The sequence below is a fragment of the Brassica napus genome, chromosome A4 (genome assembly GCF_020379485.1).
Source record: "Brassica napus cultivar Da-Ae chromosome A4, Da-Ae, whole genome shotgun sequence".
Classification (NCBI taxonomy): Eukaryota; Viridiplantae; Streptophyta; class Magnoliopsida; order Brassicales; family Brassicaceae; genus Brassica; species Brassica napus.
The window spans coordinates 17,085,850-17,226,783 of NC_063437.1; the positions used below are offsets into that span (position 1 = coordinate 17,085,850).

General features: G+C 34.7%; 19 protein-coding genes, 1 long non-coding RNA gene and 3 pseudogenes across 27 annotated transcripts in view; 5 read left to right on the top strand and 18 right to left on the bottom strand.

The window, feature by feature from the left end:
* Positions 1-253: 253 nt before the first annotated feature.
* Positions 254-1,315, bottom strand: LOC125608275 (glutamate receptor 3.7-like). Its single transcript, XM_048778394.1, has 2 exons — positions 889-1,315; positions 254-810 (listed from the first exon to the last, which is right to left on the bottom strand). The coding sequence occupies exons 1-2, from the start codon at positions 1,075-1,077 to the stop codon at positions 292-294; spliced, it is 708 nt and encodes a 235-aa protein (XP_048634351.1). The 5' UTR covers positions 1,078-1,315; the 3' UTR covers positions 254-291.
* A 346-nt stretch (positions 1,316-1,661) lies between these two features.
* LOC106450105 (putative F-box protein At2g19630) lies at positions 1,662-3,936 on the bottom strand. Its single transcript, XM_013891766.3, has one exon. It carries the CDS (start codon positions 3,649-3,651, stop codon positions 2,485-2,487), a length of 1,167 nt encoding a protein of 388 aa, XP_013747220.2. The 5' UTR covers positions 3,652-3,936; the 3' UTR covers positions 1,662-2,484.
* Positions 3,937-5,198: 1,262 nt separating this feature from the next.
* Positions 5,199-6,849, bottom strand: LOC106427617 (putative F-box protein At2g19630). Its single transcript, XM_013868337.3, has 2 exons — positions 6,742-6,849; positions 5,199-6,629 (listed from the first exon to the last, which is right to left on the bottom strand). The coding sequence occupies exon 2, from the start codon at positions 6,595-6,597 to the stop codon at positions 5,419-5,421; it is 1,179 nt and encodes a 392-aa protein (XP_013723791.2). The 5' UTR covers positions 6,598-6,629; positions 6,742-6,849; the 3' UTR covers positions 5,199-5,418.
* Positions 6,850-7,829: 980 nt separating this feature from the next.
* LOC106447082 lies at positions 7,830-9,553 on the bottom strand (annotated as a pseudogene).
* Positions 9,554-15,221: 5,668 nt separating this feature from the next.
* LOC106427624 (putative F-box protein At3g23960) lies at positions 15,222-17,345 on the bottom strand. Its single transcript, XM_048778396.1, has 3 exons — positions 17,227-17,345; positions 16,175-17,004; positions 15,222-15,798 (listed from the first exon to the last, which is right to left on the bottom strand). Exons 2-3 carry the CDS (start codon positions 16,983-16,985, stop codon positions 15,455-15,457), a joined length of 1,155 nt encoding a protein of 384 aa, XP_048634353.1. The 5' UTR covers positions 16,986-17,004; positions 17,227-17,345; the 3' UTR covers positions 15,222-15,454.
* A 1,180-nt stretch (positions 17,346-18,525) lies between these two features.
* Positions 18,526-20,244, bottom strand: LOC125608276 (putative F-box protein At2g19630). The gene has a single exon (XM_048778397.1). It carries the CDS (start codon positions 20,233-20,235, stop codon positions 19,075-19,077), a length of 1,161 nt encoding a protein of 386 aa, XP_048634354.1. The 5' UTR covers positions 20,236-20,244; the 3' UTR covers positions 18,526-19,074.
* Positions 20,245-22,350: 2,106 nt separating this feature from the next.
* LOC125608277 lies at positions 22,351-23,541 on the bottom strand. Its single transcript, XR_007339243.1, has 4 exons — positions 23,222-23,541; positions 23,020-23,123; positions 22,748-22,933; positions 22,351-22,670 (listed from the first exon to the last, which is right to left on the bottom strand). It is a non-coding gene; the product is annotated as an uncharacterized LOC125608277 (long non-coding RNA).
* Positions 23,542-25,549: 2,008 nt separating this feature from the next.
* Positions 25,550-29,062, bottom strand: LOC106450106 (CCR4-NOT transcription complex subunit 1-like). 2 transcript variants are annotated; one of them, XM_013891767.3, is made up of 7 exons: positions 28,279-29,059; positions 28,118-28,203; positions 27,926-28,031; positions 27,696-27,791; positions 27,435-27,587; positions 27,096-27,251; positions 25,551-27,013 (listed from the first exon to the last, which is right to left on the bottom strand). In XM_013891767.3, exons 1-7 carry the CDS (start codon positions 28,357-28,359, stop codon positions 26,918-26,920), a joined length of 774 nt encoding a protein of 257 aa, XP_013747221.1. In that variant the 5' UTR covers positions 28,360-29,059; the 3' UTR covers positions 25,551-26,917. The 2 variants fall into 2 exon arrangements, with proteins under 2 accessions (XP_048634355.1, XP_013747221.1); XM_048778398.1 differs by having other exon boundaries at positions 25,550-27,013; positions 28,118-29,062.
* Positions 29,063-33,272: 4,210 nt separating this feature from the next.
* LOC106450107 (putative F-box protein At2g19630) lies at positions 33,273-34,486 on the bottom strand. Its single transcript, XM_013891768.3, has one exon. It carries the CDS (start codon positions 34,425-34,427, stop codon positions 33,273-33,275), a length of 1,155 nt encoding a protein of 384 aa, XP_013747222.2. The 5' UTR covers positions 34,428-34,486.
* Positions 34,487-39,930: 5,444 nt separating this feature from the next.
* Positions 39,931-41,793, bottom strand: LOC125608227 (proline-rich protein 36-like). Its single transcript, XM_048778210.1, has one exon. It carries the CDS (start codon positions 41,791-41,793, stop codon positions 39,931-39,933), a length of 1,863 nt encoding a protein of 620 aa, XP_048634167.1.
* Positions 41,794-42,674: 881 nt separating this feature from the next.
* Positions 42,675-44,222, bottom strand: LOC106450110 (F-box protein DOR-like). The gene has a single exon (XM_013891771.2). The coding sequence runs from the start codon at positions 44,076-44,078 to the stop codon at positions 42,858-42,860; it is 1,221 nt and encodes a 406-aa protein (XP_013747225.2). The 5' UTR covers positions 44,079-44,222; the 3' UTR covers positions 42,675-42,857.
* A 4,253-nt stretch (positions 44,223-48,475) lies between these two features.
* Positions 48,476-52,555, bottom strand: LOC106447084 (protein RRP6-like 3). 5 transcript variants are annotated; one of them, XM_013888940.3, is made up of 11 exons: positions 52,221-52,555; positions 51,887-52,131; positions 51,719-51,817; positions 51,402-51,572; positions 51,182-51,302; positions 50,802-50,989; positions 49,719-50,732; positions 49,531-49,639; positions 49,107-49,422; positions 48,967-49,026; positions 48,476-48,695 (listed from the first exon to the last, which is right to left on the bottom strand). In XM_013888940.3, exons 1-11 carry the CDS (start codon positions 52,453-52,455, stop codon positions 48,683-48,685), a joined length of 2,571 nt encoding a protein of 856 aa, XP_013744394.3. In that variant the 5' UTR covers positions 52,456-52,555; the 3' UTR covers positions 48,476-48,682. The 5 variants fall into 5 exon arrangements, with proteins under 5 accessions (XP_013744394.3, XP_048634356.1, XP_013744393.3 ...); XM_048778399.1 differs by having other exon boundaries at positions 49,492-49,639; positions 52,224-52,551; XM_013888939.3 differs by having other exon boundaries at positions 49,492-49,639; positions 50,802-50,986; positions 52,221-52,548.
* Positions 52,556-54,022: 1,467 nt separating this feature from the next.
* On the bottom strand, positions 54,023-56,307 carry LOC106450112 (transcription factor MYB101-like). The gene is made up of 3 exons (XM_048778401.1): positions 55,848-56,307; positions 54,795-55,596; positions 54,023-54,543 (listed from the first exon to the last, which is right to left on the bottom strand). Exons 1-3 carry the CDS (start codon positions 56,145-56,147, stop codon positions 54,245-54,247), a joined length of 1,401 nt encoding a protein of 466 aa, XP_048634358.1. The 5' UTR covers positions 56,148-56,307; the 3' UTR covers positions 54,023-54,244.
* Positions 56,308-65,216: 8,909 nt separating this feature from the next.
* Positions 65,217-66,133, bottom strand: LOC106450113 (annotated as a pseudogene).
* A 14,360-nt stretch (positions 66,134-80,493) lies between these two features.
* LOC106447085 (nitrile-specifier protein 2) lies at positions 80,494-83,098 on the top strand. The gene is made up of 3 exons (XM_013888941.3): positions 80,494-80,740; positions 81,742-82,266; positions 82,398-83,098. Exons 1-3 carry the CDS (start codon positions 80,669-80,671, stop codon positions 82,854-82,856), a joined length of 1,056 nt encoding a protein of 351 aa, XP_013744395.2. The 5' UTR covers positions 80,494-80,668; the 3' UTR covers positions 82,857-83,098.
* A 6,786-nt stretch (positions 83,099-89,884) lies between these two features.
* Positions 89,885-91,408, bottom strand: LOC106450114 (mitogen-activated protein kinase kinase kinase 17-like). Its single transcript, XM_013891772.3, has one exon. It carries the CDS (start codon positions 91,207-91,209, stop codon positions 90,136-90,138), a length of 1,074 nt encoding a protein of 357 aa, XP_013747226.2. The 5' UTR covers positions 91,210-91,408; the 3' UTR covers positions 89,885-90,135.
* Positions 91,409-99,162: 7,754 nt separating this feature from the next.
* Positions 99,163-100,460, bottom strand: LOC106447086 (protein usf). Its single transcript, XM_013888943.3, has 4 exons — positions 100,270-100,460; positions 100,041-100,183; positions 99,574-99,895; positions 99,163-99,505 (listed from the first exon to the last, which is right to left on the bottom strand). Exons 1-4 carry the CDS (start codon positions 100,315-100,317, stop codon positions 99,299-99,301), a joined length of 720 nt encoding a protein of 239 aa, XP_013744397.1. The 5' UTR covers positions 100,318-100,460; the 3' UTR covers positions 99,163-99,298.
* Positions 100,461-101,705: 1,245 nt separating this feature from the next.
* Positions 101,706-106,997, top strand: LOC106447087 (cellulose synthase-like protein B3). 2 transcript variants are annotated; one of them, XM_048778403.1, is made up of 9 exons: positions 101,706-102,219; positions 103,424-103,742; positions 103,839-103,964; positions 104,201-104,323; positions 104,944-105,144; positions 105,214-105,349; positions 105,606-105,787; positions 105,918-106,128; positions 106,196-106,272. In XM_048778403.1, exons 1-9 carry the CDS (start codon positions 101,957-101,959, stop codon positions 106,270-106,272), a joined length of 1,638 nt encoding a protein of 545 aa, XP_048634360.1. In that variant the 5' UTR covers positions 101,706-101,956. The 2 variants fall into 2 exon arrangements, with proteins under 2 accessions (XP_048634360.1, XP_048634359.1); XM_048778402.1 differs by adding an exon at positions 106,351-106,997 and having other exon boundaries at positions 101,717-102,219; positions 105,918-106,268.
* A 3,607-nt stretch (positions 106,998-110,604) lies between these two features.
* Positions 110,605-116,046, top strand: LOC106447088 (annotated as a pseudogene).
* Positions 116,047-119,162: 3,116 nt separating this feature from the next.
* LOC106450115 (cellulose synthase-like protein B3) lies at positions 119,163-122,672 on the top strand. The gene is made up of 7 exons (XM_048778211.1): positions 119,163-119,456; positions 119,745-119,870; positions 120,744-120,824; positions 121,035-121,170; positions 121,269-121,450; positions 121,542-121,892; positions 122,005-122,672. Exons 1-7 carry the CDS (start codon positions 119,163-119,165, stop codon positions 122,581-122,583), a joined length of 1,749 nt encoding a protein of 582 aa, XP_048634168.1. The 3' UTR covers positions 122,584-122,672.
* A 1,464-nt stretch (positions 122,673-124,136) lies between these two features.
* On the top strand, positions 124,137-128,115 carry LOC106450116 (receptor like protein 23-like). The gene has a single exon (XM_048778404.1). The coding sequence runs from the start codon at positions 125,402-125,404 to the stop codon at positions 128,021-128,023; it is 2,622 nt and encodes an 873-aa protein (XP_048634361.1). The 5' UTR covers positions 124,137-125,401; the 3' UTR covers positions 128,024-128,115.
* Positions 128,116-136,973: 8,858 nt separating this feature from the next.
* On the bottom strand, positions 136,974-137,439 carry LOC106448802 (protein yippee-like At3g08990). Its single transcript, XM_013890637.3, has 2 exons — positions 137,258-137,439; positions 136,974-137,184 (listed from the first exon to the last, which is right to left on the bottom strand). The coding sequence occupies exons 1-2, from the start codon at positions 137,437-137,439 to the stop codon at positions 136,974-136,976; spliced, it is 393 nt and encodes a 130-aa protein (XP_013746091.2).
* Positions 137,440-138,147: 708 nt separating this feature from the next.
* Positions 138,148-140,934, bottom strand: part of LOC106450117 (condensin complex subunit 2) — a 7,291-nt gene continuing 4,504 nt past the window's right edge. For both annotated transcript variants that reach the window (XM_013891776.3, XM_013891775.3), the window contains exon 13: positions 138,148-140,934. This exon is cut by the window's right edge and continues 1,201 nt beyond it. The gene's annotated coding sequence lies outside the window, so the exon portion shown is untranslated.

Consider the following 140,934-nt stretch of genomic DNA (forward strand, 5'->3'; position numbering starts at 1 on the left):
AAAGGCATTAAGTGGTTCAAGATTTGAAGATCTAAGGAAGCAGCTTGGAGTCAAGTCGAGATATGATTAAGGAGGAGTGTTAAACTATAATCTAATCTCTCCTTGATACATTTACATAAGTTAGTTATTTATGTTATTACACAAAGAGTTGTAACTCTTCAAGTTGTGTCCTTTAGTATAAAGAGTTGTGTCTCTTATACTTGTATTGATTCGATCTCTATATAAAGATCAATCATCTGTTGTAAACAAAACAACCGAATCTCAATAATACAAAAGTATTTTCAGAAAAGTTTATAAGCCTGAAACGTCTATCTTATTCTTTCTCTCGAACTCGTGTGTAACACATTGTGATCGTTGTGTAACACAAGCGGTTGGTAAAAGATTAACAACAACTTGAGATGGGTTGTTGTTAGAGTCATCATCACTCCTAGTGGCCTCTTCTTTCTCATCCACAAACTCCACGAAACCCAACATAAATCCCCATAAACGCGTCGTCGTAGGAGAAGACGACAAAGAAGCTCGTGGCGTCAAGCTTGTCCTCTCACTCCTTCTGTACCGCACGAACTGGCGTATCATCCTGAGAACAAACACCAAGAACGCAGAGACAGTGATCGCAACGCAGAAAAGGTACAACCCTTCGAAGCTCTTGAGATGAAACTGGTTTGGCTCTGGGTGGTTCCAATCTGACTTCTCTCCGCAGCTCTTCTGGCATAGCCATTTCTTCAGAATCCTTTTCTGCTCTCTCGTCTCAGTGAGTTTCAAGATCGCTGTTGACATGTCTATAGCCAGTGGAGAATCTCTCTTAAACGCCTGTTAAAAACAAGAAACAAGAAACAAAACCTCAAACTCTTCTCATTAACAAGACAAAACACGCAAAATTGTACTCACAAATCCCCAACCGCGGTTCATAAACGGCTCTCCGACAATTTTGAAACCAGTCCGTTCCGCTAAGAACAGTTCAATGTAAGGGAGCTCGTCAACAATAGCAGCTACGCCTCCCAAAGCGTTTGGCCCTAGCTTTAGTGCCCTTTCATACTCCTCAATCGAGTCAAGTGGGACCAGTCTAGACCGACCCATGCCAAGACTGTGATGAAGATTAGGTGCTAACAAAAAGAAAAAGTTAGGTTTTCTCTTTTCGTTTTTATATTTGTGATTTTTAGATTTTGATGAAGATTTCACTATACCACCTGAAGAAAATGAAGTGAACGATGGTAGAGAGAACCAAAATTTGTCGATGTGATATGGTATTAGTTATTTCCGTTATTGACAATTTATTACAATGATATTTCTCTTTCGTTTATTTTGGATTTAAAGTTTAATGTAAATATTTATAAATTTTATGTCTTAACTCTTTTAGATGTCATAACTCTTACCTTGTTACAGAAAAATTTAAATAGTCTAAACTATTGTTTGATATTTTCTATGTCAAATGAAAATAAAAATGTAAAAACTAAAGTTAAGTATTTTCTAAATGTTTTTTTAACATAAAATATATAATATCCAAACTATTATTTTATGTTTTAAAAGCATTTAAAAAATATTAAACTTTAATTTTTATATTTTTATTTTCATAGCTAATATATTATTATATAATAAAATTAATTTATTTATTTACCCGCGGTTCATCCGCGGTCGACCCAATGACCCAGCGACCCAGTAAGTCGTCCGGTTCAGTATCCAAATCGGGTTTAAAAACATTGGTTGATAGGATCTGAATCTGACCCAACCTTATTTTTCATTTCAGTTCAGTTTGGTTCTTCAGTTCCAAATAAACGTGTTCAAACTTTCCGTTTTCTCTGGATAAATCCGAACCTAATATTCCATCATACCTCTGTTTTTTAATGCAGCTAATTTACTTTTAAAATTTGTATTGACTTCTATTAAGAAAATATCATTAAACTATGCCTTAATGTACGTAAATGTAAACCTTTGGTCAAAAAATAATATGTGTGTGCATGTACATGAAACCATAATCATATTCTGTTCAGGTTGCTTTCAGCAAAATGGTTACAAGTAAATTCATTATACTTTCGATCATAGTGATTTGAACGTTTACTTGGAAGAGAATAAACATCTAAGTTTGGATCGAGCTTCTTAAGAGTTGAATCATCATCATCATCTATAGCTCTTCCTTCAACTTCTTAATTTTGTACGTTTTCTCGGTGATCTCTTACAAAGTTTTGACTTTGTGATAAACACTCGAAGAATGTAACTCAGATTCTGCTTGATACAATCAAAAACGGCACAAAAAGTCAAATGTACAACTTGTGATTTATCATATCATCTACAAGGGTCCGGACAAACTAGTAACATTCTGCTCATTTACTCTTACTCTCTCTATCACAGCACTGAAAGATCACATTCTAAACTTCTCTATTTTGGATTAGTATTTACATTTTTAAGGAGTTGTAACAAGAAGATTATCTATCAACCGCTTGTTGAAACTTCCACAAGAGGTGGATTTTCAAACTACTCATCTCTTACTTAAAGAAGCTTCACATTCTCAACATGGTTGAGATAGGTGTAGAATCTCTTACCCGTAAACGCTTCTGGTCCTTGGATTCCAACTTTTGTGATCGTCTTTCTCTCCACGTTGAAGTAGATGACATAGGAAGGCACTCTTTGGGACCAGGGGGCCAAGACGATTTCATTTACACCAACCATTCCAGCAATGCACATGTCCTCTGAAACTACATCCTCCCAAGAAGATGGTAATACATATACATGCTTGGACCATTCTTGTTTTGCAGCATCTCGTAGAACCCACAGCTCAAGACTTGTTCTTGATCGAGTAACATCATGAGAATCTCCAGACATAAGCAAACCTAGTTTCCCATCGTAGTTTACTAGAGTTGTTGAATCAGGCATTGCTTTACCGAACTTGACAGAGCTGAACTTCTCGGACCTCAAATCGAAAGAAACTACCATAGAATTCACTGAAGATCCGACTGCTCTAGCTGCGTAGTAAAGAACACCACTGATGCATATCCACTGACTTGAAGAACGATGTGGGATGCAACACTCGACCAACCTCCATGACAGTTTCTTGGTTCCTAATGTCAGAACTTGGTGCCTCACAGAGTGACCACTTACATACGAGCTTTCCATTGACAACACCTTGAACTCTTTCGCAATGGGCTCATATCCAAGATAGCTCTCGATTCCAAACCTCATCCTCGACTTCAATGTTGGTAAGATCAAAGACTGTCCCGTGCTAGGGTTACATATCACCGGGACATACGCTGGATTTATCCTCCCCTCCAAGATCCGCTTAGCTCCATAACACAAGAAGCCATTCGTACAACCAAATAACTCATAGGAACTTGGGAAACACGCAAGATGATTGGAGGCTACAACATGCGAGTTCTCTTCCGGATTTTCAGGCTGAGGCGACAAGATGAAGACATACTTACTGACGCTGTGATCATTGCAGGCGAAAAGGAGCTGAGGACGAGCGCAAGATTTGGTCAAGAAGAAGTCTGTGAAATCTTGACGGCGAAGCATGGAGGACCAGAGCTTGCATGCGCAACGACATCTCGCTATCGCCTTCGACGGCAGCCTCGAGAAGATCTCCATAGCGAGCTCGTCAGGAACCGGCAATGAGTTCCGATGAAGTGACGTCATCGATCGTGTAGCGCGCCGTGATGTCATGGCTGAGTTCGTATCGTTCGTTTTAGAAAGACGGAAGAGTTACGAAGAAATAGAGAAAGGTGGTTTATAAAGTTTCTCGCTGTTCTTATACCTAAAAAAAATAGAGTCTGCATGATGAAAGTAAAGGTTATTTTTATTCTTAAATTTATCTTCATGTTTTCTCAGTTCTAACGGTTATTTTTCTTTGTAACAAAAACTAGAAAACTTGTTTGCAGTGTCTTTCATACAAACGGTTCAAACTTATTTCTAAGTAATAAAATTTAATTAAATAATTAATCACAGTTAATATATTAGTATTGTTGAGTATTTAAACTCAAATCATTTTTAATGTTTAAACTTTTCAATTAAGTTTGATTTGGGTAAAATTCTCATGTACTATAATTAACTTGAAAACTTTTAACTGATTAGATTACGGTCGACTGGTTTTCCCGCTACCACCCGCAAACATAGCTTTTGCGGTTAGTAGCGGTTGTCGGTGGTTTGCAACAATCACTCAAATCGCTCTAAACCGTTTCAAACCGCTCAAAATCTCATAAATTCAAAAGCTGACTCCAGCTAGCGTTTGCGGTTGAAGACGGTTGCGGGATGGTAAACTTTTTTTCTTTTTTTTTTAAAACAATATATATACAAAAGTAAAAAATTTTAATAAAAAATTTAAAATTGAAAATTATGAAAATATTAAAATATATCTATTATATTTAATTAATATTATAAAATTTTATAATAAAAACAATTTCAATAAATTTTCAAAAATTAAAATTATAACTTTCTAAATATAAATTTTATATTTATTATAATTTTATGATTTTTGATATTTTTATAATTATATTAAATGTAAATATTATTAATTTATTATTTGACTGTTACCGCATTTGGTAGTTAACCAATCATAACTCATAAGTCACCCGCAAACGCACTAATTTTTAACCGCAGTACCAGTCGTACAAATCTCTTAAAACCACTAAAAACCGCAACCGCCCGCATCCACAAACTCCCGCAACCGCAACCGCTGCGTTTGAACCAGTCAGGTCCTAAACGTCTACGTTATCCGTAAAACAAATCGATGTTACCTGTAAATTTTTAGTTTAAAGATTTTTACATAAACCAAACTTAGTTCAAAGATTTTAGCATTAAAATTCCTTAAATTCAATAAAATGTGATGTAAACATTACATTTAAAATTTTCAAAATTAGCACTTCAAACAAATAACGCAAATAAATAATTTTTATTTGCTTTAAAATTAACCCTACATAAAATGCATTTTAATTTTTTTTTTGCTAAATTACATGCTTATTATAAATTTGTGATTCCCCATACTGTTGCATTTCAAGCTGGTCTGTCTCAACAAGAATAAACATCTCAGTTTGGATCAAGCTTCTTAATAGTTGAACCATCATCATCATCATCATCATCTATAGCTCTTCCTTCAACTTCTTAATTTTGTACCTTCTCTCGATGATCTCTTTCAAAGTTTTGACGTATGGATAAGGCACTCAAAGAATGTAACTCAAGATTCTACTCCACACAAACCAAAACAGCACAAGAAATAGATATACAACTTGTGATTTATCATATCATCTACAAGGGTCTGGACAAACATCATTCTCTGGCAAGCTTAAGAAAACTTGTGCTCTCTCTATTACAGCATTTTGTAACAAGAAGATTGTCTATCATACCCTTGTTGAATCTTCTACAAGAGTTAGTTTTTTTTAACTAAGAAACACGCTCCAAATGAATACTACACTTGTCTCTCACTTATAAAATTGCTTAAAGAAGCTCCACATTCTCAACATAGTTGAGATAGGTGTTTATCATCTCACCCTGAAACGCTTCCATTCCTTGAATTCCGACTTTTCTGATCGTCTTGCTCTTGACATTGAAGTAGATGACATAGGAAGGCACTATTTGGCAGTGCGGGGAGAAGACGATTTCTTTGGTACCAACCATTCCAGCGATGTACATGGGCCCCGTAACCAAATCATTCCACGAAGGTGGTAATACGTATACACGCTTGGACCACTCATGTTTTGCAGCATCTCGAAGAACCCACAGCTTAAAACGTTTACATGTTCGAAAAACATAACAAGTATCTTCCGACGACATAAGCAAAGCTAATCTGCCATTGTAGTTTATCATAGTTGCTGAAAGAGGCAGCGCTTTACTGAAACCTCCCAAGAGCTTCACAGAGCTGAACTTCTCAGACCTCAAATCAAAACAAACTACCATAGATTCCCGTGAAGAAGACCTAGGTTCTGCAGCTATATAGTACAAAACCCCACTGATGGATATCCACTTACTTGAAGAACAGTGTGGGATGCAACATTCGACCACCCTCCAGGACAGTTTCTTGGTTCCTAATGTCAGAACATGGTGCTCCTTACCATCATCACATACAGACAATACCTTGAACTGTTTCGCAATGGGGTCATATCCAAGATAGCTTTCCACTCTATACTTGTCTTTCGAGTTCAATCTTGGTAATGTCAAGGACTGTCCTGTGCTGGGGTTACATATCACCGGCAATTTTAGCCTCTTAAAGAACCAGTCAGCTCCATAACAGAAGAAGCCGTTGGTACAACCCAATAAGCTATAGGAAGTTGGGAAACGCGCGAGGTGATTGGCGGCTACAACATGCGAGTTGTCTTCCGGATTTTCAGGCTGGGGCGACGAGAGGAAGTGAATCTTGCGGCGGTAATCATGGCAGGCGAAAAGAAGCCGAGGGCGAGCGCAAGATTTGGTCAAGAAGGAGTCTGTGAAACCTTGACTGCGAAGCACGGAGGACCAGAGCTTGCATACGCAACGACATGTCGCTATAGACTTCAACGGCAACCTCAAGAATATCTCTGTAACAACCTCAACAGGAAGCGTCAGTGAGTTTCGATCAAGTCTGGTCGTCGATCGCGTAACGCGCTGAGAAATGCTTAGACCACCCTTCTGCCGCTTCATAGCGAGATACTTTTAGAACTTCTCTTAATACCCTGAAACAAAATACAGTTAGCCACAGATTCTACCAGATAAACGATCAATGTCGATTTTACAAATTGCAGAAGAACGAACATGAGGCACATTAATGTTTTCAGCATTTCTTACCTCGAATTCACTGTCGAATGTTTGGACTGGAATTGCCGTAAGAACAATCGTAAATCGCAGTTAGGGATTAGAACTATCCCCAAAATCATTTGTCGGGATAAAAGAGAGTGAAGTAATTTTATATGGGCCTTTTGTGGGCTTACACAATATTAAAAATGATGGGTTTACGATGGGTCTGACCTGAATTTTATTAAAAACTAGAATGCTCTCCACAAACTAGTAACATTTGCTGGGCAAATAGACCGAATCCAAAAATCCCAACCAACATCCGGTAAAAATGAATCTGAATCCAATATAAATCCAATATAAATACCGAATAGATTTTGTGTTATACTATTTTATCTTATGCGCATATTATCTGAACCGAACTTAAATGGATATCTGATTTGAACCCGAAAATTTTAAAATCAGGAACTTGTACTAAACATAATCTCAATTCCTAATATGTATCCAAAATACAATAAGATATTAATGAACATCTAAAATAATATCTATTACATGAACATTAATGGTTGAAAGTGGCTATTGAAACTCGAAGGTTTTAGATTTTAGTTTTGTTTTCGATGAATGATGTTTCTCGTGTCATATGACATGAGAACTTGGTTTTAGTTTTATGCTTTCATTTTTAGTTTTCTTAATATTAATAATTATGTTTACTTTTCGTTTGATTCTGAATGATCATGTTTGATGTTTCTTTCTTATTTTTTAATTGATTTTACTTATATTTTAGTCACAAAATATGTATAAATCATGTATTTTAAAACCAAAGAACAGATTTTACTTATGTTTCGGTTACAAAATAAATATAAACCAAGTATTTTAAAACCAAAGAACCGATTGGAATTCGAACCCGAAAATACATCGGATTGTACCTGTTCTTTAAAGATTTACTAACCCCAAACCGAATCCACTAGAACCGAACCAAGCTTCCATATGACCCGAATGTGACTGATTTTGATAAATCCAAAAAATCGAAATCCGATTAGACAAAACCGAAACCTCACTGGAATCCTAAATGTCCATGCCTAATTTTTTTCATTTCATGGATCTAGAAAATCATACTCTCTCTCTATCACAGCACTGAAAGATGACATTCAAAAGCTTCTCAGTTTTGGATTAATATTTAACTATTTACAGCATTTGTAACAAGAAGATTGTCTCTCATCCCCTGGTTGAATCTTCTACAAGAGGTTGATTTTCAAACTAAGACGCTAGAAAAAAAAATGAAAACTACGTTTGAAATGCTTAAAGAAACTTCACATTCTCAACATAGTTGAGGTAGGTGTTTAGCCTCTTACCCTGAAACGCCTCCATTCCTTGGATTCCAACTTCTCTGATCGTCTTGCTCTTGACATTGTAGTAGATGACACAGGAAGACACTCTTTGGAAACAGGGGGTCAAAACAATTTCATCTACACCAACCATTCCAGCAATATCCAATCTATCCTCAACTACACCCTTCCAAACTGGTGGTAATACGTAAACATGCCTGGACCACTCATGTTTTGCAACGTCTCGAAGAACCCACAGCTCAAAACTTTTACATGATCGAGTAACATAATAATCTTCCGACGACATAAGAAACCTAATCTGCCATTGTAGTTTGTCAGAGTTGTTGAATGAGATCTATTGAAACGCCTCAAGAGGTTCACAAAGCTGAACTTCTCAGTCCTCAAATCAAAACAAACTACCATAGATTCCACCGAATATCTGATTTCTTTAGCTATATAGTACAAAACGCCACTGATGCATATCCACTTACCAGAAGAATAATGTCGTATGCAACATTCGACCAACCTCCACGACAGTTTCTTGGTTCCTAATGTCAGAATATGAAACTCCTTACCATCATCACTTACAGACAACACCTTGAACTGTTTCGCAACGGGGTCATATCCAAGATAGCTTTCCGCTTCAACCCTGATCCTCGTTTTCAATCTTGGTAAGGTCAAGGACTGTCCTGTGCTGGGGTTACATATCACCGTGACAATCCATCGATTATTCCACCCCTTCAAGATCCGTTCAGCTCCATAACAGAAGAAGCCATTGGTACAACCAAACAGTTTATAGTAACGTGGGGAACGTGCAATATGATTGGTGGCTACGACATACGAGTTGTCTTCAAGATTTTCAGGCTGAGGCGACGAGAAGAAGTGTATCTCGCTGCGACCTTCGCATGCAAAGAGAATCTGAGGACGACGAGCACAAGATTTGGTCAAGAACAGCTCTGTGAAATCTTGACTGCGGATCACGGAGGACCAGAGCTTGCATACGCAATGGCATCTCGCTATGGACTTCGACGGCAACCTCGAGAGTATCTCTGTAACGACCTCAACAGGAAGCGTCAATGAGTTACGATCAAGCGTGGTCGTTGATCGCGTAACGCGGCGAGACATGGTTAGACCACCCTTCATGAAGGAGTATGTTCCCTTACGCACGCTCTGTGACAAAGACATTAAAATTACATTACTAACCTGAAACACAAACATTCTAGAACCAACCAAAACTTCAAACAAAAGTTCGATTGCATCCAGAAACTAAATACAGTTCTAGAACTTAGCCAGAGATGATGTCACATTCACCAGATGAACGATCGAGATGAAACAACAATCTACCAAAACAACAATTATGTTTTCAGCATTTCTTACCTCGAATTCACTGTCACTAGGTTGAATTTTTGGACTGGATTTTGCAGAAGAACAATCGTAAATTGCAGTTATGGTTTAGAACTATCCCCAAATCATTGGTCGGGGAAGATAAAAGAGAGTGCTGTAATAATATATATTTAGTGGGTTTAGAACATCAATTTATACAATGGGTTTGACCTGAACTTTATTTTAAAAAAAGTCGAATTGCTATTTAATTCTACTCATTTTATCGACAAGGACAAGATAAAAAAAAGGAGCGACGTGTCTTAGTCGAATCGGTGCTGGACCACCGTACCACCGCCGAGCATCACCACGTAGCATTCAAAGATAACATAAGCTTGTCTGTTTTTTATGAGTATTTACATTTGTAAAGAGTTTGTAACAATAAGATTAACATCCACAACAGGTGGGCTTTTTCAAACTAAGGTACTAGAAAAAATAGGAAACACACAAAATGAAATAGGTGTTGAAAATTTTAAACTGATCTTCTTTAATGGATTAGACTATACTTCTATATGTAAAACAAATCAATCTTAGCTGTAAATTTTTAGTTTATGGATTTCTATATAAACTAAACTTAAATAGGAGATTTTAGCATTAAAATTCAATCAAATATGATGTAAAAATTATAATTTAAATTTTAAAAAATTAGCATTTCAAACAAATTACGCAGATAAATAAACTATATTTGCTTCAAAATCTACACTACTAGTACTTAAAATACATTTTAGTTTTCTTTCTTCTAAATTGCATGCTTATTATAAATTTATATATGACTAGTGGTATTCCGGCGCTACGCGCCGGTTCTTATATTTTATTTTTATCAAAAAAATATTTTCCTGACATTACAGTTTTACTGTTTAGAATAAAATCATAATTTACTATATGAAAATGACAAATTACCTTTTAGATTTCTCATATATAATTAACTAACTAAAATGATGATGGCTTTTTATATCAATTATTGAAAATGAAAATGACATATATTCATTTCTAAATTGTTGAAAATATATATATTTATATATATGGCATTCATATTTTTATGGTGCAATCATATTTATATGGATATCTAGATTTCATTAGTTAAACATTAGATGATAGAAAATATATGTAGTTTATATATTATTATTTTAAAATAATTGAAAATATAAATTTTATCTCATATTTATTTTAAATATATTTATAATTATTTTCATTTCTAAATTAAAATATTAAATGATATAGTGTATATGTAGATGATGCACTATCACTAAAAGAGAAAAATGTAACAAAAGAAGCTATTAAGAATCTTTACGCTATTATTATATTAAATATTGTATTAATATATTTGAGCTAAATAATTAAAAGAAGAGAAATATGAGACAATTCATAAATATTAATATATCTTCTCAGTTTCTAAAAATTGTTTTGATTTAACTTAATGGTATAAGAATATGATATTTATTTGACATATTTTATAGGTGGTGGTAAATCTTTACAAATATAGAGTAAAAACTTTTAATTTTGTAAATGAATCCCTTATATATATTAGAGAGATCTTTTTTGTAAAAGTGTTTGAGAGTACTTTTGATTATTGTTATTTTATGTTTGACATATATTTAGAACTTTTAGTGTTTTAAGATATATATATATATATTTAGTTTAATTTATATCATTTTTAAAGAGTTAATTTGTATACCAAAAGCAAATTTGAAAAAAAAAACAGAGACAAACTACATAAACGAATACGTTTTTGTGATGTTTAATTCTTTTTCGAACACGTTTTCGAATTCTTTTTATTTGAAGGGTTTACCTTTTCGAATATAATATTGACGTTTTTTCCAAAATTCTCAAATGTCTAAGTACAATGCAGAAATCTACATACTCCCCATTTATAAAATGAAAAGTTGAAATTAGTGAATGTAATGTGATTTGTCTAAAATATAAAGAAGTTTGTAAGCAGTCAACTGATGTTATTGGTTTTTGATCCTGGATAGTTAGTTGGGCATAGAAATACACCTTTTTATTTACAATCCGAAAAACCCATAGGAATCTTGCGGAAGAGATGGTAGATTTCTTTATGAAAGCTGGCAACATAGAGACGGTAGATTTGAAACCCTAGATTTTACTTAATCATTGGAGCTTTCTTTAAATCGACGTCAAATGAATCGATAAGAAGAATTGAGAAGGCATAAGGTACCTGTTGACTTCGCAGCAGGAGCCAGAAAGAAGCAATGCTCACATGGGAAACTATGTGAGGAGAACATTTTACCTTTTTATATTATATGGTTAAGTAATGTGGTTATTTCATCTTTAAATATTTTTAGATTAATGTTTGTGGACAACGTTTTTTGGTTCTTGTGAGAAATGTGTTTTTATTTTATTTTTTGACATTCAATATTTTATGAAAGTAGCTGTTTTTAACCACAAAATGTGGATCTGTTACCTTTTTCTCATATCTTTTTGCTATTGTTGCTCAAGTGTAACGTTATGTCAACCTTGTATTAATTTTCTGCTGTAACAGTGACGTAACCACCTAGGTCCCATAACAGCCTCTGTATCCAGTAAAACCTTTAATTACATCCAAAGCCACATAACTAACCGAGACAGGAAGCATTAACTTATTTTACAGTAAAGCTTAGGAGAGTCAAATCAAGACATAAATTGGAGAGTCGACGAATGTCCAAAACATCAAAATCCAAAACGACTACGAAAGCAGCTGAAAAACAAATAACAGGCTAAAGACAGCCTAAAGTGTTTGAGTTTGTGTATCAGAGTATAAATTTTGGAGGCAAAATCTACGGTGAAAGTTTAACACCTCGTTTCTCAACATCCATCCTGCTCTTTGGAACTCAACCCCATCTCGCTCTGTGGAACTCAACCCCATCTTGTTTATTTTCTTTGATCCTTTCTTCTTATCTTCTAAGTCTCGCTATATTTGCTTTCATAATTCTATTTATTATCATCTTTTTTTTTCCTCCTCCATACCTTCTTCTGCAACTTCACCCTCCAAAGTCCAAATCACTGGTTCTTTTCAAATACTCAACTCAGTTGTGTATTTTGTATCACAACTGATCCAAGCATCTCTTAAGCAGAACTCATAAGCAAGTCAAATTATAAGTATTTTCTGCAGGTTCAAAGCGTTTCCTCATAACTAATCTTGACAGGCTTCCAACCTTCTCTAACTTCCTTGTTCTTTGCCTGACGCTTGCTTTCTATTGTCCAAAAAATAGCACTCGAAGAAGTGTGTATAGCTTCGGACTCATCCATGAAACTAACCTTCTGAAAGTAACAGATATTGTTTGAATTTCCAAGAAGAACCCATAAGCCTTCTTCTCTGTTCGTAAGGCGTGTGAGGAATAATAGCACATAAGAATCCATTGGAAAGTTTAAGAGTGATCCAAGCTTGAACTACGGCCTTCTGTTTTGCAAGTGACTCTTACTTTTAGAGAAGGGAACAGTTTAGGACGTTCTTTCAAGTGAAGCCTCTTAAAATTTTTAGAATGACTAACGTGCACCAGGAACAACAGTAGAAACTTAAGGAAACCAAATCATATTGATCTGACCAATCCAAAAACAATTAATATGTGAAAGAACATATCCTACAACAATTTTAAAGGAAAATTCTTGCCACCATTAAAACCTAGTTACCCAGTAATCAATAACCTATATAGCACCTATAAGCATTCCATCATCGTCATATCCTACAAATCAGTTCTGATCTGAATCTATAAGCAATTACTTTTCCTGCGATTGGGTTGCAGTGGATATTAAGTTGGGAAGAAGGTAATTTCGAGGCCAAAGTGGTTTGTTCTGCCTTGGAATGTTTGAACTTGTTCACCATCTGTAAGTCAATTTCTTACTAAGACTTGCTGTTATAATTTCCCCATCCCTTATCCCCACAACATTATAAGTTATAACATCAGATTTTCACAAAAATTGTCAGAGAAAAAGGTTAAGAACAAAACGTCCAAAGTGAATCGTTCGAAGAATTGACGTTTTTCTTTTTCTTTTTGAAGAGCCTGCATCAGATTTCATAAAATAATTAGAATAGGATGAGAGCAAAAGGGATTAAACTGGGGCCGACAAAATCATTATGCGGAGCCTTCTTAGATCTGAAGCAAAACAAATTCTCACTGCATATCAAACCAAAAAAATTTGCAGATGAGGATGAAAGACTTACTGGTGTTTTTATGCAGCATGAATACCCGATTTAAAGCTTGAGCGGATGGCATATCATAAATGCATAGAAGCTTGATCGCCTACAGTTTCTGAGAAAAGAGATAGTCATCATCGAGAAAAGTGGATAGAAAAGCCCAATTAATTTCTTCAATGGATAGCTGTCTGACATGTCAAAATATAATCTTTTTATTGGATGATTTTTAGTGCAGACGTGGAGGGCCTCACCATTGAGTATATGCTGCTTTTAGTATAGTACTCTTTTTCTTTTTGAAGAGCCTGCATCAGATTTCATAAAATAATTAGAATAGGATGAGAGCAAAAGGGATTAAACTGGGGCCGACAAAATCATTATGCGGAGCCTTCTTAGATCTGAAGCAAAACAAATTCTCACTGCATATCAAACCAAAAAAATTTGCAGATGAGGATGAAAGACTTACTGGTGTTTTTATGCAGCATGAATACCCGATTTAAAGCTTGAGCGGATGGCATATCATAAATGCATAGAAGCTTGATCGCCTACAGTTTCTGAGAAAAGAGATAGTCATCATCGAGAAAAGTGGATAGAAAAGCCCAATTAATTTCTTCAATGGATAGCTGTCTGACATGTCAAAATATAATCTTTTTATTGGATGATTTTTAGTGCAGACGTGGAGGGCCTCACCATTGAGTATATGCTGCTTTTAGTATAGTATACTCTTTTTCTTTTTGAAGAGCCTGCATCAGATTTCATAAAATAATTAGAATAGGATGAGAGCAAAATGGATTAAACTGGGGCCGACAAAATCATTATGCGGAGCCTTCTTAGATCTGAAGCAAAACAAATTCTCACTGCATATCAAACCAAAAAAATTTGCAGATGAGGATGAAAGACTTACTGGTGTTTTTATGCAGCATGAATACCCGATTTAAAGCTTGAGCGGATGGCATATCATAAATGCATAGAAGCTTGATCGCCTACAGTTTCTGAGAAAAGAGATAGTCATCATCGAGAAAAGTGGATAGAAAAGCCCAATTAATTTCTTCAATGGATAGCTGTCTGACATGTCAAAATATAATCTTTTTATTGGATGATTTTTAGTGCAGACGTGGAGGGCCTCACCATTGAGTATATGCTGCTTTTAGTATAGTATAGATTCACATAATGTTGCATTCAAACTGGTCTGTCTTGGACTTCACGGTTCAAACCTCGGAGTTGTATGCTCTAATGAATCACAACATCTTCATTTCTTAATAATAATCGTCCATTCTGCGAGTTCTTTGAGTCGGCCTCTTTAGCTTTTGATTAAGTTTGCACATTTTCCAATTGTCAAGTACGAACGATTAAACAATTGGGATCATCTTGCGGCCGGCCTTCCCAAGTTTTCTTTGACTCTTGATATAATAGAGGTATGCACATTTTCCTTTGTGACTACTCAATTGACCACACCTTATTTGACTAGGTGCTTTAAACGTCTACTTGGAGACGCAGATAACAAGAATAAACATCTAAGTTTGGATCAAGCTTCTTAATAGTTGAATCATCATCATCATCTATAGCTTTTCCTTCAACTTCTTAATTTTGTACCTTCTCTCGATGATCTCTTACAAAGTTTTGACGAATGGATAAGACACTCAAAGAATGTAACTCAAGATTCTACTCCACATAAACCAAAACAGCACAAGAAATAGATATACAACTTGTGATTTATCATATCATCTACAAGGGTCTGGACAAACATCATTCTCTGGCAAGCTTAAGCAAACTTGGGCTCTCTCTGTTACAGCATTTTTGTAACAAGAAGATTGTCTATCATACCCTGGTTGAATCTTCTACAAGAGGTAGATTTTTAAACGAAGACGCTAGAGAAAAAAAAAAGAAAAGAAACACTCCAAATGAATACTACACTTGATGTCACTTGAAATGCTTAAAGAAGCTTCACATTCTCAACATAGTTGAGATAGGTGTTTAATCTCCTACCCTGAAGCGCCTCCATTCCTTGGATTCCAACTTTTCTGATCGTCTTGCTCTCCACATTGTAGTAGATAACATAGGAAGGCACGTACTGGAACCAGGGGGCCAAAACGATTTCATTTACACCAACCATTCCAGCAATACACATTCTATCCACAACTACATCCTTCCACAGTGGTGGTAATACGTAAACATGCTTGGACCACTCATGTTTTGCAGCATCTCGAAGAACCCACAGCTTAAAACGTTTACACGTTCGAAAAACATAACTAGTATCTTCCGACGCCATAAGCAAACCTAATCTGTCATTGTAGTTTACAAGGGTTGTTGACTGAGGCAGTGCTCGTTTCAATCGCGAGAGATTCACAAAGCTGAACTTCTCAGTCCCCAAATCAAAACAAACTACCATAGATTCCCCTGTAGAAGACCTAGGTTCTGCAGCTATATAGTACAAAACTCCACTGATGCATATCCCCTTACGAGAAGAGTAATGCGGTATGCTACATTCGACCAACCTCCACGACAGTTTCTTGGTTCCTAATGTCAGAACATGGTGGTAATACGTAAACATGCTTGGACCACTCATGTTTTGCAGCATCTCGAAGAACCCACAGCTTAAAACGTTTACACGTTCGAAAAACATAACAAGTATCTTCCGACGACATAAGCAAACCTAATCTGCCATTGTAGTTTATCATAGTTGCTGAAAGAGGCATTGCTTTACCGAAACCTCCCAAGAGTTTCACAGAGTTGAACTTCTCAGACCCCAAATCAAAACAAACTACCATAGATGCTCCTGAAGAAGACCCAGATTCTGTAGCTATATAGTACAAAACGCCACTGATGCATATCCACTTACTTGAAGAACGATGTGGGATGCAACATTCGACCAACCTCCATGACTGTTTCTTGGTTCCTAATGTCAGAACATGGTGCTCCTTACCATCATCACATACAGACAATACCTTGAACTCTTTCGCAACGGGGTCATATCCAAGATAGCTTTCCACTCTATACTTGTCTTTCGAGTTCAATCTTGGTAATATCAAGGACTGTCCTGTGCTGGGGTTACATATCACCGTGACAATCACTGCTTTGTTCTTGCCCTGTCTAGCTCCATAACAGAAGAAGCCGTTGGTACAACCCAATAAGCCATAGGAAGTTGGGAAACGCGCGAGGTGATTGGAGGCTACAACATGCGAGTTGTCTTCCGGATTTTCAGGCTGAGGCGACGAGAGAAAGTGTATCTCGTGGCGGTAATCAGAGCATGCGAAAAGAAGCTGAGGGCGAGCGCAAGATTTGGTCAAGAAGGAGTCTGTGAAGTCTTGGCTGCGGAGCACGGAGGACCAGAGCTTGCATACGCAACGGCATGTCGCTATAGACTTCAACGGCAACCTCAAGAATATATCTATAACGACCTCAACAGGAAGCGTCAATGAGTTTCTATCAAGTCTTGTCGTCGATCGCGTAACGCGCCTAGACATGGCGGAGTGACGTTTCGGTCTGTGAAGAAGAAAGAGAAAAGACATGAAACTAAACTTCAAATACAGTTCTAGAACAAAAGTTCGATGCAACTAATCTTGAAATACAATTTAGAACTTAGCCACAGATTCTACAGAAATGTCACATTCTACCAGATAAACGATCAATGTCGATTTTACAAATTGCAGAAGAACGAACATGAGGCAAATCTTTATACACACAAATGTTTTCAGCAGTTCTTACCTCGAATTCACTGTCACAGCAGTAAGAACAATCGAAAATCGCAGTTAGGGTTTTGAACTATCCCCAAAATCATCTGTCGGGGGAAGATAAAAGAGAGTGCTGTAATAATATATGGGCCTTTTGTGGGTTTAGACTTTACTTAAAATGATGGTTTAACGATGGGTCTGACCTGAATTTTATTTAAAACGTTGATTTGCTTTTCTTTTTTTTTTCTTTTTTTTACCAAAAATGTTGATTTGCTATTTATACTATTATTTGAAAAGTGAATTTGCTTACTTGTCATCTTTCCTATAATTTTAGTGAATTTGTTTATTTGTCATATTTTTCATGATTTTAGGATAAATCATTAGTTTAATTAATATTATTATTTAAAAATTTTATGTTAATCTATATATTTATCATGATATTTTAAATCATCAATAAACATGAAATTATTCTACTGATATATAAACTATTTAAAAATATATTTAATATATAGTTATATGATATTTAAAATATTTAATTAAAAAAATAGATATTAACAGTTGATATTAACAATATCTACTGATAATATCATAATTTTGTTTATCATATATTTAGTTTACGACTTAATGACTAATATTATAGTCTATTTCTCTGATTCTTATTGGAAATATTGATCCAAGTATAATTATTATAAAAATTATACATAAGTATACTAATATATTTAATTTAATCGGTTTCTTCAGTTTATTCAGTTGAATCGGTTAATATATTGAACCATAACCATATATTGTGGCTTCTTAAGATAACATCCATCTGGTTTATTCGCTACTACCAAATCCAAATTATTTTCTCTATTTTGGTTCGGTTTTAAGTGGTCGGTTTTACCATATTAAACATCCCTAGGCTATTGTTATTTTGTTGACGTTTTATGGGTTGTAGTTTTTTATAATCCTTTCAGTGCCACTGAATTTCTTTTTGGTCCAAATAAAATAAGTGTTTAATTTCAAATCCAGATTTTCTAATTTGATTATTACTATGGAAAAAGTTTTGATCCAAAATTCACATCTTATATATAAAATATGAAATAAAAGAACATAGTTTAATATATTGATTACCAATATGAATGCTGAAATATATTTATAATACTGATTTAAAATTGTATCTGATTTAATAAGTTTTTTAATAAAAATGAACATTATAATTAAAAATTGTTATATGTAGTTTCCTATCTATTCTGGAAGGAGTTATGACACGATTCAGTGGTGGATGACTTACAACATTCCACCTTACCAGGTACCACCGCCGAGCATCACTCACACAAGTAGGGCTGGGAGTTTGAGTCGGGGGTGTGCAGATCGATCGAATTTGAGTCACGGATGTCCTCTACCCCGCGAAATTTTTTAAAAGTATATATTTGTAAAATAAATAAAAATCGTTAAAAATATATGAAACATTTTAAAAATTATATAATTTCAATTGTACCTTTTCTTGATTCTATATGAGGAAGTTTGACTTATGATAAGACATTCGAAGAATGTAACTCAAGATTCTATCGATGTAATCAAAGCGGCTCAAAAAATTAGATGTACAACTTGTGATTTATCATATCATCTACAAGGGTGTGGACAAACATCATTTTTCTGGCTAGGTTAAGTGAGATCTTAACCCAAAATATTAACATTCTGTTGATCTCTATCATAGCATATTCAAATATCACATTCTAAACTTGTCTGTTTTGGATGAGTATTTACATTTGTGAAGAGTTTGTAACAAGAAGATTACCTATATCATCCACAACAGGTGGGGCTTTTTCAAACTAAGATGCTAGAAGAAAACGAACACACACAAAATGAAAACTACACTCGTCTCTCACTTATAAAATGCTTAAAGAAGCTTCACATTCTCAACATAGTTAAGATAGGTTTTGAAACTCGTACCCTGAAACGCTTCCAGTCCTTGGATTCCAACTTTGGTGATCGTCTTTCTCTCCACGTTGAAGTAGATGACATAGTAAGGCACTCTTTGGTAGCTCGGGGAGAAGACGATTTCTTTTGTACCAACCATTCCAGCGATGTACATGGTCTCTGAAACCACATCCTCCCACGAAGGTGGTAATACGTAGACATGATTGGACCACTCGTGTTGTGCAGCGTCAAGCAGAACCCACAGCTTAACACTTGTACTTGATCGAGTAACATAATGAGAATCTCCAGACGTAAGCAAACCTAACTTGCCGTTGTAGTTTACCATTGTAGTTGTTGAATCAGGCATTGGTTTACCGAACTTGACAGAGCTGAACTCCTCAGACCTCAAGTCAAAACAAAGGACCATAGAATTCACTGAAGATCCATCTGCACTTGCTGCGTAGTAGAGAACACCACTGATGCATATCCAATTAGTAGAAGGACCATGTGGTACGCAGCACTCGACCAACCTCCATGACAAATTCTTGGTTCCTAATGTCAGAACTTGGTGCTCCACTGAGATCCTCTCACCATTACGCGAGCTGTTCATCGACAATAACTTGAATTCTTTCTCCATCGGCTCATATCCAAGATAGCTTTGCACTCCATACCTCTTTTTCGAGATCAATCTGGGCATGGTCAAGGACTGTCCCGTGCTGGGGTTACATATCACCGGCAATTTTAGCCTCTTAAAGAACCAGTCAGCTCCATAACAGAAGAAGCCGTTGGTACAACCATAGAATCCGTTGGAACGTGGGAAACGCGCAAGATGATTGGTTGCTACAACGTACGAGTTCTCTTCGGGATTTTCAGGCTGAGGCGACGTGATGAACACAATCTCTCTGACGCTGTAATCTTCCCTGGCGAAAAGGAGCTGAGGGCGAGCACAAGATTTGGTCAAGAAAAGCTCTGTGAAATCTTGACGGCGAAGCATGGAGGACCAGAGCTTGCATGCGCAACGACATCTCGCTATCGCCTTCGACGGCAGCCTCGTGAATATCTCCATAGCCAGGTCATCAGGTACCGGCAATGAGTTTCGATGACGTCTGGTCATCGATCGTGTAGTGCGCCGTGATGTCATGGCTGAGTTCGTATCGTTCGTTTTAGAAAGACGGAAGAGTTACGAAAAGAGAAAAGAGAAAAGAAAGGTGGCTTCTGTATTCTTATTAACTTAGGGCCTGACTGGTTTAACCGCAGCGGTTGCGGTTGCGGGAGTTTGCGGATGCGGGTGGTTGCGGTTTCTAACGGTTTTAAGAGATTTGTACGATTGGTTCTGCGGTTAGAAATTTGTGCGTTTGCGGGATACTTATGACTGGTTAACTACCAAATGCAGCAGCTGTTAAATAATAAATTAATAATATTTACATTTTATACAATTATAAAAATATCAAAAATAATAATATTATAATAAATATAAAATTTATATTTAGAAAGTTATAGTTTAAATTTTTTAAAAATATAGAAAATATTTTTATTTTAAAGTTTTATAATATTAATTAAAATTTAATTGATATATTTTAGCATTTTTATAATTTCACTTTAATTTTTTTATTGAATTTTTTTATTTTTGTATTTATATTGTTTTGGAAAAAAAAAAAATTTTATTCTCCCGCAAACGCTAGCTGGAACCAGCTTTTGAATTTATGAGGTTCAGAGCGATTTGGAGCGATTTGGAACGGTTTAGAACGGTTTGAGCGATTGTTGCAAAACGCCAGCAACCGCTACTAACCGCAAAAGCTACGTTTGCGGTTGGTAACGGGAAAACCAGTCATACCCTTAGCTAATGGATTTATTTATACAAACCGTCAACGCTCACTTAGCTTTCATATCTTTTATTTTTGTTACTTTCCTAAGTTTTTTTTTTCATTTTGAACTTTGGTAGTAGCGTCTTGCATTTTCTGCAAACTCTCTTCCTCCGAAAATGAGTAACTTTATTTATAAACTAGGGGTATTCCGGCGCTACGCGCCGGGTTCAAACATTGTTTTTTTTTTTTGAATTCAATTAGTTTCATTTTTCACCTATTAGTTGTTAGTCCAATCGAGTTTGAATTATTAGTTCTTGCCAATTAAGCATTAAGGGCCGTGAACTAATAATGGATTTTATGAGTACATGTTAGTAGATCTCAGGCTTGGAGTCATTAGCTTTCGACGTCATGTCAATGCGTTTGTTGTGTAATTCTTTTGTTTGTGGTTTTGTGTATAGTTTTTTGGTTGTGTGTGTGTTTGAGTGTGTATATGGGTGAGGGTATATTTTGTAATGCTTACATTGATACGAACACATGGGTTTGTGTTGTGTTATGTTGGTTTTTTTAATTTTTATGTGTGTAATGTGGAGTGGTGGGATCATTTGAGTATTAGTTTTTTTTTTTTGACATCGAAATATCATAAAAAATATTAGTTTTGGGCGGTTTTTCTTCAAATCATGTTTGAGTTGTGTTAGTGTTTTGTGGTAAATATTTTGGTGGGTTAGCTGTTTTTCTAATAGGATATGGGCTCATAATTGTTTTAATGAGCTCACAAGATTGTAGTTGGTGTTCTGATGGTTTGTGTTAGCTAGGGTCGGTCAACAGAGCTTAGTGTCTACATCAAGTTGAGAAAGTTGTGCATAGTCTTTGGGTTGTATTTTATTTGGGTGAGTATGTGTTGTGGTCGAACCTCTTGGGAATTGTTATTTTTAGTTGGAGACGTGAATTTGGACGTGCAATTGTCCTGACTTAGTTTTGGTAAAAAGTTGACGTTTAGAAATTAAAATATTAAAGTCATAAAACATAGTTCTCATGGTTGCTGGGAAGAGTTGTTGGGAATTTCTGGTTGCTTTATGGACTTCTGGATTTGAAGCTTCGTGTGTGACAACCATTTGAAAAGGGAAGTTATGTTAGCTTTGAATGTATTCGTAGTGTTTAAGGGTTTATGATATTGCGCGAACCTATTTTTCAAAGAGGTTGCTGAAAACCTTCGAGTAGATGATAGTAGTAACGCTGTTATCTTCCCCGGCAGTTGAGAAAAATAAAAAAACATGACCACAATAGTTGTGTGTTTTGTTATCTTCTGCCACCTGAATTCATGTATTTTATGAGCGCATTAATATAATTTTATCTAATTTCCAAATAGCTGATAGGGTTTGTTAGTAAAAGTGATAGGTCTGTGAAGTAGGATTTTTTTTTTGGGTTTGACTGTTAAATGTATACGATGGAAACGTTAAAATATGAAACCAATTAAAAAGTCCACCATGAAAAAGTAAACCATAGTGTTTGGTAGTTTTATTTTTAAACAAAAACATAGGACATGTCAGTCTTCTATCTGAAGCTCCACTTGTTCTTTGTTAGTCTGTGGCTTCTTGCCATAGGAACCTTCCCCCTTCACTGACCCGTCCTCGCTTATATTCCTCCCATCAATAGATGTTTGACTTGGATCTAATGGCTCACTCTTTCACCTGCAACATTCCCATTACCATCACTTTCACCCTGATTCACGGGACTGCTCTAGAGAACATGCTTGCGGCATTTCATTCCCACCCTGAAAATGTGACTCCCTAATCAGTTATCAGATACCATGTAAAGTTGCATAAACTTGGACGTTTATTTGGGACTTACATTAACCTCAAAATTAAGCTGAAGTGGGCATTGGTTGTTGTGAAAAAATGCGGGAAACAGCGAAACTCTGATGTATGGACTGAAGTTGAAGTGAGATAGACTCAATTGGAAGTTTAAGGTGCTCCCAACAATCTCCTGTAGGCATTGTGGGAGGTCCCAATCCTGGAAGTCTTGTGCAACATAAACCTGCATAAACAACATCATGTAATTTTATAAACAGCCATTTCCAATAATTAGAAAAGTATGAACACAAGGTGTTAACAAAGACGAACCAGGGTTTGCTGCGCAGATATTAGTTAGTTTAGTTATTACAGTGTCAAAGGCAACAAATTCAGCAATATCGGTTGTATCAGACATGGTCATTTGAACACAGCACCTAGCATATATTATCCAGTGTAATGTATTACTCTCGTAGCATAGGATAGTTTTGGATTTTTAAATTAATTGTTACAAAGTTTGTTGAGGGTAGATTACCTGATAACTAATTGCATTCTCCTCATTGGAGGGAGCACATGAAAATGATGAGAACCCATGCTGCAATTTGTGGTAGCACCATATTTCTATTCACTCAGAACACCAGTGAAAATGAACTCCGTAGAGTGTAGTTATTGAGATATTGTTAAAACACTTATTCGTCGGATTGAATTTAGGAATCTCAAATTTGTAAGGGTTCTCAGTTTACCTGAGGTTGAGATTTCAGCATGTAGTCATTAAGCTCTCCTAAGGTCATTCTTTTCAATCTTCTTCAGACAACCATGCTTCGTAGGGTTGAAAGTTGACCATTCCTCACTACTGCATACCCTAAACAACAGTCGGTATGAGTTAGTGTGCTGAACTAATTAGGTCACACTAAGTGGTAACTAAAGAAAGGTGTGGTTGTCCTTACCTCTCTAGATAACTTTGACCAGCAGCACACTCATTATCAAAATAGAAGTGAGTTGCTGAAGTTGCATTCGAAAGAGACGTCCTGAGACAATATCTAAAACAATGAGAAAATATTTTAAGAAATCCGTAAATATAATCTAAACAGGGCGATTCATTCATTACCACCAACCAATATTGGCTTGAAGTTAGTGGCAACCACCCACCACCTTCGGTTCTTGGCCCTATCCAGCAAACACACTTAGGCATACATTAGAGTGCCTGCATAGTCATTAAGGAACATTTTAATACATGTCGAGACATGGAAACATGCTGTATGATTAAGTTATTATGAAGTTTAAAAGTTGATGAGTAGATATATACCCTTCAATGATTATGGTGATCATGAGGCGTTGTGTACTCTGGCTCTCTTCGTTGTAAGCAGTTCTAGTACCCTAACTTACCAACAATATTTGTCAAAAAAACACATACCATAAAATTCCAATTGTAATATGAAATAATTTTATGCTGATTTCAGAAAATTGGAAATACGAAAGTAACCTGTAGACTCGTGTTTTCTAATACCAGAAATTGGTCGTAGTTCCGCAACTTGAAGCTCTACAGCGGGATCGGGTTGTCCATCTCAGACAGCTCCGCAAAGACGGTTTTGTTAGTGAAACGAATAGCGATGGGGCTATCGCTAAAGTGGAAGTTGGGGTTGCTACGGGTTACTTCACATACACTAAGCTCATACAAAGATCATTCACTTGGTAAGTGTTTGAAGATGTTCTGACGGTGCACATTAATTGACGCCTGAGGAACAAAGGATTTTCAGATAAAATCTTCCTAACATCATCGATAACAGAACGAAATTGTAATTAAAAATTGAAAAGAAAATACCTTTGCACCAAGCAGCAGTATATCAACCCCCATCATCTAACATTCAAAGCCTCCCAGAGACGGAGGAGTCTCGTCTGGACCATCTCCTTACGCCGTGATGCCTTCAAGTCGAAAATTAGTCAAATCAGGCGGCTGAAAGTAGGGGATTTCGCGAGGCCAGACCAAGATATATCTATACGCTTTAAGGAGCTTATGAACGACGAATTAATGCTGCAATGAAGAGGAGATAGAGCGATTAGTGGGTATTGTTGATTGAAAGACTTTAAGAGGAAGCGTTTCTTCGCCGGGGAAGTAGAAATGGTGGCGTTAGGTCTTGGATGGCTGAATAAGTTCAGATTACGACTGCATCGACCGGCTCTCAGATTCGCAAGCAGAGTGTATGAATTCGCCATCTGAGAATATTGCTTCTAGGAGATCGTATGTTTGAGCAAATCGTTTCAGTTGTGAGGTGAAGGGAAAGTGAGGGCCGATATTTATAGATGGAGTTCGAGGCGGTTTGAGAGTGAACAAAGAGATAGATCGAAATCATTATGAAGGAAGAGTGGGTTATTGAATGGAAAACTCAGATTAAATGTAAGAGTTAAGATTCAGGGACATTTTGGCTTCATGGTTTTTCTTGCAGGATGGAGGCACGGGAGAAGAAGAATGACGCAGAGGCAAGTTACCCTAAAACTAATTGGCCTTTTTTAATATGCTTAAGCCCAAACAAATTTTATCAGATGCCCAGATACTCTGCCTATCCGGGACGCGCGACCACGGAAAGAGCATACACATCACACGACGCGCGCGAGAAGGAAGAGGGAGCGTGTGCGGCACCGATCCACTCCGGAGCTGACACGTGTCGAAAAAAGCCCCAACATGTTTTGCTGTCGTGGAAGGCTGTGTGCATCACACAAGTCAACTTTATATATATAAGATAAATAATAATGGCAGCGTTGACAAATCCTTGCATATTAAGAATAATAGTATGAGCCCAATGTCATTCTTGCCAGTACAATATAATACTCTGCAATGAACTTCAAATATTACATTTTCCAGACCTATTACGGCCCAGCAAAACTATAACTTACTGTATCCAATTATAAACTCAACCCTTAACCAAAGACTATTAACATAGACAACAAAACAAACAATACAATCCCAACACCAAACATCCACAACAATAAGACAATAAACTTTGCAGTTCAAAACACCCCATAAACCATCCTTTTTACCAAATCTCGGCAAAACAACTTCACAAGAACTTCACAGGTTTCTCTTACAGAGTTAGAGACAATGCAACAACAACGTACACAACCCCCACGCTTGCGTGGGGACTTACCCTTAGTTATAACAACAGTATAAATGAAGCATACATGAAACTAACATAACTTTATGAACAAGCCCAATGACACGAGTACGAATGTTTTAGCTATATGCAATATGAACATATTGTTTATATATACATATATAGGTATTTCGGGATCAGCTCATGATGCAAAAGTTTTAGTACTAGCAATGAAGGGGCCTCATCAATTTCCAACTGCAGAGTATTATTTAGGAGATTCTGGTCATCCTCTTCAACCTGGATTTTTTACTTTGTATAGAGGGGAAAGATATCAGCCTAGACAATACAATAAAGCTAGTCCGCCCAGTAGTTTTAAAGAAATGTTTAACAAAATGACATTCTTCGCTACGATATGTTATTGAAAGGATTTTTGATCTGTGAAAAAGAAGAAAAATGGAGGGTTTTAAGGAAAATGACTTTTTGGTGTGTGGACTTTTGGTGTGTGGAAAGGAAAGTTGTTGCAGTTACACTGACTTTAAATAATTTTATCAAACTATCAAATTTATGAGATGTTGATATTGATTCAAACTATTCAACTGGTAATGTACCAACAAGACTCTGATTCAAATGAAGACGAAGAACATAATAATAACACTCATGTGCACTATATTGAAGGCACTCGAGATCAAATTTCTGCATCTTTATGGGATTCAAGATAATTTTTATTTTATATTTCAATTTTTTGTTTTAAAATAATTTCTAATAAGTTTGTTTATGCTTTGACGATAGTATTTTATTTTTTTTATTTTCCAATAATAGCTATTTTACTATTCATAATATTTTAAATTTTATTATTTTTAAAAACAAAAACCAGAAACTAAAAACAAAAATATAAAAACACTAATGAAGTTTTTCAAAAAACCAAAATCTACTGCGAAATCAATAACCAAAAACTAAAAACCAAAAACTAAAAACCAAAAAACAAAATCTAAAATCTAACAAAACAATCATCACCTAAAGCACCTTAAAAGTTAAAAGTGAAACTGGAATTCAAAACCCTCATCAGAAAGATATGATGCCCGGGAGACCATATCCATAGGAGCAATTTCAACACCAGACAAAGAGTCCGAAGCACTTTTTCCTCATACTGGACCATAACCACTACCAAGCCCAACCTCACCAGATAAACCGTGTGAAGTGTGGGTTGACTGCTTTTGCCAAGGAAGTTGAACAAATTCCTGAAAAATGCACACGTATCGTCGCTTAGTTATACGAACACAAAAAAATACGAATGATGATTATCTGTCAGAAAAACAGCACCTCATAAACTCGCTGTTGAGACAGGGACGGCTGTCCCGGTTTGGGGCGGAGGGACTGTGGTATAAAACTGACAGAATTCTGCGATAGGGAGGATCCAGCCCCATCTCTCCTTAACAACAATTGCTGGGCAATGTCCGCGTCAATAGCTTGTACTGCCTGCAGGGACATGGATATATTTAACATTATAGGTGAGGCTCAATTATACAAAAGGACAACAAGGGTGGTCTCGTCAAGCAAAGTGCTTGTAATCCACTCTAAATCTATTCTGGTTATTTCTAATATTATTAACTAACTTAAAAGCTGGAACATAAATTTTGATATAAAATTTTGAACACAAACCTTCTCTGTAGCCGCCTGCTCAATGGCAGCACAACCCAGATCAAGGTTGTCATTAGTCACAAGTTGCACAATTTGTTCAAGAGCTTCACTTTTAATATTCAGATCCTGGAGAAAATGCCGCAGATAACGTGATATTGACGTGCGCAGGGGTTCCTGCATATACCAGAGAATGCATAAAAAAAAAGCAAGAAAGGATGAATACAATAGCTAGAATGTAAACAAAAAATATTAAGAAGCCAAGCCTTTGAGCAGGAAAAAAACCTTGCACGTCACATGAGCAAAACTCCCAGCTAAACTCGCTACCATCAAGTGAGCTGCACTATATATACGTGCCTCATCTGGTTCCAAGGCATAATCCTGGAGTCAAAGACGAAACATGTATGTACGATAGACATACAAGATCAAAACTTGTAGATTCTCTCTACTTAAAGAAAAAAAGAGATGCAACGAAATATAAAAAAAAAAAGGTAAACAAGTTCAGATTGGCCAACCTTCAGCACAAGCTCTTTTGTTGTTTGGCAAGCAATGCAAACACTTCTCCGGACAATACCAGACACAATCTCTTTGATCGCTCTATCCATGGCAAGTGATACCACTCTGACAATGGATAAAAGTTTAGAATGTCGAAGAAAATACCTTAAATGCGCTAGAAACATAAATATTTGCACCAGTTGGTTACAAACCTCTGAAATGGAAAGTGCGTAGCGAATCCGCTTAATTTCTGATTGATAACCACATGATTTTCAATGTTGGGAAGCGCTGCTGACAGCTGCTGACCATCATCATAACAGTAAAACGGTATGAACCAGACATATATATAATAACTTTGATCGATAAATATAACCTGTGATAATAACTTTGAGGGAGTGTCTGTATTTGCAACATCAATAGGAGGAGGAGACATTGTTTTAGGTTCCTGGATCATCGTTGGTTGAGATATATGCGTTACTCCAAGATCTTTGTTACTCTCTCTTCCGATCCTTTAGAAGGGAAGTTGGCGCTACTTCCTTCAAATCAACAACAAGGTCGAGATACTTGAGTATGATAAGGTTAGGGTTTCGAACTATCCCCAAAATCATTGGTCGGGGAAGATATAAAGAGTGCAGTAATAATATATGGGCCTTTTGTGGGTTTAGACAATATTTAAAATGATGGGTCTGACCTGAATTTTATTAAAAACGTTGATTTGCTATTTGCTTTTTATTCTACCCAATTTATTGATAAAGACAAGATAAAAAAAGAGAGCTACGGTACCACCCCCGAGCACGGATTCAGTGCTGGATCACTTACAGCATTCCACCGTACCAGCTACCACCGCCGAGCTGAACTAACACAAGTCACTTTGTGACTTACTCATGAAGAGACTAAAGGCTAAAGCTTATACTTTAACAACCATTTCCTCCAGGGGAGCCTATAATAACCAGTAAATAGGTGATTGGATAACATAAATAACTGCTAACTAAAAAGCTATGATTCTTTTACAATCTCAAATTAAAGTCCTAACCATTTTCATAAAGTTTCACGTAAACAGAGTTGGATCTAAGAATTTGAAGATTATAAATATTTTTTCTAAAAGTTTTATAAATTTTTCATAATATGGAGACACTAGGTTAAGATCCGCGCCTTGCGCGGAATGAACATTATATATATAAATTATTTTATGAACATTATATATAAAAATTATTTTATATATTATATGTTTATAACATATTATGAAATAATAAATATATATTGAATAATTAAAAAATCATTATCTACTACTTATATAATTAAATTGGTGCGAATATATAAATAAATTTTATAAATCAAAAAAAATATTTTTTCTATTTGATATGATATATAATTAAATTTAAATGATAGCAACATATATATGGTATATTTTAATATTAATATTTATTAGATGATGCTTCTTGCTCATTTTTTTTTTTATCATTTGTATCTGTTATAGCAAAACATCTTGATAACAAAATTTTTACTGTGGAATTAATGGTTTAAGTAATTTATAATATTTCAAAAAATTTAGTTGTCAATATTTTTTCAATTTTTTTATCAAAAAAAATTCAAAGTAAATTTCAAAATTAAGATATTTATGTATTTTTATATGGCATATAGTTTAATTTAAAATGATACATATATTTATATATCTTTTATTTTTGATACTTATTAAATGAGACTTTCAATTTATATTATTTTTTAATTATTTGTATCATGTCATAACAAAAGTTTTAAATCATAGATCACAAAATTTGAATGTGAAACTTTAAACACTTTTACTAATTTATATTCGTTTTTAAAAATTCAAAATATATTATATAAATAATTTTTAAATTTTTTATTATATGGTTACTATGATTGTTTAATTTATTTTAATAGCTTAAAATTAAACAAATATAATTATAATACACACTTATTTTTATCAAATCTTTATTATTCAAAATCATTAATTGTCATATATACTTTAGCCACATTAGGCCATTCCGTAATCTTATTTAAGGAAATAATGAAGCACATTAATAATGTATTTATTGTGGTTTAATAAAAAAAACTTATTATATATTTAGATGGACCAACATATTTCTTTAAAGATTCTAAGAATCATTTTAGTGATGACATGTGGCTACAAAAAACGTTGCAATGCTTCTCAAATAATATATAGGAGATTATGCAAAAAGTCTACAAATTATTTTAGAGACTAAGGCCAATGTTTTATTGGGTTTTGCCTAAATACCGCTGATATCTACTAATAATAGCAATCCCAATTAATTCCAAAGGTTGTGAATTCTATTTATGTGAAAGGTTGTGACTATTGAAAAGTTATGACCTATCTTTTTAAAATTGAAAAATTGTGACTATTCATATAAGTATATTTTCAAAATAACTACTTTTAAATTGAAAGAATGTGACCATTTAAATTGAAAATATGTGACTACTCAAATAGATTTTCAAAATCTATAAATAGTCGATGTCCATGCATTTCTCAAAATAATTTTTTTACTAGTCTAACTAATTATAAAATGGTGAAAAAAAGTTCTACGCAGTTATTTGGTTACAAACTTTTAGAAGATATTCAAATGAAATATTATCAACAAAAAATAGTAGGAAGAGTTTTACGTGTTTGGATAGCCAAAAATACTAAACTAAACAATGAAATCACTAGTCTCAATTTTCTTTTACTAGATGAAAAGGTTTGTCTTCCATACATTCAATTTGTGTTTTTGTCATATACGTACTTTCATGGACACATTTTTCTTGTTTGATTATTCATATAAAGTACCTTCTTTTGTATCGGTTTCATTCTGCGATAGTGAGTTCACCATGTAAACATCCATGGCGTTGAGCAGAGGAGGCAGTGTGGAACTCACAGTCTTTTTGAAGTGAAAATGTGCACTGTCCATATGCATTCGGACCGAGTTACTCTTGGATAAAGGATAGAGTATAGAAAGTTCTTGGCTTAAAGCGCTTTATGATGAGTCTTCCGTTGTACATCACCTTAAACTCTCTGGTGTCAATGGGATCGAGCTCTTGGATCCCTGAGAAGTGTAGGAAGACGTAGAACCGTGATGTCTGGTGCAACCCGGTCGCGAAATGTTCATATCAGCGTCCGGGTCTGTTGGAACAGAGGCCGTGGCCATAACATTTTCTGGCACCTTAAATTCAATATCGTTGTCTACACTATTATCGGTTCTAATCTGTGACCAGTTTTCAGAGTTGCAAGGCAGCCAAATGCGATCAAAGACATCTGCTCCATAGACACCAGAGGTCCAGATCCGTACTTAAAACAAAAAAATAAGGGCATGTTTAGTACTTGTTTGTTTCATTGTTTAACATGAACTTGAAACTAAAACCTTAAAGATTGGTTAGAGAACGAGCCAATGTGTGCTCTCAAGAAAGTTTGCAAGGACCCCGACTCGGTTGGGTAGGCTTTGCTGGTGAGTTTACGCAGCTCTATAGCGGAGATGAATGGCGTTGAATCCTCTGTTTTGACAAGACAGACTTGTAACCAGTTAGTGGTCAATATTAGGAATGGCAGCGTCTTCAGCGCCACAACTTTCTTCTTCTTCTTGCTCTTCTCTCTGATCAACTTTATAAAGTTGGTTTCTCGTCATAAACGGTGACGGCGGTGGCGCCGTGGCGGTTTAGATTCTCGTCAAAATCTATTCGAAATCAGTTGTGGCTATCGAAGTGGCCGGTTATAGCAGATATGATGATGAACCAAAGCTTTTCCTTGGGACTTGAATGAAGCTTTCTCAGAGAACACAACTCCAACCAGTACTTCAATCTATTAATCAGTTTAAAAGGTGTGTCGTCGTTCAGTCATCAAAAGAGGTCACCATCAAAAGGTATGTCTAATGGTGATCGGACGTTTCGGAGTGATGGATAAATGTTATTTGTATTTGGAAATTGATTTTCCCGTTGACGCAGCCAGAGTTTGAAATTTCAAATCCGTAGGACAAAGCTTCCATGGTCGGACGTTTTCACAAGTGTGACGTGATATACAAATTGTGTTCTTCTTTCAATCTATGACACCAAAGAAACGTATGGAAAAGCCATCTTTTGGTAGCGACATGTCGCCGAACCAGTGTATATTGACACAAATTTTCATCTTAAATGATGTCTCTTAAAATTTATGTGTCTTTTCCTTGTAACACATGTATTTCCTTAAAAATAATTGTATTACATGTATTTCCTTAAAAATAATTGTAAAGAATTTTAGTAAAAATTTTATTTTATAAAATCTAAAAAATTTATTTTATAAAATCAGGCATATTTAGTTTTATAAAATGCATTTCTGTGTGATATCGCACGGGTTCCTTACCTAGTTTTTTCTAGAAGAAAACATATAAAATTTTATTTTATTTTGTATATAGTATAATATTTTTATAATTACTTTTTTGTTTGGCTTATCAAACTTTTATATTTAAGATTTCATTAAATTTAAATTTTAGAAAATAAATTTTATTTTACATTATATTGGATTTATGTCTATGTTCATCATAATATTAATATATATATAAATGTATAAATTTAGTTTCTGTTTATTTTAGTTGTATATATATATATATATTAGTTTAAAAATTGTCAAAAATAAAAAAGATATTTTGTAAAAATAAGATAATTCATAAATGTGTTGTATTGTTATCTGGAAATAACATTTTCTATTATAAAAGTTAAAAGGGTGAGAATAAAACAATTTATAGTTAAATGTTAATCAAGCAAAAATATTTGTATAAAGATATTTTCTAAAAGTATTTCTAATATGTGAATTTTTTTTAAGTCTAAACCAATAATAAGCATATATATATTTTTGATTAAAAAACTTTGTCATATATGAATAGTTTGATATTTGATTTAAAAATTTTGAGAACATAAATAATAACTTATTATGTTAGTTTTTGAGTTAATAAGTTATAAACTAATAATTATACGTAGGGAAATTATGCCCGTATGTGCGGGCATAATACCTAGTATAGTATAATTTATGAAATGATTTTTCGTATACCAGCTATCACGTTAAAAGTTAGAACGATTAAAGTCAACGATATCCTTGATAAACTTTTATATATAATTTATTTTATAATTAAAAACAAATTTTATATTAATTATACTAGATTTATATGTTCTATTGCTCATCGATTGTAAATTAATATAATAAAATTATCAAAAATAAAAACATATTTTTTAAAAAAAAATAAGACAATTCTCATAGATATTGTGTTGTTATATGAAAATAATATTTTCTATAGTCCCTTGTGTAATCTTCGACAAGAGATGGGTTGTTCAAACTTTGACGTTAAAAAAAAACACTAAATGGAAACTACACTTTCCTCACTAAAATGCTTAAATAAACTTCACATTCTCGACATAGTTGAGATACGTGTAGGATCTTTTACCCTGAAACGCTTCCAGTCCTTGGATTCCAACTTTTCTGATCCTCTTGCTCTCGACATTGAAGTAGATGATATAGGAAGGCACGTATTGGAAGCTGGGGGACAAGACGATTTCACTGGTACCAACCATTCCAATAATGCGCATGGTCTCTGTAACCACATCCTTCCACGAAGGTGGTAATACATATACATGTTTGGACCACTCATGTTTTGCACCATCTCGTAGAACCCACAGCTCAAGACTTTTATTTGCTTGACTAACATGACGAGAACTCCTCGACATAATCAAACCTAGTTTGCCATCGTAGTTTACCAAGGTTGTCGAATGATGCATTGTTCTACTGAAAGTTTCCATGAACTTGACAAAGCTGAACTTCTCAGACCTCAAATCAAAACAAGCTACCATGGAATTCAAGGAAGAACTGTTGACTGAAGCTGCGTAGTATAGAACACCACTGATGCATAACCACTTACGAGAAGTATAATGTGGTACGCAACATTCGACCAACCTCCATGACGAATTCTTGGTTCCTAATGTCAGAACTTGGTGCTCCTTAGAGATCCAACGATCAGTTACACGCGAGCTGTTCATTGACAATAGCTTAAATTCTTTCGCAATAGAGTCATATCCAAGATAGCTGTCCATTCCAACCCTCAACCTCGAGTTAAATCTTGGCAAGGTCAAGGCCTGTCCCGTGCTGGGGTTACATATCACCTTCTCAAACTCACAATTCCGGATCAGGTTAACTCCATAACACAAGAAGCCAGTGGTGCAACTAAATTCTCTTCCGGGGAAACGTGCAAGATGATTGGCGGCTACAACATACGAGTTCTCTTCAGGATTTTCAGGCTGAGGCGACGAGAAGAATACAATCTCTCTGTCATCTTTGAAGACGAATAGAAGCTGAGGGTGAGCAAAAGATTTGGTCAAAAACAACTCTGTGAAATCTTGACTGCGAAGCATAGACGCCCAGAACTTGGATACGCAACAGCATCTCGCTATCGCCTTTGACGGCAACCTCGAGAATATCTCGAAAACGAGGTCATCAGGAATTGGCAATGAACTCTCAAGGCGCGGAGAAAATGTTAGAACCGAGACGTTCATGGCAGGGACGGATTCCGAAGAGTTGGTGTTTTTTGTCTTAGGACCAAAGAGTTTGTTTTGTTTTGGAAATAAAATCTCTGTATTTATTCTAAAGAAGGAAAGCCAAGAATTACACATTATGCATGATACAAATGAGGCCATTGCCCATGACCCCCTTTATATACATGGCTTCTTTTGAATAGAAAGTGAAGATCAAATTTGATCTTATGACTGAAAAATATTCCTTACTCCCAACACTTTTTTTTTTAAGTTTATCTCTTATTTGTTTTGTAAGGTAATATATCTCTTATATATTAAAGGAGAAGCATTGTAATAAATGAATTCACACTAAACTGGACACATGTAACGTATAGAAGCATTGTAATAAATGCGTTCACACTAAAATAGACACATGCCACATGAGTTTCTCAGCAAAACTCTACATAAATATATTCACACTATGTACTTTACGTATTTTTTAAATATAAAACTCACATGCATGGTTTTTCTTTACGTTATTTTTACTGTTTACGAATAGAGCTGAACAAATTATTCATAAATTTTGATTCGATTCGTTATCCGTTCTGATTCGAACCGAAAAATCTGGATATCCGTTACTCTACGAAGCAAATCAAATACTAAAATGCAATATCCGTAAAAAGAAAAGCAAATCACAAATATCAATATTTATAGGAACGGATATCCAATTCGATCTGTTTTATGCATATATATATATATATATAAAGAATTATATATAAGTTATATATTATAGTTTATATAAATTTTACAATATTTTTGTTTTAAATAATTTTATTTTAAGAATTTTATTTTTCATGTACTATTTTGTTTAAAAAAATGTGATTTAATATTTAATTAACAGTATCTTTATATATTTATCAACCATCTTTATATACTCTTACATACATATACACATACATGTGCATATTGACGTGAGCACCTTATAACAAAGTATTTACCACCACTGAAATATCTAATTTTTTGGAAGTTGAAATATTCTTTTTCTTAATACTTCTTTCACTATCGACCGAATTGTAGTAAAATGATTTGTCTTAATAATTTTCTTTTCTTTTTTTTTACTATTATCCATTTAGAAACTATAATATGAAACTATTGGTTCGACAAATTATAACATGAAAACAAACAAGTAATAGTAATTTTTGATCATCACAGAGAAAAAAAAACAAAAAACATCAAACATTTTAACTGAACAACCCAAGTAAATATTGATTTAAAATGATAGTTATATTTTAGGAGATTAAAAACTAAAAAATAACATAAAACCGAACCGATATCCAGATTAAACAGATTAATGTCTCCTTATTAAAAAATAACGAAACTAATAATCACATTCATGCACGGATTATTACCTTGTATATACATATAACATATACATATATTTCCATAACATTTTAGATTGCCCTAAATATTTTACATAAGACTTAAGAAAGTAGTAAATATTGGTAGGTTTGGTTCTCATTTGGCTAGCCCATTTGCTTGGCTGTTCAATGAATAAAATTAGGCTGAAAGTGAACTGTGACAACACAACATGCATCTAAAAGCTTTAATCTTTTTTTTTTGCAACTGATTTTTCATATTAAAAACGTAAAGGAGAAAATAAAAGTTTACAAGCTGAAAAGCTTCAGTTTTTTCTTGCAAGAGCCCAGCCCAGACAACAAACACAACCCAATCAAGAATCATAAGTTAATATCAAACTAAGGCCCACTAGGAAGCATAGGAATTAACGGGAAGAGGAGGAGACGCACTCCGTAGTCGTGACGGTGAAGAGAAAAAAGACGTGACGGTGAGGCAAAAGGGGTGGTGGAGCTAGCGATCAGAAAACAACAACAGAATCAGGACAGCCATTGCTGCATCATGACCGAGGAAGATGAGGGGTTAGCACTTCGGAGAGAGAGAATCCTGTCCCTAATTTGCCTATCAATACGTTTGATAAGCGAATCAGGTGAACGGAAAACGTTCAGGTGCAATCTTGTATTTCTTTCAGACCAAGACCAGTAGAGACAAGATTGCCAGCAAAGTAGGGAGAGGATACCAATCGGAGATCTTCGGTTTTGACGTTGAAGCTGCTCCAGTACTCTAGTCCAGTCTCTTTCCGGTTGAAATCCACACCGCCGGAAAAGGACACTCCAGATACTCCAGGTGTAAGGACATTCAAAGAAAAGGTGGTTTCGACTTTCACATTGCAGATTACAGAGCAGACAGAGGGGTGAGGTAGGAAGGCCCCAACCTATGATTCTGTCCCTAGTCGGGCACCTGTTCAGCACTAGTAGCCAAGAGAGAAAGCTATGCCTCGGGATCCCTCCCTTGTTCCAGACCGTTTGGTGCCAAGGAACTGAAGCTTCATGAATCCTCAGGTGATCATACACTTGCCCAATTGAGTATTTTGTTGTAGTCTTTCCTTCAATCTCCCAGACATAATAATCATCTTCTTCGTTTAGGTGCAGAGTAGTGAGAATGGCGTGAACCTGAACTTGTGTCTCAGAGCGAGCAGGGGGTATCTGCCAACCACCATTAGTGTAGAGGGTAGCCAGAGTTGCCTGCTCTGAAATCCCTAGTGAAGTGTTTCCTAGTTGGAGATACTGCCTCATACTGCCAAGAGAAGACCAGTTATCAGTCCAAAATCGACAGTTAATTCCATTGGAGACTCGCAATTTGATCCACTGATAAAGCAAAGGGCTCAGCTTCAGTAGTTTATTGACTTGCCAAGAGAACCTCCTATTTGGCATTGTTGTCCATAGGTTGCTGAGGTTACCTTGCAGCACTTCCGCAACAAACCAAGCTACCCATATTGACCCCGATTGGAAGAAGAGGAGCCATATGAGTTTGAGACAGCAAGCCTTGTTCCATGTAGATAAGTCCTTAATCCCTAATCCTCCTTCTTCCTTTGGTTTTGTAACCACTGCCCAAGAAACTCTTGCAGTATGATGACTTTCTACATTGCCTTTCCAGAGGAAAACACCGCACAAGGAGTTGATACGATTGACACAAGCCTTCGGTAGGATGAAGGTGGAGCACCAGAACGTGTTTATGCCTGCTATGACTGTTTTAATGAGCAAAAGTCTTCCTGCGAATGAAAGTGATTTGGAGCTCCACGAAGAAAATTTACTTTTTATCTGCTGGAGGAGGACTTCGCAGTTCAGTAGAGTCAGCTTCTTAGTGACGAGAGGGACACCTAAGTAGCGAACAGGGAGAGAACCGAGAGGCATACCCGTGGAGAACTGGATCGTGTTAGCTTCGTCAGCGGTGAGACCCGAGGCAAAGAAGGTCGTTTTATGCACACTTACCGCCAGTCCCGATCGCAATTCAAATTCTCGAAGAACCTGGAGCACTGCTTGGACAGACTCAATATTCCCATCTACAAAAATAAGTAAGTCATCTGCAAAACACAAGTGGGTCATTTTAGTAGTTGAGCATTTGAGATGGTAACCAAACTTCCTATCCTGCGCAGCTTTCTTCAACATCAATGATAAGTTATTGAGTGCTATGACAAAGAGGTAGGGCGACAAAGGGTCCCCCTGGCGCAGGCCCCGTGTTCCTTTGAAGTATCCGTTGATCGCACCATTGTATCCGACCGTGAAGCTAGTTGTGCACACACAAGCCCGCAGCCAAAAGATGAAGACAGATGGCAAGTTCAAACCCTCAAGGCAAGAGAAGAGGAAGGTCCATGACAAGGTATCAAATGCTTTCGCAATATCAACCTTTATAGTGATGCGTTTCTGGCCATTAGTTTTGTGGTAACCATTAATCAGTTCTCCTGCCAATGAAGTATTCTCCACTAACAGCCTTCCTCTTACAAATGCCGTTTGGTTAGGTACGATGAGAGGAGTGAGAATTGGTTTTAGTCTCTTCACAAGCAACCGGGAGACCACCTTGTATAGGGTGTTAAGGCACGAGATCGGCCGGTAATCTGTGATCATGGAGGCGCCTGTATGTTTTGGAACCAGTGAGAGGATAGTTGAGTTTGTAGCCAATGGCATGAAGGAAGAGTTGAAGAAGTGGCGAATGGATGAGACAACTTCTGGGCCAATAACACTCCATGCTGCCTTATAGAATCCTGAGGTCAAACCGTCAGGTCCCGGGGCCTTGTTAGGATTGAGCCTGTGGAGAACAGAGGTGATCTCATCGTTAGAGGGGATAGAGATCATAAGCTGGCCTTGGGGCAGAGAGCAACGGAAGGGAGAAAGCTCCTGGAACCATTCTCTAGTTGAGAAAATTGTCAGAGGCAAAAGAGGCGTAGGACCTAGGATCTTAGTGAAGTGATGAATAGCATGAGAGCTCATATCCAAAGGGTCTGAGAGAACGACGCCTGATGGGAGGATGAAGGATCGGATGGTGTTATAGCTGAGGCGAGTCTGAACGATCCGATAGAAGTAGGTGGTATTCTGATCACCTTCTTTAAGCCAATTTATGCGAGATCTTTGCTTAAAATAGCTCTCCTCTATCATACGCAGGAAGTTCCATCTTTCCAAGGCTTGTTTCTCAAGTTCAAACAACTGCTGCGTCGGGGATTGCATCACCTGTACCTGCACATCTTGCAACAACTGGTTAGCCTCACTCACTCTCTTTTGTATTTGTGAAAAATTCTCTCTGTTTAGTGTTTTTAACTCTCTCTTTATCTGTTTCTGTTTCCAGCAAAACGCTGTAAGGTTCCAAGCAATGCTTCCGGCTTGTGTCCAGGCTTCATTTACCACCTGAAGAAAGTCTGGGTGTTTGGTTAGATAGTTGAAGAATTTAAATGGACGGGTACCATGGGAAGGGGTTTTATAGGCCAGATCAAGGAGACAGGGACAGTGGTCGGACGTGAGGGCGGGTAGGAAAAAAGATGAGCAGTTTGGAAAGAGGTTAAGGAGTTGGCTGTTGATGAGAAGGCGATCAAGCTTTTTAGCTACGGGAGACTCAGGCTGCTTGTTCGTCCAAGTGAAGACAGGACCTTGATATCGGAGATCATATAGACCCATTTGAGTCATACAATCCTTAAGCTCAACCATTCGACTGGTCATGGAGTTTACATCATCATTTGAGTGCTCCGAGGGATGAACTATTTGGTTAAAATCACCCCCCATCATCCATGGGACAGTATCCAGCGAAAACGTTTGGCAAGTGTTGAGGAGTTCAACCCACAGGTCCGTTCTCTCCGCACTTTCATTTGAGGCATAGATCGCTGTGTAGATAAAAGGAGGTGATCCTAACAGCTTAACTTCACATGTAACTGCTTGCCTTGATTGTTGCAGAACACGAACTGCAACTGAGTCTTTCCAGAGGATAATGATACGACCATCATCATCCATAGAGTGGTTGGAAGTGTAGTTCCAGCCTCTACAAAGTTTGCTCATGAGGTGACTTAAGTTGTGATCCTTGATGTGGGATTCCAAAATGATTCCAAAAGATGGCTGATGACTTGCAAGCCATTGACAAAAAGGGATATGCTTGTCCGGGTCATTCAATCCGCGGACATTCCAAAAAAATATTTTAGTATTCATAGATGCTAATCAATGACCTCTTCTGGAGGAAGAGGACCATGAGTAGACAACACATCAAAAGGGTTGGGGCCAAAAGAGGTTTGAAAAGAGATAGAAGGCAAGGGGGTTGGTGGCCTAATAGGAGATTTGGGGAGGGAGAAAAAATTTAATTGGTCAGTAAAGGAAGGGAAGGGCTGAGAGCTGCAAGGGCGAGGTCTTTTCTTTGGTTGTTCAGGAGGAGAGGTGGGGGAAACAAAAAGGGAAAGAGGCTGGACAGTAGCTGAAGGTGGATCATTTGGTGGGGGAGGGTGGGACTTTTTTGGTGGTTGAACAATTAAGGGCAAGGGGGTAACAGCAGGAGGCAAACACGTAGGGGTAGAGACAGGGGGCTCATGGAGGGGAGAAGGGGGTTTCTGTGGAGTAGGAGAGGCTGCAGGAGACTTATGTGGAGTATAAGAAGCTGCAGAAGACTTCTCAGGAGGAACAGAGGAGGAACTTTCAGCCACCTTCTTTGGTCCAGAGGCAGGATTAAGCCTATCAGATTTTGAAGTTCTCTGCGACTTAGGGGCCGTATCATTTGTTTCAACTTCTTTACCCTGACGGCGAGGAGGGTTCTGCTTTGGAGGAGGCTGTTGGAGACAATTCTTCATGATGTGACCAAGTTCATTGCAATGGGAGCATGTAGGTGGCACCCATGGGTATGTGACTAACACCTCCACCACTTCTCCTGATTGCCTAGTATATTCCACCACGGATGGCAAAGGCTTAGTCAAATCAACCGCCACTTTGACATGGGACATAGTCAAGCTGACTAGGTTAAGTGTGAAGTCGTCCGTTTCTTTAGGATCTCCCACTAGACCGGCAATCAGGCTTAGACCTTCCTCGTGACGAAGGTCTAAAGGAATGCCTTTGAGGTGGGCCCAAATCTGAATGGATTCCAGTGGAGGAGAGGCAGTGGAAGCCGATGATGTCCATTGAACAGCCTGAAACATCGAGTCTCCAATATACCATACACGTTTTTCTAGGATCTTTTGTCTTAGATAGTCAGACGGGATTCTTACTAGCATAGAACGTGTGTGGGGATTAGTATGTATCTCTACACGAGTACCCTTCCCCCATAAGTGGTTTAGGACATTTTGAGTATGGTTGAATGGCGGAGGACGACCGTTGAAGTAGCAGATGATAAAGTCTTTATGCAGCTCCGCACCCTTCTGAAACACACTCTCCGGTATGAGGACACGAGGACGGCCTGAGTCCGAGACAGTTACCGGTGCAAGCCTACGGAGTGTTTTATCCACAGATTTTCGGATCCTTTCTGCTATTGGAGGAATGGGCTGAGACGAGCTTTCAGTGTTTGTCGGCTTAGTTTGTAGGGGAACATGAGTGAAGGGAGGAACCTGAAAGACAGGAACAGGGTTAGGGTTAGGGACAGTTTTAGGGTTATGATTGGCATTTTGTGGGGCTTCAGAAGGAGGGGGAAGCTTAGGGAGGGGGTTTGAAGCTCTGTTAGTATGGATTGGAGATGAAGTTTTTGGGGGAAGAATTTTGAAATTATCAAAGTTTGGAACAGTGTTCCCAGATCTAGGAAGAACAGGATCTGAAATTGCTGAAGTTGAGGTTTTTCCGTTGAAGGATTCAGTTGGTGGTACGCTCGAACTCTTTGATGCTGTAACTGAACAAGATTGCAACAGAGTACGAGAAGTTTTTGAGGATTTAGAAGTAAGAGAGCTGGGGGAGTTAAGGGGGGGGAAACGAGCAAGAGAGAGAGGGTTATCAGGGTCAGGGTCAGGAGGGTCGGGGGGGGGCGCGAGGAAGCGACGATCACCAGGGGTGAGAAGCGGAGGAGACAAGGCGGAAGCACTGTTGGCAGGGAACCAGGGGTTCGCCATCGGCGAGAGAGGATAATTGATACTTTAAAAGCTTTAATCTTTTAAAAAAATTAATGCGTTTTGCCAAAAATGTCTTTGATAAGAGACATGTCAGATTATAGATAATCGAAGTGTTTAAAAAAAAAAAAGATAGATGATCGAAGTGTATTTTTGCTGAGATTTGGCATCTGATAATATAGATTCATGTTCATCTCGTAAGTTTGGAATAGAGGGTTATATAACTGAAATGTAGTGGTCTCGTCTACTCACCGTACCAAAAGAACACCTTGTATAGGAGTAACATTTTTTAAAATATGTATGTGCCAATATTAGATTATAAATATTCACTTATTATAATCATATAACGTAATAGTTATATTGTCTGTTAATTGAAATATTGGCTTGTATACAGTACAGTTAGGATGGATAACGCGGTGACAACATAATTTTCATTGGTACCAGCCACTCCGATAAAGTATAACTTGGCCTCTGCAAGACTGCAACTACATTCTTCCATATAGCGGGCCGGGGGGATTTTTATATATCTACGTTGCCGCGAGTGTAGCTAATCTACCCTTTATAAGTTTATAACACGAGTTCCCAGTCTTATTCGACTCGGTGCTTTAAGCGTTTACTTGGAAGAGATAGATAACAGGAATAAACATCTCGGTTTGGATCAAGCTTCTTAATAATTGAATCACCATCATGAACTCAAGATTCTACTCGATACAAATCCAAAAACGGCACAAAAATTAGACGTACACCTTGTGATTTATCATATCGTCTACAAGGGTCTGGACAAACATCATTTTCTGGCTAGGTTAAGTGAGATCTTAAAGAAAATAATAACATTCTGCTAATTTCATGGATCTAGAAAGTAGAAACTCTTACTCACTCTATCATAGCATTCAAAGATCACATTCTAAACTACTCTGTTTTGGATTATTATATACATTTGTAAAGAGTTTGTAACAAGAAGATTACCTATATCATCCACAACAGGTGGGGCTTTTTCAAACTAAGATGCTAGAAGAAAACGAAACACACAAAATGAAAACTACACTTGTCTCTCACTTATAAAATGCTTAAAGAAGCTTCACATTCTGAACGTAGTTAAGATAGGTGTGGAAACTCCCACCATGAAACGCTTCTAGTCCTTGGATTCCAACTTTTGTGATGGTCTTTCTCTCCACGTTGAAGTAGATGACATAGTAAGGCACTCTTTGGTAGCTCGGGGAGAAGACGATTTCATTTGTACCAATCATTCCAGCAATGTACATGGTCTCTGAAACCACATCCTCCCAGGAAGGTGGTAATACGTATATGTGATTGAACCACTCGTGCTTTGCAGCGTCTCGTACAACCCACAGCTCAAAACTTGTTCTTGCTCCACTAGCATCATGAGAATCTCCAGACATAAGCAAACCTAGTTTCCCATCGTAGTTTACCAGAGTTGTTGAATCAGGTATTGCTTTACCGAACTTGACAGAGCTGAACTTCTCGGACCTCAAATCGAAAGAAACTACCATAGAATTCACTGAAGATCCGGCTGCTCTAGCTACGTAGTAAAGAACACCACTGATGCATATCCACTTACTTGAAGAACGATGTGGGATGCAACACTCGACCAACCTCCATGACAGTTTCTTGGTTCCTAATGTCAGAACTTGGTGCTCCACAGAGATCCACTCATTACTTACAAGCGAGCTGTTCATCGACAATAACTTGAGTTCTTTCTCCATCGGCTCATATCCAAGATAGCTCTGCACTCCATACCTCTTTTTCGAGATCAATCTCGGTAAGGTCAAGGACTGTCCCGTGCTGGGGTTACATATCACCGGAACATGCACTGGTCTTTGCAGCCCCTTAAGGTTCCGATCATCTCCATAACAGAAGAAGCCACTGGTACAAGTACAACCATAGAATCCATTGGAACGTGGGAAACGCGCAAGATGATTGGCGGCTACAACGTACGAGTTCTCTTGGGGATTTTCAGGCTGAGGTGACGAGATGAAGATATACTTACTGACGCTGCGATCTTCCCTGGCGAAAAGGAGCTGAGGGCGAGCGCAAGATTTGGTCAAGAAAAGCTCTGTGAAATCTTGACGGCGAAGCATGGAGGACCAGAGCTTGCATGCGCAACGACATCTCGCCACCGCCTTCGGCGGCAGCCTCGAGAATATCTCCATAGCGAGGTCGTCAGGTACCGGCAATGAGTTCCGATGACGTCTGGTCATCGATCGTGTAACGCCTCGATAATTGGTTAGTTCGCCGCCCTTCGAGACGTTCTGCCGCGGTGGTTGCATGGCGGAGACTCTTGAGTAGAGTTCGTTATCGTTCTGGAAAGACTTGAGTTCGTATCGAACTCTTTGTGTGTTTATTTCTTGGAGGGAGAGTTCGTATTGGTTTTGAAAGTCTTTTATCTTTATTATAAAGAAAGAAAATCAAGAATTAGAGATTATGCACGTTAAAGCCCATGCACGAACTCTTCGTGTTTTCTTTTATGCAGCCGCTTTACTTCTACAACTTGTTTTGACTTCGGTTAATATAACAAATCCAAATTATAACAATTATAATACATGCCCAATTAATGTTGGCTTTAGCATGCATAATAATACGAAAACGGAGAGTTTAATTTCCAAAACAAAACGAACTCTCGTGATCCAATAAAAAGTAATACCAACTCTTCGGAATCTACTCAACTGTCACTTCCTCCAAGAAAATACAACACGAAATTCTTTGGAAACATACACTAAACATACACAAAGTACGTTGCTGTAATACTACCTATTGGTAGTTGATTTTATTTTTATTTTTGGCTTTTTAGGGTCTCATTTTGTCCCCGAGCCTGTACTCCACGTACTTTGGTTGAGGCTTCGTCCTTGATTGGGTTTTTCCCTTGATGATGAATGAAACTTTCAGTGTTAAAAAAAAAAATTCTTTGGAAACATACACTAAGCATTGCATGCAGAAAGTGAAATTAATATCTTATTCCATTTCTCTAATTATTAACCTTTACTTTAACCAATCATGCACACACTCCGTTTTCTCGTGTTGATAAGAACAGAAATAAACTTCAATTCTCAGTCTCAGATAATCATTACTCAAGTGTCTCCGCCATGAAGCCGCAGCGGCAGAACGTCCTGGAGGGTGGTCTAACCATTTCTCTACGCTACGCGCAATCGATGATCAGACTTCATCAAAACTTATTGCTGCTTTCTGATGATCTTATTTTGGAGATATTTTCAAAATTGCCTTCTAAGTCAATAGCGAAATGCCGTTGCTTATCCAAGCTATGGGCGTAAACGCTTCGAGGTCAAGGTTTCACAGAGTTGTTCTTGATCAGATCTTGCGCTTGCCCTCAACTTCTATTCACCTTCCAAGATGACAGTAAGGTTATCTTTTTCTCGTCGCCTCAATCTCAAAATCTGGAAGAGAAAAATTCAACATCACTGTCATTTTGGAAGGTGAATAGAAGCTGAGGGCGAGCGCAAGATCTGTTCAAGAATAACTCTGTGAAACCTTGATCTCAAAGCGTTGACGCCCATAGCTTGGATAAGCAACGGCATCTCGCTATGAACTTCGAGGGCAATCTTGAGAATATCTCTAAAATGAGATCATCAGGAAGCAGCAATGAATTTTGATGAAGTTTGGTCATCGATCGCATTACGCATAGAGAAATGGTTAGACCACCCTCCCGGACGTTCTGCCGCTGCGGCTTCATGGCGGAGACACTTGAGTAATGATTATCTGAGAGTGAGAAGTGTAGTTTATCTCTGTTCTTATACAACACGAGAAAATGGAGTGTGTCTGCATGATTGGTTAAAGTAAAGGTTAATAATTAGAGAAATGGAAGAAGATATTAATTTCACATTCTGCATGCAATGCTTGGTGTATGTTTCCAAAGAATTTCGTATTACTTTTTATTGGAGGAAGAGACAATTGAGTAGATTCCGAAGAGTTGGTATTACTTTTTATTGGGCCAAAAGAGTTCCTTTTTTTTTTGGAAATTAATCTCTCCGTTTTCGTATTATGCATGCTAAAGCCCACATTAACTGGGCATGTATCGATAAAGCATATAAATTTCATTTCTTAAGGGTATATTGGACTTTAAACTTTTTTTTTTAATTTTATGATTCATCGTTACAAATATAATGCAAACTCTCAAATAGTGTTTTCTCTCTCATCTCTGTTCTCTCTCTCGTATCCTTCATAGAGAGGAGATTGAGAAAGCTTTGTTGTCAGTTTTTACGATGGTTTTCTTCGCCATCGTTCAAGCCTCTCACCGGCTTCGGTCTCATCCGACCGGTTTTGGTCTCCGGCATCGCATCTGTCATGATGGATGGTCGGCTTTGGTCTCCGGCGTTCTCACCTTTCTATCCGGTGAAGAACGGCTGGCTCCTGTCTCCGCGTCGCACTTTACTTTGTGTTGACGGCGGCTTCTCCTCGGGTTCATCCCGATTTTGTTTCAGTCTACGGTTCTTGTGGTTCCTCATTGCAATCGACTCTCTTCTAATCTCCTGTCGTCTGATCTTTCTCCCCTCGTCAGAGGTTGTCTCATCTTCGTGCTTTTCTTTATCTTTAAAGGTGACCGAACTGCATGCCGGAAAGTTGATGGTTGATTGGTCGATTGAAGACGATTAGTTTCTTTTCCGAGCCGTAGACCTGCAAAGCGTCTGGGTTTCTGTGAAGGCTGCTCTCTGATGATGGAGCTCATGTGATTAAACCGCTGGCGTTATGGCTCTTCATTTTGCTAAAATTGTCCGACGGTCTCTTCTTTCTGATATCCTGTTTCCGGTGTGTCCGGTGGATCTTCGGGAAGTTGCTCCGGTGACGATTTTCTTGTCGTGAAGATCGGTGGCGTTTCAATTCTCGGACACGTGTCTCTCCATCGCTATCAATGTAACGCGTGGATGTGTTCGGGTTGACTCACCTTCTTCATTTTGGACTTTTTTATCTGGTTTTTTTGGGCTTTCTTTTTAGCCGTGTTGGGTTTTTTTGTTTGCCCTTGGTTGGGCCTCCTTGTATTTGCTGGTCTCTAGCTTTTGTGCTTTTATAATACAAGATGACAAAAAAAAAAAAAAATAATGCAAACTCTCTTCTTCTTTTTTTTCACACCTCCGGTTTACTCGAGCTTAGCAAGTTATTGATAAAGCCAAAAAAAATTGAAAAGTACTCAAGAAGATATACACATACAATACAATAATTTATGTATAAAATAACATTTTCATATATAATATAATTTTATATATAATAAAACAATTAAATTTGTGAAAATTCTCAAAAAAAAAATGCTTTTAAGATAATTATGGCAATTGAGCTGTAAAAATAGATGGAGTTTTAAATTAATTTATCAACTAGCTTAAGACCCGCGCAATTGTGCGGAATGAATGTTATATATAAATTTTTTTATCTATTATTATTTATTTATATTCATTTAAGTATTATGTATATAAATAAATTAGATTAAACACATAAATCAAAACAATACATCTTGTTTATTTACGATATTTTTTAGTAAATAAATCAAAACATTCATTTTATTTATTTTATATGTTATATAACTAAATTTCAATGACATAGACATATATATATATAGTATATTTTAATATAAATATTTATTATTGAAAATTCATACTCATGTGATAAACAAAAAATTCTAATGTGCAATTTTTTGAATGCAAATTTCAAAATTAAAATATCAAGGTTTCAATACATTTTCAATAAAACTTTAGAAATTATCATATTTAAGTATTTTTCTATGTTATATAGTTTAATTTTAAACTATAATAATATATAATACGAATGTCTAGTAAATGAGACTTCATATTCATATGATTTATGATCATTTGTATTTTTTTATTACAAAAAAGTTAAATCATTGATCACAAAATTTTAGTGTGAGACATTTAACGTTTTTATTAATTTATAGCTGTTTTAAAAACTCAAAATATAACATATAAGAAATTATTTTTTAATTATATGGTCAATATGATTGTTTAAAATATTTCAATAATATAAAATTAAATAAAAAAGAGCTAAAATACAAAAACTATTATCAAATATTTATTATTCATAATCATTAATTGTCATATATGCATTAACTATATAAAGCAATTCTGTGGCGTTTATTTAAAGAAAATGCGAGAATATTTTTTGTACACTATTTATCAATTTAGTAGCTAGTTTAATAAAAAGTATAATATGGACCAACCTATTTATTTAAGAATTCTAAATTTCATTCTCATGGTGACACGTGGCTACAAAACAATGTTGTAATGTTCTTCAATTAATATAGTGTTCAAGGGATTTTGGCTTACATGAGTTTACATAAAAAAATATTACATAAAAGGATTTTTGATGAAATGTATTCGGGTGATTGTTTTCTTTTGAATAATTTGGTTTATAAAAAGAATTTTTAAAATATTTATTTATTTGAAAATTATATAATTAATATTTATGTGTAACATCGAAATTCGGATACTTATTCGGTTTTTGGTTTGTTCCAGTTTGATTTTACTATTTTGGTTTTAGAGATATAAGATTCGATCGGATAATTAATAGGATCCAAAATTGAACTGAACTTACTTTTCAGTTCAGTTTAGCTGGATTCTTTAATTTCGGATAAATGTGTACATGCTTTCCACAAAGCCTATTCCATCATACCTTTGTTTTTAATGCAGCTACTTTACTTTAGAACTTGTTTTGACTTATGTTAAAAATGCATTAAAAAAACTATAGCCTTAATATGTAACGGCATTGATCAGATCACAGTTCACATGGGTGCCATTTTAATTAAAAAAAATTATCTGCAACGGCATTGATCACAGTTCTCAGTGTTTGACACAAGATTCTTAGGCTGCTACCGAGAACTCCAACTTAACTTTTAATCTTCCATGCACCAGACTTTTTAGAGCTCATTTCTGCACAGAAACAGCTTCGACTGTGGTAAATGTATGTTTTGATTCTTGACCCTCGGTTTCAAAACCGACGAGCTCGTCATTTCTTACTGATTGGCAAGGCAAGATCATGCTAATAGTCTCAAAATATCAGATTGTTAACTAAAAACAAAGTATATAGAGGTATACAAAAGAATACAACAAGCAACTGAATGGACTCGTTTCCTAGTTGATGACAAAATTGTCAAAACAGATATGTAGCAAAAAAACAGACAAAGATACAAAGTTGAGTTACCCGGTGGAGACTTTCTTTGTTGGATTATAAACGCTGAACTCGCCAAAGTCTCTTCGTCCACTGGCAACAAAACAAACCAAATTCTTGTAAGAATCTCTCAAGTTAATAATGGCAAATGTGGTTTTAAGTATAGCGGCTACCTGTGAGTAACATCCCACCCACCAGGCAAATGGCGAGGATGAAGAGCATCAACAAACACTTTCCTCCATCTCTGACAGAAATCTCGAACACCATCCTCTCCATATTCCTTCAAAAGATACTCTACAACCTGTTTCCCGTGCGGTCCATGTCCCAACAAAGAGAGCTTCGAGTTCTGTTGGTGCAATATGTTTCCATTACATTGAGTATCATTTAGCTCCGGAGCTCCATCTCCTCCACTATCATCACCAACCACGCTACTCTCTCCATTCATATCACCTCCAAGAGGAGCTTCCTCACTATGTTCTTCTACTGAACCTGTGGCAGTACAACAATTATATCATTATGCATTGCCCTTGACCAGTATGTATCATATGATATCACTACCATTGTTACTGTTTTCTTGTTTGACAGAGACAGTGACACCTTTCTTCCTTTCGAGTTTTCTTCTCTCGTGAGGACTCATCCCAATAAGCAAAGCCTTTTCCAAATCTTCTTCAGATATGTCCCTCCCACCGTAATACATCTTCACAGTCTATATTAGATTGTTCGAAATGACTATTAGAAATATTCAGTTAAATATTAAGATAATAATCCCATTATTACTATCATACCTGCAACAACTCCTCACGGCGACTAGATGGCATCCTATTCCCATGCCTCAACAGCGCCATCGCAGCTGTTCTAAGATGCAACGGAGACACACCTGCATCTTCAGAGTCACCACCTGCTGATGATTCACACTCCACCGAATCAAGCACTCTACGAACAAAGAGAGGGATCCCAAACTCCGCAGCCACTTCTTTCTTATACCTCTCGGCAGCAGCGTGCGCAACCTCATGACAATCCACACAAAGCAGGACTATATCATGAGACCTGTGACTCTTCAAATGCTCAGGGAAATGAACTCTATAGCAAGAAGGTATTATCCTGTAACGAAGATAGTGATCCCCTTCGCCACACCCAACGCAAATGTTCTTCTTGCTCTGGATGTAAAAATCATTCCCTTCGTCTTCAGGACGCCCCTTTGGTTCGAACAACAGCATTATCGCGAGGGGATCTTCTTCAACTAGTTTGGCAAGACCACGGCTCATGTACCATTCTAGCTTTCTTCTATCGCAGTAGCATAGTAACCGCCCGTCGTTGGCGTAGATTCTGCAGTTGTGGTAAACAGGAGCCTTGCAGGAGAATTTTTTGACGAAGAGGTCTCTTGATGTCTTCCGTGTGAACCTCTTGAGGTTATTGCGTCTCTTGGGGGTAGAGCGGTTGGTGGTTAGCTTTGTGTTGAAGTTGATTAAGAGCGAGTAGTTGAAGACGGAGATAGGGCATGTTCCTTCTGTTCCCAAGCATTTGTCGAGGACTAGCGGTAAGATAACGTCGAGCTTGCCTAACTTGTGTTGAGTCAGTTGAAAAACATCATCCAGATGACTACAAATAACAGCAGATGGGGAAGAGTCTGAAGACAAGTCAGCTTGAGCTATTGAATCATGTATTTGTTCAGGTGTAGTTGGCTGGTTAGAAGCAAGAGCGATGACGGCTTGGTCAGACAAGACATATCGTGTGCTTTCATCGTGAATCCGCGCCATTAAGTCTCTCCATGCGCAAAGTTCTCTTACAAGCTCCTGGAACTGAAAAGGAGAACATCAACATGGTGCTTTTATTGGATTAAACATAATGGTAATGAGGGGAAGGGATACCTTTGGATCCAAGGAGATGGAAGAGTTGTCTTCATGGCCGTTTAAATGACGATAAATTAACGAGGAAGCAGCTGCATTCCCGGGAAAATCTTCGGTCTCTTTAGTGTAGAGTTGTAAACAGATCATGTTTGAGCGTCTACTAGCCTCGAGAAGAAAACTGAATTTGTCATCGGTGCTAGATGAATCTTCTGATGCAATAATATTTTAGAACTTTCTTTCCAACAATAAAACAATAGTCCTTTAAAAATAATTGTTCTTCATAAATTATAGTTGACACGATCTCCGAGTTAGCACTATGTTACTAAGCTCAATATGTTCCTAAACTATAGTTGACACTATTATCATATACAAATATGTTGGTGGTTAGTAAAGATGCTTACCAATGCCTAGTTGTTTGAGCTCAGCAGTCATACTATCGGCAATGTAGAGTAGATAGTGTGCATCTGTTCTGGCATAACGCACCATCTCTTCTGACAGAGGACGCTGTCTCCAGTCTTCACGCTTCATTGAAGAATATGATCTAAGCTTAGCATAGATACCAATAGATTGTGGAATAAGAAAAAAAACAAAATATATATTCATTAATGTTTAAGGACTCACTTGCAGCAATTTGTTAGTAGACACTCCACAAACTGACTCAAGTAAATATGCCAGTGACCTTTGAGGCTTTGCCAACACCTCACATGCCTTGGCAGTATCAAACATATTAACAACATATATGTGGAAGTCTCTTTGAAGCCAGATAACATCGTTGTCGGCTCCATGAAACACCTTAAAAAGCACAATTTTAGATTAATATTCAAATAAGGATATAAAATCTTACATAAAAATTATTAAGAAACATATGAAGCGTTTTATAAGAATCTGAAACAATCAAAGCGAATAGATTCTAACAATGAACCTCTCTATATAATTACCTTACAAATATCAGGATTGGAAAAAACAGGACGAAGTATACTCATCACATCATGTAACGCAATAGTATCCACCAAAAAATCCTCCTCTTGCGTAGAAATCTGCAAGTTTCAAAAAAAAAAGTTTATACCAAAAATCAAAAGTACAAAGAACAAGATTTTAACAATTACCTGAATCAAAGCAGTGAAACCAAGAAACGATCTCAAACTATGCTGCTCTGTATCAACCGCAAAAACTTTCTCTTTCGCCAATGTTTCCGCAAGCTTCTTCAACTCAGACTCAGTCTCAACCCACACGTATGAACCACTCATCTCCAGTGAATACTCTCCCCTCAAGAACTCAAACTCATCAAGACGAGGACTCTCTAACAACACAGTGATCTCACTTTCGTACGGATGAGAGTTTGAAGGCTTCTCTGCATTGGTAACAAAACCAAAACTACACAATCAGACATGTAAATAATAAACTTTTAAAAATCTTGTCTTTATGAGATGTTAAAACCACCTCCTCCATCCTCGAGCTTCTTCTTCTTCAAGTGTTTGAATCCAGAGTAAGAGTTGTCCGCAAGTACGCGTTTGAAACCGAACTGGGGCTTCATGTCGGAATGGAGATAACACGAGCTCGGAGAAGATGTCGGTTTCCTCCTCCTCCGCCGCCGATACTCCGCCGCGAGTAGAATCGTCGCCGCCACAAGAGAGGCTACGGTGATTGCGAGTTTGACCTTTTCGTTGACCACCATTATGAGTATCTTCGAATCTCGAATCAAAAGTGTTCGTTGGTGTTTTTTCAGACCAAATCTTGCCGCCACCTCCGTGTTAGGTTAGCTTAAGCACTTTCGTTGTCAACGGCGACAGAGACCCATGGAGATCTTGACACGTGTTTAAGTCATAAGCCCGTAATATTTTGACACGTGTCTTTAGTTATAAACTAAACAGGCCTGTTACTGGACCTATACATTTGGTTTGGTTGGCCCAAAAAGGTTCATAGTATGAGAATTTATAGTATATGAGTTCCCGAACCAAATGATACTTAAGTAGCATTAATTAGTCAACATTAAACATCAGGAGGGATACAATTAAAGAATATGGATGTATAGTTTGTTGTTTCTTAATTTTTGGTTTATTTTCCACATTTGTTGTATCTTATTTTTTAATTTTTTTTCATCTTAAGCTATGTGTATAGTTTTAGTGATGTGTTGTTTGTTGATGAGCAACCGTGATTTCATTGTGTACTCTATAATATGGTATTTTTTCCACTCAACTTTAGATTTATGACTTTGTCAATGGTCGTGAATGGTATAATGTATTTATTGGCAGGTTTTGCCGAGTCTTCAAGAACTAATAAACATTTTTTTTTAAATAGGCTTATAAGACCAGCAATGTTCTTTAACAAAAAAAAAAGAAGACCAGCAATGTCATAGCGTCAGAATCAGACCAGACCAGAATCTAGAATCAATACTTGCATATTGATGCTAATCTTTATAAGACTGTTCTTTTTAGCTTTTAAAGTACCAGTACCTTTTTCTCTCATGGTACTATCTGATTTTGAGAAACATAAGAAAAAAAAAAGTATATTTTGAGGTCATGTTTGATTTCCTTTTCTTTAAGGTTATCTGGAGTGACATATAAAAGAAATAAAGTAAATTGAAATGTAGATCATATAAAAGAGACTTCTGATCTAAGAACTGCAGTGTGATGTCAGAACTCAGATAAGGTGAAGGTATATAACTACTAGGAAAAAATATACACCGACTACTTGCATATTTTATTTTTGTTTATCTTCATTTTATTGTTCTTTCTTGGAGTGCCGAAATTTAAGGAGATTATTTCTTGGAAGTGTGTGGAATAATTTGCAAATGACATAAGCCGATGGCAGTGGTGCAACTCGCTAGGCGTCTCGCTAGTCGCTACCCAATCACATTACTCCCTGATTTCATACTCATATTCAACTCTCTAACGTGTGTAATAATTCTTCTCCTTAGTGAAAATCAAATTACATATAAGCTAATCAACTGGCGTCAACCGTCCCGGAGATCTTCAACATGTAGTAATGGGTTTGTCAGTAGAACCATTGTTAAATGTTTGACATGAAATCTTTGTTTTCTCTAGTACATCAAGATTATGGAATAACCCACTAATGTTAATTGCTGTGAGATGATAAACTTTTTAATATTTTATATCACGCATGTGTGTTATTTAGTCACCACATGGTGGTGTAATTATTGTTCTTGTAAACAAATCTAATTCAGCTACAAACTTGATTTGTGTGTACCATCCTTGTATATAATAGATTCAGTATGACTTAAATTTTCTTTAAAAAAAAGCCTGAGCTCATTTCATTTGAATTTGTCATTTGCTTTTCTTGGTCTTTTGAAAACATGTTAACATAAAGTTCTTAGCACATCCCAAACTGAATAAACAACATAAAGAAGATTTATCACAACCAGAGATAATTAAGCTCACAATAGCTCTTTTTGTTTCTTCTTTCCAATACTAAATAAATAATTCTGCTCATGGGGAGGCTTCATACTAGCAGATTCTAGGTATGTTTCTCCAGTAGGATGACCCTAAGGAGGCCACAGGATCTACATTGGAAGAAGGTGGTGGCTTGTGTGGCTCCACCCTGTTATTACCTTGATGGTGTCCTATCAATATTCCGCTCGGTGAGGCCTCCTTTAGGATCTCTGTCGTCTGGTACCAATCAGGTAATGGTGTGGTTGAAGGGAAACTGTTGAGAAGGCTCTTCAACATGTCGTCGTCATCATCATCCACTGTTGCCTTCAACATCGTTGCCTCATTGTGTTTCTCGTAAAGATTAGAGTTTGATTCTGTTCATTTTAAGATTAATATGTATTAAACACAGATTAACATGAAATACATGATTAGTAAAAATCAAATATGTATTCGATATTACCGAAGATCCAAACTAGATTCGGTTTTACTTTGATTAAACACATCTACTAGGCTCTTTTTTGGATCAAATCATGCCTATTAGGCCTTCTATTAAATATAAATTAATGGTTATACCAAAAAATAATGTATAAGTTCAAATGGTTTGAATTCATATAACACTTCTTACCAAATGATGATTGATGAGAAGAGCTTAGATGATCTATCAACCGATTCTCAAAATCCATCTTCACTCTCTTGTCTTGAAACTCACATAGACCACTCGAAGAAACCCTAGCGTCCTTGAAGATTCCGCCACGAGACAAGGCTCGAGACTCCTCCAAGAGGGCGTCAAGTAATCCACTGTTCCCCGCAGGTGAATCAAGATGGACATTATTGTCATGCATAATATTAGAAGTGCACGGTGTTTGGTTTGAAGGAAGCTCTAGGACGGTAGTGTCTAGTCCTAAAGAGAAATAACTCGGTATCGTTTCATGATCTCCCATAAGACTCAAAACGTCAATGTCTTTCTTACTGGCAACGTTTGTGTCCAAATTCTCTGACATGAGTTCAAGAAGTTGGTCGGGATTACATAACTCATTCGATGATGAGGATGAGGAAAAAGTAAGAGAGAAACCAAACTGTTTATTGTCATTCTCAAAGCTATTGTTGTAAGGGGAGAACATATTGGGGATCTGGTTAAGGCCGGGATTAGTAGAGATTAAGGGATCTAAACACAGCTCTTTTGGAGGTTGAGAAGATGATGAAGACGAGGATGGTGAAGTATTAGAGGAATTAGTGTATTGAATCATATTTTGGTGATTAGGATGGTCTTGGTTTGGGAACTGAAAGCATCTAATCTCAAACTCATCATCATTACCAATCCCTAGATGCTGAATCTCGTGAGGGTATAAAGGCAAACCAGCTCGTTGTCTTCTCTTCATCCTCGTGTTCCAATAGTTTTTGATCTCGTTGTCAGTTCTTCCAGGTAACTACAATATAAAAAAACCTTTACAACTAAAAGGATAAAAAAAAGCAATAGAAGAGATGCAAGATTAATCATGCCAAACCAAAGAGACGGTAGATTCAAAACACACTGAAACATGCAATTTATGTGTTTAACTGGAAAATTTTAATTGCATATAAAAATTTAAAGCTCTTTAATTCTAGAATTGAAGTAACAAATAAGGAGAATAATAAGTGATTTTTTAAATGAAAAAACATTGTTTATGAGAAAATAAACCTGAGAAGCCATACGAGCCCATTTGTTACCCAACTTAGCGTGAAGCTCGATGATGATCTTCTCTTCATCAGGAGTAAAGGATCCTTTCCTTAGATTTGGCCGGAGATGGTTCGCCCACCGTAGACGGCAGCTTTTCCCACACCGGAGCAAGCCTGAGTTCTTCTGCACCGCGTTCCAGTTACCTTCACCGCGTTTCCTCACGTACTCCGTCAAGATCGCATCCTCTGTCGTCGTCCATGGACCTTTCTTCAGCCCTCTCGCCTCCTTCGCCGCTGTCGACGTCTCTCCACCACCGTCCATATTCGGAAGGAAGACGGGAACTCTCCGATCAAGGAGGAAAAAGAGGACTTGTTCTCTCTATTACTTGATGGATACGATGTTTGTAAGAGTGTATATTTGTATATATATAAGTATTTTTATGTGTTATGAAAATTAGATATATAAAGAAAAAAAGAAAGAAAGGGTGAATTGTCTTTTTGGGGGTGTTTGGTGTATATATTTGGAAGTGATTAAATTTTATATTAATTATTACGTAATAATTTGTTGTTTTTTTTTTTTTTTTGAACATTTTCTTGCATTAAAAATAAACTGAGAGAGTAGCAAAAGTGGCTATAGGCCCACTTTAATACAAGTCTACTAATACCTTAGAAACCCATTAGAACCTAATACCCTTCTATAAAGAAAGCCCAGACCCAGTAACCTCAACTAAACAATAGTAACTAGAAGGAAAGGGAATAACGATTGAGGAGCCCTAGTTAGAATCAGACGACGGAGATGATCACACGGGGGAAAGAGAGAACCAAAGCTGGAGGAGGTCACTGGCGATCTCATTTTGTTGAGGCCTCATCGCTGAGATTCTATTCTTGATTGTGGAGGAGATTTTCTTGATCAGCAGGCCAGGAGATCTACGGATTCCACGGTGAAGACGATCATTGCGCTCCCACCAGAGACTGTATATCGTCGCTTGCCAAGCGGTGATGGAGAGGTAAGAGAGATTGCGGTTCCCCGATTGAGACAGGAGAGAGCGAGCGACATCATTCCAAGCAGTTAGGGAGGGGCTGAGCCCTAATGTTAATGAGAAGTGGTTCCAGATCGTAGCGGAAAAGGAGCAATCAAAAAAAAAGGTGGTCACGTGATTCATTCCCTTGATCGCAGAGCAAGCAGTGCGGGTCAGTTTGCAATCCCCACGATAGTAGGCGGTCTCTAGTTGGGCTCCGGTTCAGTAACATCAACCAAGCAAGAGTTTGATGTTTTGGGATACCTCTCTTGTTCCAGATGAGTGGGAACCAAGGCACGTCTGGAGTTTGCGGCAGCAGGGAGTGATACACATAGGAACTTGAGAAGCGTCTTTGGATTCTTCCATCCGTAATCCAAATTGGAGAACTTGGCCTGTCAGTGAGGGTGATTGTGGTGAGGTGTATTAGGAGTTCTTCCATTTCATTTGTTCTTGCCGATTGGATTTGCCAGCATCCGTCTCTCCAGACGTCAGCAACAGAGGCGTCAAGATGAATGCCAGTGAGGCGAGGTCCTGTAGTTCCTATAAAGTTGATGAGCTTACCAAACTTGGTCCAGGGATCCTTCCAAAATTTGATGTCAGTTCCATCGCCAGGTTCGAACTGAAACCATTGCAAAGCAGTTTGCCTCTCCTGCAGTATCTGTTTGAACAACCAGGTATGATTCTGTCTTGGCTTCATATGCCAGAAGCTTTCATCCTTTATGACATTATCGTGAATCCAAGCTGCCCATATTGATTCGGTTCTGAATAACAGGAGCCAGAGGAGCTTTATTGTGCAAGTTCTGTTCCACTGCTCCAGGTTGCGAAGGCCAAGACCTCCTTGCTTCTTCGGTAGAGTGACCGTATCCCATGCGACTCTCGCCACGTATCTTCCCTCCAACGTTCCTTTCCATAAAAAGGCATTGCACATCTTATCAATCGCATGAATGCATTCTTTAGGTAAGACAAACGCCCCGCACCAGAAGTTTGTAATTCCTGCTATGACCGTTGATATCAGTACTTGTCGTCCCGCAAAAGATAGGTATTTTGATGTCCATGCACTGATTTTTGATCTGATTTGTTGCATCATAGGTTCACATTGGGTCATAGAGAGCTTCCTTGAGTTTAGAGGTAGGCCTAGGTATCGGACGGGCAACGAGCCCTCTGAGATCCCCGACACTGCAATGATGGACTCAGTTTCCGCTTCAGTCAACCCGCTGGTGAAGATGGAGGATTTTGCGATGCTAATGGAGAGACCGGAGAGAGCTTCGAAATCGCTGAGCACTTGGAGCACACCTTGGACTGAGGTTATAGAGCCATCAGTGAAGATTAATAAGTCATCTGCAAAACACAAATGAGTGAGATTCGAATCTTTACAGTTGGGATGATATCCTATAAGACCCGATTGGGCAGCTTCATTCAGTTTTTGAGATAGTGTGTTTATGACAATGCCAAACAGGTATGGGGAGAGTGGATCTCCCTGACGAAGACCCCTTGTGCCATTGAAGAAGCCATGGAGTCTTCCATTAATACCCACAGAGAAGGTTGGCGAGGAGTAGCAGGTTGAGTGCCATTGGATGTAATCACTAGGCAGATTGAGAGCTTTGAGGCAGGCTAGGAGATAGTCCCATCTCACAGAATCAAACGCCTTGGCAATATCTATCTTGAGGGTAAGCTTCTTTTGACCCCTGTGGTTGTGATAGCCAGAGACGATTTCTGCTGCCAGGAGGCAATTTTCTGCTAGTAATCTACCTTTAATGAAGGCGGTTTGATTAGGTAGAATGATGGCAGGCAGAAGGGGTTTTAGGCGGGCTACTAAGAGTTTGGAAATCACCTTGTAGAGGGTATTACAACAAGAGATGGGCCTGTAGTCTTTTATGATAGTAGCTCCAGGGAATTTGGGGATAAGGGTGAGGATAGTCGAGTTTGTTGCTTTTGGTAGGGTTGAGGTTTGGAAGAAAAGGGTGATGGCGTTTATTACCTCAGATCCGAGTATGTTCCAGGTTGCTTTATAGAACCCCGATGTAAAACCGTCTGGTCCTGGGCTTTTGTTTTGATTCAGCCTGAACATAACCTTTGTGATATCATCTGGCGTAGGGATCTTCGAGAGGAGGGTCGCTTGGGCAGGGGAGCAGGAGAATCTGTCAGACCGGATCATATTAGCAACCTGAGCGATCATGGAGAGAGTGGTTTTTGGGGTTTGAGGCCCAAGGATGCTGTGGAAGTGAGCAACTGCTAGGTTTCCGATGTCTTGAGGAGATGAGGCTTCAAAACCATTTAGGCCGATCAATATAGTAATTGAATTGAAAGCTTTGCGGGCTTTTGCTACTTTGTGAAAGTAACTGGTATTTAGATCTCCTGATTTTAACCAGTTTATGCGGGAAAGCTGCTTAAAATACTCCTCCTCTACTCTCTTTAACAGGTTCAGTTTGGCTAACAGCTCTCTCTCTGCTGCGAAATTTGTTGAGGTCGGTTGCTGCAAGGCGAGTACCTGCGCATCATTAAACAAAACGTTAGTCTCACTCACTCTCTTTTGTATTTGTGAAAAATTATCTTTGTTCAAGCGCTTGATTTCTCTCTTTAGCTCTTTTTGCTTAACACTCAAAAGATGAAGAGAGTGGATCTCATTTTCTGTGCAGATCCAAGCTTCTGCAACCAGGGCGAGGAAATCAGGGTGGGATGTTAGGTAGTTGAAGAATTTGAATGGTTTGGTACCAGCAAGGGGAAGGGGGAAGTCGAGGGTGATACAGCAGGGAGTGTGGTCTGAGATATCAGGTGGGAGGAAGCGGGCTAGGCTACGGGGGAAGGAATCAAGCCAGGCTTCATTTATGAGCGCTCTATCAAGTTTCTTGGCAATAGGGTCTTCAGGGCATTTATTGGACCACGAGAATCTGGCGCCATGATATCGGAGGTCTCTGATTTCTAGTTGGCTTAGACAGGAGTTGAAGACAGACATGGGTGGGGTGATAGTTGATACTGAGGGGTCTGAGTGCTCTGCGGGATGAGTTATTTCATTAAAATCTCCTCCTACTAGCCATGGATGATCAGTAAGGCAAAGGGAGGATTGGATATTCAGTAGATCAATCCACAAGTCGTTTCTCTCTTCAGCTGTGTTAGCGGCATAGACAGCCGTTACATAAAGAGTTTTCGTAGCAAGGTTATCGACTTGGAAGGTCATAGTTTGCCTAGACTGGTGGAGGATGGTTACATTGAGGTGGGGTTTCCAGATGAGGATGATACGCCCGTCCGGGTCAGACAGGTGATTTGAAGCATAGGACCAGTTAGGACACAGGGAGTTCATAATGGAGGACAGAGAAGGTTCTTTAATATGGGTTTCTAAGACAGCTCCGATACTAATATGGTGAGTAGAAAGCCACCTCCTAAAATTATTATGTTTATCCGATGTATTTATACCTCTAACATTCCACAAAAATAGGTTTTCTGACATTTAAAATTTTTATTGGGTTGGGTTCACTCCTACAAGAAGGAGAGATCCCTCTACAGGGAGAGTGGGAGGTGGCAGCAATTCAGGGTCAAGACAAGCAAAGGGGTTGACGGACAGAGGGAATTTGGATTCAGTGGTAAAGTGGGGGAGAAGATTTTTGGGGGACCTGGTTTTAACAGGCCTAGGGTGATGAACGGCAGGAAGGGCTAGGAGATGGGTGATTTTTGCAGGGTGAGGAATGGGGTTATCATTGTTGAAAGGTACGGAAGTAGAATCAGAGGATGGCGGAGAAAAGGGGTGGAGGCCATTTGGGTCAAAAGGGGAAGGAGCACGGGGAGATGAGGGAGATCTAGGTGAAGAGGGAGGGGAGATTATGGATCCATCAGGGTCCAAGGAGATTGGATCAGAGAATTGATCGGAGTTGGGAGAGGGCTCAACAGCATGGTTTGAGGGAGGAGAAGGGCCCAAATCTACAGGAGCTTCGCAAGCAGAGTCACCAGCAGGAAGTACTTGTTCCAGACGGGGGCCAGGAGGAACCTCTGAAGGAGAAGCCCGAGGTATTTTTTCTGGTGCCTTTTCCACAAGTTCAACCATAGGAGAAGCAGTGCTGGTATGGTCTGAAGGTGCTTGTGGGGGAGCTGGTTTTGCAGAAGCATTGAAATTATTTTTTGATTTCCAGTCTGCAGAGGGACAGTGGGATATTAGATGGCCCAGTTGTTCACAACATGAGCAGAGGGGTGGGACCCAAGGGTACTCGATGGTGACAGTAACCACTTCTCCATTGTCTCTTTCAATCTCCCCGCAAGTCGGTAAGGGTTTCGAGCAGTCAACTCTGCATTTAATATGAGCCACGTTGATGTTTGTCATTCTCCTGGTAAACTCATCTACTTCCATAGGGTGGCCTAACAGATCTCCAACTCTCCCTAGTCCTTCTTGAGTATAGAGATCGAAGGGGATGCCTTTGAAATGCGCCCAGAGTGGCATGGATGTGAACACAGGAGGCTGCATTGCGACTGAATCTGACCATTGCGCAACATAGAAGAGGACATTGCCTATATGCCAGAACTCTTGCTCAACAATCTTTTTCCTAATTGTTGAGTTGGGGATTCTTACCAACATGGATCTAGATTCCGGTCGGAGATGGATTTCAAGCTTCATTCCTCTACCCCAGATATGTGTCAACACACTCTGAATATGACTGAAAGATGGAGTCTTTCCTAGGAAGACACCTAAGATGAAGTCCTGATGAAGATCTGCTCCTTTTTTAAAGACTGAATCAGGAATTTTTATCCTAGGTATACCTTCTGGAGTGAAAGTGGGGTTCGAGACTTTTTTAAGGGTTTTATCTGTAGATTTTTGGAGATTTTTGGCCCAGTTTTCAGGAAGAGGAGGGGGAGAAGTGTTGGGTTGCTGGTTAGAGGTATTTGGTAGAGGGCTAGGCGGTGGCTGGCTTAGGGGAGGAAAGGAGGACAGGTCTGAGGGGTCTAAGGGGTTGAAAGCTGGGGCTTCTCCCATAGTGGTATCTTTATCTTCAGGGTTAGTGACTGGTTGCACAATTTCTAGTGGAGAGACTCCATGAGTCTCAGATTCACCTAGAATAGTAATTGGTGTTTGCTCGACAGCAAGGGTAACGGAGGGAGTTGAAATTGACAGAGCAGTAGTTGGAGAAGATAGATCTACCAATGGAGAAGATAGATCTACCAATGCTGAGGGGGAGTTGAAATTGACAGAGCACGTAATAACACATAATTTGTTGTTATTACGTGCTTTATGTAAACATTAATGCGTTCTTTTGTCTCTTTCTATCTCTTTGGTCTTTTCCACAAGAGAAGACAGAGAGGATTCAAGAAATTACAGGCGTTGAGAGAAAGAAAATATAGTTGTATGTATTTAGACCAATTAGAGATATTGTGATAACTATGAGACGTCCACATGTTTTTTTTAAAAGAAAAATCTATCAACTTTTAGAGATGTTGTTTGTGTATGTATCTTAATAGATTTAGAAATTTATAATTTTATTTAGATTCGAATCGATATAGATTTTTCAATTTAATACTGAAAAATCCTATATGATTTTCAAAAAAGAATATATATATATATATATATAAACGAGTAACACTTTTTAGTGACTTAAGTTCATATTTTACAATGTATTTCAACTCTTTTATTCTTTAGTTGTAAGTTTATAAGTCGTTCTCAATACAGTATTCCGTGGTACTTAGTCAAAGCGCCGTGTATTTGATGTTAACAGAGAATCTAATGGAAAATGACTTGTTAATATTTTTCCATGTTCTAAAATACGCTCTCCGCGCCCGTGTAGTCGCCGGAAAAACGTGAAACGGGCAGTGACCGCCGCGATTTGGCATGAATCGCTCAGTGAATCGGAAAAAAAATTCAAGTTCATTGTTTTATAGATTTGCAACTTGATATCATATTTTAAATTATAGATTTCTGTTATTTAGACCAAAACTTACAAGATTAGCATGAAACAAGGCTGAAATCGCAAAAAGAAAAACAAAAAAACGGCTACAGTTTCAGAGGAAGAAGGTAGAAGACAAGGACAATTCTGTCATTTACTATTTTAACCTAATTCCTAGAAAAATAGAGAAATGGGACACAGGACAACTCGAATCCGGGTTGTGACAAAGAAATAAGGTAGCTACAACCACTAGACCACGGTACAATTACATTAGTATTGAACATATTTAAATATATAACCCTTATATCTATATAAAGCCCTAAAATAACTCCCCGATTAATCCCCGTATAATTTCCGATTAATTGATTACGCGCTAGGCGCTGCTCGACCGCACGCGTTACGCCTAGCGTAGTTTCAAACATGGATATTTTTTATGAAACATAGGCAAACACTCGAATTAAGTATGAGTGCGTATGACCGAGCTATAAACATTAATTAAGTTGATTGTTCTAAAAAAACATTAATTAAATTGAGATTTGTATAAATAAATAAAGGAGAGGAGTGAGCTTCTTTCACGGCCGCGCATTGCATGCCTAATGGCTAATGAAATGGGACGTTCTCTTCGAAGACGCGTTTTTCTCTTGCACTACTACTCTTACTCATTTTCTTTTCCCCTAGGCATTTTCTATCTTTCTTCTCGCTTTGTTTAAATTCCTTTTTTTCAAACGCCAAAATAAATAATGTAATGATTTATAGATTATTACATTTTTATTTAGGCCAGAGAAAGAAAATATGAATCAAATGTGATTTTGTGCGATATTTCATGTAAAATTACGTTGGCATGATCACTTTTCATATGGGCACATTTTTTATCACACAGGAGTTTGTGTCTTGCAAGCAAATACTTCTTTTTTAGAGAAAATTCCCCAAAGTGTCAAATTGTATTTGAAGTTTTGAACACTCCTCTTCAAAGATTCTTTAAGTTTTTCATTAAAGCACTATTAAGTGGTGACAGAGAGATGTTTAAAAATGAGTTGGGTCTAGAAGCAATTAATAGCTATTAACAAAGAGAAGAGAAAGGTAATAAATAATTTAAATAAATTGTTGGTAATATTTTTTGTCGTATAAACATATTTCACGAGTTACACAACTTTTTTTTTTTGACCGAGTAGTCTTGACCTAGTGGTAAAAGACTCACAGTTGTGAGTAACGCTCTGGATTCGATTCTCTTGGCCACCCGAACGCCATAAGTGGTAAGAAAATGTAGATTTTGCGGGTTTCGTAGTGATTAGTCTTTAGGCCTAGAAAGCATTTGGGATCACACTACGTTTATCAAAAAAATATTTTTGTTATAAAAATCTGATTAGCATTGATTCATTTAAATGCTTTTATTTAGAAATAAAGTGACTATTGTATATTTTAGCTGGCAAAAGCTTGTAGTTATAGTGAAACATATAACTTGTGGAGTGTGTCTTTTATATAAAAATAATTTATTTTAACATCAACACTATTTCTAAATAATTAACATTATTACCAACTAAAATCAATAACATACATTATTTCTGATAAAATTTCTACCTATATTTTTTTGCGATAAATAAAATTCATTGGAAAACATCATAGTATTTTAACGAAAACTTCATAAAACATGTCTTTCTAAATTTAAAACAATTATCAAATCATTTCGTATGTTATTCTACTCATGTAATGAAGGTGTTTTAGTAATGTATTAGTGATGGCTGCTCAAATGGTAGATGATTCAGTGACAAATGTTTTATATGATGTGGTAATTGACTCAACATAACTCATCATTTGACTTCTTCAAAGGGATATACTGACTACAACTTAAGAATATGGATATGTAATTTTTTAAATAATTGAGTTAAAATATATGTGTGCGCAATTTATTAGCTTTAGACACATCGTTTTGAGTTACATAGAAGCATGAATATGTCAATATCTCGACTATTATATATACTTCATTGGGCTTTAATATTCTTTGTCAGAACCTAATGTTTTATCTTCTTAGCAAAGTCTCAAGCTCAAGAGAAATGCAGAAGTAGGAAACAGTTCGAGACAGAGGGAGGGAGACTGGGAGAGAGAGATGAAAACTCTAACAAAAAAAAATTAGGTCGATAGAGAAAAGGAACAAGATCTTTAAATAATTAATTATAGAGCTATATAAACTGTAAAATGACACTTTACACTATAGTTTGTCAAGTTTTAACTTACCATCTTCCTCTTACCAAGAATTATAAATAACTGTAAGCTAATAACCTCCTATTAATCCACCAACAATGATAATTCCAGTATCCATATAACCAATACATCTAAAACATACGTACAAGTAACATCTCTTACTGGTCGATAACATAGTAGAGATATTACATGCATATGTACCATCAATTCGTTTGTACTGGAAACGAAATTGTATTTTGTTTAAACTCTCAACTATCTTCATACTAAAGACATTACTATCAAACCACACTTACTGTGGCAAAATAGACATAACTACAACCTTTCTCTACTAAAATCAAGGCTAAGTGTGTCCTTGACGATGAGAAACAATCCAATGAATACCACAAGCATGATCCCTGATAACATGATCCCTTCTTCCACCTCTACAGGAAGCTTCCTCCCTTTTTCTAACCGCTTCCAACACTATCAACGCCAATGTTCCACCGTCAGGAGCAGGCAACGCCAAGATAATGATCACGGCGAGGTTGACATTCAGCAACGCTGCAAACTGGTAAAGCCCGTCGATGTTTGATCTCGCCACTTCTCCACTGCAATGATCGCCACAGGACCTGATACTTGACTTGCCGTGTGAGAGACGTTAAAGAAAGTTTGCTTCAGACCGTCCAAGACATTAGAATACAGCTCCATGAACTCCTTCCCCGCGAACCTAAACGTTTCAGGTATGTTCCTCGGTCTCACCTTAGTGATTCTTACATTTGGAGACAACTGAACACCGATATTCCCTGTCCCATCAAAGTTCTTATCCGGTGTAACCCTAATATCGAAATCTTGATTCCATCTTTCGATTCTAAACAAGACATCACTCTTAGGGTTTCTTTTAACAACGTCAACAACCTTAGAGACGGCGTCAGGGCCTGTCTTAGAGAGATTAGTGCCGTCAACAGCTATGATTACGTCACCAGCAAGCAACCCATCACAGGCAAACCAACTGATAACACTTGGACAAAAATTATAACGTAAGCAAAGATCACGTTGGCGATGATTCCAGCTGAAACTACAATCGATCTATCTAAAACCGGTCTGTTCTTGAGAAGATTCTCATCGTCGGTAGAGATCATTATACCAACGAACCCACCTAAAGGGAAAGCCCTAAGAGAGTACTCAACGTTCTTGAAGTCGAACTTAGCTAGAATCGGACCAAACCCTATTGCGAGATGTTGAATAGCATGGTTTCGTGAGAAGTGAAGATGGTTTTGGGGGTGTGCGGTGAAGTGGTGTGATTAGAGCCATTGATAGAGCCAGCAGAGTAAGATAATGAGTAAAACAGAGTCGTGCTTAGGCTCTCTGTGTGTATGTGGATGGTGATTTAATAGAACTCAAAACAATAAATCTCTCATCAAGTTTCTCTTTTTAACGTTGTTATATAATGGGCCTTGCTAAAAATACATAATAGCATCAGTGGAACTGATGTTTTTGGGCTTTAGTAGCCGGATATATATGAGGTTAGATGACCACGAAACCTAATGTTTTTTTTGTGCAAACCGATTTTCATTTAATCAAAGAAAATTTAAGCCCACAAGGCCTGTTCAGAAACATAATCGGTTCTAACATTAGCGGATCTTGGAATACAACTAAACTTGATTGTCTTAAATAAGAACTAGAGAAGGTAGATATCACAAAGAACGCCAAAGATCTCTAGCTCATCTCGTATATGTTAATCGTGTTGATGAGAACCTGAAAGTCAGAAAACATTGAGATGGAGTTGATTCCGCAATCAAGGGCAAAGTTCATGGCTGTAAGCATAACCAAAATTAATAGTTCTATTATATATGTTTAACATTTTTTTAAAAATTATAAACTCTAAATTAGTCTGTACTGTATTTAAATTTTGAAGTTTTAGACTATAATTTATGTATATATTGTTAAAAATTTCCTTAAAATTTTTATTTTTATATTCGGACCCTGTTCGACCGCTCCACATGCACGTACTATTAAACGGCCCTGGTCAGCCACCATTCATTCTTTAGCATCAGAGATCGTTTTCTGGAGTCTCTTCAGGCGTGAAATTCCGTTTCTGGAAAACGAAACCTAATGTTTATTTTTATATTTCAATGAAATATATATGCATGTAATATAAGACAGTTGTCCATTGGACTTATTTAATATTCCTAGTGGACATAATTACTATCTTATATTTTTCGTTATTCCTACAACGTCTAAAAACCTGGTTTGCGGATGCGAGTGGTTGCGGTTTTAAACGTTATTAAGAGATTTGTATGCCTGGCACAACGGTTAGAAATTTGTGCGTTTGCGGGATATTAATGACTGGTTAACTACCAAATGCACTGATGGTTAAATAATAAATTAACAATATTTACATTTTCTATAATTATAAAAATATTTTAATTCATGTTATTATAATAAATATAAATTTCTATTTATAAAATTATATTATTATTTTTTAAAATAAAATATAGAATTTTTTTAAAACTGTATAAGATAAATTAGAATACAATATATATTTTGGTATTTCTATTATTTTAATTAAAAAATTTAACTTAAATATTATTTTTATATTTATATAGTTTTTTGAAAAAAAAATTGTTTTATCCTCCCGCAACCGCAAACGATAGCTTAAACCAGTTTTGAATTTTAGAATCTTAAAGCGGTTTAAAGCGATTTATAACGTTCTCTCTGATTGTTACAAAACACCAATAACCGCTACCAAACTCAAAAACTGCGTTTGTGGGTGGTAACGGGAAACCAATTATGCCCTTGAACTATAAAACCAGCATACCATCATAAGACTAAATGTACGGAAGATCTGAATTCGATCTAATGAAAAATATAGATAAGCGTTGCCAAGAATATTATACTCATTCCATTTTAGATTATATATCATTCTAGATTTTTGACACCAATTAAAAAATAGTTATATGTTCAATCTTGCTTTTTTTTTTTATAAAAAGTCTCATTTAAACATTTTTTGTTATATAAAGAACATCATTTTAGAATTTAAATTTAAATATTAATAACAAAATGTATTAATTTTATTAATAATTTTATTTATATCAAATACTATTATTTATATGTGTTATTAATAAAAACATAAATATATTTAAATCAGTTTTAATTTGTGTGAAAATTGTCGGAGCGAAAATCTTTAATGAAACAAAAGAAGTAGAATTATGATGTTTTATTTTTCTTAATTTATGTAAGGATAAAAAGATAAACTAATGATATAGTTTGTATTAAAATCTTAAAATAATACCTATTTTGTAACAAAAAATTTACGCTATAATAGTTAATATGAAATGATGGAACTAGGCATGGGTGTTCAGAGGGCCTGTCGAATTCGGTTCAGTTGATTCAGAATTTTCGATTTTGGTAATAAGATAAACTAATGATATAATTTGTATTAAAATCTATAATAATAGTTAATATGAAACGACATAACTAGGCATGTGTGTTCAGGGGCCTGTCGAATTCGGTTCGGTTGATTCAGATTTTTGGGTTTTGGTAATATTCTCAAAAATCCTATTGGGTTTGATTTGGTTTCTTCCGGATTTGATTCAGATCGGATTATAACCAATGTCTGAAATCGTCCATGAATAGGTTTTTAAAAAATAAAGAAAATGACAAATATACTCAAAATATAAAACTTATTCATAAATATATTTAAAAACTAGTTAAACTACCCAAACTAACTTAAAGATATTCTAAATAACAAATAAAACTAATAATCTTTAGCATATACAAGAACATTAACATATTTAATATTTTTGGATATTTTCGAATCATATTTTGGATTTTGGTTCAGTTAAAATTGTACCTAAACTCTAACGTATCAAGCTCTTAAGTCTCATCCAGATAATTTTGAATAACAATTCAGATCAGATTTGTTTTTTGGTTCAGGTCAAAGTAGAGACTTTAACTTGGGGTAAAAATGCTCAGGTCTAGAAGAAACTAGATAATAGTTATTGATCAGAGAGTCACAGTGGTGAAGAGAAGCATATCAGAGGCTTGACGCTATGTCTTGACCGTAGAATTGGAAAAAGCGTCCTCATTTTAAGAACCTTTGTTTATGGAATTCTACAAAAATTATGGACCATACAAATATTTATACCTATATAATATAAACATACATATATATATACATAATACATATTTTAATAGCTCCAATGAGAAGAACTCCCGTTGGAGGTGTTTTAAAAAAGCCTTCCTGCCACTACACCATGTTGATTCCTCTTTCCTCTTCTTTGAAATTAAATATATAATAAATTTACTTATATAAAAATCAAGATAAGTATCAAAAAATTTCTACAATTTGCTAGGTCCCAATTCTCATATTCACGCCTAGCGTGATAAACATGCATAAAATTAGGTTATCAATGGAGACTTGCATGCAGACTGCAGTGCATATTTGTAATTATGAAACAGAAAACGTACTAAGTTGCCATTCACACAAATATGGTAAAGCGAAACTTATTTTACGTAAAAACCACACTTGTAAAAACATAAACAACTTTTTTTGTTTGTTCACCATTTTGCAAAAGCGCACTTGGTATAAATAACGCACTCTCCACGTAGTGTTTCACAAAATTCCGCACTGATAAAATATGGCTTCGAATATTTTAGTCCGTCGCGCACGCACCATAGTTAACAGTACATATCTATACGTTTTTATAACTATTAGAATCGCACCGCAGTTCAACCGCTTGTCCTGCACCGCTCAATCCGCTGTTACCTTTCTGAGCCTATAGATAAATGTTGTTATTAATAATTTATACTTGTCAGTTATTTCTATACTCTTAAAGGTTTCAAGCGACATTATTTTAATCAGATTTATAAAACACACACTAAATAAACTAAACAAAAGGTTATATTATAGGTAGTAATTCTTTACTTACTTTTACATCATAGATATTTAAATTGAACTTGTTAATAATTATTGGAAATAGTTTTCAAAATTTGAAATCAAAAAGATAAAAAAAATAAGAACAAAACAAAATTTATTAAATATAGGGATATATAGCCATGTGTACATTTATCCGGAACCAAAGAACCGAACCGAACCGAACCTCTTTTCGGCTCGGTTTGGGTTTGGATCACACCAATTATCCGAATAAATCTTATATCTCTAGAAACCAAAAATTGAAATAAAATTTTATATTTCACACTGTTTTAAATATTTATCTAACAAAACCGCAAAATATTTTCATCAATCAAACATTATTTTGTATCGCTTATTTTATCAAAATCACCCTTATCAAACACATTTCACTTAAAGAAATTTTTATTTTAAATCATATATATTATGTTAATATATTTTTATATTATTGTAATATATTATATATTCTATATCATTATTATTCTTTTATTAAATAATTATTTAATACCGCAAATATGTGTTGTCACCAATCAAACAATATTCCGCATCGCTTTTTACTTAAAACCGCATTTATTCCATGCCGCATTCTAATTCTACATAACAGAAGTTGCAAGTTCCGTACTTTAATTCTACACCGCTTTTAATACTAAATCCACCGTCAACATTCAGAACCTTAACGTCGATCGCAAAAAATCACTCCATCCGTACTATTACATTAATTGATTACAGGTACCGCAGATCCATAAAATCTATCATAATTTATTACGTAACGTAACAATTACTGACGCGTTTAATATTTTATTTAATATTGGTTACTGTTTGTGTTTCCCACCTATTTGAATGATGTCGAAGGAAGAAGACATGCGAGTATCTAAATTACAAAAATGCTCTATTTTTCTATGATTTATCAAGTAGAGACGTATAGTAGATTTTCAGCATTTCCAACAAATCTTTACCATCTCATTTTTAAAGCTTTTGAATTGTAACAACTTTATATCCTCTTCAATTTGAAAATTTTTAAATGTGCATTATTTACTTCCTCAAAACACTAGTATTTATTTTCATTTTAGTCATTATAATTATATATGTTTCACATTTATGTGACTAATCTTGACGTTATATTCTAATAGTTTTCCTTATATTTGACATGTTTTATATTATTTTTAGTTACATTATAGTAGTTATTAATTATTATATATTTTATTTTTCGAAAATTTAGTGGATATAATTACTAATAATACTAAAGACTAAAATATAAATATTTTTTTTAGAAAATAGATTAAATATCATTGTTGGTGCAACAAACTTAAACCTCTTTTAAAGATGTTCTTCATTCAAAAATAAGAGTACTTGTTAAAGATGCTTTATTAATGTATTGATCAAATGGTTTACTTACGGGTCATTCTTTTCGTAGGATTTATGATTTTATTCAATCTCTTGTTGGACGACTACCTCAGTTCTTGTTAGTCGCTCTTGGTTGCCAATGTCTCTTTATTAATTATCATAAACACAGGGCCGACTCAAGAAGGAAGGCCAGCAGTGCAAAAACCCATGGCCCATCCCAAAATCAAATAAATTTAACTACAAAAAGAGGTCCAATTTTTTTTTCTAGCAAAAATCCATAATATTATGTTTAATCATCTATAATGAATTAAAAAACTTGCCCATGAGTCCAGTAAAAGTTTAAGCCGGCCATGCATAAACAAAACCATTTTTTTATGGATGAAAGATTGGTAACTTGAAAGAGAGTTGCACATATTATGTAAATTACTCCCGGAATCATATACTTCTAATAAATTTCAGAATCGATAATTAATAATAATCATGCCCGGTCCTAGTCCAAGCATAACAAGCTCGTGCTTGCAGCCTTTAAATAAAATATAAGCTTTTAATTTTCAATAGGTTCTATATTTAGCACAAAGGCTTTTCTTCAAAGAGATAACAACTTTGAATCTTGAACATGCAATTTTTTTTTGTTTTCTTACATTTTTCTTAGTTAAAACGACCTAATTTTCTCTGTAGCTTGCCACTTTCTAAAACTCAGGCCGACTCATGTATCAATGCAATAGTAAAATTTATCACTGAATTCATATACTCCAATCGTCCAATATAGAATTAAAGAATTAGTGAAAAAAATCAGGTTTACAGAGAAACACGTAGCTCGTCAGAGATCGTCCTCAAAGCGGTGTGTTTTGCAGTTAAGTTGAATAGAGAGATGGACATGAGAGCACATGTAATGTTTGGTCCCATTTGATTATCAGTCTTTGTTTTTCTTTCATCTGTTAACAGGTTTGTTTTAAGTCTTGGGAGATTATAGAAGACATGGAATGATCATATACAGCCTCTCACGACAAGATCGCTCTCGGAGTTAAAACAATAACTTTTTTTGAATTATACAAGGACGTATCTTAGCCCCACATAAGTGATCCACACTAGTCATGTGTTACCACGTGTCGGTCTCCTGTTTCTGGTAATGTCGAAATGTTAATTTTCTGGTAGCCACGACTCGAACCCAGATAACTTCACCGTATTAAACTTTTTCTTTCAGTTTAATCACCACAGACTTGTAACAAATCCTGTTTTAAAACAAGAACTTCACATAGTCATAATATGCAACCACATCACAACCACGTCGACGGTCTCTATGTTTTGAAAATATCAGATGTAATATAGCAAAATAAAACAGTATTTGGCTATGCAACAACTTCAAAATTTAACCGACTATGAAAGTGCTTTTATAGTTTTATCATTGTCCACACACTCTAGTTTATTTATCTTTGGGACTATAGACGTCACGAGTCACGGACCCATATATTGCAGAGGCCAATAAACGAGAATCGCGTAAATACTTTTTTACTTTTGTTTATTGGCAGATCCACAAATTTTTGTCGGAACAAAAAAGACTCAAACAAAAGATAATTCCTTAAATTTTAAAGTACGTTTTTTTATTTCATCATGGAAAATTAAATACTTTTTGCTGTAAAATGATTACTTTCATTGTATTTCTAATTATATATTTCCCATATATAGAATTGTGGTCAAATATACATAATTCATTTGTTAATAAATTTAATTATAGGTTGATCTCTTGAAAAGTATATATAGTAACTTGTGGAAAAAAGCTTGGTCAAAATTTCTGAAATTAAAAAAATTAAATTTGAAAACCAGATAATATATTAATAATTTGGAACTAAACAATTTATATATTTATTGCTTAAATTTTAAGAGCCAAAATGAATATTTAATCTGGCTATCTTTGAGATTGTGATTCGGTAACTAAGAGTTTTAACATTTTAATCATATTGCAAGTGTACAACAAATCACAGTACTATATAAGGGATCATATCCAAAGAGACCAATAGTTTGTGAAAATATACCTAAGCTAAGCAGAAAGTAGATATGCAGATATAAATAATGCAGTATAAACGAAAAGCATTAGGCAATAAAGAAATCGTAGGAAAACAGATCATAAAAGGTAGACAGTTGATCAATAATCAATTAAGCATCATTCTAAAACTCAAAATACGTGGAAACTTCTTTTGACCAAAAATTTATTAATGTTTTTACACCAAAAAATCTGGGTTTCAATTCGTAAAGAAAACAAAATTATGAAAATTAAAAGAGAAAGTGCTTATAAGAAATCTGCACCATAGTTCAAGGAGTACCGTCAAATCTGGATTCCATAGGATGGCTTAAGTGATGCAGTCAGGCGTGAATCTTCATACGGCAAGTAGAATTATCAACTGTATAATCATATGTAATATTTGTCATAGTTGTATAATTATCTAACGTTAAAAAAAAAACTCAAAACACAGTTGTATAATCTTTTCACTTCTATGAGTCCAATAATTGTATCTAACACAACCTATAGAATTAAGTCCCATTGAACCTAAGAGATAAGATATACATTAAGTTCGAGTTTTAAAAGCACCCCCAACAGCAAGTCCTTAGCAATATTTGTCAGGAGAAAAAAATATTATAATATTTGTTTTTTAGGTTTCCGTGCGCCATAAACTCTTGCATAAGGATTGATTCATGTGCAAGTTCGTTACTGTTCGCGTGCCCCACTACGCGTGGCGGCCCACGATTGGTCAATTTTTTTTTTTTTTAAATTCGGACGAAAAAGAAAAAAATAATAAAATATTCCAAAAGTTGTTTATTGGTTATCGAGCCCTTGGTTTCTGGGTTGTGGGTGCTCTAATAAGTTTACAAAGCGCAATAACATCAACTACTGTTGATTACGGAAACTTTTCTCATAGTGAATATTTTCAAGCAAGCAAAATACAGTAGAACTTTTATAAATTAATAATGTTGAAAATTTGAAATTTTATTAATTTATAGAGATATTAATTTAAAAACTTTTTTATTTAGATTTATTGTTTTAAAATATATTTATTCTAAGAATTTTTTTTATTAGTGTATAGAAATTAATTGTTATTTTTTGAAATTTGACATTTATGTTAATTTTATTATATTATTTATTGTATATAATATATATTGGATAGAACTTAAATTTGGTCTTAGAAATAATATTACTAATTATCTATATTGGATAGAACTTAAATTTGGTTTTAGTCTGCAATAAATTGCATAGTCTCGGATTCGAAACCTGAATTTCCTGTAATCTGCAATAAATTGCATAGTCTGGGATTCGAACCCCAGACTTGGGTGTAAAAGCCTTTAAACCTTAACCAATAGGCTACGGTGTTTCCACAACTTTATCTATGTCTAGGGTAGACATTTTAAGCCAACAATCAACTAAGAAACAATCATATGAAAGATATTTTAGCCAATATAATAGGAAAGATATGATAACACCGATAAAGTTTCTTTTTTTTTATAACGCTGATTTATTATAACATTACATTTATGAAAAAGATTACATAGACGATTCGACAACCGACAATACTACATGTCTTATGAAGATCTATGCATAACTTTATTATCTGAGACGTCCTATGAAGATCTATTCCTGACGAGATTTACTTGCACCATGTTGAAGATTCCTTGTAAACATTTCTTCTGTAGTCTGCATTAATAAATCGATCTCTCCGAAACTTGAAACCTGGATTTCCTGTAATCTGCATAAAATTGCATAGTTTGGGGGGTTTGAACCCAAGATTTGGATGTAAAATACTTTAAACCTTAACTATTAGGCTATGGTGCTTACACAACCGATAAAATTTCTTTTGACTATTTCTTTTGTGTTTAAAAGGAACATTGATTAGAAAGAAAGAAACCTCGAAAATAAATAAAAAATTAATTATTAACTTTTTTTGAGCAACAGATACATTATTAACATGTGTTGTGTTTTAAAGGGAAGACTGGTTTTTTTTTTATCAAAAAAGGGAAGACTAGTATCGAAGAAAAGGGGAAAGAAAAGATTGAAATATTCATGGGAAGAAAATACAACAATGACAAATATGACTGATAGCGGCTATTCACGGGATGTGGTAGCAACTGAGGCATACATATATTTTAGTGACATTGCTTTTTATTGGGGTTAAAAAGTTGATCATCCTAGGAATTGAACTTGTTACCTACAAATATTAAAGAATGTGCTCTTATGATATTATGACTTATAAAACTCATACTAGTTAATATAAATTTAATCACTCCTCTTCAATGCCTACAACATTTAAATACTTACATAGCCATGTCATATTTTACCAAATATTACTATATTTTAAGGTGAAATCATTTCTACCAAAAACTAATCTTTAAGAACATATTGAAAATGTTGCACAAGAAACCAAACCGAGGCCTAGAATAATGTTCAAGGTACCAGTCCATCAACATTAGACAAGCCCGATTGTTTTTTTTTGAAAAGGGACAAGCCCGATTGTTCTACGCAAAAATTAGGGATTCGTGCCACTTGACGGCATGTGGAGCTAATAAATTCATACCGGAGAGAATCGGTCCTTGGCATGTACCAACACAGCACTTCATTATCCAGTGGAAGGCAGTAGACCACCGAGATGTAGTTAAAAACTTGATTTCAAATTTATAAAGTTGTATACTAAGAATGTTATTAATTTTGTTGCCGGAAAGATTTAGCAAATGATACATAATTATGCAAATATTAGTAATGTGATATATAAATATTGTAGACATCTAGGAACTAGATAATAATACATATACCATAACAGTTTAGTTTTTTGTTACATTCACTGGTCGGTTGCCGCGAGGTAGTGAGAGAAGGGCGTCCTCAAACCCTGATTGCAACGATTCCTACAGCTTCCAACTGACACCCTAGATCAAATCAAAGCATAGAATCCAAGCTCTGACCCCAAAACTTAGCTCAGAAAAAAGAAACCACCGGCGGTACGAGGAGAAGCCAAAGTCTGACTATGCCGTCGTTCAGTGGTTTGTGCTGGAGATTACCGCTTCCATTACAATTCACCGGAACCATGTACACCCATCTAACCGCAACCCATATAGAGAAGACGGATCGGAAAATGGACAACACTCTGGAAGAGACAAAACCAAAGCCAAATCTGGTGCCTGTTGCCTAACTATCTCACCAAAAGCTCACAAGAGCCGTGAAATGCTCTCAATATACGGACACGATGATGCTGTGATTATTTGAAAAGAGCGAAGCGACGGAGCCGGCCACAACACTGTCACCACTTTGCGTTAAGGAACGTGATGGGTAACCAGAAGCAAGAGCCAAGCAAGTACGAGACCAGATACACCAAAGACATCAACACGAAGCCACAAGGAGACACGGATAGCAAGCCGTAGCAGTACCACCGACGAACACCTACGCGCCACCACCACCGGAGAGCTCGACGGATTGTGATAATTGTTTGGAAAATGATAGTATTGATGAGAAACATCCCACATCGGAAATATAAGAATTAATCTACTACTATATAAAGGGTTATGGTCAATCCACTAATTACCATTTGGTTTTAAGTTGGAAGCCCATAATAAAACCCGAATCTAACATGGTATCAGAGCGATAAGATCCTTTGACCTAATTTACTACAACTACTACCACTATATTGATGGTGGGCTCTTTATGGATGTTATTCCCACATTGTTCACGCTTCAGACCTAGACCTAGATGTCTGAGCGTGAGGAAGGATATTGATGAGAAACATCCCACATCAAAATTTAAGAATTAATCTACTAACTAGATTTTGACCCGCGCTTTCAAAGCGCAGGATCATTTTCGAAACATTCCAAGTTTATTTGATATAAATTTGTATTTTAATTGTATCTACACTTAGATATTACAAATGGAACATTATATTCAGTGTTTTGAAACCCGACCCGATCCGCAGTAAAATTGGTAAATTCGGTGGCTCATATGTAATTCATTTTAGTTTAAAAAAAAAAACTGTTATTTAAAAATTCTTTAAACCCCGTAACAACCGCTAAAACCCGAGATCTGGTTATCGGTTGAGCTGGTAGATGACCCAATATATATTTCGGTTTGATTTATTATTATATTTAGAGTATTATAATATATATTCATGAATGTTCAGATGAATAGTGAATATATTATGAAAGTGATATTCCAATTTAAATACAATTTTAGTCCAACTAAAATTTCATCTTGTTAATGGATCAATATTTGAGAGGATGCATACTAAAAATGAAATAGATTTGAGTATCAATAATGTGTATACGTCTATTAAAAATTAATGATTTACGTTTACAAAAAAAAATTATTTATTTATTTAGTTAGTTTACTTTTGTTATTCACATGTTATTAGATACTTTTTGATTTTTTTGTCTATGGCTTATTTTAAATTTAAAAGCTAATTTCATTATTCGCATTAGAAATGTAAATATTTATTATTTTATTTTGATATATATTTTTATTATATTTAGTTCTTAATTTTCATAATATTTATATATATATATATAATTATATTTTTAAATAATTAAAATATTAACCCTTACTCTCTGGCATCGATTCATGTTAATGTAATGTTTTATGATATATTTTTGTTAATATTTTTTTCAATAAGTTTATATTTGATATATATGTTGCATGTCTCTTTCAGTAACCCGTAAAAAATACATTCATAAACCTATCAACAGTAACATGTTTCATCGTATAATTACTATTAATATTTATTTTAACATATATATATTTAATACTCTTAACTATAAAATTATATTTTTATGTATTTGGTGAGGCTTTTGAACAATTTGTTTTTTTTTTTGCATTTGGATTAATATATAGTTGTATATATACAAATGAATATATATATATATATATATATATATATATATATATAAGTATTTATTACATTAATAACTAAAATATAATTGAATAGTTATTTAAATTTCGAATTAATATAAATTAAATTCATTAGTTTAAAAGATAATAGATTAGTTAGTTAGTTCCTTAATTTTAGGTATGATGTATATTTAATAATTAAATTAGATATGAATATAAATAATATGAAATATAATTAAATATAATGGTCTAACCGAGACTATTTGTAAGTAGATAAAAATTGCTTCTGTTTTAATAGTATTGATATATAAAGGGTTAGAGTCAATCCACTAATTACTAATTGATTTTAAGTTGGAAGTCCATAATAAAACCCGAATCTAACAGATAGTATCTACTCTATTAAAATAGAGTCTTATTTTTTATCTACCATACACAAGTCTATGTTAGACCATTTATTATAAATTTAACTAAACATCATAAAATTACTCATATATAATATTCTCCTAACAAAAAAATATACATCTAAACAATAACATTTCTAAGAAATTTAAAAATATTGTCATTAGGTAATTATCATTTGACTGTTTATTATATTTAATATAGATCATATTTTATATATTTCAGTAACTAATTTTGAAATTAAATAGTATAGCCTAATTATTTTTAAATTATCAAATTAAATTTTTATATAAAACAAAATAAATAATATTTTATTGTTTGTAACATTTTATGTTTGATATTTTAGTAAAAATAAAAACATTAAACTGAAATATAATATATTAAATAAAATAATATTAAAAAATAATAATTTATTCGCATAAAAACATTTCGAGAATAAAAAATTATAAACAAAGAAGCTAATAATTTATTTTATTAATTCATGTAAAACTAATTTTTAAAATTAAACTATTAATATTGATGTTGTATTTTAAATAAATAAACAAAAATACTTCATTACTATATGATTTGTACAATATCATCAAATAAATTTCAACAAATAAAAATTTTTAAAATAAAAATTATATACATAAAATTAATATTAAATATATTTCTTTATAACATATTTTATATTTTAGAAGTTAATTTAAAAATATAAATATATCTGCACAGATGTGCGGGTTAATATCTAGTTACAATTAAAGAACAGAGTTAGGACATCTTTATCAAGGGATTCTCAAAACTTTGGCACGGATTTTCCAACTTCTTGAGAATTTCTCTAACTATTAATAATTAACTTAGCTAATGAAGCACTAGAAACAAAAGATGTTAAAAAAAAGACAAGGAAATAGATTGGAGACAGAGAATGTTGAATATCGAACAAAATTCACATTTAATTCAACAATTGCTTCGATTAACTTTAGGAGTTTCACAAAGATCTGAGAGTTCAAGAACACCTGCAAGACCGAGAAGTCCTCCTCCAATCCTGACAAGAGGTATCGAGATCTTATATTTATTATTTAAAATTTACTAACATATTTTATTTTGCGATTACAAGTCGTATAAGGGATAAGAGAGGATCTCCAATGTGTATCAAAATAAGAAAAATCATCAAAAATGAAAAAAAAAAAAGGATTAGTACCCTTCTTTCTAATGGTACATTATTTTAAGAAAAAAATAAGGATATTACTAGTATTACATAATATTTGAGAAAACACTATTCACAAATTTATTTTAATTAGTACCCTTTTATTTGTATAATAATCTCTAAATTTATGATAAAACTTTTTTATGCTTAAAAATCTATACAGAAAATATTACTTTAGTACTGATTAAAATTTTCAAAATATAACTATAACAATTTAAATATAAAAGTATAACTAAATAATAATATATCTTAAATAAACATATAATAAAGTAGCAAACAATGAGAATTTAAATACATAACTAATAAGAAATTAGAAAAAACACAAACAAACTTAACAAAGCATAGAAAAATTGTTAATGTAATAAAAGCTATTTTAGTTAAGTTAAATCTTACTTAAAAACTTCAAATTTCAAAATAAGTGAGTATAATTTTAATTTTTATAAGTATTGTTAGCAATAAATAAGAAGTTAAAAATAAAAGGTAACATTAGAGAAAATCTTAACCTAATTTTGAATTTATTTCGTTTTGAGAAAAAAAAATGAGGAATCACAAAGTAGGTATTTAGTATCAGTTACCAAATGGGTTGTCGATTTTTCGTATATAATAATTGCATTTGTTTTACTAAAATGTCAAAAGTATATTATCTCCGTATACAAATGATTGATGTTTTAATTAGTTTATTCTTTTGTATACAAAAGACTGATTTTATAGATTTAATTACTGCATTTTTTTTATTTAAAAATAAAGCATCATAAAAAAAATTAAAAAATTATGGGTTGAATTTTATTGAGAATGAGATAAAAGTTTAAACTAATTAAAAGTGAAATCAAAAGTAATAAAAAAAGTAAATATTAATTTTTTTTTCATGTGTGAACAATTTTAAAACATCAATTTTTGTATACAGAGGGACTGTTTTTTTTTTTGTCTAACAACTTAAAATATCTAGTTGGGGAATGGCATTGCTTAGCAAAAAAAATCAAAAATCTTTTGACACGTAGGTTTTTAGCCTATATATATAGTAGAACTGGGTGGAAAGAGAGGAGATCAGACACAGAAACAAATAAGAACTTTTGTTTTATTATATTCCGAGAATGAATATTGCAGGTATTGTTCCAACGTTGCAGGAAGCCATTGCTCCGACATTCCATGGCGAGTGGATCAAGGTAACTAAATATTAATTCCATGTATTTAACTTCTCACAAATTCCATGTCTCAGAAAGATAACCTCACTCCGTTTTTTTAATATAAATCGTTTTATGATTTTGCACATAGATTAAGAAAATCATTAATTTTTTTATATTTTCTAAACAAAAACATCATTAATTATTTATTTAACCACAAATCAACCAATAATAAAATATAAGATATATTATCATTGGTCATATAACATTAAGTGTTAATAAATTTTATATAAAAAATCGAAAACGTCATATAATTTGGAACATAAAAATTTATCTAAAACGACTTATATTAAAAAACAGAGGGAGTATGTTTTAGGTTTTTCACACTTATTAAGAAAACATATCAAATTTTAGTTATCAATACATTATTTTTTGTTATCAATTATTCCTCACAACTTTTAACCAATAAAATCTTTATAAATACCATTATCTTTTTTAAAGTTTTCAGTTTACAATTAATTTATACATTAAAAATATAAAACATATATCTTTTTGAAACAATTTTTTTCTTATAAAATATATATTTTTTGAAATGGAGGAAGTATAATTTTGTAGGAGAAATATATTATGTAGATTAAATTGGGTAGTGATTACTAGCTATGCATTGCCCTAGCTATCACTTCATAGTATTATATTCACTGTTTTCGAAAAGTTCATATAATAAGCAAATACATCATGACGGTTTTCGTCTTGTGGTGGCAGATCTAGAAGTTATTTTGATCTGGGGCATACAAATAATTTATCAACAATGTCAACAGGGGTATTTGTCAAAAAAATTAAAAAAATACACTGAAATTTTAAAAACCATGGTGGGCAACTGCCCCACCCTTTGTACATCTACCTCCTATTATTTGGGTTGAAATTTATTGTGGTGACGAGATGTTATATTGATTATCAAATACATCACGTACGAGATATCATATGGTAATTGATTATCTGGGTTGAAATTTATTGTGGTGACGAGGTGTTATATTGATTATCAGGTAGAGCAAAAAGGTAAGGGACCAGGACCGAGAAGTTCTCACGCCATAGCCGTGGTAGGAGACAAGTTGTACTCATTTGGTGGCGAATTAACATCCAATGTCCCCGTCGACAAAGACCTTTACGTCTTTGACCTCAACACCCACACTTGGTCAGTCGCTCCAGCCACCGGAGATATTCCAACACTCAGTTGCTTAGGCGTCGCCATGGTAGCTGTTGGATCTACACTCTACGTTTTCGGCGGCCGTGATGCGTCCCGAAAGTACAACGGGTTTTACTCGTACGACACAGTGAAAAACGAGTGGAAACTTGTGACGGGGGTCGAGGAAGGACCTGAGGCTCGTAGCTTCCACTCTATGGCTTCGGATGCGGAGAACGTGTACTTGTTTGGTGGGGTGAGCAAAACCGTGAGGCTCAAGACGCTTAACGCGTTTAACGTTTCAGATGAGAAATGGGTCCAGCTTCCGACACCGGGTGATTCTTGTAAAGAAAGAGGAGGAGCAGGACTTGTTGTGGTTCAAGGGAAGGTATTGTTAATGAAGGATTAAAGTCCAATATTGGTAGTTAGATAACTAATAGATTAAAATATAAAGGATTAGCAGCCTATAATCTATTTTGATTTTAAGTTGGAAGTTCATAATAACCCCGAATTAAACAGGTATGGGTGTTTTACGGGTTCTACGGAGACGAGTGTGATGATGTCCATTGCTTCGATGTGGATCGAAATGTGTGGACTAAAGTCGAGACTACTGGGGAGAAGCCTTCACCAAGGAGCGTTTTCGCGATTGCGGCTGTTGGGAAACATGTCATTGTAGTTGGAGGTGAGATCGAGATGGACCCTCAGGCCCATGTTGGTCCTGGGAAGTTGTGTGGCAAAGGTTTCGTGTTGGACACGGAAACGCTGGAGTGGAAGAAACTGGAAGATGGTGGAGGGGAGGCACCAACTGAACCGCGTGGCTGGTGTGCATCGACAGCTGCCACGATCAATGGAAAGAAAGGGATGCTGATGTTTGGTGGGAAGGCTCAGACCAACAACCGCTTTGATGATCTTTACTTCTACTCGGTGAAAGAGCTTAACCCTCTCATCAATGTTCGTGTTGGACTTGGGTTATTTTAATCTCATAAGGAGATTTGTCAGAGACCGAGAGTTGGTGTAAAATACCTAAGAATAATGTGTCTCTGCTTGTCGTTTGAAGTCTGGTGTGATCAAAACATCAAAGTCTGTTTTTTTTTTAAGTATTGAATAATGTGGGAGTCTGTTTGGTTTGAAGTATTCTGTAACTGAAACGTCAAAGTCTGTATGTAATGAATAATGTGTGTATCTGCTTGTGGTTTGAAATATATTGTGATTGTGAATTATCAAAGCCTCTCTTTTAATATTTACCTCCATTTCCTTTCCCTCAATGGGGTATAATTTTAAACAAGACCATCAAAGAAGTCCACAGAGAATTCGGGTTGATATTTAAAAGATTTCATTTAACACCAAATGCAATAATACAATGTTCTAGGCACCATTGCCAAATGATAGAGAAACGCAATAAGCCATACTTGTAATGAAAAACATAGAGATACAAGTAGGTACCACAACATAAAATGTAAAAAGAGATATGATCACTCTCATAAGAAGGACCGAGCAAGATCGTTCCTGCACTCACCAATAGGTGACATAATAATGCTCAAAAGAGCACAACTGACCACCATCTTAGGAGAAGAAACAAACCAGAGTTTTGGTTAATTCGAATCAAATCCATAGTAGCTTTACTTCAGATTGTAGCTTCCTCATTAAAAAAATAGTAGAACTATGAAGAGTTATGTCAAGCAATGTATAACTGAACACGGTGATCGTGAGCAACTGAAGTGAAAATAATAATTTGTAATCAAAGTTTTTTATATCGTAAACCTCGAATCTGAAACAAGAGTAACATATTAATTAAGCAAAAAGCTTTACACATTTAAACTAAAGTCATATTGTGTCCTAAACTAGAATCTAAAATGATAACAGTCTTCAATATTCGTTATTTGTTTGCATATATATAGATACACACATTATATATATATACAAGATCGATCCAAAAATGAGATTACGTTGTCGAAAATATAAGTTAACCTTTATCCATCCAAGCCATATATTAGCTAGCCGAATCAATAAGTAAAAAGGAATGCTCACGGTCTTTGAAGTTAAGCATTCGCGCGTGTGGTAAGTGCCCATACTATTTATGGTTACGTCTTTATACAAAAAGAGTCAAAATGATAAACAAAAGTGAAAAGAAAAGATTCGCTATTCACATTCGAAAGATAACTCATCCGAACATGAACTTACCTTGCAAGCAAAGTATTATTACCTTCATCTATTATTTCTCATACTTAACCTTATCTTCACCGGAATCGTTGTTGTGATAATGTTTTTAATGATCAGAGGATTCTAAAATTACACTCAAGACAAATTTACGTAGCTTGCTTTGTAGCAATTATTTGTCAACAAATTATATCAAAACTATCAAACTTCGGTAATGATCTAAATTTCTTTCTTTTGATAACCGATAATGATACAACTAAAGAAGAGCGATGAAAAAAAAAAAAAAAAAAGAAAAAAAAAGAAGAGCGATGGATAACGTTGAAGATGCAAATACGTTAGTAGTTAACTAGTTACGTGAGGTCTCAAGACTCTCAACTATATATCTTTATATATATAAAAGACTTTGTTTCTCTCCTGGGTGTGCCAACGAGGACACCACGTCATAAATCCAAGCCCTGCCGCGTCGACACGTCAGAAACTCACCGTTTCACTAAAGCGTTCTTATATGGTTACGGGCTTTGCGGTGGGCTTTGTCATGCAATTTGATGTTAAGGCCCGACGACAAACAAATTTGGTAAGAACCCTAATCCGGGTTGGAGAGCGCCTCTGTGTTCTTCGCTTCTCTCATTGGCGGAGACGACGATTTGGATTTCTTTAACGTTATGCGTTGTGATTTTCTCCCATAAATCCTCTTAATTCGTAAACCCACTACCAGACCTTTCGATTGCATCGTTTGTCGACTAAATCGTGTATAAATATCTCTTTTATGCTAACCACGACTTCCACATCTCTCTTCTACATATCTTATGCTCATCTCTGTGCTCATCTCTGTTAATGGCTAACACGACTGCTTTTTTTTTAATCTGAAGTCTGGGCGGTGCTCATCCGTTGTAGAGGCCAGACTGCTTCGATTCTGGAGGCTAGGAATGTTAAGCGTGGTGGAGAGCCTATGTGGATGGATTTGTTCATGGTGGATGTTAACGTGAGTGGTTTTTTGTTCTCTTCTTTGTATCAAACGTTCTGGGTTAATATTAACAATCGTGCCGTTATTATTTCTCTGTGAGCTCTAGGCTGTTTATATGTTTGATATTTTTTCCGGTGAATCTGATCGTGTCTTACTTTTAAAAAATTTCTTAATTTTTTTTAGATGCTGATGTGCATTGTTTCTTGAATTTTTGTAAGTACATGCATAGATAGATAGGTCGTTGTGAATAGAGCTATCAATTTCTCATGCAATCAAGTTCACCCACTAATTCTTCTTCAATGGAACTTTAATCCAGATGAACAGATTACATGATGAACAGATTAATGATTTGTTGTATTACAAATGAACAGATTAATGATTTGTTGTATGCTGATCCATCTCATGATTTGTTGTACGCTGATCCATCTCATGATTTATTGTATTACAGATGAACAGATTAATGATTTGTTGTACGCTGATCCATCTCTTATTTGCTTAAGTACCTCTAACTCTGTAATTACAGATGAACAGATTAATGATTTGTTGTACGCTGATCCATCTCATGTCACTTGCCAACACAAACACTGGTTTTCCAGGTTTCAATTGTAAACCATACTATACAAATTATAAATTTCACTGCCAAGTAGCCTTAATATTTTCTTTGGTTAGCAGACTTGGTTGGCGAAGTCAGGGGCATTAAAACAATTTACAACGAAGAGACCCAGAGTACTTAACGTCTCAAGACAACCACAAGGCTTGATAGGTATATGACAACGCTGGTGTTTTTTTTTTTAATTTCCCCCATTACACACATTGGTGACTTGCACGTTTGTTCAAGGATGAAAAACATGGAGTTTGGCCTCCGGCCCTCCGCAGGCACTCGACTGTCTGCTTGAGTGTATTTGGTGGGCTTGCTGGGCAGAAGGACAAAAAAAGGCGCTACTCTGATGTAGAGTAGACCAAAGTTTGTTGTTGGAACAAATATATATACCCAAAGTTTGTTGGAGGTAAGAACGAACTCTCTTTTAGGATTTGTACACTAGGGTCTTGGGGTTAAGTTGTGGTTGTGTTCAATACATAAGTGAACAAATTTTTTTTAAAAAATGTCTACCCTAAGTTTGAGGGAGCCCCTCTTTCACGCTAAGTTGCTATATATTGACGCCTAACCACGTTTAATATTGGCAAAATCATCACACATAACCTCTTTGATTGCAGGCAGGCTGTTCATCAACGCTTCTTCTGGTACTCATTCAGCTCCATAGAACATTCCGATCAGAGATAAAGACAGAGAGACACCATTGGGTGGCCGAGTATCATGAGAGGAAACACAAGAAGCTCAAGAGATACCATAGATTCCTTTGTGTCTTGCAGAGAGATTGGCAAGGTGATTGAATAAGACATGATTGTTCTTAATTTTGGTTTACTATTTTCAGGAACTTATGATCCTGATTCCTGGAACTAGATGGTTTCTTTTGTTTTCTTTCAAACTAATATTGTAATATATTCTAGAGAATTACAGCGTTTCTTGCTCATTAGAATATATACGAACCATGCCTGATATGAACAGGCCGACCAGAAAGAAAGTGGTTCGAATCAGTCTTCACCAAAACTTGGGATTAAAATTAAAGTTGGTGGTGGACTTTAAGAGGAAACAGAGTAACGAGACACCAAATATAACACTCAAATGATTTCTTTGGACACAAGTAACTGATATGTGTTGGGAAGTTTTTGTGGCGTTTAATCCTTCAATGTAAAAACAAAAAAAAAGATGCACATTTATGGGTTGGGTGATCGATCTTCTCTCATTCTCAAGTATGAAAATGAATTTAATTTGATATATTCAGTTGCACATAATTTCATAACTGTCATAGTGGTACCAAAAAAAAAATCTAAAGTAAATTACTAACATTAATCACTTTGTCATAATTATTTATGAATATACAGTATTTGTGGTTTAAATGTTGTTTGGGATTCGCACTCTAACCCAACTAGGAAGATAGTTAGAAGTGTATAAACAAACTTTTTAACCTTAGAACTAAATGATTCTAAAACCAAAACGAATCTTAAATCAATTGTAAACTTAACAATTATTTTGCATAAGAACTTAAATAACCGACACAGAAGAGTATTTAGATCATAATTAAGATTTAGTTCGACTTTTGATCATCTTGCTCATAATTCTATCAGGATTTTCAGTTATAAAAACAATAAATTGTAAGTTTTAATCCTTTCAAATTTGAATAAAACCATGAATAAGTTAAAAATAAATTATAATATATCTATCAATTTATATTTATAATGGTTTAAAAAACACATATATATATATATTCAAATACAAAAAACATTGCACAAAAAAAAGATGTAATAAAATACATGTCAAGATTATTATATTTTTTAAAGAAATTATTATAGTAAATAATTATTTTTTAAAGAAATTGTTATAGTTAGATAAATACATAATTTTAAAAATAAATAGTAAAATAAATAGTTAGGATTATTGTAAAAGATTATGAAAGTTTATGTTACTTTTAGTGCTGACAAAAAGAGTTAATACTACTTTTACTTAAAAGTGAATTTAAAATAAATTAATATTTTTATTTTATTTATTCGCCCGCCCGTCCGTAGGGCGGGTTTACCCTAGTATATATATACATGAAACTAGTGATAGCAAAGAGTTGATCAAATCGTCACATTGGCCTAACGAAGCTAACCAAATTACACACATTAATAAATACATAAACGGCTCATTTCCTAAGATTCGAAAGGAATATTTAGGTTTTATGTCAAAAATTCAAAGTGACCAACCAATCTTACTTTCCCCTCACAGTTTTAAAATAACTAGAGACTTTTCCCGGGCTACGCCCGGGTTTATTTTTATAAATAGTTAGTTGCTTTAAGATATTAAGTTACTTCTATCGGAATATTTAATATATATATTGGATATAATGACAAATAAAAATTATTAAAATGAAGTTAAAATTATTAAAATGTAAATGTAAGCAATAATAAAACACACATATTACATTATTCAAAATATTATTACAGTAGAAAAAAATCTGGTTTAAACTCAAAATTTTAAATTTTGATTTCCTAAGTTATTCATTCCCTCTATCTTTCGGATTTGTATTATTATTTAAGTGGCTAGCAGTTTTTTTAAGTTTTAGCAATAAAACTAATCTTTCTAGAAGTATTAGAAGTATGCATGAAAAAAAAATTGTTGAAAAAACTTCAAAAATGTTGGATTTAATAAATATTTTGTAAATACATTGATTAAAGGTAAACAGTTAATTGCTTATTGTATATTTTCTGAAAATTCATAAAAGTTGAGAAAAATAGAATGGTTTTCATGAGGTAAATATGTCCTGAAGACCAGATATATCTACTAAATATTATTTTCTATACGTTGTTCTCTGTTAAATATTATTTTTATGAGTTTTTTTTTCAGGAAAATTAGTAGTTTTCAAGGGTTCTTTTCAGCATTGATGTTTAACAATTCTATTTTTCCACCAACAGTTGGGTTTAGTAGAGATATACGGTGGATGGTTATAATGTGCATGTTCTTTGGTTATAATATTGCTTTCCCTCACTGTGTTTAAACTTTAAACTCCTGCCCTCATTATTGTAAGACTGTTTCCAGGGGAAATTCAAGTGACATTAGAGTTACACTTCAATCTATCTGAAGTGTGAAGCTCAAGCTTGAAGCCCTAAAACCATCGAACCAAGAACTAAATGTTAAGCCACAACACACAACATTCTTAGGATTTTTCTTCTAGCAAATAAAAAAAAATGTTTACCTCAGACACACTTCTTTGAATAATAGCTGCTTGAGGGAAATCCAGTAAAAAGCAGAGACAGACTCTTGTCGTCAAACCAAAACTCAAATGACTCAGCTACCATGGAGACTTCTTACAAAAAAAAAAATGGAACCAACAACCATAACGGAGAAGTATGGAAACCGCGGAGACGCAAATTTGTCCTTATCTACTAACAACAATATCTTATCTTCATGGCTCTCCTCTGCAAATTTCAACTAAAACTGAGAAAGAAATCTTATTTGGGATTATTCCAAATGTAATACAAATCCAGACGGAACAAAAACAAATTTAATTATGAAATTACAAATCTTGATTCCATTAAAACTCCATTACCAAACGTTGAACGAATCCTTGGCATATCACTTTGATCTCTACTCTTTGACTCTTCATCTTCACCATTTATAATTTTCACCTTTGTTCCAATCTGGATCTCCAATCCTACACGCGATCGTGTCATATCTGATTTAAGATGTTGAACATCATTTGGATCCAGCTCACGCGCGAACTTCACCGTAGACGTCGCGATCATTATCTCTCATTTTTTGGGTGACAGTGAAGGGATCGTAGGGGAAGGTGGCGGGGAGCTGGTTGGGATTCTCAGGGAGTAAAGCAAAGTTGAAAAACAAAGAGAGATGGGAAACAGAAGTATATGAATCGAGACAATATTATTAGTTAGGGAAGATGAGAAGAAAAACGATCTAAAATTTATTAGACAATAAAGCAATACTTTTGGATGAATATTAGTAGAATGACGTGGTAATACATAGCACATAGCCTAATTTCATTGGCCGATTTTTTTCTGAGGATGTGGCAGCCTCACAATAGAGTATATTGGCCTTTTAGTATTGTGATTAGTTTTGGATCCATGCAGTGATTTCTAATATACTGACATCATATACCTATAACTCTCAATAATATGCCAGCTTGTTTAACAAGTTCATTTATTCGTTATATAATTGAGAAAGTAGACATTTGAGACATTGGGAAAAGCTTATAATTAAAGTATATTATTCTCAAGACTAAATTTGAGTAGTCAAACAGAAACAGTAGTAAAACGTGGAATAATAAGATTTCGATGTAATAGTTCAACATTAATTCTCTTGTGCAGGCCAACAAACCTTGAAACTCTACAGAAATCTACATTGGATTTGGTTTTTAAAAAATCGTGATTTTAATTATGTACATCAATAGAAGCTTCAAAGACTAACAAGCTACTACATTGATCTCTCTAAATTGGAGATCTTCACTAAGACCAACACCCAATACTTTTTCTACAATTCAACAAAATGACCCCAAATCAACTTACAATTCTCCCAAATACTCATGTGAGTGACCCACTAATCATTGTTCCTTCACAGCTCACCCTCACCGTGATCCAGTCCCCACCTTCCATATCCCATCTGGGCCCATCCAACCCACCAACACATCTCAGCCGTCCGATCCTCTCCAAATGAAAAGCCCACAAGTTTAAACGGTCTAGATTTCTTGACTCATCTTGCAAGTCCACTGCTTCTTCTTCTACTATTTCATCCTCCACTGATCGCCAAAACGTTTGATCTGTCACACTTGTCGGTGAGCTCGAAACCAAACCGGAACCTAAAACCGGTTCAATGTCCGGTTTACTTATCAGAAACGGATGGTTTAGGAGTTGTGTAGCCGTCCATCTCTCTTTCGCTTCTCTCTTAAAGCACATTTTCAAGAAATCCTTTGCTTCCTCCGTAAGCAAACAAGGAAGCTCCGGAGTCTCACCCGAATACCCGACCCGGTAAAGAACCGAAACCGGATCCTCTCTTGAACTCGCCTCCGTCCACGGCGGAGAACCCGTAGCCATCTCAATCACCGTACACCCAACCGCCCATATATCACTCTCACTCCCCTGTTTCTCCCCACGCGCCACCTCCGGAGCCATAAACGCCGGCGTACCCGTCACCGCCTCCGAGCCCACCCGTTTCGCACACCCGAAATCCGCAAGCTTGGCCTCACCCTTCTCCGCAACAACCACGTTGCTCCCCTTTACATCGCAATGCGCGATCCCTTTCGAGTGAATATACTCCAAGCTTCGTAGTATCTCGCGCGTGTACTTCACGATCATAGCTTCCTCGAGTCGGCCTCCGTTTTTCGCCGCCGCGTCGGTCAACGTTCCGTACGGTGCGTACTCCATCAAAAGATTATACGTAACGACGCCGTTTGACTCTATCGTGGTTTCTGTTCCTCTGAACCCGATCACGTAAGGAGAATTCAAAGACGAGAGGATCTTGGCTTCTCTTTGCAAGAACTCTGACCGGTGAAGCTCGGAGGATTTGACGGCGAGGATTTCGTTTGAATTGCGATACATGGCGGCGCAGACGGTGGCTGTGGAGCCTCGGCCTAGGATTCTTCCTCTAGTCCACTCCATTAGGACAAGACTAGAGAAGTTATGAAAAAATAAATGTTTTTTATATGTCTTGTTTTGCTTCTTACAATCTGCTACAATGCAACAGAACGTTTATATAAGGATGGATCAGATAGTGTATACTTTTGGTAACATCGAGTTTTAATTTCTACCAGCTTATGAATATAATAACACGTAAATATGTTCTTGTGTGTACACGTGAATTTCTTTTAAAAGTTGATAACCAAATGAAAACCTGTTTCGATTTGATATATAATTATTTATTAATTTCTGAAAAATCCAAAAATAAAGAAGAAAATGTGAAAGTATCAAGTGCACAAAAAGAGGTGTTTTGAGAAACGTGAGTGAAATATCAACTGGCGTATGACGTGGCAATAGAACGTATCTAACGTAATAAGTTCGTTGAGTCTTGTGACGTGCCACTTCTTTGGTTTTGGCGAGTCTGTACTCTTCAGATTACATTCTCTAGAAACAATGACGTGTCGACCTCTATGTGGTCAGAAAACTTTTAGTTCTTGCTCCGACCGTAGTTCCGACTTTCCGTATATCTCTGGAGCCACGTGTCCAAAGATGTTATATGCTACGTGGTGTTTAGTATTTACGATTGGCGTTTTGTTTTTTTTTGTTTTTGAACACTTTTTGAACACCAATTGGCGTAATGTTTATTTGAATCTATTTGGTTATTGTAAAGAAAATAATAATTATAATAATTTGTATAATTTTGATTTGTGGTTTCTTATGAGTTTGGTTGGTAGAGGAAAAAAAAAGTAGTGGAGATGAGAAGTTGGGCACATTGGTAGATTTTGATCGATCATCTGCACACTTGGAGCTTTGGTGTTACACTTCGTAATCGTCTATATATATGTGTGTGCATATGGTTTTCTTCGAATTTTTTCCAGATTTTTCTGGTCTTTTATTATTTTATAAAATATAAGTCTTGTCTGACAGCGTCTTAAATCTGTTGTCTATTATTTGTATCCTTTATTCTGTCTATTGTCTTGTTTTCTTATTCGTTTATGATATCGTTGTTATTATTATTATTATTATTTATTTAGCAAGCTGTAAATAAAATATCAAAGTTTAAATTTGTCTTCATGTATAACCAAAAAAAGTCTTCATGCTACAAAGTACAGTACATATATTATCATGGAAGACCTAACATTGTAAAGAAGACTTTCTGACGTTCGGAGACTTTTCCTGGTTTTGCTAGTTGTGTAGTATATAATTTACATTCCTAACAAAATCACTTCAAGGATTCGGGATATAATTTGTTCCACCGGAGGCCAAGACTATAATATTTAACTAGATATTTTTTCTAATTTAGTCAACTTGTTATCATATAGATAATAGACGTTCGTTAAACAAATATTCTGACAAGAATACAAAAATAAAAATAAAATAGATTAAGAATCTTCGTTGATAAATCGTTTAAGACTTGGAAAGAAAATAAATGACAGTGAGCGGTGGGTTTAACCACCATTATCGGTTGAGATTTAAGAAATAAATAATCACTTTCAAATATGATTAGGTCTGTTTTATGGTTCAAACTTGCAACTTACATTCAAATTAAAGTTAAGTTCACATAAAGCACTACGACTAATTAGCCTAATGATGATCTTTCTTCATCTTTCTTTCGTTATTTGCACTCCAAATAGCTATTTTTCAATTTACATATGGATTTTTAAAAAACTTTTATTAGTGACTAAAAGTTTGAATGCCATATCACTTATTGATTTTATAAATTTGGAATGAAAAAATGGTACATAACGCTTAAGCAGAGTTGGATGTCATAACTTCGTCGTGTAAAATGAAGATTATCTTCATTATATATATAAAATATTTTATCTAAGAGTAAACACATTTCGGCCAAGATATCTCCAGACATCGATCTTAGATATTACAGAATCAAAAGTTCCATACTTCTATAAATAGTTCTCATCATATATAATTTTTTCGGTGAGTAGCTAAGATTTCAAACATAGTTCTTCTAGCTGGGTATGGATCAACTCGGCGTAAGCAACTTGGATATATTGTTACGCATATGCTATGATTTTCAGAACTATTTTATAGGTTAATTATTCAAATGCTGAATCGTATAACTCTGCGCGCTTATATTTTATTTTTCCAAATAACACGTATAACTTGTGTGTTGTTTTGTAAGCTTTTCCAGTATGTTCCTACCATATATATACAAATCATATGAAAACGGAAATTTGTATAACTATTGCGTGTATGTAACACATGGCATGAGAACAAGAAGGGATGTAAAAGGGCGAGAACTCCTGCTTCAAGCAACAACCTACTCAATTTTAATAGTAGACATCTCACTAGAAAAATATACCAAAAAGGTGGAAAGGAAAAAAAAAAACTATTAAACGAAACAAATATTTCAGAGAAATAAAAGGAAGCACTTATACCTACGACTTCTGGTGGTTTAACGCCAACCATTCATGTACAGCCAATCCCTTATATATTAATTGAGGAACATTTGAAAAGATGTAACCTCAATTTTGTATTAATTAAAAGAGGCCCCAATGCATAGGTGGCACTCAATTAGATAGTCAATTACATTCAATTGAAAATAAAGTAGGTCCACATTCGATTTTTATATGTTGTTAAATACATAAGTTGGTCAAACTATATGATATAATGATATGATATGCTATTTTCTTTCCTTAAATAAAACCTACGGAATTACCATAAATGACTAATATATATATGACAATTAATGATTTTAATGATAAAGATTTGATAACAATTTATATCTCCTCCATCATTTTTTGTTTAATTTTATATTATTAAAATAAATTAAACAATCAAATTAGCTATAAAAGTAAAATTTAGATTTTTTCGTATATGTTATATTTTAAATTTTTAAAAACGACAATAAATGACTAAAACTATTAAAATTATTATGTTAAAAATTAATGATCAATGGTTTAACATTTTTATTATAAGAAGATACACATGATTAAAACCATATGAGTAAAAAATATCATTTAATAATAAACTAAATATATATATATATAGATTAAACACTATATACCATAAGATAACATAAATATTTTAATATTAAAACTTTCAATGAATTTTCAAGAACATTTATAAATTATAAACTTATTAAAGATTTCAGATTGAAAATTTTGTTATCGATGATTTAAATATTTTGTAATAAAACGATATGAATGATCATAGAACCGTATGATTATAAATTCTTATTTAATAAATAACTATATAAAATATACTATTCTTAGAAAAATAGGTTGATCCATCTTAACTTATATTACACTTTTTATTAAACTAACTATCGAATTGATAAATAACGTACCAAAAAATATTTTGCACTTTCCTTAAATAAAAGCTACGAAATTACCTAATATGATTAACATATATGTGAAAATTAATTATTATGAATAATAAATATTTGATAACACTTTTGCGTATCTTAGTTATATTTTTAAATTTTATATTATTAAAAGATATTAAAAATCACATTAAATATATAATAAAAACATTTACATTTTTTCTTATATGTTATATTTTAAATTTTTCAAAACGTCTATAAATTATTAGAAATTTGAAGATCCCACTCTGAAAATTTTGTGATCAATAGATTATTTTTTTGTCATAATAAGTTACAAATGATCATAAAATTGTATTAATATGAACTTTTATTTAATATTATAAGAAGATACACATGATTTTAAAACCATATGAGTAAAAAATATCATTTAATAATAAAACATATATATATATATTTATAGATTAAACTATATACCATAAGATTACATAAATATTTTAATATTAAAACTTTCAATGAATTTTCAAAACATTTATAAATTATAAACTTATTAAAGATTTCACATTGAAAATTTTGTTATCGATGATTTAAATATTCAGTTATAAAACGATATGAATGATCATAGAAATGTATGATTATAAATTCTCATTTAATAAATGACTATATAAAATATACTATTCTTAGAAAAATAGATTGGTCTATCTTAACTTACATTATATTTTTTATTAAACTAACTATCGAATTGATAAATAATCTACCAAAATTTTTTTTTGCACTTTCCTTAATTAGAAGCTACGAAATTACCTAATATGATTAACGTATATATGAAAATTAATTATTATGAATAATAAATATTTGATAACAATTTTGGTATCTTAGTTCTTTTTTTTTTAATTTTATATTATTGAAAGATATTCAAAAATCACATTAAATATATAATAAAAATATTTATATTTTTTCTTATATGTTATATTTTGAATTTTTCAAAACGTTTATATATTATTAGAAATTTGAAGATTTCCACTCTGAAAATTTTGTGATCAATAGATTATTTTTTTTGTTATAATAAGTTACAAATGATCATAAAAATATAACACATATGAATTTTTATTTAATAAATATTCAAACTAAATAATATATATATATATAAATTCTAATGATTTAAAGCAACAAGATTGGCTGATCAATTTAGTCGTCCAGCTGAAATCTTTCAAAAATATGTGAAAGACTAAAGTCAAAGCAAATATGGATTTAGAATAGTAGTTATATTTTACTAACCGAAATACCGAAAAAAAACCGAACTGAACCAAAACCAACCCGATATCTGGATTGAACACCCCTAATCCAAATGAAACCAAACTATTGTTTCATTCTCCAAAATATAATAAAAATAATAACTTAATTCTGCGCAAGGCGCGGGTCTTATCCTAGTGGGCTTATGATTTAAGAGACTGTTATAAAGAACATGTAATATAAATTTTTAAAATCCATTTAATTTTTGACTAGTTCTCTATTATATATTCATCAAGCAAGGTTTTATTCTAAAAACTTGTCTCAACCACAGAAATAGGTTTATTAATAAAAATTGAAGAGAAGACTATAATGCGTGAGAAAAGCAATATAGACCTCTTTCGTTGCTTCAAAATATAAACTCTAGATATCAAGAGTAAGAGTAAGACGTAAGGAACTTATATTCCCTTCTCCCTTTTATAGAAAAAGAAAAAGATTTCATTTGCTTTTCAGATTAGAATATTGGAATAGTGAATCTATTTCATATGGACCATATATTTCAATTTACTTCAATCGACCGATGTTTTAAACACTTATGTAACTCGTAAACTTGTATGATGAAAAATAAGTGCAAACGATTTGCTCATTGCACACTAGTCATCGATGGTACTCAAAACCCGTGACAATACTTTATTCAGAAACTATTTTAATTTATTTCTTATCCGTAGAATAAGACATCCAGCCAATGACAGGCCAAAACACTCATCTCCAATGATTAGAAAAATCAATATTAGCCCAAGATATACGTGTACTCTGGGAAATCGACCAATTCCTACATCAACAAGGACCAACGGTCCCGATCAGTACATAAACATGTTACCTGTGCGAAAACATACATCAACTACTAGAAAGTTTAATTTTCATACGCAAACTTTCAAAATTTAGTTTTATCATACATTGACTTAATTTCCGTTAGTCAAACGTTGAGCTGTCGTTAACCAGTAACAGAAAATCGGCTAATTCCTACATCAACAGTGATCAATGGTCCAGATCAATACATAAACACTTCACCTGTACAAAAACATACATCAACTAATACAAAATTTAAATTCAATACATGAACTTTCGAAATCTGTTTTTAACATACACTAAAGCTTGACATGCGCGTCCGTGCGGATATTTGTTGTTAATTTTTTTATAAATTGTTTAGTGACATTCCTAAATATATAAATTTTTGTTAATTATTATGTTCCTATACATAAAAACCAAAGCCATCTGGATCTGAAAGACCCTATTCGAATCTCACCCAAAATTTTATAATACCCGAACAAAGCATAATTTTAAAACCTAAAAAAATTTGATATCCGAAAGAACCAATCCATACCCAACCGTATACTTGATATCCATATCTTAATGAAGTAGTTAAGAAGTATAAAAAAATGTAAAAGATATAATAAAACACTTAAAAATAGGTAAGTTCTGTTTTATATTTTTATAAGACATGCTGTCAAATTATTTGAAAAAAATGCAATTAATAAAGTAGTTAAGTTGAGTGAAAATAAGGAAAGAAAAGATGTAATAAATCTGTTGAAAATAGTGTTAGTTTTATTTTGTAATTAAATTTAATAAAATAGATTTACCTAATTTCCACTAGTCAAATAATACCGAAAATAAATGGTATGTCATGTATTGATTAAGTAAAGTTTTTTATTGTATTATGTGATAATTAAACCATAGTACGTAGTAATTGATAGAGAGAAATGAAAATGTTTAGCTTATCGAAGAAATTCTCTTTTCTCTTTGTTCAATTTTGTCTTCTTTCATTTTTTTGGTGTTAGTGTTTTCTGTTGTCGTAAAAGTTGAAGAAAAAATTAAAGAGAAAAACTAACTAATAAATTACACACAAAAAAAAATCGTTTGACATACATGATTTATTTTTCTCATTCAATTACCGCGTAATACAGTTTAATTACCACATAATACATTAAAAACCTTACTTAATCAATACGTGACAGACAATTTATCTTCGATATTATTTGACTAGTTGAAGTTAGGTAAATATCAAGCTTTAGCGTATGTTAAAACCAGATTTCAAAAGTTCATGTATTGAATTTGAATTTTGTATTAGTTGATGTATGTTTTTGCACAAGTAAAGTGTTTATGTATTGATATGTATCATTGGTCCCTGTTGTTGTAGGAATTAGCCGGTTTTCTATTACCGGTTAACGACAACTCAACGTTTGACTAACGGAAATTAGGTCAATGTATGATAAAACCAAATTTTGAAAGTTCATGTATGAAAATTAAATTTTGTACTAGTTGATGTATGTTTTCGCACAGGTAACATGTTTATGTACTGATCGGGACCGTTGATCCTTGTTGATGTAGGAATTAGCCGATTTCCCCGTGTACTCTCTTTAGGTGTCAATGTAGATTTTTTTTGTCCAATTAATGTAGATATTGTTTTAATATTTTCAACGTAATTTAATAATGAAGTAAATATGATACTTTATTAATTCTCTTTAAAAACAGAAAGATCTTGAATTTCTGTTTTGCAATGTTATGATTTACTTAAGTTTAATTAGTATAGTAGGAATCTCTATCAGCATAATCATCCCACGCCCTTGCGACCGGATTCCCAAGTTAAAACTTGATGGTCATGGACCTCGTGGTTCTATCTAGATTTCTACGAGGATCAAATTTGATTTCCTTGATTCTACTGAGTTTGGGAATAGGAGAGTCATGGACATCTCTTTTCATAGGAGTGTTTCTACCTTTAATGGGTTTAGTTTCCACCTTTTTATCAGTGTAAATGTTCATCATGGTGAAACTTTTCTAACTTTATGGTTTTCCTATTTTTGATATGTGTTTGATCAATGGATCTAATACTCAAAATTTTCAACATATATTTTTTAACTTCTTTTATTTTCAACATATATTTTATGGTTTTCAGATTTATAGTGTCACCTGCCGACAAAAAAAAGTAGAAGAATACAAAGACAATGCTGGAACACGTGCAAAATCTAATTTCAATATTCTTTCGGGTACTAGTAGTCCCAATCTTGTTGGTACAATTTTTTTAATTTATGTTCATTATAAATCAAATAAAGAAAGGAAGAAAATCGGTTATCCCATCATTTTCGAATTCCTTGTTAATATCATAAGAGTAGCTAAAATTTGTACATATGAATACATACTGCCCTACAAGTAAATGGTTTCGACTGATTAATTTCAAGCTCAATTCATGACTGGTTACAAAGTGACAAATAAGCCCAACAAACTTAGCAGAGATCCAGTTTATCTATATACACATTGGGCCCGTTTATTATTTATTGGAGACCGTGCTCTATGCCGATGATAGCCCCGACACTATCACTTAATAGTTTCCACAATTATAAAATCAACAAACACCAATTTCAGCTAAAAGTCCACACAACAAGCAAACCACTTTATTCGATTCTGATAAAAGTCCTCAGTGCAATCTCCTTATTTTAGATCTATCTTGGGCATCACAAAACGTTTCAGGACATAGAAGAACACTATCTGAGAGAAAGCATAAGCTTAAGCCAAGTAACGTTTCATCCACGAAGTGAAGCGAGACCAAGCAAGCTCCACCGCAGCTTCATCTTCATCAGAAAGCCCCATGCTTTTCCTCCTGCTCACTCCTTCAGGACTCCTGTTCAAGAACGCGTGCCCGTTCCCCTCGTAGATATGAACCTCGTGCGCCACCCCAGACGCTTTCAGCTTCTCTTCAAGACTCTTCGCCGCCTGCACAAAACACCCTCAGCTAAAAACTTTCCAAACAACTCAAGAAAATAACTAACTCAAACCCTTACCGTGACATCAGAGAAACCGACAAAGTTATCAAGCTCCCCAAAATGAGCCTGGACAGGCGCCTTGGCTTGCGCCGGATCCGCAAGCTCGGAGGAAGGAGTGCCATAGAAGCCAACAACAGTGTCAACCTCAGGAACCAAAACAGAGCTAGCTATAGCTAATGCACCTCCCATACACATCCCAGTCACACCAACCTTCTTGGATCCATTAGCTTTAAGCCAGTTAACAGAAGCGCGGATGTCTTTAACAGCTCCTTGCCAGTCAAGTCCATCCATAAGATGCTGCGCCTCCGCAGTATCAAGCCCAACCTTTCCTCGATACAAGCTACACGATGATGAGAAGAAGAGACTCAAGTTTGTATTTATACATATGGTTTAGTAAAAGTAAGCTAAACCAACGGTTAAGCAAAATGAAACATAACCAAAGTACAATCTAATTAAACCGGGTATTGGAATACATATGAACTCACTCGGGTATGAGAGCTTTGAAGCCAGTGTCGAGTTTCGAGATTTTGACGGCGTGGTTCTTGATCTCGAAGTCAACACCCCACCATTCTTGAATCACGACGATTCCAGGTGCGTCGTCTTTTCCGACCACATACGCATCAAATGTCTGAACAACATATCACATAAAGGATACGATCAGACCAAAAAAAAAAAAGCTCATGGAAAGAGAGAGAGAGAAGAGGAGAAGCTTACGGTGTCGTCTCTTTGGATTTGGATTTTCTTGAAAGCGGAATCGGCCATTGATCTGATTGATGAACGATAAAACGAAGGAATCGAAGATCTACGGAGAGACGAAGAGACGAAGAGGAGGAGAAGAAGAATCTGGAAGATGAAGATGATACACTAACTTTTCAGGGTCAGCCCAAAAGGCCTCGTAATGGGTATTATGAATATATGGGCCCATAATGATTTTATGGGCCTTTAGGTCCAGTTGATTATAATGTCATTTTTTCTTCAAAAATAAATCCATGAAGATAAATACGTTGATGATACTAGCCGTGTATATGATGGATTCGTGAGTGTAAAGAAATGGATGGTGGACATCACCTCCTAATCTACGGACTTGTCTCTTCTGTGTTTTGGATTGTATCAGTTTGTCTATTTTAATTTTACTCCCAATTATAAGGTGAAGTCCACATGAATACAAAGTTTTATCATTGTATGCGTTTTAACAATCACAGCTTATTGGATTTCGTTTTTGGACATTCTTGGTTTCTTGATTGTACGAAACTGACCCAATAATCAGGGCCAGTCGTGAGTTTTGCATTAAGGAGTCCATGTGACGGCTCCACGGACCACCATCTTACACCAATAGTTCCAAATCTTCACGCAAACAAACCCTCAACGATGTGACGCCTCTTCTTGTTTTCTTGTGTCCACATCATTAATGTTATATTCTGATTTGTCTGATTCTTGCTAAATCATTCAACCATTAAATCTAGACCTACAAAAAAAAAATCTCAGAAAACATCATAAGAAAATCTCATTATACAGCATAAAAATCACAAAATAACATGTGTTAGATAGCAGAAAAAAAATTAAATTACTTGCCAATAATAACTCTAATGTAAACAAATACTTTAACTAAAATATTTGTTATCCCAAACCCTAATTCTTTAACCTTCACAACGAAACCATTATCCCTAAAAACTAAAACTTAAATTAGGGTGTCTAATAGATGGTTAATCTAACTATCTAAGTCATATTATAGAAGCAGAGAAGTGAGATCAGAGCATGTGTCGAAGGACAAAGCCGCTAAACAAATCCGGAAAAATGAGAGTCCATCACGTATGTGTTTGTGTTTCCATTCCTAAACCGCCCATGATGGAACCATTACTTGTCGTTAAACTTCGTTTTCTTACTAATAAATTTTCAAAATTCAATTGATTTTTTCTTTTGTTACAATGATAATAACAACCATTACGTGACTTCATTTTCTTTCTGCGACAACTACTCATCCATTATTCAATCACCACAAAATCAAACGGAATAAAAAGACAACTTTATCGTCATCCTAATCTGAATCTGACCACACAAAAAAACCACAAAGATATACGCTTCTTTCAGAAGTTCATAACTTAATTATATATACTGTTTTATTTATGAATTGGTTATTTATATGACATGACTCACACCACACAAAGGGTTCACTAAATCTCGATGATAGTAACGACTAGTTTTTGCTTTGTCCATTTTCTGTTAATAGTTTTAACAAAAAAATCCACTCAAGTTAACCTGATCTTCTCATGCACAACTCTTTTTTTTTTCTGTTGTATGTACATAGTTAAGCTAGTATATATAACGCACTACTTTACTCTAATCCTTTAGAAACATATCCAAAAAAACGCAAGAAGTTAAAGCTCATAAGAAGGCTCCTCCCATGGCGGATAAAAGTTCTTCACTTCCTCCTCTTTGCGAAAGGATCTCATACAAAAGCCGTTCTCTAAGAGCTGTGGATCTCACGATTCTCGGGCTTCTCTTTTCTCTTCTATTGTATCGAATTCGACATATGAGCCAAAACGACACCGTTTGGGTCGTGGCTTTCCTATGTGAATGTTGTTTCACTTTCATATGGCTGCTTATTACTTGCACAAAATGGAGTCCTGCTGAACATAAACCATATCTAGATAGACTTGATGAAAGGTACCGTTTTACTTATACCTGCAAACAATTATATATATAACAAGCATATCATCATATCATCTTAGTATATTTGCATATCATTTTAATTTTAAAGGGCATGTCAAAGCCGTTCTATTTTTTTTCTTAACTTGAGTTTATCATGTCTGGTATAAAACACAAAATTACGCGACTGATGAACGTGAGAAGCCTTTAAAAGAAATACATAAACGTGAGAGAAATTTTTTTGAACGTAAGAGAATTATGAGATTTGTTTTTTCTTTTTGTATTGTGAATAGATTGGTTATTTTCTATAACTATATTAGGTCACACATAATTCTATTCATTATTGAATGAAAGTATTTTAACAATTCCAACCTCATGTCATAAATTCCTATACATTATATACACCCGTAAAACATTATATTTATATACATATACATTTAAGTTTATAGAATATAAAATTATTAGAATTGGGATTAGTACATGTTAGGTCAAACAACATATTTGTTTAGTTTTTAGAATGGCTCTCTTTTAATACTACAAATCACAAATCAAATATTTTATTCAAATTTATGTACTATTAAAGCGTATATCATTTTTTCTAAAAATATATCAGCAGAATTATATAGGTTTTTATAGGGCAAACCATTATCTAATCAGTGGATTAATGATGGCTTTTGAGTTTGTACCAAATTTTATCAGATTTTAGTTATCACGTTTTAACTAAATCCAAACCGGATTATACATAGATCACTGAAATTACCTATTTGACTAATGGGCTGGGTCGTGTACAATAACACTGATAAAAATTATTAACAACCAAAAAAATCTATAATAAGTAAATCTTATGTCTCATCAGCTCAAAAATTTTAATTTTTATAAAATATACACCAAATATGAAGATGACTTTGAAAAGAAAAGTGTCCATAAAAATCTCAAATAAACTAATTGATAAATTATATAATTTTAAACAATAAATCATTTTCTTTTCTGATATAATACAACTTTGTAACTTATTAATGTACATCAAAACCATGATATTAATTTATATCTAACATTGTTATTATAGAAAAAAAACCGTCAAAATCTAGTAATCTTATTATATTTGTATATAGTTCTAGGGTTGTAATTAACTCCTACCATGCTCTAATTTTACTTTTGATCGTATAGTGAACATTTCCACAACAAAGCTGTAATGAAATAACCTAATAATTATTTATATCAGGGTTCATGAGCTTCCATCGGTAGATATGTTCGTAACCACGGCGGATCCGGTTCGCGAGCCACCGATTCTTGTCGTGAACACCGTGCTTTCGCTGTTAGCTGTGAATTATCCGGCGAATAAACTAGCATGTTATGTTTCAGACGATGGATGCTCAGCTCTCACTTACTTCTCTCTCAAGGAAGCTTCTAAGTTCGCCAAGATTTGGGTTCCTTTCTGCAAGAAATACAACGTTAGAGTTAGAGCTCCTTTTAGATATTTTTTGAACCCTGTAGACGCAAAAGAGGATTCAGAATTCAGTAGGGATTGGGAAATGACAAAGGTAACTAAAGAGCCATGCTATGTTTTTATGTGTACTTTAACTTCTCATGTTTTACCTTTCTTGAAATTATATCTTTGTTGTTGTAACAATATATAGAGGGAGTACGAGAAGTTAGTGCAGAAAGTGGAAGACGCCACCGGAAATTCTTATTGGTTGGATGCTGGCGATGATTTTGAAGCTTTGTCAAACACAAAACCAAGTGACCATTCAACTATAGTGAAGGTATTTCTACAAGCTATTTAAGTTTACAAAAGATCTAATATAATATATACTAATATTTACTTACATAGCAAAAGGTTAAAGTCAACTTGGACTAGGCGATGTATCTTTGTAGAGTGTTCTTTTTTTCTGGGTTGGACTAATCAATCTAGGATGTTCGTTCTAATATAATGTATAGTTGACAAAAAGATTAATTATAAGATTAGATGTAGCTGAAATTGTGGTTGTGTGTTTGAAAGGTGATATGGGAGAACGAGGAAGGTGTGGGAGACGAGAAAGAGGTCCCTCATTTTGTTTACATTTCAAGAGAGAAAAAACCGAATTACCTTCATCATTACAAAGCTGGAGCCATGAACTTTTTGGTTGGTTAATTTTCTCACACATCTCTATTTTTTAAGACAGAAGTTTTCATAGTACATAAGCTGTGTTAATTATTCCGGTGAGTCCATACAATCAATATTGGTTAGAATTAGATATTGACTATCATAAATCATACATCTATTTGGCTGAAATGGTATACATTCGAAGGAAGGTAACATAGTAATGGAGAAAATGGCACCTGCTTCCCTGATTAATATCACTTGATTGATGGGCCCAACTATTTAATTTATAATACAATGTTTCATGTGATATGACCATTAATTGTACATTTTGTTGCATGTGACATTCAGTTTAACTGTTGAAATGAAAAGGTGAGTAACAAACCATGCATTATGGGTAGATATATCTGTGATAAGCATGCATCTTAAACTAAACAATCCTGGTGACATTGCCTTTGAATATAATGCGATACATATCTTATACATAGTCTTTGAGTAATCCTGAACATTTTTTTTCTTGAAGTAATCCATGGCTTTTAAGACGCATCATATATTGTAAGCGCCATGCATGAACAACTATCATATACTGTAGATCTTTCTTTTCTTGGTTATAATAATTAAAATATCTGATGATGGAGCGAATAATAAATTATTTTGAACAGGTAAGAGTGTCAGGGTTGATGACAAATGCACCGTACATGCTGAACGTAGACTGCGACATGTACGCGAATGAAGCAGACGTAGTGCGGCAAGCAATGTGTATATTTATGGAAGGATCTATGAATCCAAACCATTGTGCTTTTGTTCAGTTCCCTCAAAAATTCTATGATTCTAACAGCGATGAAATCGTCGTCTTACAATCAGTAAGATTTCTCTTCCTTTACTTATTGATACTTTGGATCAATTCGATGTGAATTTTAACTGGAAAGTAGTATGTGGGACGAGGTTTTGCGGGAATCCAAGGACCAGTTTATGCAGGGTCTGGATGTTTCCACACTAGAAGGGTCATGTACGGTCTTTCTGTAGACGATTTAGAAGAAGATAGAAATCTTTCTTCAGTTGCTACAAGTAAGTATATAAATTTATAAACCACGTTCTCATAGATTTTAAAACGTCAGTAAGAGTTTTTTTAAAGAAAAAATCATTCACAATAAAACTAAACTTTCATGATTATCTGAAAATTTTCCGATTTTTTTTCTAAACAGTTTTATCCCTGTTCTATCGTTCTTTTGACAGACAATGCATATTATGTTCGTTATTCGGTTATTCCACCATTCTATCATTCATTCACGGCTCATGCTATGTTTTTATTTCACTAATTAAGGGAAGCTTTTGGCTGCGGAGAGATTAGAAAGAGATTTTGGGAAGTCTAAAGAGATGGTGAAATCGGTGGTCGATGCATTACAAAGAAAATCAAATCCCCAAGACACCCTTATAAACTCTTCAGAACCGGCTCAAGCTGTGGGGCATTGTCATTACGAATACCAAACTAGCTGGGGCAAAACCGTAAATCCCTCTTTTTGTCTATAAAATAAATTAGTCTATAAAATCAAGCAATATACATTTTGCGTTCTTAAATCTCTTTTTTGCAATATTTACATTTTCATAATTATTATTTTGTTACATAATCGTCCAGGTCGGTTGGTTATACGATTCAACGACGGAAGATGCACACACGAGTATTGGGATTCATTCAAGAGGGTGGACTAGTTCATATATATCTCCGGAACCACCGGCGTTTCTTGGATGCATGCCCCCGGGAGGACCCGAGGCAATGCTTCAACAGCGGCGATGGGCGACGGGTTTGCTTGAAATCCTTTTTACCAAACAAAATCCATTGAACGGAAGTTCTTGCAAGAAAATCAGATTCCGACAAAGCTTGGCTTATCTTTATATTTTCACGTGGGGTCTGAGGTCAATTCCTGAGCTCTTTTATTGTCTCTTGCCTGCTTATTGTGTACTCCACGGTTCTGCCTTATTTCCCAAGGTAAATTTTATCTCTATATGTATGTGGTGCTTTTAATGAAACTAATACTAAATGGTCTTATATATTTTTTTTGTGGCTGTAGGGAGTTTGTTTAGGTATAGTCTTCACACTTGTGGGAATGCACTGCCTCTACACTTTATGGGAATTTATGAGCCTTGGGTTTTCCGTACATTCATGGTATGCCTCCCAATCGTTTTGGAGAATTAAAACCACTGGTAGTTGGTTATTTAGCATCCCTGATATCATACTTAAGCTTCTTGGAGTTTCCAATACCATCTTCATAGTCACTAAAAAGACCATTTCTAAGACAAGGTTAGAGTCCGGGGATAGACCATCTCAAAAAGAAGATGATGGTTCAAACCCAGATTCCAATAAATTTGAATTCGATGGTTCACTTTACTTTTTGCCGGGCACATTCATTCTGTTGGTGAATTTAACCGCTATAGCCGGTTTTTCAATGGGTCTACAACGGTCGAGTCGTAGCTATGGAGGAAATGGTTCGAGCATGATAGATGCTTGTGGATGTATTTTGGTGGTTATATTGTTCCTTCCATTTCTAATTGGTTTGTTTGAGAAGGGAAAATATGGCATCCCACTGTCTACTCTTTCTAAAGCTGCCTTTTTAGCAGTTTTATTTGTTGTTTTTTCTGTAAGAAACTAATATATATATTTGGGGTTGCTAGGAAAAGTGTGCTAAGTTTATCATGACAATAAATCCTATTTATGCAATTAATCGTTAGTTTCTTATTACTTGTGTATAGTAGAAACTCAACAAACTAATATTCGATAAATGAATAACCCGATAAATTAATAAATTCTGGTACCGAGAGTTGGGCCGATTTAAAATATAACACAAACCAATAAAATAATAATAATTTTTTTTAAAAACTATGTAAATATTTAATCTCACATAAATCATAAATTATTATATAATAAAAACAAAACATTATATTTTTTATTAACGATAAAATTATCTCTATATTTATTAATACTTCAATATACTTTGATATATTAAGTAAACTAAAACATACCTATTAAATTCTATGAAAGATATACTCCATTCGTTTCTAAATAAATGTCACTTTGACACTTTTCACACAGACCAAGAAAGTAGCATAAATATATGTAAATTGTTATTAGTTACATATTTCTAATCAATAGTATTTGAGATAAATAAAATTATTTATAAAACCAATGCAGTTTGCAATTAATTTTCAGCTGAAAATAGGGGAAATTACATGTTTACCACTTTCATGGTACCACTTTTCATTTTTACCACCACTAATGAGACATTTTCAAAAATACATTCTCCATTAAGTGTCAAAAGACTCTTATGCCCTTGTTATTTATATATATAATAAAAAAATTAAAAAAAAAAATTAAAAAAAAATTTTTTAAAAAAAAATTAAACAAAATTTTTAAAAATTTAAATTTTTTTTTTAAAAATATAAAAATTAAAAAATGTATTTTTTTTATGTTTTTGAATTATACTTTTTCAAATTCAAACTTTTTTATAAATTTTTTTTTTGAATTTTTTTTTATTTTTTTCAAATTTCTTTTTGAAAAACGAAAATTATGTTTGAAACTATTTTTAAAAAAAAATTATATATTTTTTAAGTATTTATATTTATTAGAATCATAAATTTCACATTCTAAAAACCCTACTCCACCCCTCAACTCTAAACCCTAAGTCTAGATTAGTTAACCCTAGGGGTATAATTGTATTTTACCTTTCATTAAAAGTGAGGATAAAATTGATTAGTGTAAACATGAAAAGTGGTACTATGAATGTGGTATTTGTGGCAATTTCCCCTGAAAATAAGTATAATTTACATTGAAATTGTAAAATGACACTTTTTGTGTAACAAAAAAAAAGCTAAAATGACACTTATATGAAACAAAAAGAAGTATTATATAACCTAATAATATAATAAACAAATATAAAGTCATGTTTTAAAAATCTATCAAATATATCACCAGTAAAATCAACTATTTGTCTTATTTTATAATAAATAATCTCTTGTTTATTATTAGCTGGAGTCTAAGAGCAAAATGATCTCCCAATCTAACTACATTAAAAGTTCTACAAATTAATATTGTTAAATTAATAAATACAATAAATTAATGATTTTTGATCCCGAATTGAGTCGATTCAAAATTTAATATAATTTGATAAGATAACAAGATAATACATTCTAATTTTTATAGAAATAAATAATCCCATTAATATCATGAATTAATTATTTTATTTAAAATATATAAAAGAAATTACCTTATTCTATTATCTTCAAAGTGAAATTCATCCCTAATGTTTTGGTATTACTTCATTACATTTGATGTAATTTGTATTTAAAATACATCTTCATACTAGAATGAATATTTTAATACATAAAAATAAAGAATTTAATAATGAAGAAAGATAAAAACCAAACTTATAAAGCTTATAACCAATATATAAAAAATTTTAAACATACATTTGTGTTATTTTAAATCAAAATAATTAAAACTATATATCAAAGCAATTTGTACCTAATAACTTACAAATTAATAAAATACCACTGGTACAACAGTATTAAATTATATAAACTAAACAAACACAAAGGTACCACAATCCTAATATTAATAATTTATAGTATTTTTACAGTAATGTGAAACCATTTAAAGCGCTGAACTAAAAGTTGAAGAAATTATTATGATAAACATCATGATACATAGAATTTAAAATATACTCCCTCCTTTTCGTTTAAATTATCGTTTTAAATCTGTACAACACACCTTCAGAAAATATTTAATTTTTTATATTTTTATAATAAAACATCATTACATATATATCTAATCATATTTCAATCAATATAAAAATATACTAGAGAATAAAAAATATTATATAGCTTTCAAATTCACTAAAACTAAAATGTTAAAACATTGCTTATTAAATGTTAAAACATATTAATTTTGTAAATTAGATTTTGTTAAAAATATTTTTAACGTTTTTAAAACGTAGGTTAAAATCTATTTTAATTACATTACGGTCAGCATATTGTGCGGATTAAAATATATTCAAAAAAATTAAGATAATATCAAAGTATATAAAAAAAAAAATATCAGCATATTATACGGATTAAACTCTTGTATACTTTATGTAGTTAGCAAATTGCAGAAATTTAAATTGCACAAATTTAAATAGCATAAATAAAATCGGGAGGCTCTGCCTATTACATGATCCGAGGAGTCATTGACTACCATATTGATCATTTTTAAAATCTGAGGAGACATGGTCTACCATTTTGACTTTTACTTATTTCAAGGTCCGAGGAGACTTAGTGTACCATTTTTGACCTTTTTTTTTTATTTACGGAGGCAAAGCCTTTCACGTAACCCTTTTTTCAGTTCACGGAGGCAAAGCCTACCACGTGTTTCTCTGATCATGAAGGCATAGCCTACCATAACGATTAATCGGAAAAGGCAACACCTATCATCTCGAAAAATAAACAGAGAAGGTCTAGCCTCTCACTCCGGAACAATAATAAAATTTAAATAAATTAAGTATATTAAAATACATAAATTTAAACATTACCTCGGCTGGTTTAAAAACTTTTAGATTGATAAACCTCAGTTAGTGAGAGCTTCGTGCTGATAACGTGTTGTGAACTATTAGCTCAGATGTATATCTTTATATATCTGTATGTATGTATTATATGTTTTGTATTTTGTGACCGAAGAAAAGGAATAAACGTGAGGGAAAGAGAGAGAGCTGAGAAGAAGAACAAGTGATGAAGTTAAATTATATTATTGACTTACCATCTCTTACTTTCGATATCTCTTTAAATAGGAGAGTAAGATCGGTTAACATATCAGATATTTTTCTGAAATTATGGGCAAAGAGATACATGTCTGATGAGAAGGATAATATTTTACATGTGTTTGAAATATGAATAATCATTATCCTCTAACATACGTGATGTTTTTCTCTTTTTTTTTGCGACGACCACTCATCCATGACTTTAGACTTATCACTACACACAAGAGAAAACGGAGTAAAAAGACAAAACTCTATCGTTATCCTAAATCGAATCAGACCACAAAAGAACTTCCTCAAATACCCAAAGATATGTACACATCACTGAGAATATAACTGTAATACGTTTTTTTTAATTTAAAGTATACGGTTTAATAACCATTTTATTTAATCATTGTATCTAAAGGACACAGTATAGTCCATTTTTGTTTACTTGTGGCTAAAATTTCTCGTCACTCGTTTTTTGTCAACAAAAAATCTACTCAATATCTTCTCACCGGTCCTTTTTATTATAATACATATATACCCCGTTTCAGAACACTATACACATTATGACTACAAGCTTTAGTAGACGTAAAACTATTTAGAAAGCTCCTCCCATGGCGGATTCTAGCTCTTCGCTCCCTTCTCTTTTCGAAAAGATCTCATACAAAAGATGTTTTCTGAGATCTGTTGATCTCACGATGCTCGGGCTTCTCTTTTCTCTTCTCTTGTACCGGATTCTACATATGAGCCAAAACGACAACGTTTGGGTCGTAGCTTTCTTGTGTGAATCTTTTTTCACTTTCATATGGCTGCTTATTACTTGCATAAAATGGACCCCTGCTGAGCATAAACCGTATCCGGATCGACTTGATGAAAGGTATCATAGTATATATATGCACATAGAAAGCATATATGCTTATCAATTTTTGTATAAAGATCTAGGCCTCTAGGTAGCTGCTACCATGCTCTAATTAAGTCTATTTTTATGAACTAACTTTTGATTTCAGGGTTCATGAGCTTCCATCGGTAGATATGTTTGTAACCACGGCGGATCCGGTTCGGGAGCCGCCGATTCTTGTTGTAAACACTGTGCTTTCACTGCTAGCTGTGAATTATCCGGCGAATAAATTAGCATGTTATGTTTCAGACGATGGATGCTCACCTCTCACTTACTTCTCTCTCAAGGAAGCTTGTAACTTCGCCAAGATTTGGGTTCCTTTCTGCAAAAAATATAACGTTAGAGTTAGAGCTCCTTTTAGATATTTTTTGAACTCTCTCGACGCAAAAGAGGATTCAGAATTCAGTAGGGATTGGGAAATGACGAAGGTCAGTATTTGATTATATTTTTAGGTCTTTGAGTTTGTTTCTACGTTTACAACAAAATAATTATATCATCTTTACTTTAAAGTAAAACACAAGACCTTCCCCTTTTTTTTTTCTAATTATCAACATTAAAACTGCAAGCAGATGGAAAGTTTACAAATTCCTTAAATGATGGTTAAAAAAAAAAGAAGAAATCAATCTTTATAGAAAATAGAAGAAAAATAAAAATTAATCAGTCAACAAGAAACATAATGTTCAAAAAAAAAAAGAGAAAAAAGTTTTCTGAGAAATTGCTCTTAGCTTTCCTGTTATTAATAAATCTACAAAATCTGATGTTCTTATTCTTTCTAATTTATGTAATGATATGATATTCAAGAGGGAGTACGAGAAGTTAAGCGGGAAAGTGGAAGATGCCACCAGAGATTGGGACGCTGACGATGATTTTGAAGCTTTCTCAAACACAAAACCAAATGATCATTCAACTATAGTTAAGGTATTTCAACAATTATATTATAAAAGAGTTAGTTATAAAAATATTATAGTTACCGTCACATATATAAAATCTGAAGGTGGTATGGGAGAACAAAGGAGGTGTGGGAGATGAAAAAGAGCTCCCTCATTTTGTCTACGTTTCAAGAGAGAAAAGGCCAAACTATTTACATCATTACAAAGCTGGAGCCATGAACTTTCTGGTAAGTGATTTCTCACATATCTCTTTTTTTTTTCATTTAGTGTACTTTTTGGTACCTAATTGTGTTAAAGTCCCATGCTACCATTACAATATTGGCTGAGATACGAGATCAAACATTTGACCTCATTATTTTAATTTTGCTATAACATGCTTGCAAAATAAATCATGAGCGTTGATATATATAATATGTATATGTATATATATATATATATATATATATATATATATATTTATATTTATATTTAAGGGAAGGTAATATATAAAATGACTATAAGAATCACATGATCGAGTCGTACTTCAGGACGATAAGAATCTCATTAAGAAACATTCTAGTCAAGTTACAAAAAAAAAAAACATTCTAGTCACAAAAAAAGTAAGATAATGAGATGATCTTCTTCCCTACCCCTTATATATTATTTGATTGGTGTCATTAATTTTATAATATTAAAATAAATTAAACAATCAGATCGACCAATAAAAATTTAGATTCTTCCTTATATGCTATATTTTTAAATCTTCAAAACAATTATAAATTAATAAAACTGTTACAAATTCCACATTGAAAATTTTGTGCTCAAAAGCTTTAATTTTTTTTTATAGCAAAATACAGATAGTCATAAATTATATTTGTAAGAAGTCTCATTTAATAAATATTTAGATTATATATATTAATATCATTTAAATTTAAATATATATCATATAAAAATACATGAGTAGTTAAAATTCAAAAATTGCATTGAAAAGTAGTGAAAATTTAATATTTTAATTTTACAATTTATATTGAAATTTAAAACCAATTATAAATTATTAAACTATTAAAATTTATATATTAATTTGTTTGTTAATTACTTTAAAAATATTAAATTAATTTAATTTTTTTGTTATAAAATACAAATTATCACAAAATCCATATGAATAGGAAACCTCATTTAATTGATAAGTATATTAAAATACAATAAATATCTGTTGATTTCTTTTAAATTAAATTAGATATCATATACAATAGATAAAAATCATTGTTTGGATTTATTTACATAAATAACAGCGATTGTTTGATTAAGGTGCTCTCACCAATTTAATTCTATACATATTTAATTATATACATAATATTTATCAGTTTCTCAATTATTTGATATATATATATATAATAATTATTCAAGACACGGATCATAATCTAGTTATAATGTATTTTTTGAGTGAGATAATTGAGCCCAACTATTATTTATTTTTTTGAATAAACATTCAATTTATTGGAGGTGACATTTTAAAACTAATAATTGTTGAAGTGAAAAGGTAACCATGTATTATGTTCAATTAATAATCATGTAATAACCAATTATAATCATGGTGGTCTTGCCTTTGAAATTTATATTTAAACATCATATCGTATATATGACATGCCATACAAACTACATTAGATCAATAAAATTTGAATGGAAGTCTATATAGTTTAATTTTTTTGAAGCATCAGTTTTTGCAACTATAAATGATTGTAGGTCTTAATTAGTTTTATTTGTTTGTTATAATAATTAAAAATGTAATGATCGCAAGATGAATTTGAACAGGTCCGAGTGTCAGGGCTGATGACAAACGCACCATACATGTTAAACGTAGACTGTGACATGTTTGTGAATGAAGCAGATGTGGTGCGGCAAGCAATGTGTATATTTTTGCAAAAATCAAAGAATTCAATAAATCATTGTGCTTTCGTTCAATACCCTCAAGATTTCTATGATTCTAACTGCGAGGAACTCGTCGTCTTACAATCAGTGCGGTTTCTCATCCTTACTTTTATTTGTTTATTTATATTATCCATATATAAAATTCATTAATTTTTTCAATCAATGCTTAATCGGTCTTTGGTTGCTACTATTTTGTTTGTTTTCTTGTGGAAATTAGCATTTGTCACGAGGATTTGCGGGAATCCAAGGATCAATTTACTCAGGGTCGGGATGTTTCCACACTAGAAGAGTTATGTACGGTCTCTCAGTAGATGATTTAGAATAAGATGGGAGTCTTTCTTCAGTTAATGCAAGTAAGTACTATTGGCAAAAACCATAAGAGATACTCGGTATATCACACTGTCATATACTATAATTTCGTTAAAATATTATTTTAACAAAGTTTCATGCATATATCACTATTATATTCACCTTTTTATTCTATCATACAAGATTTGCACAATAGTTTTGTTGTTCTACTAGTCTATTATAATCATGGAAAATTAGGTCTACTAACCAAAAAAGCACAAATTCACTAACTACCCAAAAACCACCCCCTCTCTCCTACTCTCTCTTCTATCTTTCCTTACCCTCTCTTTACAAATCTAATTTCCATTTTTTGGTTATTTGGTAAATAAGCCCTATAAATTATTCATTTATCAAATCATTTACTGCTCATCTTATTTCATCAAGGGAAATTTTTGGATGAAGAAAGTTTGGCGAGAAAATTTGGGAGTTCAAAGGAGATAAGGAAATCGGTGGCCAATGCATTGCAAAGAAAATCAAATTCTCAAAATATTCTTACGAACTTTCTTGACGAGGCCAGAGAAGTAGGGCATTGTCAATACGAGTCCCAAAAGAGTTGGGGGAAAACCGTAACACTCTTCTCACCTTAATCATAATAGTCTATAATAAAACACAAATATTTATATTGTTATTATATATATATCATGTAGATCGGGTGGTTGTACGATTCAACAGCGGAAGATGTGAACACGAGTATAGATATCCATTCGAGAGGATGGACTAGTTCATATATATATCCGGATGAACCCGCATTTCTAGGTTGTATGCCACCAGGAGGACCAGAGGCGATGGTTCAGCAACGGCGATGGGGGACGGGCATGCTCGAAGTCCTTTTCAACAAACATAGTCCTTTGATTGGTATCTTTAGCCAGAAATTGAGATTTCGACAACGATTGGCTTATATACACATCTTCACTTGGGGTTTAAGGTCAATCCCTGAGCTCGCTTATTGTCTCTTGCCTGCTTATTGTTTACTCCACAACTCGGCCTTGTTTCCGAAGGTGACTTTTCTCTCTCTCACTTTAATATACTGTTTGTTGTTTAATTTTTTTTGCACACAAATAAATTTATTTTATGTTTTATTTCTATTTGATATACATTATTTTGTTTGATTTTGCTAATTAATAAACAACAAATAAGAGAAGAATTAGATAATTGATTTAATATTTCATTAAAAATGTAAAAAGGCATTTATCATGAAACGATGGTAGGATCATAATTTCGTTATTAGTGTGGTTCTATTTTTATACCATACTAATAATTAGAAATGTCCTTGTTCTGTGTTGCTTTAGGGACTTTGTTCAGGCATAACTGTCACACTTGTGAGTATGCATTGCGTTTACACTCTATGGGAATTTATGAGCCTTGGTTTTTCGGTACATTCATGGTATGTCTCCCAGTCATTTTGGAGAATAAAAGCTACTTGTATTTGGTTATTTAGTATCATTGATATCATATTCAAGCTTCTTGGAGTTTCGAGAACCGTGTTCATAGTTACAAAAAAGACTTTCACCGAGACAAGATCAGGGACTGGGGATGGACCATCTTGTAGTGCGGACCCAAATGCTGGTAAATTTGAATTCGACGACTCAGTTTATTTTTTGCCTGGCACGTTCATTGTGTTGGTCAATCTAGCCGCTATAGCCGGGTTTTCAGTGGGTCTACAACCATTAACTCATATCTACGGAGGAGGTGGTTCGACTTTTGTAGAGGCTTGTGCATGTATTTTGGTGGTTATGTTGTTTCTTCCATTTCTAAAGGGTTTATTTGAGAAGGGAAAATATGGTATCCCATTGTCTACGCTCTCTAAAGCTGCCTTTTTAGCAGTGTTATTTGTTGTTTTTTCTGTAGGAAAGTAGTTTATATAGCGATGTGGGCTTGCTATGAAACAAAACTAAGACCATCCGCAATAGTGAGACTCATTGGAGTCCTTAGCACAAGGGCATTTCAGATTAATCTTGGATATTTTGGATTTAAAAAAAAAAAATGACTATTCACGGACCGCCACGTAGTCAATGGAACCCGTGAACAGTGTAAGGATCAATCCTTATCAAAGGATTTTAAGGATTCTTTTTTGCACAAACTCTAAGAAAGTGGGTTCCACACCCTCTAAAGATTTCCTTAAGAGTTTCCATTGTGGATGCTCCAAGGTTATCATTACATTGTCCCAATGAAGAATTAATGATACTTTATGCACTTAGTTTTTATTATTATATAGTCATAAAATAATAGCTCCACCAACTTGAAGAACAAGGTTCGTCACGTGAGCATGGAACATGCTGAGATGTATATGAATCGATAGAACCACGTTAGCACTGGCGCATTTCAAGGACTTAGCGGTAAAACCTCGGAATTGATCAGTACACCCGTTTTCGTTACTTATAAGTTTATTATTAATTAGTTTGCAGTGCTAACTATGTAAACATACATTACTTAACGCTAACATCTCCAAACCATCTACGCTTTCTTAGAAGTCAAACACCTCACGTGCTTATATTTTAATCAGTAGCATTTTCGCCTCGGACATCAAGATCATACATTAAAGTATTTGGCTAAATATTATTATACTAATATAGATTCATGTTCCTTAATTTCATATTAATGATATAATATTCACATAGGCAAAAACAAATCATATCACATAGCTTGATTTTGCTTTATGTTAATATACACATTTATTGCTTAATTACGGTCCACGTATAATATCACGTTGATGAATATAATACTTTGATAAGATACTAGATACTAGTAGAATTATATAGTAATAGTATATATAGACGTGACGCAATTAAACTATTCAGAACATAACAAAAAAAAACCTTAATAAAGCTTCTCCTATGGCGGATTCAAGCTCTTCACGTCCTCCTCTTTGCGAAAAGATCTCACACAAAAGCTATTTTCTAAGAGCTGTGGATCTCACGATTCTCGGCCTTCTCTTTTCTCTTCTCTTATACCGGATTCAACTTGTGAACAAAAACGAAACCGTTTGGGTCGTGGCTTTACTCTGTGAATCTTGTTTCTTATTTATATGGCTACTTATTACGTGCATTAAATGGGAAATTTTTACCTTCAGAGACACATTTTGTGTTTCTAATTTCACTCAGAGACACATTGTGCTACAGCACACTTTCTTTTGCTAGATTTACTAATATAACCCTAACCTTTAGTTAACTAGATGACTCAACCCAACTTTTAGTTAACTAGATAACTCAACCCAACCGATTCTCTCTCCTTATTTTTAAACTTTTTACAAAACCCGTTGAACACACATATCTCCAATCTCACCTTATCTTTTCCCCCTTTTTACAAAACCCGATGAACCCTAATTACTTTCTACGGCGATATCTTGTAGATCCAAATTTCATAATCTGAAATTGGCCCCAAATCTAACTTCCCAAAACGCTCCTCTTTTTTATGTTTCACCGCAGTCGGATTCGTGTTTCGTGTTTCGCGTTATCATCTTCTCAGAGACCGTTTCTCGACATCAAAGGTCTGGAAAAACTACAAATGGAAGGTTAGACCCCGCTCCTTGAACTTATTGATCCCTCTCCTCTTTCGACAGATAAACTTATTGATTCACCCGACAGATAAACTAATTGATTCACCCGAGAGGAGCAGGTGGTGGTGGATGCCATTGTGTGGATGTAGATACAGAGGTGGAAGACGTGAAGATGAAGAGCTGGTGGTGATTATGGATGCCGTGATGGTGGATGCTATGATGGTGGATGTTGATACGGAGGTGGAAGACGTGAGGAGGAGGATGTGGTGGTGGATGCCGTGGCTGTGGATGCTGTTGTGGTGGATGTGGATACAGAGGTGGAAGATGTGAGGAGGAGGAAGTTGTGGTGGATGCCGTGTTGGTGGATGTTGTGGTGGTTGATGTGAATATGAGGTGGAAGACATGAGGAGGAGAAGGTGGTGGCAGATACGGTGTCCACAGAAAATTTTGTAATATTTTCATGTCCACATAAATTGTGTCCACAGAAGTGTGTTCGACCACTGAATTGTTTCCACAGAAAAGCTTAATCGTTGTTTCATGATAATGATGAATGATGAATGATGAATGATTTTATAGAGAAATTTTACTAAATGACGAATCAGATCCATAATTCATCGATTCACAAATTTTTTTCTTCTTTATTCAATTTATAAATATCTATTACGAGCCAAACCAATACGCCTCTTCTGACCACAACCTCTCTAACCACAACCCAACTTCATGGTTTCAACCATAACACCCATGTAGCCACAACCTCTCTAACCACAACCCACCTTCATGGTTTCAACCACAACACCCATGTAGCCACACCCTCTCTAGCCACAACCCAATCTACATGTGGATGCTATTTTGAATACACCACCACCACCACAAACAAGACATCCATAACCAAACTAACCATGACTTTTGAAGCGATCAATTATATCTCTCCTCGCCTTATTTCTCACCTTCGTTGAAAAACGAAACCCACAACAAGTTACGTTTAAGGAACAACATTTATTACGAGCCAAACCAATACGCCTCTTCTGAGCCATTAGATCTTTTTTTAAAAAATAATCCGACGGTCAGGAAAGAGATCCTAAAACCCACACAACTATTTTTACTTTTGCATCTTTTTCATTTATTTCAATTGAGGAGGTATCTGGTTTAGTTTCTTAAAGGGCTTTTGTGTCCACCAAAAAGACAGCTGTCCAACAATGTGTCTTATATCCATAAAGTGTCTTTCAGTGTTAACAAAAGACACAAAGTGTCTCTCAGTGTAAACTTCTCATTAAATGGAGTCCTGCTGAATATAAACCTCATCTACATAGACTTGACAAAAGGTACCTTTTCTGGTTAGTGATTTTGCTGGTTAAGTAAACAATAAAATTTAAAAATTAACCTAATTTTATTTTTAATATATTTAAATTTTAAAACTTTTATTTACGTAGTACATGAAAACACTTAGTTTTATGTATAGTTCTAGCTAACTAGTACACCATGCTCTTTTCGGTTGTGAAGTTAATACTCCAAACTTTTTATGAATTTACTTCGTAATTATCATTTCAGACTTCATGATTTTCCATCGGTAGATATGTTCGTAACCACGGCGGATCCGGTTCGGGAGCCGCCGATTCTTGTTGTGAACACCGTGCTTTCGCTGCTAGCTGTGAATTATCCGGCGAATAAACTAGCATGTTATGTTTCAGACGATGGATGCTCACCTCTCACTTACTTTTCTCTCAAGGAAGCTTCTAAGTTCGCCAAGATTTGGGTTCCTTTCTGCAAGAAATACAACGTCAGAGTTAGAGCCCCTTTTAGATATTTCTTGAACCCTCTGCCCTCTTCAAGGGATTCTGAATTCACTAAAGATTGGGGACTGATTAAGGTAATGAGTTCAATTGTTATCTTTTTTTTTGGAACTCTAGTTCAATTGTTATCATTTTGCGTTTTTATTTACGTTAGCAAATTAAATTATTATAGTTGTTTTCAGATGCGTTAAATTAAAAAAAAAATTAAAACTAACTCAAAATTAATTGGAAATGATGGATTAATTTATGTCTTATATACCTGTTATTTACAGCTTAGCTGGACGTGTTATTGATTATTATTATTTTTTTTTTTGAAACAGTGTTATTGAGTATTTACTTTGAATTTTTTATTGACTAATATATAGACGGAGTACGAGAAGTTAAGCCGGAAAGTGGAAGATGCCACTGGAGATTCCCATTGGTTGGATTCAGACAATGATTTCGAAGCTTTCTCAAACACAAAACCTATTGATCATTCAACTATAGTCAAAGTATGTCTAGAATTTAGTTACCAAAATATTTTGTTAATCTCCTACAACTATTGTTACATAACAAAAACTTTCAAAAAGAATATTACAATTATACGACTCTATCTTGTTATATATGTGTGTGTGAAGTTGGTATGTGAAAACAAAGAAGGTGTAGGAGACGAGAAAGAGGTTCCACATTTTGTATACATTTCAAGAGAGAAAAGAGAAAATTACCATCATCATTACAAAGCCGGAGCCATGAATTTTCTGGTTAGTGATTTTTCTCTCCTATATCTCTCTATATATGTTTTTCTTAGTTTTAAAGTAAGAACATAAGTTCTGTTAGTCCGGCTAATGAAATTATTATGGAATTCCTTAAAATATCATTCAGAAGAATTTGAATACACAGTATCTTTTAATCTATATGTCTTTTAAGCAATTTTCTGTATTCATGAACCCTTTATGTATTCTCCCCAACTGACCAAAAACCCCTCAAAAGATGGTTAAGCTGAAATAAATCCTCCAAGCAAGTTTCAAACAAGATTTGAATGTACTGAATGGAAATCAAGATGTGATAAACAGTTAGTCCTGCAAGATGGCTCTGATACCATGTTAGATTCGGGTTTATTATGGGCTTCCAACTCAAAACTAATTGGCAATTAGTGGATTGGCCCTAATTCTTTATATATTACTTAATGTCCCATTGATTTTTCAATGTGGGATACATATCCCTTAATATATCTTGAGGCCAGAATGGTGTACAAAAAAAAAAAGTTCTTGAGGCCAGATCTCCATGTTGAACAACTATCAATTATTGTAGCTAGATCTTTGTTTTTGTTTTGTTATAGTTTTTTCATACTAATGAATGTGATGAGTGTATAATGATATGACCAGGTAAGAGTATCAGGGTTAATGACAAATGCACCATACATGTTGAACGTAGACTGTGACATGTATGTAAATGAAGCAGATGTGGTGCGACTAGCAATGTGTGTATTTTTGCAAAAGCCAATGAATCCAAACCATTGTGCTTTTGTTCAATTCCCTCAGCATTTTTATGATTCTAATGCTGATGAATTCATCATCTTACAATCAGTACGATTTCTTCTTACTTTTTATTTATACTTTTGATCAATTCAATATCTTTTCCAATAAATAATTTTTCTTTTGCTTATTGATTTTTAGTATTTGGGACGAGGAATTGCGGGAATCCAAGGACCGATATTTACAGGCTCTGGATGTTTTCACACTAGAAAAGTTATGTACGGTCTTTCTATCGATGATTTAGATGACAGTGGAAGTCTTTCTTCAGTTGCTACAAGTAAGAACTTTTCATTACTCTACCTATATACATCCAGCTATTTTGATATTCACTTATAAAACAAAATATTTATGCCTCTCTTGTTATGTGTGATTAAGAGAGGATGTTAGCTGAGGGGAGTCTAGCGAGAGAATTTGGGAGTTCTAAAGAGATAGTGAAATCGGTGGTCGAGGCGTTACAAGGAAAATCAAATCCCCAACAAGCCATTACAAACTCCATAGAAATAGCCAAAGAAGTGGGGAATTGTCACTATGAATACCAAACCAGCTGGGGCAAAACCGTAATTCTCTCAAAATTTAATAACAATAGAATAAAATCAAAATATAATATTTTACAGTATGCTTTTGTTTTATTATATATAATTGGTTTAGATTGGTTGGTTATACGATTCAATGGCTGACGATGTAAACACAAGTATTGGAATCCATTCGAGAGGATGGACAAGCTCATACATTTCTCCAGATCCACCAGCATTTCTTGGCTGTATGCCGCCAATGGGACCGGTGGCCATGGTCCAGTGGCAGCGATGGGGGACGGGCATGCTCGAAGTCTTTTTCAACAAACAAAGTCCGTTGATGGGACTATTTCACCAAAAAATGAGATTCAGACAACGATTGGCTTACATTTCCATTTCTATGTGGGGTCTAAGGTCAATCCCTGAGCTCTTTTATTGTCTCTTGCCTGCATATTGCCTACTACACAACTCTGCCTTATTTCCCAAGGTGACTCTCGTTTATTATCTCTATTCATAATCATATGATAGTTTCATAATTAATGTAGTTCTGATTTATTTTCATGTATAACTAAATAAGCTAATGTTTTGTGTTTCTTTAGGGACTTTGTTTAGGTATAATCGTCACACTTCTGGGGATGCATTCTCTCTACACGCTATGGGAATTTATGAGGGTTGGTTTTTCCGTACAATCATGGTATGTCTCCCAATCAATTTGGAGAATAAAGGCCACTTCTTGTTGGTTATTTAGCATCCTTGATATCACACTCAAGCTTCTTGGAATCTCGAAAGTCGTGCTCATAGTCACCCAAAAGACTATTCCTGAGTCTAGGTCAGGGTCAGGAGACGAACCAACTCAGCGTATAGATCATGGCTTAAGCCCATCTTCCGGTAAATTTGAAATCGATGGCTCACTTTATTTCTTGCCAGGCACATTTATTGTGTTAGTAAATCTAGCCGCAATAGCCGGTTATTGGGTAGGTCAGCAATCGTGGAGTTGTAAGCATGGAGGTGGTGGTTCAGGTTTGGCCGAGGCATGTATTTGTGTCTTGGTGGTTATCATATTCTATCCATTTTTAATGGGCCTGTTTAAGAAGGGGAAATATGGTATCCCGTTGTCTACTCTATCTAAAGCTGTCTTTTTAACAGCTTTATTTGTTGTTTTCTCTGTGAGAAAATAGTATAGTGATATGAGTTTGCTTGGTAAATTATCCTGACACTGTCTCAAAATTCATAGTATTATTTATGCAACTAGTGTCATTTATCACCACCATATACAGTAGAACCTATATAAATTAATACTCGATAAATTAATAAATTTCGTCGGTCTCAACTTGGACCGGTTCAAAATTTGACACAAATCGATAAAATAATAAGATAATAATTTTTTAGAAAATTCTATGTATATATATGATCCTCTTCAAATTATAAATTAAGAATTTATATGTATAAGAACATGTTTTTATATTGTTTGTTTTATATTCACAATGAAATTATCTTTATATTTTCTTTATACTTCATATATTATTTTGATGAGATTTTGTAATATAATATCTAAAACCACATTTAAGTTCTATGCAATATATATTATATACAATAAATAATATAATAAAATTAATATAAATGTCAAATTTTAAAAAGTAACAAATAATGTTTATACACTAAAATCAGATATTTATCTTATCTTAGAATAATTATATCTTAAAATAAAAAATTAAAATAAGGAAACTTTTGTAAATTAAAATCTTTATAAATTAATAAAATTTCAAAATCTCAACATTATTAATTTATAGAGGTTCTACTATATGTAAGTTTTAATTTGCGTGCAAATTGTCTTTCTAAACTGATGTGAAATAATTTAGATCCGGCTCTTAAAACACTACACTAATGTGACCAATCCAGAAATATAAACATGATCATGGTAGTTATGTCCGAAGAACTGTATATACTATATCCTCCAAATTCTCTAACTCTTTGCAGGCAGTGCACAGATCAATATACAGTAAAAGGGTAATAGTTTTTATTCCTGCATATAACACAAGTAATACATAAGAATAAAGTTTTTGAATATATGATATTAATAAACATATATCTATGAACAATGGCAGTTTGGTATAAAAAGGTGTAAACTATTAAGTATACCAAAATCTAAACCGTAAAATATAATCTGAGCAACTATATATGTATTATAAGAAAATCACGTTTCTTTAAATACTGTAAAAGCGTTTTCTCAATTGAATTTGATTTTACATAACATATAAATAAAAAGGCTTCGTCAGAAATACTAGCTAGGGTTTGATTTGCAAAGCACTAGCATAAGCAGTATGCTCTATATTATCCAATCAATAATTTTTTTTAAAAATATTTAAAATAACAAATGCTCTTGACCAAATGTTTTCATATGAAACTTTTGGTAGATCATTTGCATTTAGAATATATAAAGTCTTTATTTTGTATATCCAAAACTATATAACATTTTAAAAAATATAAAAAATTTTAAAAATTTCTATCTTTAAAAATTTCTTTTAATTTTTAAAAAAAATATTTAAAAAATTTAAAATTTCTTTACAAAAACTAAATTAAAAAAAATTAATTTCTTAAGTAACAATTGATTTTTTGGAAAAGGAAAATTTATTTTCCAATAAAATATATCATATTTAAAATACAATTAAATTAAATTAAATATAACTTTTTATTGTCAATAAAAATATATAAATTAATATACATATATATTATAAATATAATATATCTATATTATTCATAAATAAGCAAATTATATATCACATACTAATTTTATATGATACTTTTATATATAAATCATTAACTGCTCGCCAATCATGTTATTAATTGCATTTATGAAAACATACTACTTCTGTAGAAATTGCTTCTACAGCAAATTGTTATCGTTTTGCTATCAGCCTTACCAATCGAGGCGTAGAAAACATAGAAAATCTCTTAAGCTAAAACAAAACATAATTACTACAAACAAAGCCACAGTATGACCGGGTCGGAAATGGAAAACAATGAGCATATTTGTAAGTTTACTGCGGAGATTTTGACAGAAAAAAAAAAGATATTGCAGTTTTGACGAAAAATGATTTTCACCATTTCAAAGTTTTTATTTGTAATTCTTGTGGGTTTTATCCAAGCATAGTAGATCTATAACATAAACTATAAAAAGAAATAGTTTATTTTTATTTTTTGCAAGTTTTTTCAACTCGTTGTTATTATGCAAAAAAAAAAAAAATCCTTCAATATAACAAGTTGTCGACGAAAAAAAAATTAACAATAAGTTGTCCAAAAATCCCGAAAAGTCTTCAAACGGCACTTCCTTTGAAAAGAATGAATTAGTATAACCAATATTCAACAGATATTTCAATCACAACGTAATCACTTTGACAAAATAAACTAGGAGCTAGACCATAACGTGTTCACTTTGTCATAGTTACTGACTTGATGTTTCAAAACGCTCTCACTTAGTCATAATTACCATGCTTTTTCGCACAAATATAAACGAGACTGTTAAAGAATCAAAAATGAAGAATCAGAGGATTCTATTTCTCCACACTATACTACATTACACATACCAAGAACGATTCCGTTTCATTAGCTGATGAATTTTCATAGTTCAGGATCGTGCTTTGGTTCGGTTTAATGATATTTTGTTAGCTAAACCATAATGTGTACGTAATCATTTTGACAACAACTTAAAAACCTGACAATCTACAAACAAACAATACTCATTAGAAACTTGTCTATTCGTTTTACTAACTTGACTTCTGTAACTTTGAACATTTAATGTAAGAAATTTCAATGTGATGTCATTCTAAATCCAAATTTCACGTCAGAAATTGAGTGGCTCTTAGACATTCTTTTTCACAAGATACCTCAAACTTCTTCTAAGTAGACTTTTATTCCAATGCAAAACCACATATCTCTATTTATACCAGTTTGTTTTCTTTCACTTTTCTTTAAAACAAATTTTCTTTAAAAGATTTTATGGCCACCGTGTCCGAATGGCTTGTGCGTTTGCATTTTCTCTTGCTAGTCTTGCTATGTTGTGTCTCCCCTTCAAGCTGCGCCACTATAAAATTCATTACAAGTGATCCTCTTATTGGTCTTGTCGGTTGTCATCCCCACCAGATTAAAGCCTTTACGCAGTTCAAGAACGAGTTTGATGCCCGCCGTTGCAACCACAACTATAATGGAATCTGGTGCAATAACTCGACAGGTGCAGTCACGAAGCTACGACTCAGGGGATGTCTCACCGGAACTCTAAAGTCCAACAGTAGCCTCTTCCAGTTTCACCATCTTCGGTTTCTTGATCTTTCTCACAACAACTTTGCCTCCTCTTCACTTCCTTCCGAGTTTGGATATCTCACCAAATTAGAGGTTTTATCTCTTTCCTTTAATGGCCTCACCGGCCAAGTTCCTTCCTCATTTAGTAACCTAAGCATGCTTTCTAAACTAGACCTTTCCCAAAACGATCTCACTGGTAGTTTCCCACTTGTGCGGAATCTAACCAAGCTCACAGTCTTAGACCTTTCTCACAACCACTTCTCTGGAACTTTGTACCCCAACAATAGCCTCTTTGAGTTGCACCACCTCCTCTACCTTAATCTAGCTTTCAACAACTTCAATTCCTCTATCCCTTATGAATTTAGCAATCTCAACCAATTAAAAGCCCTTTCTCTTTCCTCCAATGGCTTTAGCGGTCAAGTTCCTTCCATATTTAGTAACCTAACCCGGTTAACTTTGTTGTACCTCGACCGAAACAAGTTAATTGGTAGCATCCCATTTTTACAAAATCTAACCATGCTCTCTGTTCTAAATCTTTATGAGAATCACTTCTCTGGAACCATTCCTTCTTATCTCCTCACTATGCCATCCTTAACATATCTTGATCTGCGTGGAAATGACCTCACCGGTTCTATCAAAGTTGATTACTCATCTAGGCTCCAATACATGTACCTTGGGCATAACCATTTTGAAGGAAAGATCATAGAGCCTATCTCAAAGCTCATCAACCTCACACATCTAGACCTTTCTTACCTAAACACAAGCTACCCAATAGACTTAAACCTCTTCTCCTCTCTCAAATCTTTGTTGCACCTTGATCTTTCTGGTAACAGTATATCTCCAGCCAGCTTACGTTCAGATTCAAACATCCCATTGACTTTAGCAATGGTGTTCTTCAAGCATTGTGGAATCAAGAAGTTCCCAAACATGTTGAAAAAACTTCATAGCATGCAGTTTATAGACCTATCCAACAATAGAATCAGTGGGAAACTTCCTGAGTGGTTATGGAGCCTTCCTCAACTAGGCACCCTAAACGTTGTAAACAACTCTTTAAACGGCTTTGAAGGCTCATCAGAAGCTTTAGTAAATTCATATGTGAGGATATTACTTTTGGAGTCAAACAATTTCGAAGGAGCACTTCCAAATCTACCACTCTCCATCACCGTCTTCTCTGCTGGTACTAATAACTTCACAGGAGAGATACCTCTCTCAATCTGCACCAGGAGATCACTTACTGTCCTTGACCTAAACTACAACAACTTCACCGGTCCAATTCCTCAGTGTGTGAGTAACTTCACTTTCGTGAATCTCCGGAAGAACAACTTGGAAGGAAGTCTCCCAGACATGTTCTGTGTTAGTGCCTCGCTTCGGACGCTTGACGTTGGCTACAATAAACTAACCGGAAAGCTTCCAAGGTCGCTTCAAAACTGCTCCTCTCTAAAGTTTCTAAGTGTTGACAACAACAATATCAAAGACATGTTTCCTTTCTGGCTCAAGGTGTTACCGAACTTGCAAGTTCTTACCCTCCGTTCAAACAAGTTCCACGGTTCGATATCTCCTCCTAATCAAGGTCCTCTTGGGTTTCCGGAGCTACGAATATTAGAAATATCTGATAACAAATTTACCGGAAGCTTGCCACCAAGATATTTCGAGAACTGGAAAGCAGCATCATCATCACTCACAGGGAAAGAAGATGGGAGTTTATACATGGTGTATGAGAAGAATCCATACGGCTTGATTGCATATACCTTCACGGATCATATAGATTTGCGATACAAAGGTTTGCGTATGGAGCAAGCGAACGTCCTCACTTCGTATAGTGCTATTGATTTTTCAAGAAATCTTTTGGAAGGACAAATTCCTGAATCTATTGGTCTTTTAAAGTCGTTGATTGCACTAAACCTATCAAGCAACGCCTTCACAGGCCATATTCCTGAATCGTTGGCTGATCTTAAGGCTCTCGAGTCTCTAGATATGTCCAGCAACAAACTCTCTGGAACTATTCCCAATGGACTTGGGAGCGTGTCGTTTTTGTCGTACATAAATGTGTCTCACAACCAACTCAAAGGTGAAATACCGCAAGGAACACAAATTACTGGGCAGCCTAAATCTTCATTTGAAGGGAACGCAGGGCTTTGTGGTCTTCCTCTTGAAGAAAGTTGCTTCGACACTAGTGATGAACCTCAACCACAAAAAGAAGAAGACCAAGACCAAGAAGAAGAAGAAGTGTTGAACTTGAAAGCAGTGGCCATAGGGTGTGGATTAGGAGTGTTGCTTGGATGGGCTATAGCACACAAGTCGTATCATTTGTTCGTCCGTTGATCGACTATCTATTAGGAAGATTAGGCCTGTTCGTTTAATAAACGCAAGCGACAGCGGCAAATGCAACGCTAGAAATAACAGCGGTAGCGGCAACTCCGGTTTACTTCCGTAGTAGCTTTATTTATTGCCGCTGACTGACGCTAGTTGCTGCGTAAAACGAACATGCATATTGTGTCAAGTATAGATACATCTGTTTAACCGATATGACAAGTCATTAATCATAAACTCGAGCTATGCTTTCTTTTTTCTTACAGAACACCTGTTTATTATCTAGAGATTCTTGTGATTTTCGCAGATATTGATCTGGATTTGGTTTACGTTAGAAATTTTTCTAGAGATGTATTTTCTCTTTTGACTCGCAGATAGTGAAATTTTTGGTGATTAGCGTTTAATCATTTTAGCTTACATTTCTTCCTTCGTAGCTCTTTAAAGTCTTTATTTTCTTATTAGTTTTGTTGAATACAGACTAGGAATTTGCTCCGAATTGCTATTTTCAACATCCTGAGAGAAGTATTTCAATGATAAATCCGTTTGAAAGAAAAATATCACTGGAAAAAAAGTTTTGTTTATGATTATTTTTTATTGTAAAATTTCTTGCAGAGCATAATTTTGCATTTCATGGTATTAGTGCTAAATTAAATGAAAATAATAATGGGAATTGTTTTAGGATTAATTGAAATTTTAGTTGAATTTGATTGAATTGTCTAAGAAAATGTGGAAAGAATAATTGAAGAGGATATCTATTTTTATTATCTTGGTTATAATATTCAAAATGAATTGATAATTTTGATTGCTTCTACAATTAAATCTGAAATTTAAGTAAAATAAAACAATCAAATATTTTTCTATGAATTAGGAACTTATGCAAATATTTTTTTTTGGTCGTATTCTATAAAGCTTCAGAGTATAAAGCTTTGGAGTATGATTAGTAATGAATTCTCGAAGAGTTTGTCACCATCAAAAATAAAGAAAAATAATTAAAAAAGAGAAAGAATATAGAGGATAACTTTTGAAAAAACTTTTTACATCTTCAGAAATCAATTCTACATGTGGTAATTAATTAGTGTGCCAACACTTATAAAAAGTAAGAAAAACGGAATAATATTAGTTTGTCTTTCAGAGAAAAACTTGGTGGCTTTCTACCACTAATGTTGGCTTCTTGCAGAATACAGAGAATGATTTATATATACTAATAATGGGCTCAATGACAAACGGCTAGGCCCAATATAATTCTACCAAGCCCAAGCTTGTCACTTAATTAAATTCACCGTCTCCTCTGCTGGTACTAATAATTTCACAGGGGACTGAGGGAGGAGATACACCTCTCTTAATCTGCAACAAGATATCACTTACTGTCCTTAGATCTAAACTACGACAACTTCACCGGTCCAATTCCTCAATGTGTGCGTAACTTCACTTTTTTTTGTGAATCTCCGGAAGAACGACTTGGAAGGAGACATGGAACATGATGATCTCGGCTTACGTTCAGCGCGGTCTGATGTCGGAAGCTCGCCAGGTGCTCGATCAAATGCCTGTGAGAGACGTGGTGTCATGGAACACTATGCTCATAGGTCTGAAGAAAAGCAGAGATAATGATGGTGAGAGAGCGTTCGGTGAAATGACGGAGAGGAACATCGTAACGTGGCACACAATGTTGATTGGGTACGTAAACAACGAGGAGATGAGTAAAGCTAGGGACTTTTTCGATAAGATGAGTCAAAGGAATGTCTTTTCTTGGACTGTGATGATCAATGGTTACGTGCAGTGCACGGAGTTTAAAGTAGCCTTGTTGCTTTTCCGTGAAATGGTTGAGTCTTGGAGTAACAGGCCGAGTCATTACACGTTTTCGAGTGTTTTAAAAGCGTGTGCAGCTTCATCGTCGCTTCTTATGGGGAGACAAGTGCACTCGTTGCTGCTAAAGGAATCTCAAGGTTGAGAAGAGAGCATCCCGCAGCTTATGATGTTCTGTGTAGAGTTCATGGCGAGAAATGGGATTGGTCTAGTGTTATGGAGTTGAGGAGATTGATGAGGAAGACTAAAGCCAAGAAACAAGACGCTAGTAGCTGGATTGAATAGAGCTGATGTGAAACAGGGCTTTTTGGTCTTCCTACTCCTTTGAAGGTAATGCAGGACTTTGTGGTCTTCCTCTTGAAGAAAGTTGCTTCGACACCACACAAAACCATAAGCAAAAAGAAGAAGACGAAAGTGATCTGGATTTAGTTTACGTTTGAAATTTTCCATTTTCTCTTTTGATTCTCGCAGATAGTGAAATTCATCGTTGCTTCCTAGTGATTAGCGTTTATTATTTTAGCTTAGGTTTTGATGGTTCTTTTTCTTTATCATTGATTCTATGATGCCCTGCAGAGGAAGTCGCTCATGTTCTGCATATGTTAAACAGTAGATGGTCCAATGCTTGCAAGTTCTGGCGAGATGATGATGATTAGCTTGAGAAAAAAAGTGTAGTTAAGTGGTCGATAGTTGAATTAATTGCTGTTTCATGGCAGTTTACTCTATAATTCGCGAGTTTGTCTTATGTTTTGATTGAGAACTGGTTCATAGTTCACATGCTTTATGATTTTCATTGAGATCAGGAGTTCATCTTGCAAAATGGTTCCTACACTACGATGATCACTACATTTTGCTTCTGCTCCAGCGCACCATTGTGATGAAGCTTCTGTACTAAGATGATGTGACAGTATGGTTATAGCCTTGTAAATTCACTACAAGAAAACATCGGGATACTGAGGGAAAAAATCGTCGGTATGTCGTCGGAATAACGTTATTCCGAGGACATACCGACGAAAAAAGTCCTCGGAAATAACTCCTCGGAAATTCATAATTCCTCGGAATTCCGTCGGAATTTTCCGACGGAATTCCGAGGAAACAAAATTCCGAGGAAACTCCGAGGACACAATGTTCGTCGGAAGGTTCCTCGGAAAATACCGAAGGAATTCCGATGGTCCAATCCTCGGAAGTTTCGACGAAATATTTCTCGGAATATTTATCGGAAAATTCCGAGGGAAGAAAGTTCCTCGGAAAATTCCGAGGAACATTTGTTCCTCGGAAAATTTCCGAGGAACATTTGTTCCTCGGAAAATTCCGAGGAACTTTCTTCCCTCGGAATTTTCCGAGGGAACTGAGTTTCTCGGAAAATTCCGAGGAATCCTTTCCCTCAGACAATTCCGAGGAACTTAATGTTCGTCGGAATTTACCGAGGGATAAAAGTTCCTCGGAATTATCCGAGGACCTCCATTCCCTCGGAATTTTGAAAAAAATTATTTTTTTAAAAAATTTATTTTTTTAAAAAAATTTTTTTTTTTGGAAAAAAATTAAAATTTTTAAAATTTAAAATTAAAATTGAATAAAACATAAAATAAAACATAGTAGATAATATTCAAATTTAAATAAAACATTCAGAGTTTTTGGAAAAAAAAAACTACGGGTCTTGAATGTTCGGGAACGTCTCGTTCGGGTACATCCTCTTCATCATGTCCATCATCTGCTCGTTCAGCCTCTTCTGGGTCTCATAGCCCGCCTGTTGAGCTGCCATCTGAGCCTCCAACGTAGATATCCGATCATCCTTGTCCTTCAGCTGAGCCGTAAGAACTTCTGGATCAACATACGCATGTGGTGCAGAAGAAGGAGCAGCCGACCGGGAGCGACGACCCAAACCGACCAAACGTCCCTTTTTCTTTGGAACCGACTGAAATATAAATAAAACGAAGTTAAGATAATTTAAATTGATGATAAAATAAAAATCAAGAAATAATTAAATTGAACTTTTAAAAAAAAAAACTTACCGATTCAACGATTTCGTTGATTCGAACCCGAGACAAGTTGGTCGAGGCCGTCGAATCGTCATCATCAGTTTGAAGCTGAGACACTTCGTCATACACCTGAGTCTGGACCAGGTCGACCACGTCCCTCACAAGACCATCATCAATCTGGCCGGTCTTCTTGTTGGTATACGCCCTTTTCATAAGGGCGAGATCATCAACTGGGTGGCCTTCATTTTCTTCCGCCTTGAAAAAAAATAAATTAGACAAACATTAGAGATTTGAAAATGCAAAAAAAATAAAATTCTGAAACTTAAATAATTGAAGAAAAAGCGGTTGAGCTTACCATGCGATCCGCCAGAGTGGCAATAGATTGAGCACCCAAGTTATGCTTGTAGATGCCATTTCCTTTACGGTCGCTCCTGCGGTTGTTGGAGTTGGTGGAAGAAGTTTCTTTCGTCTCTTCTTTATCCCAATGCGCACACAACTCCTTCCAGACCGTGCCGTTCATCGACTTTGGGACCTTTTAATTTAAAAAAAAAAGTTTAATAATTTTAAAAATAGTTTAATAAATTAAAAATTGTTAATAAATTAAAAACTACCTTGTTTACTTCCCACTTCTTCTTCCACTCGTACATCTGCTTCCCATAGTTGTCCATAACTTTATGGACAAAATGGTGATAGATAGAGAGCGTATCATCGGCATTCCAGTTGAATTCTTGCTGAAATAGTTTAAAAATAGTTTTTAAGCACAAAAATATAATAGTTTAAAAATTACAAAAATCGTCGTTTTAATAAATAAAAAATAGTTTAATAATTAAAAAATAATTTAATAATTACAAAAATAAGTTTTAATAATATTTAAAATGTCTAATAAATATATAAATTAGTTTAATAATTACAAAAATAAGTTTTAATAATATTTAAATGTCTAATAAATATAGAAAATAGTTTAATAATTACAAAAAATAGTTTTAATAATATAAAAAATATAATTAAAAATTAGAATACTTACCGCAAACTGCTGAAACCACAGATGCTGCTTCTCGACAGGGAAGTGAGTGAAAGTCGGATGTCCGCTGTCGAGGGCCGAGTACATCATACGGTTGATCCATGCGCTGATCCCGTTCCCGGATCGGTTGAACCTAACAAAAAAAATAAATTATTAATAAAAAAATAGTTTAAAAATTAAAAATAGTTTAAAAAATAAAAGTTTAAATTACCATGTTTGACCATGTCCATGTGGATACTCAGTGAGATAGGGAAGATGGTCACGACCGGGCTGTCGAACCAACTCCGCAACCCTCATCACTCCCAGAGGACCAGGTGCAGCAGCGGGACCAGGAGCGGGTGCAGCAGCGGGAGAGGGAGCAGCAGGAGCGAGTAATGGAGAGGGAGATGTTTGGTATGAGCTGTGGGGCGAAACGGAATCCTGAACATGGCTGGAAGAACCCCGAGACTGGCTCCCCATACCACCCCGGCTACGACGCTGGCGAGGCCGGATCTGATCATCATTAGACCTGTAAATTAAAAAAAAACATATTTAAAAATTAGTTCTAATAATTTTAATTAAAAAAAACAGTTTAAATTAAAAATAGTTTAAAAACATAGTTTTTAATCACAAAAATATAAATAGTTTAATAATTAATAAAAAAAGTTTTAATAAATAAAAAATACTTTAAAAATTTTAAAAATGTTTAATAAATATATAAATTTATATTTTACATATAAAATACAAAAAAAATGTTTTTAAATATTATATAAATGATTTTTAATCTTAAAAAAGTTTTATAGATTTTAAAAATGTTTAATAAATTTATAAATCATTTTTAATTACAAAAAAAAGTTTTAATAAATAAAAAATAGTTTAAAAAATTTAAAAATGTTTAATAAATATATAAATTTATATTTTACATATAAAATACAAAAATGTTTAATAAATTTATAAATGAATTTAAAATGCAAAAATAGATTTTATATACAAAAAACGTTTTCAATATATATATATAATTTCAAATTCGATTTTTATAACCACAAAATTGATAAAAACTAAAAAAAAATTCAAATCAAGTGAAATACATAATCAAACTCCATTTTACACAAATCTACCATTCACCCTAACAAAATCTATAAATCTCATTCCAAAATCATCAAATCTACTTAAAAACCATACAAATCTAACCTAAAAGAGTGGGATAGGGTTCTTACATGATTATGGGGGAGGATTAGGGGAGAATCGCCGGAAAAACGGGAGAGAGAACGGTGGAATCGCCGGAAATCGCCGGAATCGCGAGAGGAGATGTGCAGCGGCGCGGAGAGAAAGAGAGAAATGGGGAAGAAGATCGGGCTCGCCCTAATCTTATGAGGCGTCCGACGGAAAATATCCGTCGGAATTTCCTCGGAAATATTTTATACTTCCGTCGGAATTTCCTCGGAATTCTATGATTCAATTTTCCCGAAATATTTGGCGGCTTCGTTTACCCGGTTAGATGAAAATATTCCGACGAATCCAGTTTCCTCGGAATACCCTCGGTAATCTCCGAGGAAATTCTGAAGAACCAGGGTTTGGGGTTTTAAAACATCGATTATTTTCGCCGTATTTCATTTCTTATACAATTATAATGCATACCATTGAGGATTCTTTGTATAGATGATCATAAACAGTGAAATAACACAATTTCAAAAATAATTCTAAGTATTCCCTTTACCGTTTATTAAAGTGTATAAGTGTTTCTCTTACGTTGTGTGGTTTTCGTTCATGCAATCGTAAAAGTGTTTGTTATTGGATAAAACACCAAAGTTCATAGTTCCAAACATCATAATCTGGTTATGACACTTAATGAAGGTTATATACGTGTTATTCAATCCGTAAAACGTTGTTTTCGATTTAAAACCCCCAGTTCCTCGGATTTTCCTCGGAATATACCGAGGAGATTCCGAGGAAATCCTTATGTTCGTCGGAATTTCCTCGGAATATACCGAGGAGATTCCGAGGAAAAAGAATCTATAATCAAATCCCCATCTCCTCGGAATTTCCTCGGTATTTTCCGAGGAAATTCCGACAAACATAAAGAGTTCCTCGGAATTTCCTCGGAATTTTCCGACAGAATTCCGAGGAACTTGGGGTTTTCAATCGAGAAGATCTATTCCGAGGAAATTCCGAGGAAAACCTATCTGTCCTCGGAATTTCCTCGAAATTTTCCACGCTTTTGCATCTGAAGGATGTCTGATCTCACCATCTGTTGAGTGCTCCGCATGCCATCTCATTGGTTGCGCTGTGCGTTCAGACAGATACAGCCTCTGCAACCTTTCCGTCAAAGGCAAATACCACATCCTTTTATATGGTACTGGAATTCTTCCACTCGTATCTTTATAACGAGGCTTCCCACAAAATTTGCATGAAACCCGCTGTTCATCCGCCCTCCAATAAATCATGCAGTTGTCTCTGCATACATCTATTACCTGATACGATAAACCAAGACCAGCTACGAGTTTCTGAACCTCGTAGTATGAGCCAGGAGCTACATTATCTTCAGGTAGAATACCTTTTACATAATCAGCAATCGCATCCACACAGTCTTCAGCCAAATTATAATCCGTCTTAATGCCCATCAATCTTGTAGCAGATGATAAAGCTGAATGACCATCTCTGCAACCTTCGTACAATGGTTGCTTTCCAGCATCCAACATATCATAAAATCTCCTAGCTTCGGCATTGGGTAAATCTTCCCCTCTAAAATGATCATTTACCATCTGCTCAGTACCTACACCGTAATCTACATCCGTTCTAATTGGATCTTCTAATCTAACCGGTGGCTGAGGTTCGCTAGTACTACCAAGTTCATAATCAGTTTCTCCATGATGATACCAAATTTTGTAACTTCGTGTAAACCCACTCAAATATAAATGAGTCCAAACATCCCATTCTTTAATAACTTTTTTATTTTTACAATTAGAGCAAGGACATCTTAACATACCTGTTTTTGCTTCCGGTTGTCGGTGAACTAACCCCATGAATTCGGTTATACCTTGTTGGTATTCTTCCGTAAGCAATCTCGTGTTCGGATCCAAATGAGGTCGATCGATCCAAGAACGAAAATAATTGGAAGAAGACATGTTTTTTATGAATCAAATTCGTGTGTAAAGAAAGTGAGAGGGAGGATGAAGATATGGTGTGAATGAAGAGGAAGAGGGGTGCTTGTATTTATAGGTGAAATCCTGCCGACGGTCCGAGGAAATTCCGACGGAATTCCGAGGCAAACGGCTAGTTCGTCGGAATTTCCTCGGAATTTTTAAAATCCCCCAACGGCTCTCCAACGGCTCTCTAACGTCTATAATATTTCCTCGGAATTCATCGGTTTTTTCCGAGGAATACTAGTTTCCTCGGTATTCCGTCGGAATATTCCGACGAAATGTGTTTTCCTCGGAATTCCGTCGGAATATTCCGACGGAATTCCGAGGAAGCAAAATTTTGTATTTCCTCGGAATTGCCTCGGAAATGCCTCGGTATATTCCGAGGAATTCATTTTCCGTCGGATCTTCCGTCAGAATACCGCTGTTTTCTTGTAGTGATTCTATCAATCCTGGTGATAGCACTGCAGCTTGAATAGAGAGAGCTTCTTAACTCTGACTTCCAGACAAACGATAATAATAAGCATTTGAATACATTTCCTAGTTTACTGATTAGGTTTGCACACTTGTAATACAAGTATGCAAGTGTACAACTTTGCCTAGGTTGCTGATTACTGGTTAACTACATGTACCAAAATTATTTCCCTCTAATACTTGAACCATAAGTTAAAAATATATAGTCAAAACCATAAAAATCTCTTTAGCATCAACAAAAAACACATGGTAACACCATTATGATTCAGACAGAGATATCTCTCGATTGTAAACACAGAAGAGAACTGAAAATGAGGAACCTAAAGTGTCAACACAGTAACTCCCAAAAAATAGTTACTTGTCTCGCTACCATCTAATCACAAGATGCACTGAAGTAAGGGAAAGTATGTATATATATAATGCCAAATATCTCCTAAAAATCTCATCGATGCTTCCTTGCAGTCCAAGAAACTCAAGACCCCTAGAAAGAAGAAAACGTTTTGATTAGAGAGAGAGAGATAGACCCAGTCCATCAAAATCAAATCAAATTCATTATAGAGTGAACTTACTCAATCTTGTGGTAGATTATCCGGTGGTGGAGCAACACGGCCATGCTCAAAGACGAATGCTGGCATGATCTCATCTCCTGGTAATTGATCTGGCGGCGGTGCTGGATTTCTCCACCCGAGAAGTGCGCAACAATTGACGCATGACACCTCATGGCCGGAGAAGAGATCGTCGTGGTAGAGAACAGGGACTTCGGCAATCACGACATTGTACCTGCAGACAAAATCCTTTACATTCATTTTTTTTTCTTTTTCAAATTTTAACAGTTGAAGAAAGGGAAACTTACACAAGGTAAAACTGATATAAGTCGAGCCATGCATCCAAGAGATCTTCACTTTTTGCGATTTGAACGTTGCATGTAGCGCATGTATAGACTGGTCCGTTGTTTTCGATCAAGAACACTCTTCCCATAACTCCAAAACTGCAATCATTAACGTATACTACTTTGACTCGGAAGAAAGAATCCATGGAAACGTATACTACAAGAAACACAGAGAGTAACTCAAAAGATTTCTATTGCCGACAAGTTAAAGATATTTCTAAATGTTGAGGTTTAATAAAGAGAGTGATGATCACTTTCCTGAAACAATACGGGAAGAAACAGATAGAAGTTCCAAGATTCCAAGAACATGCGCTAAACATTTATATCAGATACTATTATTAAAAAGACTGATCGGAAGATAAGGAGAGATCAAGAGAGATAGACAATCACCTTAGAGGGTGATATTAGCGGGAAACGCGACGAGAAATGACGAGAGAGTCAGAGAGAGAGGGAGAATCTCAGAGAGAATGAGAAAGACGAGAGGGTATTTCAAAATTTCCCAAGGATTTATATGAATTTAAAACTTAAGGCCCAATAAGAAAGCCCAATACGCACGCAAAGTTTTGTCTCATTTCTATTTAACGTCTCTCTCTCTTAAAGCATTCTCGAATTCTTCTAGAATTTATTACTTTCTAGGACACTTTTTGTCTTTCAAATTACACTATCAGGCACTTGTGGCTGGAGACACACTTCTTGCTTGTGCAATGTCCTACTTGCCCTTTAAGTAAATACACTCTCTCTTAACTACAACTCTTCTCACTTCACCAACTATAATAGTTTTATGTTTTTTTTAAATGGATAAAGCTTCCTTTTTTTTATCATACGTAAACCAAACCAATATTCTTTCTTCATCCTTTTTCTTTTGAAATCAGATCCACATTCCCAAATATCTTTTAACGCTAATCCGCCAACCCTCTCCTATTTTTCAATTGATTTTCAAAATCATTTTTCCAATTTTATGAACCTTAATTATGGTGATTTTCTCTGTTCCTCTTTTTCTTCTCCTTGCGCCGATCTATTGACGTTGTTGGTAACGGAGGCGTCGCTGCCCAGCTCTGTTCTCTTGAATCTTTTCTTATTTCTGGTTCCATTTCTCAGCCATGGATACAGCTATGGAGTCAACCAAATCTCGTTCGTCGAATCAAAAGTGACATCTCCAAAGTCACCGAAGTCACCTCCATCAAACTATCTGAGCTCCTCCGTGGTTACTGAAACCAAATCTGGTAAATGATTGTCCAGTGGCCAAATCCCCTCCTCACACTACACCTTCCGTTATGGAGGTTTTAGGTTCTTCGGCTTTCAGTTTTTATGGTATCAGTAGCTGAAGCTTTCACTTTGAACATCTCCGAAGACTTACAAAAAAAGGTGTGAGAACTAATCTGAATTGGCATACGGTAACTCTAACACAAAATTTCCAGATTCTTCTTTTTTTCTTCATGCATTAAAACCCAAAACACAAAGGGATTATGTGTTTGTGATTCTGTTTGCTTCCAAAAAAAACCCAAATTCTTTTTCTTGTTCTTTCACAATGAGTTTGTGATTATGTTTTGTAATGTGTCTATTAGAGATTTTACTTAAAAAATTTACAGATGATGTAAGCTCTTGTTTGTTGACTATTATAAAGCCTTGTAATATAATCGGCCCTCCTCTGTTTATTGAACATGTTATATTTGTTGGTTAATTGTCTTCATGTCCACAAATTTAATCATATTGACTAGGGAAAGAAAAATCATTAAAAGCTTTGTTTGACAGAATTATAACCTATCAGGCACTTGTGGCTGGAGACACACTTCTTGCTTGTGCAATGTCCTACTTGCCCTTTAAGTAACTACACTCTCTCTTAACTACAACTCTTCTCACTTCACCAACTATAATAGTTTTATGTTTTTTTTAAATGGATAAAGCTTCCTTTTTTTTATCATACGTAAACCAAACCAATATTCTTTCTTCATCCTTTTTCTTTTGAAATCAGATCCACATTCCCAAATATCTTTTAACGCTAATCCGCCAACCCTCTCCTATTTTTCAATTGATTTTCAAAATCATTTTTCCAATTTTATGAACCTTAATTATGGTGATTTTCTCTGTTCCTCTTTTTCTTCTCCTTGCGCCGATCTATTGACGTTGTTGGTAACGGAGGCGTCGCTGCCCAGCTCTGTTCTCTTGAATCTTTCTTATTTCTGGTTCCATTTCTCAGCCATGGATACAGCTATGGAGTCAACCAAATCTCGTTCGTCGAATCAAAAGTGACATCTCCAAAGTCACCGAAGTCACCTCCATCAAACTATCTGAGCTCCTCCGTGGTTACTGAAACCAAATCTGGTAAATGATTGTCCAGTGGCCAAATCCCCTCCTCACACTACACCTTCCGTTATGGAGGTTTTAGGTTCTTCGGCTTTCAGTTTTTATGGTATCAGTAGCTGAAGCTTTCACTTTGAACATCTCCGAAGACTTACAAAAAAAGGTGTGAGAACTAATCTGAATTGGCATACGGTAACTCTAACACAAAATTTCCAGATTCTTCTTTTTTTCTTCATGCATTAAAACCCAAAACACAAAGGGATTATGTGTTTGTGATTCTGTTTGCTTCCAAAAAAAACCCAAATTCTTTTTCTTGTTCTTTCACAATGAGTTTGTGATTATGTTTTGTAATGTGTCTATTAGAGATTTTACTTAAAAAATTTACAGATGATGTAAGCTCTTGTTTGTTGACTATTATAAAGCCTTGTAATATAATCGGCCCTCCTCTGTTTATTGAACATGTTATATTTGTTGGTTAATTGTCTTCATGTCCACAAATTTAATCATATTGACTAGGGAAAGAAAAATCATTAAAAGCTTTGTTTGACAGAATTATAACCTCCAATGTTTTACAAAAAAAGATTCGTCCACAAGAATTTTTTTGCTAAGCTTCCGAAACCACAAACACAAACGATTTTTGTGTTCGAGTTTTCAAAGTTTTTTCACCTTTCTTATCTATCCATGTCCACATCTTTTTTCTTTACGTATTCTTTTGTACATGATCAAAATTTTCTCATCCACACTTTTTATGTCCATGCATTTTTATATAATTGCTAAAAATATATAAAATATATATACGAACATGGATCTTAAAATATAGAGGAAAAAAATTATAATTTATTGTAATAATTATATTTCTTTTGTGTATCTTAAAATCTGAAAAGAAACAAATAAAAATCGAAACCGGAATGAATAATAAAAGTATAAATAAACAACGGTAAATTGACCTTTGTATGATTTGTCTAATCATGGACCGGTGCTTTGAACCTTTGTATGATTTGTCTACAAACTTTGTCCACAAAAATCTTTTCCACAAAAGTTTTTACATAAAATTTGTAAGATTGAAATTTTTGTCCATAAAATTTTGTACATTAAATGTTTCTGCCATATCAGTAGATATTTTGAATTTGTCCATCAAAAATGTATCTACAAAATACCAAAACACTATCCACAAAGCACATGTCCACGACTATTTCAAATGTGTCCATCAAAAATGTATCCACAAAATTGTATCCACAAATAGCAAAATACACAGTATAAAATTTAAATTTGATTTTTATAAATATTAAAATACATATATACATATGGATATCAAAATATAAAGAAAAAAATTAATAATT

What these genes read in the sequence shown, in the direction of transcription:
- LOC125608275 (XM_048778394.1), bottom strand. Translation starts at nt 1,077, where the DNA reads ATGGGTCGGTCTAGACTGGTCCCACTTGACTCGATTGAGGAGTATGAA. An exon ending in TGAACCGCGGTTGGGGATTT is followed by an intron (nt 811 to 888) that starts GTGAGTACAATT and finishes TGTTTTTAACAG; the next exon opens with GCGTTTAAGAGAGATTCTCC.
- LOC106450105 (XM_013891766.3), bottom strand. Translation starts at nt 3,651, where the DNA reads ATGACATCACGGCGCGCTACACGATCGATGACGTCACTTCATCGGAAC.
- LOC106427617 (XM_013868337.3), bottom strand. Translation starts at nt 6,597, where the DNA reads ATGAAGCGGCAGAAGGGTGGTCTAAGCATTTCTCAGCGCGTTACGCGA.
- LOC106427624 (XM_048778396.1), bottom strand. Translation starts at nt 16,985, where the DNA reads ATGTCTAGGCGCGTTACGCGATCGACGACAAGACTTGATAGAAACTCA. An exon ending in AAACTACAATGGCAGATTAG is followed by an intron (nt 15,799 to 16,174) that starts GTTTGCTTATGT and finishes ATGACAGATTAG; the next exon opens with GTTTGCTTATGGCGTCGGAA.
- LOC125608276 (XM_048778397.1), bottom strand. Translation starts at nt 20,235, where the DNA reads ATGACATCACGGCGCACTACACGATCGATGACCAGACGTCATCGAAAC.
- LOC106450106 (XM_048778398.1), bottom strand. Translation starts at nt 28,359, where the DNA reads ATGATCCAGGAACCTAAAACAATGTCTCCTCCTCCTATTGATGTTGCA. An exon ending in CAAAAGAGCTTGTGCTGAAG is followed by an intron (nt 27,792 to 27,925) that starts GTTGGCCAATCT and finishes CTTTGACTCCAG; the next exon opens with GATTATGCCTTGGAACCAGA. An exon ending in AGCAGGCGGCTACAGAGAAG is followed by an intron (nt 27,252 to 27,434) that starts GTTTGTGTTCAA and finishes ATGTCCCTGCAG; the next exon opens with GCAGTACAAGCTATTGACGC.
- LOC106450107 (XM_013891768.3), bottom strand. Translation starts at nt 34,427, where the DNA reads ATGAACGTCTCGGTTCTAACATTTTCTCCGCGCCTTGAGAGTTCATTG.
- LOC125608227 (XM_048778210.1), bottom strand. Translation starts at nt 41,793, where the DNA reads ATGGCGAACCCCTGGTTCCCTGCCAACAGTGCTTCCGCCTTGTCTCCT.
- LOC106450110 (XM_013891771.2), bottom strand. Translation starts at nt 44,078, where the DNA reads ATGCAACCACCGCGGCAGAACGTCTCGAAGGGCGGCGAACTAACCAAT.
- LOC106447084 (XM_022692704.2), bottom strand. Translation starts at nt 52,455, where the DNA reads ATGGTGGTCAACGAAAAGGTCAAACTCGCAATCACCGTAGCCTCTCTT. An exon ending in CTACTAACAAATTGCTGCAA is followed by an intron (nt 51,303 to 51,401) that starts GTGAGTCCTTAA and finishes TCTTCAATGAAG; the next exon opens with CGTGAAGACTGGAGACAGCG. An exon ending in ACAAGAAAACAGTAACAATG is followed by an intron (nt 49,423 to 49,491) that starts GTAGTGATATCA and finishes GTACTGCCACAG; the next exon opens with GTTCAGTAGAAGAACATAGT.
- LOC106450112 (XM_048778401.1), bottom strand. Translation starts at nt 56,147, where the DNA reads ATGGACGGTGGTGGAGAGACGTCGACAGCGGCGAAGGAGGCGAGAGGG. An exon ending in GGGCTCGTATGGCTTCTCAG is followed by an intron (nt 55,597 to 55,847) that starts GTTTATTTTCTC and finishes TTTATATTGTAG; the next exon opens with TTACCTGGAAGAACTGACAA. An exon ending in TTCTCATCAATCATCATTTG is followed by an intron (nt 54,544 to 54,794) that starts GTAAGAAGTGTT and finishes TAAAATGAACAG; the next exon opens with AATCAAACTCTAATCTTTAC.
- LOC106447085 (XM_013888941.3), top strand. Translation starts at nt 80,669, where the DNA reads ATGAATATTGCAGGTATTGTTCCAACGTTGCAGGAAGCCATTGCTCCG. An exon ending in TCCATGGCGAGTGGATCAAG is followed by an intron (nt 80,741 to 81,741) that starts GTAACTAAATAT and finishes ATTGATTATCAG; the next exon opens with GTAGAGCAAAAAGGTAAGGG. An exon ending in TTGTTGTGGTTCAAGGGAAG is followed by an intron (nt 82,267 to 82,397) that starts GTATTGTTAATG and finishes CGAATTAAACAG; the next exon opens with GTATGGGTGTTTTACGGGTT.
- LOC106450114 (XM_013891772.3), bottom strand. Translation starts at nt 91,209, where the DNA reads ATGGAGTGGACTAGAGGAAGAATCCTAGGCCGAGGCTCCACAGCCACC.
- LOC106447086 (XM_013888943.3), bottom strand. Translation starts at nt 100,317, where the DNA reads ATGGCCGATTCCGCTTTCAAGAAAATCCAAATCCAAAGAGACGACACC. An exon ending in AAATCCAAAGAGACGACACC is followed by an intron (nt 100,184 to 100,269) that starts GTAAGCTTCTCC and finishes TATGTTGTTCAG; the next exon opens with ACATTTGATGCGTATGTGGT. An exon ending in TCGGTTTCTCTGATGTCACG is followed by an intron (nt 99,506 to 99,573) that starts GTAAGGGTTTGA and finishes TGTTTTGTGCAG; the next exon opens with GCGGCGAAGAGTCTTGAAGA.
- LOC106447087 (XM_048778402.1), top strand. Translation starts at nt 101,957, where the DNA reads ATGGCGGATAAAAGTTCTTCACTTCCTCCTCTTTGCGAAAGGATCTCA. An exon ending in CTGGAGCCATGAACTTTTTG is followed by an intron (nt 104,324 to 104,943) that starts GTTGGTTAATTT and finishes TATTTTGAACAG; the next exon opens with GTAAGAGTGTCAGGGTTGAT. An exon ending in GTTCTGCCTTATTTCCCAAG is followed by an intron (nt 106,269 to 106,350) that starts GTAAATTTTATC and finishes TTGTGGCTGTAG; the next exon opens with GGAGTTTGTTTAGGTATAGT.
- LOC106450115 (XM_048778211.1), top strand. Translation starts at nt 119,163, where the DNA reads ATGTTCGTAACCACGGCGGATCCGGTTCGGGAGCCGCCGATTCTTGTT. An exon ending in ATGTAAATGAAGCAGATGTG is followed by an intron (nt 120,825 to 121,034) that starts GTGCGACTAGCA and finishes ATTGATTTTTAG; the next exon opens with TATTTGGGACGAGGAATTGC. An exon ending in TCTTTCTTCAGTTGCTACAA is followed by an intron (nt 121,171 to 121,268) that starts GTAAGAACTTTT and finishes TGTGTGATTAAG; the next exon opens with AGAGGATGTTAGCTGAGGGG.
- LOC106450116 (XM_048778404.1), top strand. Translation starts at nt 125,402, where the DNA reads ATGGCCACCGTGTCCGAATGGCTTGTGCGTTTGCATTTTCTCTTGCTA.
- LOC106448802 (XM_013890637.3), bottom strand. Translation starts at nt 137,439, where the DNA reads ATGGATTCTTTCTTCCGAGTCAAAGTAGTATACGTTAATGATTGCAGT. An exon ending in TTATATCAGTTTTACCTTGT is followed by an intron (nt 137,185 to 137,257) that starts GTAAGTTTCCCT and finishes TTTTGTCTGCAG; the next exon opens with GTACAATGTCGTGATTGCCG.